The 125,425-nt window shown below is 35.4% G+C and overlaps 1 protein-coding gene and 2 long non-coding RNA genes across 7 annotated transcripts; all 3 read left to right on the forward strand.

Moving 5' to 3' along the window:
- The first annotated feature begins 1,392 nt into the window (after window positions 1–1,392).
- Window positions 1,393–34,320, forward strand: LOC127859541 (uncharacterized). Its single transcript, XR_008039432.1, has 3 exons — window positions 1,393–1,852; window positions 18,653–18,721; window positions 33,872–34,320. It is a non-coding gene; the product is annotated as an uncharacterized LOC127859541 (long non-coding RNA).
- Window positions 34,321–34,373: 53 nt separating this feature from the next.
- LOC127859517 (hemicentin-2-like) lies at window positions 34,374–78,830 on the forward strand. 5 transcript variants are annotated; one of them, XM_052397016.1, is made up of 18 exons: window positions 34,375–34,749; window positions 40,136–40,441; window positions 41,161–41,463; window positions 41,866–42,006; window positions 42,783–42,911; window positions 43,806–44,078; window positions 44,485–44,754; window positions 45,441–45,668; window positions 47,994–48,110; window positions 49,042–49,160; window positions 50,963–51,137; window positions 51,411–51,689; window positions 52,331–52,597; window positions 66,442–66,573; window positions 69,613–69,705; window positions 73,077–73,223; window positions 76,340–76,384; window positions 77,308–78,830. In XM_052397016.1, the coding sequence occupies exons 1-18, from the start codon at window positions 34,644–34,646 to the stop codon at window positions 77,478–77,480; spliced, it is 3,303 nt and encodes a 1,100-aa protein (XP_052252976.1). In that variant the 5' UTR covers window positions 34,375–34,643; the 3' UTR covers window positions 77,481–78,830. The 5 variants fall into 5 exon arrangements, with proteins under 5 accessions (XP_052252977.1, XP_052252980.1, XP_052252976.1 ...); XM_052397015.1 differs by having other exon boundaries at window positions 52,331–52,588; window positions 69,613–69,813; XM_052397014.1 differs by having other exon boundaries at window positions 34,376–34,749; window positions 69,613–69,813.
- LOC127859557 (uncharacterized) lies at window positions 46,522–47,889 on the forward strand. Its single transcript, XR_008039449.1, has 2 exons — window positions 46,522–46,883; window positions 47,029–47,889. It is a non-coding gene; the product is annotated as an uncharacterized LOC127859557 (long non-coding RNA).
- Window positions 78,831–125,425: the final 46,595 nt, after the last annotated feature.

The following is a 125,425-nucleotide window of genomic DNA, read 5'->3' on the forward strand; positions in this document are numbered from 1 at the left end:
GGTATTGAACCTGGGTCACTTTACTGAGAAGTCTGTGTACCAACCAATGCGCAAACTATTTGATGGACATTTGTGAAATTTTCTGTCTGTTGTTCACCAGAAATAAAGGACCATAACTAAGTTTTGCACTTAAATGTAATCTGAAGTTTGGATCACAAATTATTGCCCAAAAAAATTGCACAGGAATTTCAAAAAGAATCAGAATTCAGGTAGCTGGAGGTTACACCGTGTAGTAGTGGATATGGTGTCCACCTAGCGACCGGGAGGCCATTTGTAAAATCTGCACTATGGGAGTGGTCTTAAGATTTCCTCAAAAGATACCAAGGACTGGTTCTACCCAGAAAACAGACTTGAGAGTTTTTCAATAAGCCTTAGGCAGTTTACCAATCGAGCTAAAATACATTTAAACTTTGAAGATACAATATTTTCATTCTAAGTCCTTAAAATAATTTCATTTCATGCAAAACCAATAATTTCGCTGACTCACTGGTATATATATTGCATAAAATCGGTAAAAAAAAACCCACAATGTCCTGATTCCATCAATACCATCTTGCACCCATGCTGGTTTCCTTGGCTCCTATCTGTGAAATGTACACTGAAATATTTTGATAAGAGTGGTATATAGATTATATACATCACATTTTTCCATGGTAAATCAGAGATAAATCTTTTTTTGAAATTCATGCACTTTTTATCAAAGTTTTTTATCAGTCAAGGTGGCAATGTTTTGAGAGTTCTTTGAGATCAGCAATTCATCATCCAGTCATGGTGGAGGGAAGCTAAATTTCTGCACTGGGAAGATTTCTTCTGTCTGAATTTGCCTAATGATTTGTCTGTTTTCAATTTTTTCCTTAATAATGCCAGCAAATGTCTGTGAATACATTGTTAGTGTTTTTTTTACTGGTGCTGCTGCTGGTGATGATGACAATGATAACGATGTTAGTTCTGCTATTATTGCTGTTTATGTTTCACACTGGCTGTCACCTCTCCATTTGTATAAATGAATATAAACTTTTAAACTTTTGGAATCTTTTTCAATAAATAATGGTTCAGCATTTTATATATTAAGTAATTCTGGATATGTTATGTTACTTGCTATGAAATAATTATTCATATTTTTTATAGCTACTTTTCAACATGACCACTGTTAACATTCTTTTAACAACTAGATCTCAGTAGTAAATTTGCGGCACACTTTAAAAGTGTGTAAAACTGATAAATATATTTCCATTGGATGTGACTCATTTTATGCAAATGTCTGCCTCTACAATGCCATGTTTGTATTACAACTGTACTGTTAACTGGTAGTCCAGTAATCAATATTGAAAGAAGGAGGAGTTTAGAGCTGTCAGTTATTGATTGAAATCCCGCCCCCAATGAATTCAGTCGAGGGTTACCTGTCGATCGAATTTACCTGGAGGCATAAACTAGTAGCTGTGCGTATGATACTCTACTGTATTTGGTGTGCACAGAAAGGATCTAATGCTAATTAATGGATTATATCTCGGTAATTAATTAAGTTTATCTGATGCGAAGTTTATATTGAAGGATAGCCGTGGAACGGATATAAACAAACATAATGAATTGATGCATAATATTGAATGTTTAAGAAAATTCATTTAAATAAAATTGGGAGAGTTAACTTAAAATAAGTCACTTGAGTCTGAAACTGTTTACATTCGTGACTGGGGTCATTTTTAATGATGTGATACTGCTGGGTAGTAATTTTAATCCCCCCCAAAAGTGACTTTTGGCGTACTATTATATTTTTATAGTATTTGAGGATTGTAACGCTGGATATTAAAATTCAACAGGGCTGCGTCAATCAAATAGGGATTATATTTTAGTGGTGAGTATTATATCTAATGTTTTATGGTAAAAATATAATTTTTGAATAGTATAATGAAGTTATATTTTCAACTGTACATTTAATTCCATATTGCCTATAATTTTAGTAACACATAATAAGAATTACTTTTTTTTTGGGGGGGGGGATGCAGGAATTAATGTTGTTTTAAAGTTTTTTTAAATGTCCAAACAAATAAATTAATTATTGCATTTCATGAAATATTAGGAAATAACTATGGGGCAATATGGTATTATTGAAACAAACTGAAGAAAACTGTGGAGAGGTATTAATGTGAAATGAACATTGTTATCTCATGATAAAACAAGCCGATAATAATGATAATGATTGTTATCCATTTAATTTCAATAGTGTAATAATCATGAGCAATTTATCAAAAAACGTATATCTCAATATTATTTTTGTACATTAAAATAAATATGTTTAGAACACTTTCTTGTAGTACAGCAATCAAACATTATAAAATATTAAAATGTGTTGTTGTCCATTTACAACTTAATACAAGTTTTTATTTTCTTCTCAATTAATTTACTTTGGTGTCATTCTCAATTATTATTTATTGTTTTGGTGTTGTCATATCAAATTTGGCTTCTTCTGTTGTCTTCTTTTTAAATTTGTACTGCTTACATTTGATATTTACATTAGCACATATATATTAACATTCTACATGTATTACTTTGTTTACTTTTTTCGAATAAAAGTTGTACCAACAAAAATGTCACCTATTTTATGAAATAATAATTTTGTGTACACAACTAAACTAATTTATTGTATACTTTGTAATATGTTATAGTGTATATCAAAGCATGAACAATATAATATTTTTACATTCGCCTTCATTCAAGCCTTTTGACTAAGAACCAAGGTCACTATGTTTGACTCAGTGTAATTTCCATATTTAATGTTTCAATAAATTTAATTTTTATTAAACCTTAATTCTTTCATGGTCAAAAACTGGTTTTTAGCCATTATTGTGGTCAGGAAACCAAGTCAATTTAGTGGAGACCTTGCAAAAATTGTCTATAAAGCCTTCCATTCAAAAGTTTTGCAGAGTTGACTCAGGTATGAATCAATCTTGGTCAAAGCATGAAAGCTAGCCTGTGTTTCACTGATGTCATAATTACAAGGTTAAAAATTAACGAAACACAAGCCAAAAGTTTTTCGCTTTCAAAGTTTTCAAATATTGTAATATACAGAAAGGCAGCTCTTTGTTAATTGTTTGTTGCTGTGTTTTTTTGTTTTTTTTTCATTTTGTGCTCGCTGAATTCATTTACCTCCTTATGTCAGTTGCATTTTGTCATGTTGCTCATTTGCTTTTGGTGTTTCTTTTCTTTACAAAACCATCACTTTTCACTCTTGTTTTTATTGTATTTATATTGTATTGTATTTTATTGTATTTATTTGTATTTAAAAAGTGCCATGAGCCTCTCTCTGTGACACGCAGGCTAAATGCATGTACGTACATTAGCCTGTGCCAGATTAGCCTGTGCAGTCTACTTGCATTAACCCTTTGCATGCTGGGAAATTTGTCGTCTGCTAAAATGTTGTCTGCTGAATTTATAAAATTAGCATTTTCTTCGATTTTTTTTCAAAGAATACTATCAGAATAGCAAACAGTTTGGATCCTGATGAGACGCCATGTTCTGTGGTGTCTCATCTGGATCCAAACTGTTTGCAAAGGCCTTCAAAATTTGGTTCCAGCGCTGAAAGGGTCAAGGCAAGTTTTCCCAGTGCAAGGATCAAATATATCATCTTTGAAGCATCATTCAAACTAATATTACCAGTGGCTCAAAGGTGAAAATCTGAAATACAAGAAATTGTCATTAGGACACGGCTCGACCATCTAGAAATCAATACCAGGTCATGATGTGGACTCGCACAATTCCACGGAAAATTGATATGTTCTTGCTCTAAAGACCAACAAACATATAATGTTTCCCAAACACGTTACGGTAATCTTTATCCATCCCTACTTCTATTGAAGATATTATGTACTCTTCGTTATTCATCGATCCTGCTTGCATGGAAAGAAGATAATATGAAGGACTAAGCAAACGTGCGCTTGTATGGAAAAATAATTTAATATGAGGGGCTGAGCAGATTTGGATATTTCATTGATCATGTTAAGAATTATTATGTTAAATCAAAATTATAACCTTCATTATAAATCATGCACAATGTAATGGCAGTTGGTTTAATCTAATTTTCAGTCATGAATGTAACCTTTGTTCTGCTCACAGGCTTATTTGTTAAAAGTTTGCTTTTATTCCTTGGAGACTCATTTAAAATTCATTTGTGGTGTGTGTATGTATTATTTTTTTACAATAAACAGAACAAATTACATGCATATTCTATTGACCTTTTCTTCAAATGGAATGAGTTATGATCGTACTTAATATGTATATTAATGCATTTCAAGGTTGGTTTAATGAGTATGGTGCAAAAGGCTTTTGGCTTCAGGACATAGTTAAATGAATTTCCTAAAAAAGAACTGGTTTTACCAAGAACTAAGACTCAAGAGACTTTAAGAGTGCCTCATGATCTTTATTCATGCATGATGCCCATTATTTGAATACCGGGTAAATCTTTAAATCACTTGTTTAACCCAGGAAATAGACTTGAGAGTGACTTAAATAATACCTGCAACATTATATAAAACTTGATAAAACAATAATAATTGCTTGAACAATCGAGCTGCAATATTGTTGTTTTGTAAAGGGAGATTAAGTTCCCAATTTTGCAATATTATTGTTTTGTGAAAATAGGTTTAGACCATCACATGCAATTTTTTTGTTTTGTATTAATATTGGGACTGACCTTACAAAATAAGATGTAAATTTTCAATGGTTTTGTTGAATGAAATTAAGTTTAAATTAAAATTTGCACTATTTTTACTGGCAATAAAAACAACAATAGTAGAGTTATGATTTAATGAAATTTCACAAGGTATATATGTGAATAATGCTTGTCCATTCATGTAACGAAGAACCTTTTTTGCCAATTTGGTCAGTCTTACAAAAATGCTATATTTAGCCATATCATGGTACAATATAATATGTGCGTTCTATTTGCGGTGATAGTTTGTTTGTTCACTGGACTGTCAAATATGATTGATAGCTGTTCAATATCTTGATATGTGTAAGGCGTATGGACTGCCTATTGTTTTCTTATATGCTGTAATGTTTATTTATTTGGATGATTAGGTCGCCATACATGGATCAAAATTGTCATGTTCATTTATTTTCATGACAACATCTTCAAACGATCAGTTAGTCACTTAGTTGTCTGTTTGATACAATCATAACCTTGACCTATATTGATAAAAACAATCATTATTTCATTGTAACCAAATAAAAAAAATATGCTATCCTTCCTTAATGGCAAAGAAGTTCATAGAAGTATGAAGAAGTGTAAAGAAGTATATTGTTTTTTTTTAAATATTTTAAGTCTCATAGAATAAATGAAACAGTAAAAAAAGGCATCACTTTTTAAAATAAGGAGTTTGAATTGTTCATGATTGTTTATAACCAGTGAGTTTCTGTAGTGCTTTTTAAGGAATTAACTTTGGAGACATTAGCCTGAGAAATTATAAATATACTCAAAATTGTTGTTTGCTTTGAGGTAAACAACAATAAAAAAAAAATTAAAAATAACTAAGGTAGTATATTCTACTAATACTATGTATAATGTATTCTTCTGTCAGTTGCAGAACTACATTGGGTTTTATGTGATTCAACTAATTGTACCTCTATAATTATTATCTTTTGACTCATCGTTTGTTCTGAAAAGGAAGCCTTTATAATAGTCATATTGATGTAACCTGTATCCAGCAGTGTGTCAACGTTTCACAGAGCACACCTGTACAAATGTTAGTGCGATGTATCCTATACTTGTGATAGGTTATCTTACACTATCTCACGTTTGACGCCTCACTTTGGTCATCTTATCTGCTGGTCCACCTCATCTTTGCAAACCTTTGGGAACTTTATCTGCCGTACCAGATATGAAACAAATGACAGCGGGTGTAATAATTGTCATATAGGTCAATTGGCGATCATTATTTATCAATATTCAGATTGTGGAGTGATTCAATGGTAATATGATATTGAGTTTAAGTTTTCATATTAATATGCTCTGTGCTCTGTGAAAAATGGGTTTAATGCATGTGCGTAAAGTGTCGTCCCAGATTAGCCTGTGCAGTCAGGGACCACACTTTCCGCAAAAAAATAGTTTCTGAAAATGAAAAATACCATAACAGTGGCAAATTGTTGTCCCTGATTAGCCTGTGTAGACTGCACAGACTAATCTGGGATGACACTATACACACATGCATTAAACCCCTTTTTCACAAAGCATGGCCCATGTATAATGCACTTTTTAAAAAACCTGTGTATTTTTTTACTTTTAAATCATTATTTATAAATATTCAGATTTATGGAGTTATTTAATTGTTTAATATTTGTAAATAAATTGCAGTATTCATATATAATGCACTTAAAACCTTGATATGTTTCTTTTAATGAAAAACCTTGATGTGTACGTGTTTTGCAGTGTTCAAGACCTTATCTTCATGTTAGTAAAATATAAATTGCAAAATGTATATGGCGTGACAAAAGAACAGTATCATTAATTTCTTGTAATTCACTTAATGTTGAGTGTTAGCGAAGACAAATAGTACAAATACTCATTTTGTGTCAGGATGTAAAATGTAACACAGTCTTAAGTGAGATATACATCTTTGTAATCATTTGATAGTGACTTGTCTGTTAGTTAAAACTTATAAGTAACAGGTGCAAATATCGCATTTTTAGGTCAAGATGGAGCAGAAATAACTATAAACAAGAAGAAATAAATACAAACTAACTTTTGATGTTATTGTTTATATGTTGGGATATAAAAGTGGTTTGAAAAAAAATATATAAGCAGGGGCCAATAAAATTTGTACCCTTACATTTAAGGTGGGGTCCCTTTCTGTTCTTATGAAATGTTTATGTCTTACGTACATGAAGAATTGAAAGAAGAGCTATGAGCAACTTTGGTCAAAATATTTATTTATTACTTCATATAATGGGAGCTCCATTCTGAGAAAACTAGTTCTAAGTATTGGTGCAATTGTGTCTGGAAGTACTAATGTCTATTTATTATACAGAGACAGTGTCTGTTGACATTTAAATGGACATATTAATCACGTGACCTCCTGTGACCTCCATGTGCCACATACACAATCCATTACAAGGGTGTGGAGATACAACTAATGGTTTACTAATCCATGGTAAAGTTCATGGAAAAATACATTCTCATCAACAAGCATTAAGCCACTTAATTGTCAGCACAAAAAGTTTTTATTTCCTGCATCTCTGATTTCAAAGTTTGTTGAATCATGGAAAAAAACAACATGTTTTCCATTATAATGTGCAGTAAATAAAATGCAATTAATAAAATATATAATTTATTTATTTTTATTATAATTTATATAACAAACCATATATTGTTCTTGAATATATATTAATGTTTAAACCCTGAAAATGTTCTTTCCTATGGAGAAGTAAACCATGCAAATTTACTTGTTCTGAGGTGAAACAACACTCATAGGACAAGTTGACCCATCCCACCTTCACCATCCAACCACCACCCACCCGGAATTTGTTTCCCCCATTTTACCTGGTCATGTTCATTGATCTTTACCATTCCATTTCCTGCTTGCATTGGCCTAAATGGCCGCCCAATAACAATTCCCCAGTAACTATAGCAACCTCAATGGCTCCGCAAAATTTCATTGTTGTAAGTTGTTGTTACTAGGTAATACAGTTGTTGACAACAGTGTCCAACGGGCCTTAATTGCCTTGTTAACATGCATCATTTCATTCTAATCAGCGGTCTGGGCTGGTCTGGGACGTGCATCTAGACTGTGACCATTAATTAACGAATTTACAATCAAATTCTATAACCTGTTATGATTGAATTGGAATGCACAGTCTGGTTTTAATTTAATTGAACATGAGTTACTGCTAATTTATATTAATTAATAGCGATGTCCATATCGAAAAGATGAATCAATGACATGATTGGTAGAGACCTAATTAATATCTTTGTTGCTAAGATTTGGCTCAGGGATGCATTGATATTTTGTACACTTGATTTAATTTTTCCATTTGTTTTTTTTCTGCAAATTTAAATGCATGGTTGACCAGATTTTAATGAAATTAAAGGGACATTTACCGACTTTGATGCTCAATTCTGTGACTTAACCCTTTGCATGCTGGGAAATTTGTCGTCTGCTAAAATGTCGTCTGCTGAATTTCTTAAATTAGCATTTTCTTCGATTTTTTTTCAAAGAATACTATCACAATAGCAAACAGTTTGGATCCAGATGAGACGCCACGTTCTGTGGCGTCTCATCTGGATCCAATAGCAAACAGTTTGGATCCAGATGAGACGCCACATTCTGTGGCGTCTCATCTGGATCCAAACTGTTTGCAAAGGCCTTCACAACTCGGTTCCCGCACTGTAAGGGTTAATCCTCTTGCAGGCTCACATTCATGGAAGGGCAAAAGGACAATTGCGGGGATGTTGGTTACAATGGCTAAACTTGTTACTAAATTTAATGTTTACACCTTCAGTGGACAGAGAAATTAATTTCTGATCAAGGCCCAATTACCTACCCATTTTGGGACTTTGGAATGAAGAATAAGACTTTAAACACCAATAAAAATTGTATATGTATAGAACCAAGAAAAAGGCATCCAGCGTTTAAATATAAACAGGCTACAACTGGTGATTATGTCATTAACAAAATGTTCTACATAAATAATCATTTAGAAAGAGGTGGTGAACGCCAAGTTTGACTCAAAATTAAAGCTATTCCTGAATATTCCAATTTAAAGAATATTCTTTATTCTTACACTTAAAGTTTTAGAATTGTTTTGTGATTACTGGTACAGTAATTTACCTGTTGTATGAAGTTTAATGTTAAAATTTGAATTGAAAAAGAATCAGCAAATTTTGTTGCTTTAACTGCATTGATGATTTTTCAGCTGGGATTTTGTGTGTGTATGATTCTATATTTGTCAATCTTTACAACCTGTATGAAGTTTTTCTTTTCATGTTTCATGAAAAAGTGATTTCATTTTTGGCGACATTAAAACATGGCACTCCAAGAAATAAAAGGCAGTCCTCGGCATTTTGTACACACAAAGGAAGATTAATTTAATCATAATGCAGTTTGCATTAACAGCCATATCATTTATAGAGACATTTTTGAAAGGCTGCTGTAAATTTTAACAGCGTCAAACATGTTTGTTTAACTCTTCACCAATATGACCATTGTGGCGAGAAGCTAAAATAGGACAGATTAAGTGGACCACCCCAGTTTTGCCTCTTATGGCATATTTCATCATGCATGGGGTGTACTTTGTAATATGGCACTTTCTTAATGTATGAGAACTTTTTTCTTTGAAAACTTGAGTTTTATCGAGATGACATGTGTCAGAATCATTTTAAATTTGTGGGCCTGTACAGTGTGCAGATATTACTTTGGCAGATTTCACAATAATTTGATCATCATTTTAATGCGTGTGATTTGAGAGAGGTGTGCTGAATGGTTAAGGTAATAACGCAGCAGGAGCATAATATCAAACAAACATTCAAGTTGTTCATTGAATCAGGCAATCATTAATCAATCAATCTATCATTCAATTTTTTCGTCTTGTCAGCGTCATTTTCAAAGACCTTTCAATACATTAAGAAGCATCATAATTTGTGTTGATTTAAAGACACTGATATACCAGTATAAATGAAAGAACACACTGTTAATTTTGTTGAGTAAGAAAATGTCATCAATCTTGAAATAAAGTGTTTTTCAACAAATCTTTATATTCAGTTTTACCTATTTTATTTATCAATTTTGACAATTATTAATCAATAATAAAATAGGTGCTTGCATATTTAATTGCACGATATACATTGATTTTATTGGAATGTTTTAAAAATCCTCAATAATTTAAACTGTGTTCATGCGTGCATGAAATGAACAGTTTTGTTGAATAATATCAGTTCTAAGTTGTAAAGGTCACATTATTTCTGGGTATGTTTTTGAGATCGTAAGACAACAAGTACTGGTTCTACCCAGGAAATAAACTCAACAATGTCTAAATAAGCCTTAGGCTTTTGATGATCTAAAAATAAAAAGGTTTCAAGTAAACCATTTCAAATTCCTTGTTACATCTTGTATTCCAATCTTAAACGTGAATAAGATTTCTGTTACAACACTGTGATCCTTATGCCATTAAATTTGATATTCTGTGTTTGATAATTATCAGATTATCTTCGATCCTCAAAATAAAATCTTTAAAATATTTTTTTCTTTTATTTTCATTGTCAGATCATTAAAATTCCTTTTTAGATCATTATCAGATCCTTTTAAGTCATTTTCAGTGATCTCATTGGGATCAGATGCTGTACCAATTTCTACCAACATCTCACTTTGTTTGTCTATCAGCAATAAATCACAGCCAAACAGAGAGATGTTTTTGAAAAGTAACTGACATGGGCAGTTGGTCGTTTCAAGTTCAAACTTTAAAATCTTTGTGATTTCATTGGATAGGTAGACAACAGCTGGAAGGTGGCTATAAAATGGCCGATTTTAAGTGAGGCTTAATGGTTTAACTCGTATAATGCAATAAATTGCAGTGTTTAGAGTTTTTTATGGTAAACCTTTATGGCGTGTATGTGGAAAAAATTACACGAAGACCTTGTCAAACATGTGCATGTCACTAAATCTGTTTTAATTATTCTGTTATCAAATGCGGTAACAAGGTAACAAGTCTGACATCTTACGTCTTAAGGCAGCTTAATTACAGACTTTGGCAATTTGTCGTTCACGCAAAGGAAACCATGTGGTCTAAGTTTTCATTACTCAGGTCATTAAATAACATTAACACCTTTTGAAAATCAAACTGTCAACTTAAGTCGCTTTTCTACGCTAATTTTTCGGGGCAAACAAAATGTTGATTGAGGTGGTGACCTGACTTTCCTGTTATTGCAGCAAGCAAGCACTTAGTGGGTATTTAAGCCTTAAAATGCACTTCCACAAAAGGTGAATCACAAAGAATAATCAAGGATTTTAATTGATGGAAGTGATTTCTGTATTCATGACACTGCAAAATTCTAACAATTAAAATGATGGTCTAATCCGTCAGTCTAGCCAATAAAATTTTGGGGGTTTATCTAAGGACGATCTAAGGTATCAAACTTTTTAAGGTAAATGAGCTTACGTTGAGCTGCGATATCTGCCTGTTTAGCTTGCTAGAAGAGCACTTTATAGCGAGAGGTCGTGGGTTAGAGGCAAAGACTTACTGCTGAATTTTCACCACCTAGCAACAAACCTATGATCAGAGTTTGTTTCCTTCTGATGAAGGCTCATCGTTAACCCTTTCAGTGCTGGAACCGAATTTTGAAGGCCTTTGCAAACATTTTGGATCCAGATGAGACGCCACAGAACGTGGCGTCTCATCTGGATCCAAACTGTTTGCTATTCTGATAGTATTCTTTGAAAAAAATTGAAGAAAATGCTAATTTTAGAAATTCAGCAGACGCCATTTTAGCAGACAAGAAATTTCCCAGCATGCAAAGGGTTAACCCTTTCCTTCTCAGAAGCAAAGTGAAAATGTGCAAACAGCATAAAACCAGAACAGGCTGAGAGTAACTCGCAGTCTGTTCAGGTTTTATGCTGTTTGCTGCTCATCAGTATCTCTAAGGTTGGGAGATGAAGCCTTAAAAACTTGAATCTAGTAAGAAAGGTCTTCAATTAAATTTAACTTTCTAAGGGACTGCAAGTGCGTCAAAATAGGTATCTAAGTGGTAAAGGGTTAAAGTGAATGACATTAAAGAGTTGAGGGATTTTATGTGGGCTATTTATAATATAACTGAGAAAAAATATCAAGCAATCAAATTGAAATTGACATGTTAAAAATATCAAGAAGTTCAATTTTCATGAAATCAAGTTGAAATTGACATGTAAAAAATGTCTAGAAGTTCAGTTTTCAAGCAATCAAATTGAAATTGACATGTAAATAAATATCAAGAAGTTGAATTTTCAAGAAATGAAATTGACATGTAAAAAATATCAAGAAGTTCAATTTTCAAGCAATCAAATTGAAATTGACATGTAAATAAATATCAAGAAGTTGAATTTTCAAGAAATGAAATTGACATGTAAAAAATATCAAGAAGTTCAATTTTCAAGCAATCAAATTGAAATAGAATTTCGTAGAAAACAATTCACTGAATGGGTTGTGAAAATTGATTTAAAAATTGCCTTTTATTAACATTAGTTTTCAAGTGAATGTTTGTGTATACTGCACTTTGAGCATGCAGCCTTTCCGATTTATTGTATACCGTTAAATTTAATGAAAATCGTATAATCTCTTTAGATCTCTGCAGATGCTTTTAATCTTACATATGTATCGTCTCAAATGCTGAAGTTTAGTTCCCTTCAACGAAGATTGTTTTATCTGAAATGAAGGTTTACTTGCTGGAAATTATGTTTATGAAATATGAAATTCTAAATTTGTTGCACTGATGTATATATGAACCATTTGGAATAATCGAGGAAAGCAGTTTATTGGTTATTTGTTGCATACATTAATTTGTATATTTATAAAGTCATTGTAATAAATGTACCTTTCAGTTTCTATGAAAAAGTTGAAATTAACATATTTATGAACATTATTTGGAAGTTCAGTTAGAACTGATGATAAAATTGTTATCATTTGGTTCTTAAATGTAGAAAATTATGGAATATTTATTTTTTGTAATTGAAAATTGGACTGTTTATTTTTAGACCTCTAATTATCAAGTAGGTCTTTAGGAATTATTAGTTTGTGCATGTGTATTGCTTTAGTTGTATAAAATTATTTTTTCAATATTTTAAAGGAATTTTTGTTTTCTTGGATATAAAATTGTTGATATAATTCTTACGTTCTTTTCTTACTTCTGAATGTATTTAAGCAAATGCTATCAAATTTGCAATAAACTTAGCTTGAGTGAGTCATAATTGGTAGTCATTCTTAATAATATTTCAGAAGCCTATCAATTTTTTTCTCTTTATTTGCAGTTAAGCGTTTATGCAGCTGTTATACGTATCTACGTAAGATATTAATTTGAAATTCATCATTGGTTTTGAAATCTTGATATAAATGTTTGGATCATTCCTCTAAAAAGCTTTTCCCTATATTTTCGTACATGCCCATAACTTTCATATTTATCTCTGAAGAAATCTTTATAATATCCGACGGATGGATGATTTATTTCGAGCTAGCTAACTGTCTTTTCTTCTTTATCCTACTTTAATCGGTGAAAAACGTGGCGTTAAATTTAAAAAAGGAAACTTTGACAGCATTATGAATTCTTTTCAGTGAAGTCAGAAGAAAATTGAAATTGGATCAGATCCGAGTAAATTGCAGTCAAATTGACTGGTATCAAAATTATAGTATTAGAATTTCAAGTCGGCTTTATTGAATAATTTATTTACGAGTCTGTGTCAGTTATGCTTTGGTGGCCTTAGGCATTTAACTTCTATGAAACGCATTTTTGAAACATCCCGAAGGCTTGTTTGGGTTAGGACATTAAAATGAAATCCTCTTTTGAACTGCAAGATTTGGTTACACAAGGCTGTTATTGTTTTTAAGTCAAACGTTTGCATTTTTGCATGGATTGAGAAGGAAACAATAATGTCATTGATGACCACAGGCATGTCGAGGGTATGTGTGTAATTTTGTACACACAGTGTAATTTTTGTAAATTATTTAGAAAAATCTGTTTATTTAAATTGATATAATCTCAATTAATAACAAATGGGTGACTTAACAACATGGGTCTGTTTACAATATTTTGACTTCAGTAATTAACTCAACTTATAATGTATAAAAAAATTTTTTTTAAGTAATTTGCAAATTTCCAGATATTCATGAAAATATTTGTTGAACAAGTTATCTTACTTAAATATTTATTGTTACATGTTGTATTTGATGAGATCAATATTCTTATTGATTTTAAGCTGATTGTACCTTATTTTTAAATTCCACTATCATCTAGAGAGATCTGTTGTTTTAATTATTTGGATGCTTGAAACTGACCATCTTCAAACCTTATTGAGTCCCTTCAAAGAACGTTTTCCTTAATCTGTTCCTTGTATTTGTATTTATGTATAAAGCCTATCAGTATAAATTGAAAACTGTTACAAGAGGTTATATGTGTCTAATTTCGCAGAATATTGGCATGACGTTTCGATGGATGCCATTATAAAATGTCCAACCAACTGGACCAATCATTGTGTCAAACATTTTGTATGTGTAAGTCCTGTACCTGCTACACCAAACATTCCTTCGACAATAATGACCACTACAAGAATACTGACCACTACTGACCGCTGTATTCCAGCACAGTGGGTGGGGGTTGGGACACAATTGTTGATTGGCAAAATGGACAAGTTGGCATTGTCAACCTATGATTGGTCTCACTAAAGGCTCAAATTAAATTTGACAGATTAGTGTGTAACTTTTCATAAAGGAAAGATGGGAACACCAAGTGAATGACCTTAATTACTTTGGTTTCACTGGTTTTTACCCTGATGCTGTAAGAGCTTGGGAAGGTGTGACTGAAGGGTGGTCAAGTGAGGACTGTAGGTGGGCAAAATGAGGACTGAGTGATGGTCAAGAGACAGAGCACTGAGGGTCAAGAGTTACCACTTGCAGTGGTCAGTTTCATTAGAAATCACACTTGATGGTCCGGTGACTCAGTTTATTCTGTGATAGTCTTCATGTGTCACACTGGCAAGAGTTTATACATAGGTGAAATACTGTGGAATGGGAAAGCCAGATCAGACACAAAAGTGTATGACACTTACGAAACTATAATAGCTAGCGAAATTGTATTGCAGCGTACAAGGGAAAAAAAGTGTGTGAATTGCTCTCCCAAATAATTACAAGCAATACATTGGTATTGTTACAACAAAATGTGTGACAATCTTTAACAGAAAACATCAATAATATTGTACTGGTTGATGACAGAAAACACTGGTGTGGATTGGTCGAAAAAATGGCATTTAACAACACAGGAGTGGAATAGCATATCTGGGTCACTAGTTTGGGATTATAATTGCGTCTGGTAACTGAAGTCACTGAATAATATAGCAACTGACTTGCATAAATTGTGCGTTAAAAAATGTGCAGATTTACATACAAATTAAACTGCTGCAAGAATGCATACGGACTAGAAGTTCATGCCAGCTTGATAAAGATTACAATCAAAGCCTGCTGTCTTCCATTAAACAAACAATTACAGGCTTTTTAAGTTTAAACCCAAGTTTATTCAGGCCTTTATGTAAATCAATTAGGATACTGGTCGTATTTATACTTTACAGGAAAGATTTTAATCTACCCAGCAAGGTTAAGTAGATTTTACAAATTTTACAAGTAACTCAATTACCGAAATGCCTTCGAAGGTTTGCTAAACACTTAAGCGGCCGTGCTTGTATTTGACAATATCCGACTCATTTAACTGGGATATTGAATTTATGTTTTGCCTAATACGGTCATTAAAGAGATATATGATGATCAAAATTATTTCACCCCCTTATCTCCGCATACGAATGCTAACTAGATTAAATACTTAAATAAACTCTCTTCAGAGCATTGAACAAAATTTCGGCCTAATTTGTCATGAAATTTGACAGTGGAGTGTTCAGTAGGGACTGATTGATCATGATATTTGTGTTGACTCAAGATTGGGTAATTGCCTAGATGTTTGTAGAGTGACTTGTATTGCTGTTTGTGCAGGGGGACACTATTTAAGAGGTTACATACTACTAAATCAAACACCAGTTAGGGATTTTTTTGTCAAATTAGGGTTTGGTCTTTTTGTGCCACTAGTGTAGTCTCGAAGGGTAATCTCAAATTTAAGAGATAAAATATACGAACACAGGTTTTAAACCGGAAAGGATTTCAGGGAAAGATTATAGAAATTTCAGCAGAAACCATTGTGTGTGTTTATCCTTAGTTGTAAAGAAATTATTTTAAATTTACTTAAAATCCAAAAAGAAAGTATACATAATATTCAAACAAGCGGATTAACAAAATAACTGTTGAATCATGTCTTACAATAAAAATATTCTTTTGTTTAATATGAATAAAACATCAACAACTTTTCAAAATGTTCAGTTGGAACGTTTAATGAAATATACCATACAAACATGTTACTTTTGTTAGTACAAGTGCTTACATTTTACTATTAAATACCTTCTTCTACTGATGCACTAAAACTTCAGAAAAGTTAATGTCTTTCAGATTCAGTATACAAAGTTGTTACATAAGGTTACTTTGCTAGGATTACGCTTATAAATGTGCCGGTGTGACTTGTTTTATTTTCACCAAGTCTTTTTACTGGTTGTAACTCAAGTCAGCGTTCAGCTGTCGCAGGCTTATTGTCCTTGTATTTTGTTTCTGTGGGGATTAGCTGTCCAGTGACATGGAATTTCATTGATGCCTCATTAGCAGCTTATTGTTTGTACAAATATCATGTACAAAATTGCTGCCCAGGCGACTGTAAATAGGTGGTTAAGATATACGAGCCTGGTTTCGGGAACACAGGGCTTAAAGGGATCTTTTCACGCTTTGGTAAATTGACAAAATTGAAAAAAGTTGTTTCAGATTCGCAAATTTTCGGTTTACTTATGATATTTGTGAGGAAACAGTATATCTGAACTTTTGACGATATAAAAACCAACAGATTATAAGCGTTGCAACGCGAAATGATTGAATAATTGGGAGAGTTCTGTTGTTTTCGTTTAAATTTGTGAAACTACGAAGATTGCTTATATAACTTATAAAATACACATCTTATGTATGCTTGGCAGGATAGGTCAGGTGGCTAATGCGTTTTTACTTCAGGATTCCGGGGGTCACTGGTTCGAGCCCGGCTGCGGGCTACTTTTTTTTCCTTTTTTAAATTTTATTTTTGATTTTTTTCTGGAGCTTTTAAAATGTAATGTTTACATTTATCAATATAAAGCAGTTAATGACAAACTTCAAAACATGCAAAAATCTGTGAAAAGGCCCCTTTAATGCATGTGCGTAAAGTATCCTTTGCAGTCTCCATAGGCTAATCATTGAAAACGCTTTACGTCTAGTCTTGATTTTTATTTAACCCTTTGCATGCTGGGAAATTTGTCGTCTGCTAAAATGTTGTCTGCATAATTTCTAAAATTAGCATTTTCTTCGATTTTTTTTCAAAGAATACTCTCAGAATAGCAAACAGTTGGATCCTGATGAGACGCCACGTTCTGTGGCGTCTCATCTGGATCCAAACTGTTTGCAAAGGCCTTCAAAATTTGGTTCCAGCACTGAAAGGGTTAGAAGAGACTTTCTTTGAACAAAAAACATTCCATAAAAGAGGAAAGTGTCGTCACTGATTAGCAATCTGGGACAACACTTTATGCACATGCATTAAGCCCCCTTTTCCCTCATCGGGCTCAAATATTCAAATATCAGCATGGATGTTTAACACAGGGAGAATACAATAGAGATTTCATCAAATTTATCCAGTATTATAATAGCGTCATCGTGTTCTCATGTAGAATTGATAGCCAGGTCATACACATCACTGTGAAAAAGAAATTGTTCCTAATGTAAATGACAATAACAGATGTTATATTGATGATATATTGATGGAGTTGAGATGTAATGATTATTGTTGTTGAATTGATTAAACATCAATGCAGTAGAGATGTTGTTGGTATTAGGGGGGGGGGTTCTGGGAGATGAGAATAGGGTGATTTCAGGGATTTCAGGGCCCCTATTCACCAACCCGTTCTTAGACTTAAGATCCGACAATAGACTTAGAACCAAGAAAAATACCTCTAGACTTCAAATATATACAGGCAACCACTGGTTATAATGTCCTTCACTACATTTTCTGCATAAGACTGATGCAAATTGAGGAAGCTGTAATGCCAAGTTTGATTTAAAAAAAAAGTTATTATTGAATATTTCAATTTATAGAATATAAGTATATATATATATATATATATATATATATATATATATATATATATATATATATATATATATATATATATATATATATATAGAATAAAGTGTCATCCCAGAATAGCCTGTGCAGTCAGATCAGTCTTATCAGGGATGACATTTTCCGCCTGGATTTTTTCGTTTAGATGAGACTTTTTTAACACGTAAAATTCCATGAAAACTAAGTTTTCCCCCCCCCCCGAACAAGGGCCTTCTTAACCCTTTGCATGCTGGGAAATTTGTCGTCTGCTAAAATACACGTCTGCTGAATTTCTAAAAATTAGCATTTTCTTCGATTTTTTCAAAGAATACTATCAGAGAAGCAAACAGTTTGGATCCTGATGAGACGCCACATTCTGTGGCGTCTCATCTGGATCCAAACTGTTTGCAACGGTCTTCAAAATTCGGTTCCAGCACTGAAAGAGTTAAAAGGTTAGGGGGAAGTGCGTCAGGAGGCGGGCTGTTGATGGCATGCAGTATGGGAAGAAGTTGGAGTAGAGGGGGGTCAAGTTTTGTTGGTGGGGGGAGGGGGCGAGAGGCACACTTGATCTCTTCCAGGAGCAGAGATCTCCATTACAGACTCATCAACAGAGGGTCAGAGCAAACTCATTAAGGATGATTGTTTATAAAGTGCCCCATTGGATGAAGCCCTGATGGTAATTTGAGGCATTCATTCTCCATGTTGCTTGTTTATTTACAGGCCAGGCCGTTGGTATTCCAATTTAGGGCCTGCTGACCACACATATGAGAGGATGTAAAGAAAAGTAAGGTAAGATCATTTTTATGAATTAGTTTTTTTTATTTTTCAATATTTTATTGTTCAATAAAGAACAGTTACTATTCGAAGTTCTCATGTGCAGGAATTAAACCAAAACATCAGCGACAAATCATAATTTATTATCATGTAAGAATTGTCATGGTCTTCATTAGTATTTCAATTTTATATAGAACACATTATAGTTATAATTTAATATTTAATGAATTAGTTAATCTGTATAAAATTGGTTATTTGATTATTTGAATGATCATATCTAATGACATCTGTGAACTTTATTTACAGTTTTATTTGTTTGCTTAAATTGATTTATGTCTAATCGCAAACCCATAAGGGACGCTAAAAAAATTATTTTTGATTTTTATTTAAAGTGTGCAAATTTGTTTGATAATATAAATTATGTCATTCAATCAAAGTTTTAGGATGTTCTTATGCTAGACACTTAACACTTTGAAATGTGCAAAATATTGAATATGAAACTGCAGTATAATGAGTGAATGTTTATTAAAAAAAAGATATACATATGTCCTATCTTTTAATAAAAATGTTGTTCAATAACTAGGAAATAAGGTGTAAATTTTGTGACATTTTGAGCAGCCAGTCCATGACACTTGCAGTCATAATGTAACAGTTTTGAGCGTAGAAAAAATAATGTTTACCACAGGGCGCAGTGATGTATGATATAATGGGCAAAGTTTCCCTTACAAGATCTATCCAACATTGACAGGTTCGATTGCTTACGATCAATAATGATCAATTATTGAACCACTGATCATCTTAAAGATATGAACCCCTAGGGGTGAACTTAAGTGAGTAACCAACACACGTATCTGTCAACATAGTCAGTCTGACACATGTGTATAAGGTCGAAGTTTTTCGTAGAAACAAACTTAAATCAGTGTTAATACAACATGGTGTATTTGAAATTTACTTCATAATAAATTATGTTTGAAACAGAAATATGTTTGTTTTCTATATTGTTGGCCATAATAACAGCATGATTTTATATTAAGCCACCCCTATATTTTGGAATCTAAGAAATATATCTTTAAAAATAATCAGGAGTTAGATAATAAAAAAAATGATATCCTCACAAACTGAGCTTAAATTGAAACATGAAAAAAAAATCAATTATGTGCAATCATTTGTACCAAACCCAGTCTGGAAGCCGTATGGCTGCTGATTTAAAGATGGCCCATCTTACATCTGTCATGACCCTAATTATTATAATCATTTTCAAAGGACCCAGGGTATAATTACTATGTTCAAAGCTTCTTCAAGGTTGGGACGGATGATTGGTGTAAAGGCAGATAATTGGTGTTAAGACGGATAATTGGTGTAAAGGCGTCATACCTGGTCCAGTAATCATGAACCCATTTGCAGCTGGATTCCAGTTTGATTATTATTTTTACAGCTTAATTTCATTTGCAATGCATTTCCTCCTTTTGCTAGGTTGCACATTATAAATGATGTCTTCTCAATTTTATTTTGCATAATCCGCACTAATCTGCTGCGCAAGATTTGAAATTAAGTAAGTCAGATTTTAGGTTAGGAATAAAAATGATATTTGCACAATTTTATTTGTCATAATCCGCCCTGTTCTGCTGCTTAAGATTTGAAATTAAGTGAGTCAGATGAGTAAGGAATAAATTGAGGGGCTCTCTGGGAAAACTTAATGCATGTGCGCAAAATGTTGTGCTAGATTAGCCTGTGAAGTTTGCACAGGCTAATAAAGGACCTAACTTCTACTTTTATTGCATTTTTGTTTAAAAGAAAGTCTCTTGTTACTTAAAATCCAGTTTAAGCAGAAAGTGTTGTCCATGATAAGAATGTGTGGACTGCACAGGCTAATATGGGACGAAACTTTAAGCACACGCATTAAGCCCAGTTTTTCCAGAACAAGGTTCTATAATAGTAACAAAATGTTGAGTCTGTTAATAATATGTTGGCAAATCCTTACCTCATAAGTTCATTCATAAATAAGGAAACATTTAACAAACATTTGGTTTCAAATGTTGATTTCCCCTGCAAAATGTTGTTCTGCAGTTTATGAATAATTTGTAAAACATTCATGAATCGTTCATGAACCAAGTTCATGAATAGGTCACAAATAGTTAGTGAACAGAAAATGGGCCATGTCTGTGAAATGTTCTTGAAATTGTAGTTCATGAACTGTTCATGAACACTAATGGCATGAAGTGTTCATGAAATATTCTTGAAACCTAATGGCATGAAGTGTTGATGAACTATAATTGAACACTTATGACATGAAGTGTTCATGAACTATTCTTGAACCCTAATGGCATAAAGTGTTCATGAACACCAATGGTATGAAGTGTTTATGAACAATTGAGGTAAAATAACAAAAAAACTAACTGCAACAATGCCTATAATTAAATTACCATATATATTGAATTTAAACAAATCAAAATATATAAGGTGTGCTTTTTTTCACATGGGTCAATAATAATATGTTCATTCTGATTATGGTCAATATTCAAGCCAAATATAGTGAAGATAGGTTTCCAAATTGTGTACCCGATTCAACTACCCTATATCTTCCCTTTCAACATGATATAAATGGTGATAAAAAATGGACCAATATCTCATGTACCTCCATATAATTGATTGTGGCTATCTGTCGGCACAATATCATTATAATCTCACCACTTTCTGATCACTTATTAAATTGCTGTTATCACTACATCCAAAATCAAGGCTACCAAATACACTTACAATATAGGATAATAAAAACACCGATTTTTTTTACCTTCCAAATGTTTGGACATTTTTTTATTATATTGGACAAAAAAATTGACAAATTGATAGAATCTTTGTAAATCAATTTATGTTTGACTTGAAAGTTTTCAGTCTTCTCCAATAAATGAACCAATAATGGACCTGTAAACATTTTTCTTATTCAGTTATTTTGCTTGTTTAAACATAATATTTACATTCTTTTTTTAATCTATGGCAATTATGTTAAACACCATCATTACTAAACTGTGAACAAGTCCCTTTAACCACTTATGGAAAATTGCTATATGAAAACAGCATATAAAAAGAACAGTCTGCGACTAACTGCCACTCACAAACAAAGTGAAAATGGCCAAGTGCTAACAGCATAAAACGAGAGCGCCGATGGCGCTGAAAGCATAGTTGCAAGATACAGGGAAGTTGCTGCTGAAGTAAATGTTTAGGTCAAAATATACTAAATAGTTTCCTTATATGTTTCGATGTAAAAGCGACAACTTTGAGCGAAAATAAATACAACATTTTGCACATAGAGACCCCCATAACCATACCTTTTCTTGACGGGCATTCTTAGCTGAATCGATTTAAGCAATAAAAAAGATTTGTCATGTTCAAACAAAAAACAAATTCGACTCAAATCAAAATTGACTTTTTTTGCGCCTTTTTCGGCCGTTTTCTAGTGGATTGTAACCTTTTGCAGTGCCATTTTTTACTTTAATCTCCAACTTTATCCTATTTCAGGGATTAAGTAGTGAACACCTATGCTTACTCTATCAATATCTCCAAACGATAAAACCAGAACAAAGTGTATAACATGCCTTCGAGGAAAATATGATGATTTGTTTAGAAAGTACAGCCCTTCATGACTCGATTATTTAGTATATTGTAGCCTTAACGATTGCTGACATCACGAGTCGCCCCCCTTGTTAACAAAATGCTCTATTTTTAGAAACGGGAATTCCAAATAGTGACGAATGTGAATGGTTACAAAATGACATAACTATGAAAATAAATACGTAGAATTACATTATTTCACGCATACCATTATGCAACCATCCGTTTTCTTTTCCGACTTGATACATTTACAGCTTTCCATTTAATATTTTACAGACACAGCACTCGTCCAGAATTCGCGCGAATCCATTAAATCCGATGCCACATTTAAACCGTTAACTCTACTCGTAACGTAAATTTCTGGCTCAAAGTAAATCATTTTTACTTCAATTAACCCATCTCTATTACTTTTAAACTCTACTTCATCAAATCCATAGAAAGGCACGTCAGAATCCATGTCATAAATCAGAAAACATTCATCGTACTCCGCCATTTTTTACACATTTTCAAAGAATAAAAGTGCTTTATGCCCCACTTCCTGCTGAGAATATGTTTTAATTTCTATTTATAATTAACCGATGAAATGTTACATATACTTTAACCAGGGCCTTATTAATTCAGTTATGTAAACATTTGACCTCTCACAGAACAGTAAACGAAGGAAATACAAATTGGGATCCCATATAAATTAGGTGTGAGGTCACTATCAACAAGAACAGAATTGTTTTACGAACGAAATTTGTTTTAGGTTATAAGAAGATTTTTTGACATAAAACGGTCTTAGAAAAATTCACTAAAAACGGTGTCAGCAATATTCTTGGAAGAAAACGTTAGAAAAACGTTTCCCCCCAAAAAATTGTAAGAATTACCATATGCTAAATTAAATAGATATTTCGTCTGATTTTTGATCAGGTAAGGCTTCAAAATGGACAACCGATGTATGTGGATTTTCAAAATGTGGTATATACCATAAGCATAGGTGCAAGCACCTATGCTAACCAGATCAGCCTGCAAGTAACTCGCAGTCTGTTCAGGTTTTCTGCTGTTTGCTGCTCATCAGTATCTAAGGGTTGGAAATGTGGCCTTTAAAACTGGAATTTAGTAAGAAAGGTCTTTAATTAAACATTAATTTGTTAAGGACTACAAATGTGTCAAAATACATATCTAAGTGGTTAAGAGTTAAGCACAATGTGTCCCATTTTTATGGCAAAGATCTAACATTCTTATCATGAGAGCACAAATGTTCTGTTTATGTTATTTCTAGGGAAAAAATGGATGTTGAGCTGTTGTTTTTTCAATTTATCCTGCTCGCATGGATTTTCTATCAAGAGAATAAGAGATTATCTTCTCAGATATACCTCCATATAATGGGTTTTAATGAAAGCTAGGATGGCATATAAGTCTTTAAGTCGTGGTGTACAGATTGCTGATAAGCCTGTATGTGCACAGTTGCATTTCATTTGAGCCACTCTCTGTAAAAACAGGGCTTAATGCATGTGCATGGGAAAACAGGGCTTAATGCATGTGCCTGGGAAAAACAGGGTTTAATGCATGTGAATGGGAAAACAGGGTTTAATGCATGTGCATGGAAAAACAGGGTTTAATGCATGTGCATGGGAAAACAGGGCTTAACACATGCGCATAAAGTGTCATCCAATATTAGCCTGTGCGACACTTTCTGCCTAGACTGGATTTTCATAATAAGAAGAGACTTTCTTCAAACAAAAAAATCAATTTAAGTGCAAAGTAACCTCTCTTATTAGCCTGTGCAGACTGCGCAGGCAAATCTGACAACACTATTCACACATGCATTAAGTCCTGTTTTCCCAGAGTGGGCCTTTTTTATGTTTTAAAGAATATAAAATCATAGATGTTTGTTTTGCTTATAATGTATACATTGTAGAGAACAAGCCATTAGATATTGGATTAAATATAAAGTTATTTATTTTAAGTTGATTTAATTAAAACCTAAGGCCTTTTGAAACACTGTTTAGTCTGTTTCCAATGGCAGATTCAGTGCTTGGTGTTTTTGGAATAGATCTCTGGATATTATGATAAAATATCAGTATTTAATATATTTTTTCTGCGAATTCATGGTATGATGGTAGACACAATGGTTTTAATCTCTTTTGTTGCCAATCACATTGTTATCCCCACAGATACAGCTGTTGTTGTTGATGAACTACAACACATACAGGGGAAAACTGGGAAAACAATCAGTTGTTGTTGTCTATGTAAACATATGTCATTGTATGGGAAGATTTCATACCATTCTTTCAGCAACACTGATAGATATCAGTAAGAAATCAGTCAGCCAATAAAATGCTGACAACAAGTGCAATTAGCTGAACTAAAGTTGAGTCAGATTGTGTAATTATTGACTGAAGATCAACTAAGGGAGGTCACTCCAATACCAGGGAAGGTCACTTCAATAGGGTCGTTGATGATTGGCATGGTGGTGTTAAGGGCACAAATAATCTTACACAGACGCTTAAACCAATATCATCAAATTCATTGAGACTTTCTGGCCATGCAATAAAATGTCTACGTTTGCTGGTTATTTTGTCGTAAAGTAATTGCACCAAATGTTTCTAGCACTTGAATGAAAAAAAATCCATAGAATTCAATACCTCTTTATTTTATGTGTTAAATATGGTATTAATGTGTTTATTTTTGTATACAGCTTGATTGTATATCTATCTACCAATAGTTTGCTTTAAAGGCAGATTGCAATAGTTTGCTTCAGGTAACAGACATTTTTCAAGCTATGCAAAACAACAACAAAACAATCAACTGGCTTTGGCAAGCAAATTTTTTAAGTTAATCGCAGCAATGTGAATGAATAAATGCATCAGTATCAAAATTAATGCTACTTTGTTACTGCGTTCTATTATCTAATGTTTACGCATACATGTTCTCCATGACATGATATTGCTGTGAAGTGTGGGGGATACATATATATCTGCATCCGCTTGGGTGAAAAGGAAAGTGTTGTGTCTGTCATCACTAAAAGGGCCCTGCCAGACTGCCATATCAGGCTGTTATCTTGCAGTGTATGGAAAGGCGGGCTGTTATTGCCAGTGATAACTGGGCTACTGAAGTAGTCTGCGGTGTGTCATGATAAGTCCAAAATTTGGTAGCCGTTTGGTATATGCATTAGTTTTTAATAATTTTAACCCCATTATGCCTAGTGGACTCCGCATCCTTCTAAATTGGATCAATTTATTTAAAAAATTAGGGATGTCTAGTATATTTATTTTACTATATTTAGAATATTTCTTACAGAAATTCCATTAAGCAAACAGGGCAGACCCTCATGAGACGCCGCATCATGCGGCGTCTCATCTGGGTCTACGCTGTTTGCCATAGCCTTTTTTTTAGACGCTAGGCATAAATGGGTTAAGGACATTTCTGATAATTTAAAGAGAGTTTTTGTAAACTGTTTGGGTCAGATTTTGAAATTATGAAGTGTCTTGAACATTCAGTCTAGGCAATTATGGTTCTTTGAATGGATTGACCAATAGATTTGTTTACACCAATTGTATGGCATCTGAATGGAAGAAGCTTTTAATTTTCTAGTAAAACCAATTGCATCGATTAAATAAAGAAAAATCAAATAAGGGGAACACACCTACTGATTGTACATATGATTGTTTGATTATAATTCATTAAATAGCAAGTCACCAGCTTTGATTAAGGTCACGAAAGAGGGAAATTATTTTTGATCCGCCATTTTTGAAAATATTGCAAATGTTTCAGTTGAGGCAATATCCCTTCCCAAGCCTGAAATTCACCCTCTTATCAATATTTATTAGGCACTTTACTTTTACTAACATTTGTTCTGTTCAACAGTTTTAAGGACCCTGTGTTTTTGTTTGTCTTTCAAAGATAAGTGGGGTCCTATCATAGCAATAAAAGTGTTATTTTCTAAAACAATGAAAGTTAAGAGGGTCGGTTTCGAAATATTTTCTTTAAACAATTGACGATTTATTATTTTATTGTTTGTTCTATCTTTGGCATGCTCTTTATAACCACTGCTTTTTGGCACGTGTTCTGTTTTTGATATGTGTGGTTAGTTGTTTTAGATTCCATTAAAATTTTAAGCATTGATAACTTTTCTTTTACAAAATAAAGTAAACCTTTTCTCTTTGAATTTTGTTAGGGGCTTTGGGATTGCGGTTTAAAAAAAAAAAATAAGTTTAAATTTTAACGTTTTATTTTTCTTAATCTGTTTTTTCCACTTATGATAAAAGTTATGACCTGGTATATTGGTAGGAGCAACAAGTAAATAAGAAGGGAAACAAGTAAATAAGAAGGAAAACAAGTAAATAAGAGAAACTTAATAAGAACGGAAACTTCAATAAGGAGGGAAACAAGTTAATTACATTGGCAACAAGCAATTAAGGGGGGCAGTTATAAAATAAGATTGGCAACAAGTAAATAATTGATTAATTTAAATCATGTTAAATTGGGAAATCCTGGAGTCTCAGGCTCTTGATAAGCTAAAATCAGAAAATCCAAGGTTTTGTAAACCAATGTGTGGGCATATTAGGAAAAATCAATGAAATCAGAAAATGTTGCTGCTTCAACAAAAATGTTTAATGCTATTGAATTAAAAAAACAACAAATTAAAGTCAATCTTCTTGTGGAGTAAGAACTCTTGAACTATTTGATAGAAGGAATACCGGGTACATTAATTTATAATAATATCTGTTAGAAGACTAATTATGACTCGTGTAACCTGAGAAAGGTTGAACTTTCTCCAAAAAAGTGTTTAATATGAAAAGTGTAAATAATCTATCAGAATTATAGTAGTTTTATGGGTTTATTTTCACCAAAAAAAGAGTTTAAACATATATTTAGCTTGTCAACAGTTTGTATGAACTGAACAGACATGCTAGATAAACCATTATTTATTGGTGGGGCTGCCATAAAACCAGGATTGTAAAAGGTGGGCAATTTAGCGGCCAATAAAAGACCTAGACATCCTATGGATATGTGATAGACAGTTCATTGTTGGGGATTTTTATAGCTATTTTTCTGAATAGAGGTGCAAACTGGTGTTATGGTGCTGTTCTGACTGTCGGAATGCCATTTAGTTGATTTTTTCAGTGGGCATACATTGCACAGGAAATAAATAAATAAAAACGTTGGTTGTGGACTTGAAGATGATAAAATTATAAAGTGTTGGCTTCCCGATGCTCTGAAAATAATTTGGAATTTTTGGAGATAGTGTGATATTGTGAAGTTTAAACATAAAATAAAGTATTTTAAGCTTTTACTTTGACACATTATTTTGGAGATCTAGTATTGAAATAAAATTGAAATAAACGGAAGAAATACAGAGTGTCAACCTGAAAAAAACATACTCTTGGCTATAAAGGATTGCATTAATTCTAAGTGACAGTTATTTATTTCATTTGAAGTTAAGTGTAAGAAATAAGATACTGAGTAAATTGTTATAAACTGAGGAAATAAAAAGTATCGACCAGAAAAAAACAACCTACCGGTACTTTACTATAAAGTTTACTATGAAACATTGCATGTATTCAAAGTGACAGTTTGAATTTAATTTGAAGTCGAGTGTGTGAAATTAGAAACTGCGTCAAACGGTGCTGGTTTCTTCTAACAGTCGCCAATTTCGACACTCTGGGATGAATGTCAGCGGGTAACCTTTCAGTAAATTATATTTTGATTATGTTTCTGAGATGATGTTGCTCAAATCTGTAACAAGAAGGTTAAATGCATATGTGTAGTGCAGTCCGCTTAAACTGGATTTTTGCTAAAAAACGAAAAATACCATAAAAGCGGAAAGTTTAGTCCCTGATTAGCCTGTGCAGACGTCACAGGCTAATCTGGAACGACACTTTACGCACATGCATAAAAAACTTTTCACAGAGCGCGTCTCATTTACATATGGGATAAATTGCAGAATATTTGACTGAAGCTGTACTTTGAGTCACAGGGGTCTGTTTTCGATGTACTGGTAATTGGGCTTTAAATACAGTATTTTACACCTTTTATTTTCTTTGTCGTCGTGGTTGACAGTCCTTTTAAATTCTACCAATTAGGAGTGATGCTAATCCATTTATTATAACATTATTATTTTATGATCTAAAAGAAAATGAATGCACCATTTTTACACTTCTAATAGATGGAGAGAATTTTGAAATACATATGAAAGTAATTTCATGAAAATCTTCAAACTAAAAAAAAATAAAAGTTAAGATTACAATGCACATTTTTACCTGAGAGAATTTTTAAACACAAAAATGTCATGTTATTTATGTTTAAATAACCCTTAGAATCTTTAAGAGGCCTATTTCAAGACAGTTATTCATTCAACTTCATCCTGCAGATGGAAAGACATTTGAAACCGTTATATACCAGATTTTAATTTTATGTCAAAATGCTCCCAAATTGTTTTGCTACATTTCAAGTGATGATCCATCTTCCATCTAATTCACAGCATTTAAGCTCTTCAATAAATTGATCACAACAGCCGGTGTAAGAAGCAGCATTTGAGACAGAAGCCAGAAATAATATTACGAAGAAAAAAAAGCACTCACAAAAAAAAGGCAGGCACGCACCATACAAAAAACTGGAAGGGCATAAAATGTGAGTTAGATAAGAAATGATCATAACTGATACGGGCTCTTGAAATCTTGAGTGCTTCCTGAGGTGGGAAACTGTCAGGAAATTGTTGATTATGTGTGTGCTCGGCTTGCTTTTTGTTGCTTTTAAAGCGGCATAATGATAAATTAACTGTGAAAATAAAAATAAAAACACAAAGAGAATATATGCGCACTGCTCTGGAATATTGGATCTTAACCCTTTGCATGCTGGGAAATTTGTCGTCTGCTAAAATGTCGTTTGCAGAATTTTTACAATTAGCATTTCTTCGATTTTTTTCAAAGAATACTATCAGAATAGCAAACAGTTTGGATTCTGATGAGACGACACATTCTGTGGCGTCTCATCTGGATCCAAACTGTTTGCAAAGGCCTTCAAAATTCGGTTCCAGCACTGAAAGAGTTAACGCACGTGTTTTAAGTGTCACCCCATATAAGCCTGAGCAGTCTACTCTGCTCATACGTATTTAACCCTTTACCACTTAGATACAAATTTAACCCTTTACCACTTAGATACGTATTTAACCCTTTACCACTTAGATACGTATTTAACCCTTTACCACTTAGATACGTATTTAACCCTTTTTCACTTAGATACGTATTTAACCCTTTACCACTTAGATACGTATTTAACCCTTTACAACTTAGATACGTATTTAACCCTTTACCACTAAGATACGTATTTAACCATTTACAACTTAGATACGTATTTAACCCTTTACCACTAAGATACGTATTCAACCCTTTACCACTTAGATACGTATTTAACCCTTTACCACTTAGAAACGTATTTAACCCTTTACCACTTAGATACATATTTAACCCTTTACCACTTAGATACGTATTTAACACTTTACCACTTAGATACGTATTTAACACTTTACCACTTAGATACGTATTTAACCCTTTACCACTTAGATACGTATTTAACCCTTTACCACTTAGATAAGTATTTAACCCTTTACCACTTAGATACGTATTTAACCCTTTACCACTTAGATACGTATTTAACTCTTTACCACTAAGATATCTATTTAACCCTTTACCATTTAGATACGTATTTAACCCCTTTTCCACTTCGATACGTATTTAACCCTTTACCACTTAGATACGTATTTAACCCTTTACCACTTAGATACGTATTTAACCCTTTACCACTTAGATACGTATTCAACCCTTTACCACTTAGATACGGATTTAAAGAGATGTTTTGATAGTTGGAAATGTTATTGCAAAATGTTATTGCAATTTTGGAGTCAAGCATAGACCAGTTGATTAACTTGTATTGTTGCATATTTATGTAGCTGGTAGGATTTTTATGTTTCTCCTTTTTTTCAAGTTAATTGCATTCAGATAGGCAGCTCTCAATTATGACAGAGTGTGAAGTCAAGATGGAAACCTAAGCTGAATGTTATCTCTGTACAACTTTCTTCTAATCTTTTTTAGACTTTTGCATCCTAATTAAGATAATGTGTTTAACCTGTTTTAATGTAACATCTGATAATATGAAATATGGTTCCATGAGAAAATTCATGCAGCTTCCACAAATAGCCTCTTTTACTCATAAAGCATCATATTTCCATGATAAGGGTTTCTGGGTTTCTTTCTTTAAAACAGGACCAGTATTTGCAAAGCATCTTAGGTAAATCTTAAATTAAGAACGTAATGGGAATCTTAAATTAAGTACGTTATGTAAGTGAAATTTTCTCATTATCTTATGTATGTGAAATCTGTTAATTTATCTACATCTAAGAGTGAAAACAATGAACATGTAATCAATATTTTGTTAATAAACTATCTAAACTATCTGTAATTTAAAATAAATTTCACTGCAGTTAAGCTTACTGAGATCTTTTTACATCGGGCAGGGAAACAATCCAAGTGTTAAATGATGCAAACCCCTAGTAGCATGAATAATTGGGCAATGTTGATACAGGGTGAAGAACGAATGGACCAGATGGAATCCCTGGATTTTGGCAGTAATAATGGGCATTGGGGCCTTTAATTAGCTCCCTTGAGAAATGTTGTTATCAGGTGCTTGAATAAGTCATGGTTGCTCAAAGTTGTGTCATTCTACAGGTTTTAGTTGCAACTGTACATTAGTAGTACAAAGCTTTGTGTTGACAATCATAGAACTTTAATCATCCTTTAATCATCATGCTTTAGCACATGAGCCTCACTCTGGCAAAATAGGGCTTAATGCATGTGCACTCTTGGAAGAGGGGCTTTATGCATGTGCGCTCTGGGAAAAGGGGACTTAATGCATGTGCACTCTGGGAAAAGGGGGCTTCATGCATGTGCACTCTGGGAAAAGGGGGCTTAATGCATGTGCACTCTGGGAAAAGGGGGCTTAATGCATGTGCACTCTGGGAAAAGGGGGCTTAATGCATGTGCACTCTGGGAAAAGGGGGCTTTATGCATGTGCGCTCTGGGAAAAGGGGGCTTTATGCATGTGCGCTCTTGGAAAAGGGGGCTTTATGCATGTGCGCTCTGGGAAAAGGGGGCTTTATGCATGTGCGCTCTGGGAAAAGGGGGCTTTATGCATGTGCGCTCTGGGAAAAGGGGGCTTTATGCATGTGCGCTCTTGGAAAAGGGGGCTTTATGCATGTGCGCTCTGGGAAAAGGGGGCTTTATGCATGTGCGCTCTGGGAAAAGGGGACTTAATGCATGTGCGCTCTTGGAAAAGGGGGCTTTATGCATGTGCGCTCTGGGAAAAGGGGGCTTTATGCATGTGCGCTCTGGGAAAAGGGGACTTAATGCATGTGCACTCTGGGAAAAGGGGGCTTAATGCATGTGCGCTCTTGGAAAAGGGGGCTTTATGCATGTGCGCTCTGGGAAAAGGGGGCTTTATGCATGTGCGCTCTGGGAAAAGGGGACTTAATGCATGTGCACTCTGGGAAAAGGGGGCTTAATGCATGTGCGCTCTTGGAAAAGGGGGCTTTATGCATGTGCGCTCTGGGAAAAGGGGGCTTTATGCATGTGCGCTCTGGGAAAAGGGGACTTAATGCATGTGCACTCTGGGAAAAGGGGGCTTAATGCATGTGCACTCTGGGAAAAGGGGGCTTAATGCATGTGCGTTACAGATTAGTTTGTGCAGTTTGCACAGGCTTAATAGGGACATGACTTTCTGCTAAAATTGAATTTTTTGTTTAAAGGAAGTCTCTTCTACATGAAAATCCAGTCTTTAACAAAACTATCATTAAGATTTGAAATGATAATAATAAATGGCATGCCGTGAAAATATACAGAAAAATGGAACTATGAAATTATTGACATGTGAAAAGAATGTAAAGAAAAAAGTAAATTTGATTGTTTATATTTATTTCCAATATTTAAGATCTATTTAAACTGTTTGTGATTCATCTTCTGCTTAAGCGGCAAAATCTTAACCCTTTGCATGCTGGGAAATTTGTCGTCTGCTCAAATGTTGTCTGTTGAATTTCTAAAATTAGCATTTTCTTCGAATTTTTTTCAAAGAATACTATCAGAATAGCAAACAGTTTGGATCCAGATGAGACGCCACGTTCTGTGGCGTCTCATCTGGATCCAAACTGTTTGCAAAGGCCTTTAAAATTCAGCTCCAGCGCTTTAAGGGTTAAAAATTAAATTACATCTGCATGCATATAATTTTTTGATGTTATCATAAAAACCTCTCAGATAAATTCTAACTGAATGTCTGTGTTTTCGGAAATGTCTGCAAAAAACGTACATAGTAATCATTTATCAACAGTTGTTATCACAGATTTTTTCAGATATACATCTTTTTATAGAGATTTTATATCAGTTTCAAGAAGCGTTTTAGCAGAAGTACTTGGTAGTTAGCTTTCAAGCCTCAAAGAAGTCAGCTGTTTGTTTGAATCCACTGTAAGAGTGCTAGCTAGGAATTTTAAGTGATTTTAAAAACGTGGATTTGGTGCAAAGGTATATATGTACAAGGATATATTGTTTTCAAAAAATACAAAGGATCTTATGAAATAAAATGTTAGTTTTTTGCTAATGTATATTGTTCATTTGTTAGTACTCAGATCACTAAGATTATAACATAAATGATTTTTGTACAAATGTAAATCTGGGCTATCGGTAACAGATAGATTTGAATAAAACATGTAGAGTACAAAAATGGCAATTGAACTCATTAAATTTTGTATAACATAATAGCAAAAGTATACAAGAAAACAACAAAGAATGCAAAAAGCACCTTATACATAATTTAAATGAAAATGATATAGATATTTGTTGGTAAAATCACGATGTGATATAAATTGATGATATGAAATGAATATGTTCACTAGTGAATGAAAATCTATTATCTTCTGAAAACCAGCAAATTTCATTTTATTATATGATTTATCCACCGTTTATTTACATTTATTATTTAAACTAAAATTTTTTGTTAAATAATAAAACAAATCGTTGTCATTTCACAATAAAACATACCACAATTTTCACTGTAATTGTTTCTGTTTAATCATGGAAATCACTTATATTTCTCTAAATCGACTTAAAAGGATTAAATAAAACAGAAAAAAACCCAGTAAATTTACAAATTTTGAATATTTACATGTCAACATATGCAAAGATGACCATTATGTTACAAGAAAGAAAAAATGGTACATCAAGAATAATATGTCAAGTTTTATATAAAGATTTTCTGCAAAAAAAAGTAAACATAAAAATGATTATGCCAATAAATAAATACAAGTCAATAAATATGTCAATTAGTGATCAGATTTTGGGAGAGTCTGAGATTGTCAATCTATCTATATCTCAGTAATCTGCCAAGTCTGTGTATTGAATGGAGCTTTATTGGACAATTAGCACTAAGGCACAGAGTAATACATCCCATGTTGGTCCTTAGGGGTCCCTGGTGTTTATTGCACCTCCACAGCTTTATCTAATGCTTTTGATTTGTTGTTTGTTACAGGTGACAATAGTGGCAGGTGCATAAACAACACTTCTTGCATGGAATTGGTTCTACCCAGTGCTGAATTGGTTGTACCCTCTTGGGAAAGAAGTGGTATTGGTTACACCCAGTGGTGACAGCATGGTCTGAAGAGGTCCATAGATTTACTGTTTAAGTTGGACAAATTAAAAGTTCAGTCAAGTCAAGGTTGAAGAATCTTCAGGCTCATAAAAGAAAGCAAAACATTAAGTTCAGTCAAGTCAAGTCAAGTTGGAAGTGATTTCAGCAGGTCAGTGAAGAAAAGGGAGAAACAAGTTGAGGCCTCTCAAGACAGACTGGCTATAGGACTTTGAAGTCAAGTGAAACAGTCATAGGTCAGTCAAGGCCGACAAGGAAGCATAATAAAAACAGACAAGAAAGATCAGATAGGGTCATACTTCAAGAAAAGTCAACAGGGTTTGGGTTGTAAGGTTGTACAGGGTTTGGGTTCTAAGGTTGTAAGAGGCCTGATACAATCTAACCTCCAAGCCTCGGGAGTGTCCAAGACCGAACTATGTCAGACATGTGACCGTCAGACGCAGCCATTTCTTCACACAGTGCCTTATATAATTTTGTGTGAATTGGTGACCAATGATAAAAAAAAATCCAATTTGGAAAATATTTTTGAAATCATTATTGTCTTAAGTTTAAGAGATGATTGTGTAAGACGTCGTTAATTGGACTTTTGAAATACAGACTTTTTAGTTTGGTACGGTACGTTTTGCGGACCCCGAGTGATGTCAAGTTGGTTGTCATGACGATGTGGCTACACTCGCATGGTGCCAGCGGCTCGGACTACTTTCTGCGAACATTCCTACAATGTGTGCTTGTAGCTGCGAGTGTGCTTTCTGTTGCCAGAGGTAATTTAGTTGATTGTAACCAATGCAATTTAGCAGTAATTTTTTGTGTTATTTAGGGCCCAAATATGGCCCCATTCCCATCTCAAAAAGTACAGTAACCGTGTTTTTTGTCAGATTTGGAGCTGAATTGTTCCCAATCATAAAAAGTATATACTTTTCCTAAATTATTGCGCAAATTGCACACCGATTTAGTTTTCCAAAAATAGTGAATAAATATTTTTAACAAGATACATTTATTTCATTTCCCTATAATCTAGCTCTCAAAGTTCAACCTAAAAAAATATAATGTTGATAACATTTGTAATAAGCCTAAGTAAATATAATACTGTTTAGTTTATTGTAATCTTAGTACATGTAGTTTCCACTAATTATGACATTTTTATAAGTCTTAAATCAGAACTTTTACAAATTTTTACCTTATTGACCATAAAAAAGCATTCATTAACAGGTAGGACCTTGATCTTACATAATTCATTATATTGTAAAAAAGAGTGTAACCTTTAAATTGGAACAAACTTCAAAAGATTGGATGACAGGTGATAGTGAATTATGGGTAAGGGCAGAGGGAACCGTTTCAATTTAGGAGGCATGTAGAAATCTAGTTAGTATATTGAATCCACTCACATGTCATAGGCTTATTGCAAATGATATTTTATTGAGACCACCAGGTTAAGTCATGGATGAATAAACAATAAATTCACAAGTTAAATAAGTTGAACAATATATCAGTACATAAAGTTTAAGGTTATTGCAATATTTTACATATTTGTGTAAGTGAATTTTTTGTTGATACAAGTAATATTCCTTTACAGTTATCGCATTTAACATTTTATATTAAAATATTAAATTAAATTATTAAAATAAAATAATTTTTTTAGCCTTACGCTGGGAAAGCTGGGTTTAATGCAGTAAAGAGTTGATAGATAAGCCTGTGCAGTCCGCCCAGACTTAAATCAGGGACGTCACTTTCCGCTTTTATTGTAATTTTCTTTTAAAGAAAATCCCTTAATCTTAGCAAAAATATGCGAAGTGTCGTCCCATATCTGGTATGACACTTTAACCCATTTATGCCTAGTGTCTAGATAAAGGCCATTGCTAAGCGAAGACCCAGATGAGACCCCGCATGATGGGGCGTCTCATCAGGGTCTGCACTGTTTGCTTAAAGGAATTTCTGTAAGAAATATTCTAAATATAGAAATAAATATACTAGACATCCCTAATTTTGGAAATAAATTGATCCAATTTAGAAGGATGGGAGAGTCCACTAGGCATAAATGGGTTAAGCCTTGTTTTTGAAGAGGGAGGCTTAAAGATGACAAAATGTTATTTCATTTACAAGTATCAGTTGTGCTTTCAACAATTTTTTTTTAACCCTTTGCATGCTGGGAAATTTGTCGTCTGCTAAAATGTTGTCTGCTGAATTTCTCAAATTAGCATTTTCTTCAAAAATTTTCAAAGAATACTATCAGAATAGCAAACAGTTTGGATCCTGATGAGACGCCACGTTCTGTGGCGTCTCATCTGGATCCAAACTGTTTGCAAAGGCCTTCAAAATTTGGTTCCAGCACTGAAAGAGTTAACATGTTTTGTACACAGCTGCATTTATCATTTTTGTTTGATACCTCATTAGTGTTATTAGTCTTTATCATTTGTAAACAGTGCAGTGGTTTAAAATATGTAAAATATCTATTTTGTTTTGTTTTGCTAAGAATTGTTAATGAACTTTGAAATGGAAGGATGAGAAAATAAATCAATGGATATCGCTCATTATTTTATAGGTGGAGTCAACATTATAAGGTTTATAAATCAGTTTAAGTTTTTTTTGATCGACCAATGCAATAAAATGTATTGTATAAAACTATAAATTTATAAATAATGTGCATGTCATCTGAATGACAATTCATAAATCTTATCTTGAATATTTTAACTTAAAAAATTCACAAGACTGATAATAAAGGTATTATTTTTATGAAAATCTTTATGTATGAAAACAAGCCCAAGCTTATAATTCCCATGGAATCACACCACTTCTTAGACACATGTTCATTGTTGGATAAGCAATCTTTCTGTTGCCCATAACACAATATCTGCCTTATGCCCATTGCATAAAGTTCAACATATCAGAGAGCCACAAAAATAACCAGACCTCAAAGTAACAGAGTTCATTAGTTTTTAGGACACATAGACAGCTGCATTTTACATATCTGTTATCTTTAAGAAGTTTTTCCATCATACAAGATGTCTTAAGTTTCCTGAATGTAATGATGGATCCACCCTTTCCATTGATTGCTAGGACATTAAATAAACTTTTGTTTGACTCATATATGAGTCACATACTGATAAGGATCCTGTACATTTAGTCTACTGAAGGTTTGCTGCATGTTCAATGAAATACATGTAATAGTCATCATCATAATCATCACAACAGCAGCAGCAGTATCATCATCATCATTATCATCACTTTCTTCCTCTAATTCTTTTTCTTTATTTTATCACCCTCGTCACTAGAAAAATAAAGCATCGACCATTTCTTTTTTATCATCCTTTTTATCACCATCATCATTTATCTTGTTTCTAGCATTATAATCACAAAATTTATAATCTTCCTTCTCCTCCTCGTTGTCGTCATCATCAAAGATTTCTTCTGTAATACAAGTTTTTTGTCATATTCATTCAAAGGAATATTCATTCAGTTAATGCTGTAAAGTCTGTATTCATCATCTCAACGGTTGCATCTAATCATAAGTTGTTTATCTAGTTTCATATCAAAGTGCAGTTACTCATTATAAATAAATTGTTTGGTCTCTTATTTCATTCGCCAGAAAACTTAAGTTGGTCAACTGTTTTGTTTTAAAAGACTGTTGCATTTCTGAAAATAAAATTTCTGACTGATACCCACAATAAATGTTTGTATTGATATAATTATGTCCTTGTCTTTAGTTAATTAATATCTGCTCATTTTGCTTCTTTTGTCTTAATGGCCCTTTTCAATTGTAGGCATTTTGTGAATGGGGCTTTATCCCTTTCAGTGCAGGAACCGAATTTTGAAGGCCTTTGCAAACAGTTTGGATCCAGATGAGATGCCACAGAACATGGCGTCTCATCTGGATCCAAACTGTTTGCTATTCTGATAGTATTCTTTGAAAAAAAATTCGAAGAAAATGCTAATTTTAGAAATTCAGCAGACGACAATTTAGCAGACGACAAATTTCCCAGCATGCAAAGGGTTAAAGCATGTGTGTAAAGTGTCATCCCAGTGCGGTCTGCACTTTGAGCCTAAACTGAAATGTTTTAAATAGAAAAATACAATGATTAGCCTGTGCAACATCGCAGGCTAATCTGAGACTACATGTCACATACATGCATTAAGCCCTGTTTTCCCAGTGCACAACTCAAATTATTTCTAAAGGTGAGGTGTATGATCAATTATTACAAAACTAAACTCTCTATTCTCCACAATATACATGTTCAAGTATTCATTACTTTAGAATAGTTGAAATCTAACCAGCAAAAAGTTAAATAAAATTATGTGAAAAAGTTAAAACAAGTTGTGTAATAATACATTGAGATTCATTTGCACATTATTTCAGGAGAAATAGTATAATTACAAGAATGATAAAGTAAAATGATGGTAAAAACTTTGTAGCAGTCCGAAATGGTACTGAGTAATAAAAAGAGAAATCCTTGCTAATAATAAATGGAATATCTAGTTCTGTGTGTGTGTGCCTTGCTAAATTTTGGGCTGAAATTGCACCTACTTACCAATCTCAAAAAGTTTATTTTCCCCCAAACGACTGCCTTAAATAACCGATCGAAGGATTAAAGTAAAAAATAAATCTTATCTTTAAGTTCATGTCCCTTAACAGCAGTATAAGTTGCCCTTTAGTAAATATACTATTGAAAACACCTTTATTCTCAATTTTTAAGTTTTTCTTAGCAAAAATAACAATACCAATTCCCAGTTTTAACCCTTTGAGCGCGGGAACCGAATTTCGAAGGCCTTTGCAAACAGTTTGGATCGAGATGAGACGCCACAGAACGTGGCGTCTCATCAGGATCCAAACTGTTTGCTATTCTGATAGTATTCTTTGAAAAAAATCGAAATAAATGCTAATTTTAGAAATTCAGCAGACGACCTTATAGCAGACAACAAATTTCCCAGCATGCAAAGGGTTAACCCTTACTCACTCAGATGCAAAGCAAAAATAGCTATATGCAAACAGCATAAAACCAGAACAGCCTGCGAGTAACTCGCAGTCTGTTCTGGTTTAATGCTGTTTGCTGCTCATCAGTATCTAAGGGTTTGAAATGAAGCCTTTAAAAGTTGAATCTAGTAAAAAAAAGTCTTTAACTAAATTTAACTTTCTAAGTGACTACGAATGCATCAAAATATGTATCTTAGTGGTAAAGGGTTAAGCAAATATTGGTAGATTTCCTTGTCCAAACTCTTTCTTGACTGACCAACATTGGACACAATGCCAAGAGTTGGTCGTAACTGGAGAGTCAACAATTAATTGCTTTAATGTAAAATATTTTATCATAACAGTTCAGTCATTTAACAGGAATTAACAGTTAAGGTCTAGATTTCAAACATCTACGTTTATTAGTTCACGAGGTAAGACATGAAAGGGATCAAAGGTTTACATTATTGCCAGGGTATAGAGGTCCCATGTTTGAGGCCCGTTTTGGTACTATTTGATCTTGTTTGACTTCATATTATAATTAAGTTATGGTATTGTTTATTGTGCGAATAAAAGAGTTGTGATAATTGCATAAGTATACTAGTATATTTTGTTTGGTAGTTAACTGAGTGAGAAAATTAGACTCATTCAACATTACAAAATCTACAATATGCCCCCACAAAATATTTGCAATTTTGACCACAAAATTAGATCCTATTAAATCCCCTGATATTCAAAACATCATACTAACTATATCAAAACTACAGATTGATTGTTTTTATACCCTTCTTCAAAGAAGAGCTGCATATGACAGGCGCATTGTCCGTCTGTAAGTCTGTCAGGAGTCCATCCCAAAATTCCCTGCCTCAGCAATAAAGTTTCCACATATTCATTGATGTTAGAATGACTTAAGGCACAAAATGTAAACCATAATGAGTGGAGGGTGTTGCATGTTAACCTGCATACATCTGCTTTAAAGATCAAGGTCACGCGTAGAGGTCAAAGGTCAAATTTGGTTTATAAAAAAGCTTAGAGGTTAAAGGTCAAATTTGGCCTTAAAAAGCATGACACTTCCTGTCTTAGCCAAAACTTTGCAAAATGAACAGTCTTATCTGGGATGACACTACGTTAGCATTAAGCCCAGTTTTCCCAGAGCCTGACTCAAATACTTTTCATTGAAACATTTCTGTATTTCTCTACCTCAGGTGCCATCGAATGGGTCCAACAGCCGACAGATCGGAACATTACGATTGGTGGAGATGTGACGTTTCCGTGTGAGATTAGATACAGGAACCAGGCAGCCACATTGTTAATGTGGACTAAAGGTGGTGCTGTAATATTCGCCAATGGCAATGCCAGCGGCAGCCAGGTTCCTAGTCGATATTCCGTCGACTTTACGGAATCGGGTCGAAACAATCTACACATTTCAAATGTGCAGTTGGAGGATGATTCCTACTATAATTGTCAGATTTTCTCATTTGACACTATACAAGTGAAATTAAATGTAAATGGTAAGTAATAGAACTGATTATTACATAGTAAAATGTGATAGCGCATGTACATGTATGCTTGTTTAAAGGGAAAAATAAGTTAACTTGATTCTATAATATCCTACACTACAGCTATATTCTTAGTGTTTTTGTTTCATTTGATGTTGTTTTTTTAATTCCTTATTTGAAATAAGGCATTTACTATTTCTGTTAAAAAACAAACAAACTTTGTTTTGTATCGTAAAATAAGAAAATAAAGGTATGCATAGCCTTTACAAACAACATCACAGTGTAAACATGTTTCTTTTGAAAAATTTCCCACTGAACATGTGATAACATGGATAAAATCTAGAAATAGCCAATTTCCTTTTGGTTTCTGGTATCATAGTTTAAATTGAAGGCCATTCTCTTATGCAGAGTTTTCATGATGCATTTTCTAGAAAGGGAAGGAACTCCTACATTTATAGATTTTGGTATAAAAGAGTTGCTTTCCATGTTGATAACCATGATAATCTGAATAATGTCAATTTCAATGATTTTTTTGTTTTGTAACATTAAAAAAATTAATGTTGCAAATTAACATTTTACTATAAAATACATCTTTTTTTTATAAATATATTAATTAATTAAAAAAAAATATTTTTTCATAAAATAAAGATAAAATAATTATTGTTTACAAGTATATAAATATTGTTTACTTTTCCAACAAATACCTCTATTAAACTAATATCTACTTTCAGTGCCTCCTAATCCGCCCACATTTAGCATCAATTCGACAGAGCCATTCGTCGAGAATTCTGTGATATTATTGACTTGCTCATCGAGCGGCGGTAAGCCGACACCCACAATCCAGTGGTTGCGAAATGGACAACCCGTGAATAGTGCTATAGTCACATTGCCCAGTGAACCTATGGGTGTGATATCTAGTCGATTGACAGTGAACTTGACACGAAGTGATCATCGTGCTAATTATTCCTGTGTAGTTTTTAATGCGGCCAATCAAAATAATCCACATGTTAGTCCGAAAATTTTAAATGTGCAATGTAAGTATAGATGAAGAGTTCTTTATAAAACTTTTTTTATTAATCTTTACATTTTTCCTCTTAATTTATTTATATATAATTCGTTAAAAAGTATAAATAATCCCTTTTTTTTAATAAACATAGCTCTTCAAATCTGATGTTTAGTGATGGATTTAAAATTAATCATTTAACCTGAAAAGTACAAATTCAAATTCAAATATAAAAATAACCCTTGGACACTTATAATATTTTTTAGTTGTCGATACACTTCTTTAGCAGAAATTTAATATTTTAAGAACAAAAAATCATTAGCTAGAAGAAATATAAAAAAGTCACAGACTTCAATCAAGTTAACAAAATTTAATATTAATAATTGTAAATAACTGTTATCCTGACATATTCCACGTCATGTTTCTATTACAGACTCGCCCAGCATTAGTTTTACTCCAACATATTCCCCGTACCGCACGAAGCAGAGTTCCCGCGTAACGATCACGTGCCTTGTGGACGCCAACCCCGCCTACGAATCGCTCACCTGGTACAAAAACAATATCGCTCAATCAGGTAGGATATTTTTTTTCGATTAATTCAAAGAACATTTAAATTATATTTATTCAAAAAAGCCTGTTTACAAAATATACACATACCGTAAATTATCCACTTCCTCATAGCTCCACATTGAAACTTTCGCTGTTATATGCTCATATTTATTGGGTCGGTAAGCTCAGTTTGTAGAAGAGAGCTGGGCTACAAATCTAAGGATGGCAGGTTTGATCTCTCGCTCAGCCAAATAACTGGTGTTGTGTTAGTTACGAATTCCTTCCTATAGGCATTGATTCACTTATTCCTTTATTTATGTTTCCTTGGCCAAGCCTGGCTAGCTCCATTTGAAGAATGCTGGACTACAATTCCAAGGATCCCAGGTTCAATCCCCAGTCCGGCCACAAACCAATTGCTGGCCTAGATTGTGCACTTAATGCTGGTAACCCAGCTAGTTGGTAAAATACCCCCCTTCCTCCCCCCTTAAAAAATCGGGTTGGTATTCTTCCCTATTCCCAATGAAAGAGCAACATGTTGTTTATCTTTCATGCAGCTCTACAAGTTAAGCTTTATTAAAGTTAATGTTTAAAACCCTTATTCTCATTTTTGAAGCATTTGTCATCATTAAAACAACAACACTAATTTCACAATTTTGGTCACAGCAGCCATTTTTCCCTAGCCAACGGGACCCGGCCCCATGCCCAAAATGGTGGGAAAAAAAACACTGGCTCATCTTGAACATAATTTCTATCAAATACTTGCATTCCAACTTTGATGCAGTACAGTATTCTTGATTACAGTGCAGTCTACGACGCTAACATTCCCGTCTGTGAAGAAAGAAGACCAGGGAACATACACGTGCAAAGCAGCAAACCGTGTGTCGGGACAACGATATGAGGTCAACGCTTCGGTTGTGCTAGACGTGTTGTGTAAGTACAGGTTTTGTTTATTTGGTTGAGATATTTTGGCCTCAAACTTTGTTCAATAAATGTTGTAAGTATCAGATTAAAGCTGTAAATAAAACACAAATACTTTGCAAAAGATTTACCGTTAGATCGTTTATATTTGTCAATTTGTCATTTTGTGCTCTTTCAAAACATGACTTTCGTGGACATGTTAACTCGTGGATTCCTAAATTCAGGAAAAAAAGTTGAGTTTACGTCGGTAATTTTGTGATGTGTTTTTATTAAATGTGTGTCAAAACTCAATCAATAAAAATTTATGTCCCACAATAAATAATAATTGTACAGTATTTTCCTATAAATCAAAACATTATAATTTTGAGAGTGGAAACATTGCATTTTTTATGCCCCTGAAGGACGACATATAGTGATCGCACTGTCTGTCTGTCTGTCCGTCCGTCCATCCGTCCTACCTTCCCTCTTTCCGTCCCACTGTTGAGTTTAGGTTCGAAAAATGCTCATAACTTCTATGTCGCTTCAGATGTAAACTTCATATTTGGTAAGCATGTGTATATGGACAAGGCCTTTCCATACGCACACAAATTCTGACCCCTTTGACCTTGAACTTAGGCTCCGCGTTTAGGTTTTGAAATCTGCGTTTACTTTAGGTTACGAAAAAGCGTTTTTCGGGGGCATATGTCTTCCAATGGAGACAGCTCTTGTGTCCATTTTGAAACTCTTTTATACATGTTGTTTTTTTCATGTGTGCTGTGTAAGTACAGACAAAGTCCATAGTGACATTTCTGTTTTTAAAATAATTTAGGCCAACTCTTTTGTTAAATTAAAACTATGATATCTGCTTAACATTAGATAGTGCAGTTTCGTGCTAAACATTAAAAAATATGTAAAATATATCTGCAGATCCCCCAGTGGTAACAGCGCCAAGTTCCGTCATCAAGGACATATCCGAGCAAGTGAATCTCTCATGCGCAGTCATTTCAAACCCTCCACCCATGGAAGTTCGATGGGACAAAATCGGCGAGTCGATCTCGTACAACGGTCCAAACTTTGTGTTCTCTGCAAGCAAGACCTTTGCAGGGAATTATTCATGCACAGCAAGGAATCGACTGGAACCGTCCGATGGATCTGCAGAAGACGTTTTGACAAAAGGCTACACTACACTCTGGATAAGATGTTTGTAGCCCCAACCTTTTTTTATAAAGCAATTTTATACAAAATTAAAGTTACAAATGATTTTTAGCTCATAGCAATAACATTTAAGATTAATATGTTTCCTGAATTTAGTACATGTGAAAAAGGTAAATGAAATAAATATAAATACATGAAAGACAACCACAAAACTTATTAATTATGAATTTTATAAGATTTAAACCTTATTTTGTGGGAGAACATAGTTATGAGAAATAACTTATTGTGTTCTGAAATTGTTACTAAAAAAACACACACAAAATCTTAGGATAACTGTTTGTGTCTTTAAAATAATTCAGCTCTTAAAATGTTTTATATGAAGAAATATAAGTGTGTTTGCTTATTTAGGAAAAAACAGTGATAGGGTAATTCAATTGAACAAATGTTTCAGACCAACCCAGTGGTGCCACTATACAACCAATAGCAGCTGTCAATGAGGGTCAGTCCTTAACCTTGACCTGTAGCCTGAGCGAGCCCGGGTATCCTGCGCCAGAATTCCGGTGGTGGCGGGCGGAAACCCCGGGTAGTGTCATCCATACGTCACCGAATCCGACCTTTATGATAAGTCAAACGCGACTGGCTGACAACGGGAACTACACATGTCAGGCGAGCAATGAGATTGGCGTTGGGGCACCAAGCACGGTCACTGTGGAAGTTAACGGTGAGAAGCATTTTATTTTAGACCTATTTAGTTAAGCTTGATTGCATACAAATCCTGAGGCTTATTGAGACACTCTTGAATTATTTTCCTGAGAAGAACCAGTACTTGGCTCTCAATGCATCCAAAGCCTTAAGTAAACTGTGTCATTTTTTGAGTCATCAGTGATCCTATGCCAAAAATGTAAAATGGAACTCCAATTTAAGTTTTAATTATTATTGTGTATTATTTTACCTCTTTATTTGTACCTCTTATTGTTTTAAATTCAAATCCCCTTCACCAATCCCTGTATAATTTTGGTATTTTATAATTGTTATGCCCCCCGGATCGAATGATTGGGGGCATATTGTTTTTGGCCTGTCTGTCTGTCATTCTGCCACTCTGTCATTCTGTTTTGCAATAACTTTTTCAATATCAAAGATAGCAACTTGATATTTTGCATGCATGTGTATCTCATAGAGCTGCACATTTTGAGTGGTGAAAGGTCAAGGTCATCCTTCAAGATCAAAGGTCAAATATATGGCTTCAATGCGGCGCAGTAGGGGGCATTGTGTTTCTGACAAACACATCTCTTGTTTATCATGATGTACCACTATCAGACTATAATTTCATTTATGCTAATATGATATTGATATATGACATCATATGATATTGATATATGACATCACTCTGTGTAAAATTAATTCCAGCTGCTCCAGTGTTTGTTGGATCCATGCCGTCTGATGGTTCGTTGACAGTTCCCATCACTCAGTCAAACGTCGTGTTGGAGCATCGAATTGAGGGCCGGCCAAAACCTGTCGTGACGTGGTTTAAAGATTCCGTGCCGATTTCTTCGTTGACCAATCTGTATACTGAAATCACTGAGAGCTCTTACAGTCAGTTTAAATACACTGTCACTACCAGAATCAGATTCATTGGTAAGTCTTGCGATTTTAAGAACGGCATTGTGTTTGGTTTTAACTCTTACTTAATTGCTTTTTGATGTATTGATTATTTTAACCTCTTTTGCATAATCGGTTGTAATTGAGTATATTTGTTTGAAATCTTGAATATCAGGAATGCAAGTTCCTAAGTTGAATTAATTATTGACCTAATTGTCTTCATTCAGTGAATAAAGAAGAAAAGAAAAAATACAAATCGCCCCATTGTTGCAAAAAGGTGCCATGTGCCTTCTAATTTTAATGTGACATGGTACCTTTTTTTGCACCAACAGGGCGAAATTAATATGAATATGTTACAATCAAATTTTCTTATATAAGTCCATTTTCAACATTTTCTTAAAAATGTTTTGTTTAATATTTACAACTTGATAATTTTCAACATCAATAATTTACAATTATCTGATCTTCAAAGGTAACAAAGAAACAGAAATTACATTATTTTGTATTTATATCATTTTTTAGAAACAGTCATTTTAACGCTATCAAATTATTTCCAAAAACCTAATAACATAGTGATTTGATTCATTGATAATCAGATTTAACACTTAAAACGTTACAATTTCATGTTCTGAAAATTGACGCCTTCAGATTTCTTCTGAAATTGACAAGAAGGATAACTCTGGTGTTTTTTTTGGTCTGAGAGATTTGAATTGTATCCCTTATAATTTCCAGTTACTCAGGTTTTGAAAATGATTTGCTTGGTAAACTTGGATTTATATGTCATTTCTCAAGGCAAAGTTTGCATTCTAGGTCTGTGGGTTGAAGGTCAAGGTCACACACCATAGATTGATGTCTTTGATGTTTGTGTGGAATGTTCTTGGTTTTTTTAACATTTTTATACGCCCGTCTATGACGGGACGTATTATGGTATACCCCGCGTCCGTCCGTCCGTCCGTCCGTCTGTTAATGTCGTACGCTACGTCAAATATCCTTTGACAGATTTTCTTCAAATTTTAACACAATCTTAATATTGATAAACCCTGATCCCCTTTCGTTTTTGACGTAATTCTGAATTGTCGTTCCAGAGTTATGGGACTTTGTTCGTCAAAATTTCGTGATTTCATTGAATGTCCTACTGTAGCTATATAAAAATGTTAAAGTTGTTATAACTTTGGTATGCTTGGACCTAGAGTCTTGAAACTTGACATGAAGGTTGGCCAGAACTAGTAAGTAACCACTGGACATTTCAAGGTCATTCATTTGAAGGTCAAGGTCACTGTGACCTTGAATGTAAAAATGTTAAAGTTGTTATAACTTTGGTATGCTTGGACCTAGAGTCTTGAAACTTGACATGAAGGTTGGCCAGAACTAGTAAGTAACCCCTGGACATTTCAAGGTCATTCATTTGAAGGTCAAGGTCACTGTGACCTTGAATGTAAAAATGTTAAAGTTCTTATTTCATGTTATAACTTTGGTATGCTTGTACCTAGAGTCTTCAAACTTGAAATAAAGATTGGCCAGTACTAGAAGATGACCACTGGTCATTTCAATGTCATTCATTTGAAGGTCAAGGTCACTGTGACCTTAAATGTTAAAATGTTAAAATTGTTATAACTTTGGTATGCTTGGACATAGAGTCTTCAAACTTGACATGAAGGTTTGCAAGCACACTTAGATGACCACTGGTCATTTCAAGGTCATTCATTCTAAGGTCAAGGTCACTGTGACCTTAAATGTTATTGTTGTTCATGTATCCTACCGTAGCTCAAATATCCCCCGATGGATTTTTTATACGCCCGTCTATGACGGGACGTATTATGGTATACCCCGCGTCCGTCTGTCCGTCCGTCCGTCCGTCCGTCCGTCCGTCTGTTAATGTCGTACGCTACGTCAAATATCCTTTGACAGATTTTCTTCAAATTTTAACACAATCTTAATATTGATAAACCCTGATCCCCTTTCGTTTTTGACGGAATTCTGAATTGTCGTTCCAGAGTTATGGGACTTTGTTCGTCAAAATTTCGTGATTTCATTGAATGTCCTACTGTAGCTCAAATATCCTTCGATGGATTTTTTTCAAATTTCAACACAATCTTAATATTGATAAACCCTGATCCCCTTTCGTTTTTGACGGAATTCTGAATTGTCGTTCCAGAGTTATGGGACTTTGTTCGTCAAAATTTCGTGATTTCCATGCTCATGTACTTATAAAATAAACCATGTATTCAAATACAAATAAACTGAAGTAAAAAAATGATTCAAAGGGTTATTTATTACCTTACTACTTCATTGGCGAACGACGGGCGTATCATGCGCTCATGGCGCAGCTTTTATTAAAAATGCATTAATGTTTGCTCACAGGATCGGATCGTGACCAGAACCGGCTACAGAGTGACGACATTGGTAACTACACTTGCGTGGTGTCGTCTGCAGCAACGCCCCAGCCAAAGTCGCAGAACATACGTCTCTCTGTTGAATGTAAGAACCTAGACCTTTCAATGTTCAGTCCATCATGTAGCTATCTTCGTGATGTTAAAACTATATTGGTCGTATCTTAATACCCATGCCTCTCAAAACAAAGCCTTATGTACAGAAGGAGTTAAAACATTGAAGCAACAACAGTATTTGTTATTAGATCACATGATAAAACTTTTAACAAAAATTACAAATTAAAATATGTAAAAATGCAGCAAGCTTTGCAAAATAAAATCGAAGATTTTGCCAAAGCTCATAATGTCAAAATTAATATTACAGTCTGCAGAGGGTAATCAAGGACAACACTTTCCAACTACACTGTTATTTTATTTAACCCTTTGCATGCTGGGAAATTTGTCGTCTGCTAAAATGTTGTCTGCAGAATTTCTAAAATTAGCATTTTCTTCGATTTTTTTCAAAGAATACTATCAGAATAGCAAACAGTTTGGATCCTGATGAGACGCCACGTTCTGTGGCGTCTCATCTGGATCCAAACTGTTTGCAAAGGCCTTCAAAATTCGGTTCCCGCATGGAGAGAGTTAAAAGATACCTCCTTTGAACCAAAATTAACATATACTTGGAAAGTGTAGTTCCTAATGAGCCTTTGTGGACTGCACAGCCTAATCTGGGACAACCTTAACCCTTTGCATGCTGGGAAATTTGTCGTCTGCTAAAATGTGGTCTGCTGAATTTCTTAAATAAAAATGTTCTTCGATTTTTTTTCAAAAAATACTATCAGAATAGCAAACAGTTTGGATTCTGATGAGACGCCACGTTCTGTGGCGTCTCATCTGGATCCAAACTGTTTGCAAAAGCCTTGAAAATTCGGTTCCAGCACTGAAAGAGTTAACACTCATGCATAAAGCCCATTTTTACTAGATTGCGGCCCAATTGATCACTGATTCTTAGCTGTAATCATGTTTTGTGGTTACAGTCGAGCCGTTAATCAAATCCAGTGCGAGAGTTGCGGCTCAACTTGGGGAGAAGACAACCCTGACCTGTATCGCAAATGCAAATCCACCACCAACTTTCTTCTGGAGCCAAAATGGACAGGTTAGCGTACTAAAATAAAAAAAACAACTTATACCAAAACACACTTAACCCAGCAGGATACTTCTCCATCTTATAATAACTGAGTGCTAATTTTCACTATTTCAGACATTGAGTTACTAATTTGTATATGTATATCTTTGTATTAGTAATTCCATCGCATCAAAATTATTGCCTTATTTCATTTTGGTATTGTTTACGCTCTGTTTAATTTACTGTATCAATATGAGAAAGAGGGAAAAGTTGTTATGGAAAAATTGCCACAGTTATTTAAAATATTGATATTCCTTATTCAGCATAGTATATGATAAAAACAAAAACAAAAAAAACAATTTATAAATTATAAGAAAAATGAAAATAACAATGCTACCATTTTCTTTGGTGTTCTGTGAGTAAGATTCCAATTATCAGCTTTCAAAGATTAGAGCAGTTAAAATTGTTATCCTTATTTTAAAACTAAATTCTGACAATAAGCTGGTGAATAATTAGCAGTGGGAGATCTTATATGAAGAAATCAAGGGTATTTGGACTCGGTGGAATATCGATGTTAATTCACGAGTGGTCATATAAAATTATATTTTCACGAGTGGCACGGTGAAAGTCAAAATATTTTTTTTTTTTTTTGTCATGAGTGAATTTTAATCAATATTCCACCTAAACCAAACATTTTCCTTTCATTTGTATGCTTTTTCCACCATTTATTTACATTGTTAAAGAGTTTAACTGGAGAATTTCGCTGGAATAATGACATCATTTGGTCATAACAGTTACGTCATTTCACAGTAAAACAGTAAAAATTATTGATTACTTTTACTGTTTATTTTACTGTTTGAAACAGTGATTTATCAATTTTAATTCACCAAAATTTTCTTTTAAACCGACGGAAAGTATACAATAAACAAGAATATAAATGTGAAGATTGTGTGGTCATAGCCCCGCAAGTAGAGTGTTTTATGTTTATGACACTATTGTGTCTATGACTTATATAAATGTCAACTCTAATGAGCATTACCGAGTCCGATAACTAATTTTAATAACAACACAACACGTGCTACTGCTAAGACGTTTAATATAGAAGTGCGGTATCAGAAAACAGGGTACAGGGTTGACGTTGGTGGGAGCCGTAGTCTGTTTCACAATATAAATAGTGGTAGCTATATATATAATACTAGTGTTTTTAATAATAGAACATAGAGGATAACTTAGAAGTAGCTCTGTTGGTTGCCAGGCTGTCTCCCTGCAAAATTGTGTGGAGCCAACAATTCCCTCATTTCTCAAGAAATTTAGTTGAGTCCCACCCTGGGAAAAAGGAGCTTTATGCATTTGCGACAATGGTTATCCCAGATGAGCCCTTGCAGCCTACACAGGCTAATCAGGGACGACATTGTCCGCATTTATGGTATTTTTCTTATAAAGGAAGTCTCTGCTAACCCTTTCCCACTTAGATAACGTATGTTAACGCATTTGTAGTCCCATAGAAAGTTAAATTTAATTAAAGACTTTTCTTACTAAATTCAAGTTTTAAAGGCTTCATTTCCAACCCTTAGATACTAATGAGCAGCAAACTGCATAAAACCTGAACAGACTGCGAGTTATTCGCAGGCTGTTCTGGTTTTATGCTGTTTGCACAAAGCCATTTTCACTTTGCTTCTGAGGTGGAAAGGGTTAAACAAAAATCCATGGTAGGCGGAAAGTGTCTTCCCGGATTACCCAGTGTGGACTGCACATGCTAATCTGTGTTCACACTTAATGCACATGTATTTAGCCCCTTTTTGGCAGAGGCTCATTTGCTAATTCCATTTCAGGTGCTTGCCAACACGTCTGGGAGATTTCAAAGGCAGGAGTTGACGGGGGTTATTGCCCAGTACAGAGGCATCTTAGAAATACAGTCTGTGACCGCTGGGGATTTCGGCCAGTACGACTGTCAGGTCACAAACAACAAGGGGCAGACCTCTGCGTCCGTTCAACTCTCAAGGAAATGTAACTAAACTTGTGTAAATTTTATAAAGTTCATGACAATTTACTTTGATTAAATTTCAACAGTGTATGCGACTATATTGAAATAATATATATCGCATTCTTAACCTTTCCCCTACTCAGAACCAAGGTGAACATTCTATTTGCAAGCAGAATATCATTCAGTTGTATGCTATTTGCTGTTCACCAGTTTCATAGCATTGGATATAAATGTAAGATTATCAACATTAATATGATAAATTTTCCACTTGATTATCAAATTATCTCACCCTTCAGCAACTCCCGAACAGCCATCCGACGTCATCTCGCTCGAGCGAACCTGGGAATCAGTCCAACTCCAGTGGACCCCTGGATTTAATGGAGGCTTTGTTCAGGCATTCTTCATTATGTTGCAAAGTGTCTATGGAAACAAAACTGTGGAGGTGTACCCACAAAATGTGACCAAGTTTAACATTACGAGGTTAATGCCACAGACCTCTTATACTTTCTCAGTGTATGGAAACAACGTATTGGGCAAGGGAGCCTACTCAGTACCATTTACTGCTCAGACTGAAGGTAAGAGTTGTTTCCCTATAAATTATTTTCCCATTTATGAGCACTACATTCACTACATTATCTAATTATCTTTTAGAATGTTTCTATAACATTTATTTTTATTATCAGAGGTGGTATTATTGTATTAAAATGAATATGAAGTTGATTTGAGACATAAAAATCAAACAACTCTACTGTTTAGCCTCCGATCCAAACTTGTCACGACTGCAACTGCATCATTCAATTTAAAGTCACTCTAAAACTCGCACCATGTGGAGACAGCGTGTCATGATTTCCTAAATCCGAGATCAAGGTCACACTCGAGGTCATGATTAGAGGTCAGATGAAATAAAGGCATAATGCAGCTTGCTGAAAAATTTCACTAATTCTTTACAAGGGGATCAAAACTTTGCCAAAAAGTTATGTACAGTACAATCATCTATTTTTATTGGCTTGAAATTTCGTGTATTTTCAAAATTAAATTTTTGCTTGAACACCAAAATTTGTTGATGTCCGATTTTTAGCAACAAAAATGTATGGAATTTGCGTCAGTCATATTCAAATGTGTTTGTGTAACATTAGTAGTCGGTGAACCCACGACATCAACAAAAATGTTTGTATTACGAATAAAAATGATTTCAAATTATTTATCTCTGCTTCAGTTTTGGTCTTCCCTGCACTCAACAAAGTCCCAGAGTTCAAAGTGGAAGATAAGAAATTGTTGGTGCCTAACGACTTAAACCAATCATACTGCCTGCGCGTAGAAGTCAGCAACGACAATAGGAGAACGTGGACTGTCATCGAGCCTTGCATAGCGGCTGAGGCAGGGGAGATCTCTCTCGATCGTCCGGGCGCCACTGACGTTAACGTTTCCATTTGCCTTGTTTACCGTCCGGATGTGTGCGGGGAACCAGTTTCCAGTAAGATTAGTAAGTTTTTTACCTGTGTAATGTTGAGTCAAATAGCTCGATTGAACTTATCTTCTGGATAATTGTTTTCGCCATTAAACCTTTCCCCGCTTAGAAGCAAAGTGAACATGCTTATATGAAACCAGCATTAAACCAGAATAGTCAGGCTGTTAACAAATTTCAAGAAAAATATGTGGGTTCTCTATTCTTTTTGTTTGTCTTGTCAAGTTGATGTAAACTGTTAAAGGCATTGCAATGGTATAAATATCAGTGTGTTGCCTAAAATGTCTCCAGTAAAACAAGTTAGTTTTTTATTATTTTCCTTCTTTTTGGTTTTGTACATAATTTCAAAACATAGGTTCAGAAGTTTTTTTCATCTCAATTGAAGTAAGGTGTGGCATTGGACAGCACCATTCTTTGTTGCTGTCTATTTGTCACTATTTGTCTCTATGATTTCATTGCCTGGCATTGGTTGATTTTTAGCTCATCTATTTTTTGAAAAAAAATTATGAGCTATTGTCATCACCTTGGCGTCGGCATCTGCGTCGGCGTCTGGGTCCGGTTAAGTTTTGCGTTTAGGTCCACTTTTCTCAGAAAGTATCAATGCTATTGCATTCAAACTTGGTACACTTACTTACTATCATGAGGGGACTGGGCAGGCAAAGTTAGATAACTCTGGCGTGCATTTTGACTGAATTATGTGCCCTTTTTATACTTAGAAAATTGAAAATTTTGGTTAAGTTTTGCGTTTAGGTCCACTTTTTTCAGAAAGTATCAATGCTATTGCATTCAAACTTGGTACACTTACTTACAATCATGAGGGGACTGGGCAGGCAAAGTTAGATAACTCTGGCGTGCATTTTGACAGAATTATGTGCCCTTTTTATACTTAGAAAATTGAAAATTTTGGTTAAGTTTTGTGTTGAGGTCCATTTTATTCCTTAAGTATCAAAGCTATTGCTTTCATACTTGCAACACTTACTAACTACCGTAAGGGGACTGTTCAGGCAAAGTTATGTAACTCTGACTGGCATTTGGACGGAATTATGGGCCCTTTATACTTAGAAAATTGAAAGTTTGGTTAAGTTTTGTGTTTTGGTCCACTTTACCCCTAAAGTATCATAGATATTGCTTTCATACTTGGAACACTCGCAAACTATCATAAGGGTACAGTAAAAGGACAAGTTGCATAACTCTGGATGTCATTTTTACGGAATTATGGCCCTTTTTTGACTTAGTAACTTTGAATATATGGTTAAATTTTGTGTTTCGATCCACTTTACTTCTTAAGTATCAAGGCTATTGCTTTCAAACTTCAAATACTTTCATGCTATCATGAGGTTACTGTACCTGGCAAGTTGAATTTTACCTTGACCTTTGAATGACCTTGACTCTCAAGGTCAAATTATTAAATTTCTCTAAAATTGCCATAACTTCTTTATTTATGATTAGATTTGATTGATACTTTGACAAAACTACTCTTACCTGACATACCACAATAGACTCCACCCAAACCATCGCCCGTGCCCCCCCCCCAACCCCCCACCCCTATTTTTTTTTTTTTTTTTTTTTTAAGACCATCTCACAAATGACCACCACACCCTCACACTATACCCCCCCTCCCACCCCACCCCCTCCCCAATTTTTTTTTAAACGGTTAAAAAACAAAACTATTTATTTTGATTATTTTATGTTTGAAATACCGTCCAACCATCGCACCCAAGAATCCCCCCCCCCCACCCCCCCTCCCCCCCCACCCGAATCCCCCCCCCCCCCCCCCCTATTTTTTTTTTTTTTTTTTTTTTTTAAGATCATCTCACAAATTACCACCACACCCTCACACTATACCCCCCCCACCTCACCCCCCCCCCCCATTTTTTTTTTTATGAAACGGTTTAAAAAACACAAATATTTATTTTTATTATTTTATGTTTGAAATACCGTCCAACCATCGCACCCAAGAATCCCCCCCCCACCCCCCCCCCCACCCCCCCACCCCCCGATTTTTTTTCCCTTTTTTTCGCATTTTTGGAAGAAAATGTAATAAATGTCCACACCCCCACACAATGCACCGCTCTTCACTCCACCCCTCCCTCCTTTGTGATTGAAAATGAGAGTCCCTTCACCTTTAAAAAGAAAATAGATGAGCGGTCTGCACCCGCAAGGCGGTGCTCTTGTTTATGAGGTCACTGTTGCAAGTAATGGTATATATATATATATTATGGTTCTAGTCCTTTAGTTATTCTTGAATTAAAACATGAATATTTTATTTCGCAATTTGGAATGATTCACTTTCCATTTTGGTCTGACGTATAGTTTGAAAACTATTAAGTAACATAATAGAATGTAGATCACATGCAAAATTAATGTACAGATAATGTAAATACAATGTTTATGTTAATGTAATCTACGTTCTTTTCGTTGTTGAGACAAATCTTCATCGTTAAAATGCAAGTAACAAAACACAGTCATTTAAATGGGATGTTTTGAAGGTGTACATAGTATTCATCGCTTCTTTCCAATGATGAGATTATTTATTGATGGCAATCTGTAAGCATTGATGGGTATCCGATACATCAAAATTGGTCATAAATGTGAGCGATTCATGGGTAGCGGATACATCAAATTGAGTGAGCGATTCATGGGCTATACATTAAATGCAAGTAAAGCTGATATTGTGGTATTGATTTTTGAGAAATTGACAGAATTTCAATACTGGCTGCATGAGTGTTTGATCAGCGACTTGGTTGTAAAGAGGTAGATAAATTTACACAAGAAATCTCGATGTTTGCAGTTTTAAAGGTATAGTGATCGACACTGGCTTATCCTATTTCCATTTCTTTGACCCATTTTCCTGTTCTTTAACTGGTCGTCTGTTGGCATTTGCTTAATGTTGTAAACAAATATTTATATGGAAGAAAAGATTCTACACAAGAAAATTGACAAATAGTGTTGTTTTTTTTGTTTTTTTAACTTTTTGGAAAAAGGTATTTTGGTTTCAAGACTAGTAAATTAAGTTTGTATTAATTATAAATGGGCTGTGCTCTGTGAAAAGCATGTGCGTAAAGTGTCATCCCAGATTAGCCTGTCCGCACAGGCTAATCAGTGACAATACTTTCGGCGTGTATGATATTACTTGTTTCAGGCAAGTCTCTTCCTAGAACAAATCTAGTTTAGGCCGAAAGTGTCATCCCTGATTAGCCTGTGCAGACTGCACAGGCTATTCTGGGATGGCACTAAACACACATGCATTAAACCCCCTTTCCAGAGAGCACAGTCCAAAATGTATGTAAACATAAGTACTGAGGTGTGCAATCTTCATTTTATTGACTGCATGATCAAGGAAGCAATGTGAAATGACGTCTTGAAAGTACAAAATATAACATCACTTTTAAATAATAAAATCTCTTTATAAAGTTGTAGAGTTTGGATTTATGAGCAATTTGTTAACCTTTGTACTGTGCAGTTTGATCAGATTTTTTTCAAATATTTTTTTTCAATATCTTAATAATAAAAAAAATTACATTAATGTGTTAGTTTTTCAAACACATTTAATTTCATGTATCAAAATTACTTGACTTTATTGGCAACATGTTTGTATTTCAAATTATTATCTTTTAAAAACAAATTTGGCACATAAGTGAATTGTTTGTGTTTAATTATCTTCAAATATTAATATTTTGTTCAATGGTGAAATCCTTTATAATTATTTGAAGTTTTTAAGATATGTTTCTTAATTAAACTCATGTTTTCTTTTGCAATAATGTTTAAATTACATAGATATGCTTACATTATTGTATGATATTATACTACACAGTCATTGTCACTGGATTAATTGTAGACTTAAACAGTAAAATGCAATTAAATTAAATTCTTTTCTCAAGCTAATAGAGCTGCAATTATGCTTGAAAAGAAATTGGTTTGTTCGTTTGTAGCTTTCACAATGAATTGAGGTAAAGGTGATTAATGCCATTTTGTCATAACCGTCCTTATAATAACTGTACTTAGTAGACATCATGTCTACTTGAAACTTGCCAACATTTACTGGACTTTTATCTCCTGTTTTTTTTTAATATGAAATTGTATGTATTGTTTGTTTGATATCATATTTTATTTATTTATTTTATCTCTTTGTACGATTAATTTATGATCCCTTTATTTTATGTACTTACTTATATGTTTAAGTTATTATTTATATTGATTTATGTATTATAATCTATTTTCACACATGCTCTCCCATACAATACTGAATGACTAATACATCTAGCACTGCATATTGCTTGATATATAGAAGTCATTCATTTATGCACAGGTGCATAGTGACTGTCATTTACATGTATTCAGTCTATTAGTGTCAAATTTCTCTCCTTCCAAAGCGTATTTTGCAGTGTACAAACACCCTGTTTTGATAACATTTGTTGATAAAATTAAACTGTATTGATGTATCTGAAGTTGTATCTAAATATACAAATATTGGACATAATCTTCAAAGGTATTTCACAAGTTACAGTTTATGTATGCACTCTCCCAATTTCCCCATATGGGGCCTCATTGAGTGCCCCAGGCTGTATCACCATTTTGCACTTCAGTAATTACGTTCCACCTGAGTAAACAGGTAAACCAGTCAACTTAGCCTGTCGGTGAGCATGTAAATTGTGTGATGGGACAGAGGTAAACTTGGTAAATACACTGGAATATTGTTCCCAATAATGACTAGTGTGGACACTCATAGCTGTGCTATTGTTTAAAGTATTGATCGTTCTTTTGAGGCATTTTACTAAGTGTGTTGATAACATCAGGGGAGACGCGCTTTTCGTGTATGCCTGTGCTTGTGTGTAAACTTCACTACTTTGTCCAATCAGTGTTTGACCTAATTTGAGTTTGAGAAACAGTTGATTTAACAACAAAATTGTCTCGAAATGTAGTTCTTTGTGTGTGAACATTCGGCATGGATTAACTTTCAACAGTCCATCTGTCAAGACAATTCTTTGTGTTTGGCCAAACTGATAAAAATGTCGGGTAAGTGAATGTCCGATTTCTAGTTTTAGTAAGTTACTTTGTTAGATGTGCAACTTTCTGTCTTGCCTTGCTGTTGGGCTAGCTCTTTACTCTTTAGTGACCTGGTTAGAGTGTCTGACTACCACTCTGCATGGATGTTGCAGGTTTGATTCTCCTGAAGCTCAGAATTTTCCACTTTAATGACGACAAGGCAAAAAGCACTGTGAATATGGAAATGGGTCTGAGCTTGTATAACAGTTTCTCGGGGAGGGCCATGGCAGTTGCAAGACATGCTGTAGCGGGCATGTCTGGATCATGAAGCATTAAGAAAGGATAGAGTCTGGTGAAATAAGGTCACTTCCAGCAGCATTGCTGTTGGTCTTGCTCTTTAGCAATGCGGTTAGGGTGTCTGACTACCACTCTGGTGGTTGCAGGTTTGATTCCCCATTGAAGCTTTGGGTGCTGGATGTTTCGGTAAATGACCAGTTCGGTAAATTGATTTATAGAGTAAAAGTCGTGGATGTTTCGGTAAATTGATTTTATATAGGAGGTATACCTACAACGAGGTGTTAATGACACCTATTATCGGCTTACAATAACATTGGGGGCATTTATTTGCAAACTGTGGATTACTTTTGAGTTGAGTAATTAATGCCATGCCTAAGGTAAAGAATTTAGTTAATTTTACGATTTAAATAACGCAATACTGTTGTTTGGTTTTTAAATTGGTGCTTTTATTTAATTAACAAAATTATAACACAATCTCATACGTAATTACGGCGTCGTCGGCGGGGATTTCGTCGTTCAGCTCAAGGTCATCAGGTAAAGACGTGTCTACCACTGGTGTTGGTCGTTCGTACTCTTGGGCTAGGTCGAATGACACATCTGGTATGGTAGTGTTACCCCCATGTCTTAGATCTTCTTGTGCAAGATTTCTGAGTGGCGATACCGGGATTTCAAGTGGTGGTGGTGGTTCGTCGACGTTCCTGCAACCATTACAGAACCACTCTATCTGTACCTCACCACTGCGCAGTTGCATGTACTGCTGATGGGTAATTTCTAAAAATAAAAATAAATAAAGCAAAGTTATAACATAATATGATTTTTATATTTACAACCATTATCTGTTAATTTACGTTAATTAAGGCATTACTTATGATCAGTTTTAAATCACGACATTACAGGCGACAACACAATTCACAATTTTAATGTATCTATATTATCACTAAGAAATTACTAAGACTTACCGGTGTGTCTACGGTGACTCCATCTTCCACATGAATCACATGCAATAGCGTGCGCACGAGAAGTGACCTCAATATTGCAGTAAATACATGGATGTTCAGCCATGATTGTATGATACAGTAAAAGAAATCATCTGCCTATATACATACTTTAACATTTGAGCAACAACACTTACCATAATTACTCGATAACCCGCGAAAATTTTCTCTTCATCCTCTCATTGATTTCTTATTTGACAATGACCATGATAATTTTATAATTACCTAATTACATAATAATGTTATTTTTACCACAAATAAACATCCTTTGATGTCACCACCAGTATTTTTTGGTAAACATGATTAAAGAAGGAAAACGTTTGTTTATTTCACAGTTTGAAAGTTACTGGTCGTGTATGTAAAAACTCGGCCACCAGTGTTAAAGCATGTTCACGATCTAAACATAAATATCTAGATTATTTTAAGAATAATACCTTATGTGCAGAACTGTTTGTAGGAAAAAAAAGCGAGAAATTTATTTACATACGAAACAAACATATTTGATCTTATTATTTTAAACCACCGAAAATTAACCATTACATAAACATGAGGTAGTTTGCCAACATAATGAATATGTTGCCCAGCTCTTGCCACGTGGAGGCCACCTCTTGTAAGAGCCACATTATTATATTTTTTTAACTGCTTTAATTAAGGTATTTATCAACTAAATGTTTAAAAACATATATAAAATACAAAACGATCATGACCTTAATATATAATTTACCTCCATCGATTAGAAATTTAATAGGTTGCAAGCCTGGATAATTAATAATAACACTTTGCAAACATCGTACATTTAAACAGATAATTTAATTAGTACCAAACAACTCAATTAATGTACATCAAAATTAATCCACAGTTTGCAAATAAATGCCCCTAATGTTATTGTAAGCCGATAATAGGTGTCATTAACACCTCGTTGTAGGTATACCTCCTATATAAAATCAATTTACCGAAACATCCACGACTTTTACTCTATAAATCAATTTACCGAACTGGTCATTTACCGAAACATCCATAACCCGAAGCTTTAGCTGCATGCATGTCTGGCAGATTTACCTAATTTCTGACCAATGTCCAAGTTAACACATAATTAGACAACAAGGACCGTATCAGACAGGCCGTTAACTGCCCAGGTCAACTTTGTACACAATGTCCATCATCCCATTAAACTTATAAACCAAAAAAAGCAATCCTGTTGTACTCATGACAAGGGATATTAAACCATCATTTTGACCATTACAGACTTGGCAAAAGACAGCATGTCTGTCGGACATTGATAGTAAAAATGTCGAAAGGCTGACAGTACTGTATACATGTATGCAAATTTGGCTTTAACTTAGTTAAAGCCAAATTTTCATATTCCCACAAATTGCAAATGTATTGCGGACCCTTTTAAGACCAATACAATTAGCAACGGATCAAAAAAAAAATCCCTTACATATGACAGTGTAAACTGTCGGTAAATGTTGAACGTGTTTTTGCCATTAATCATGCCATTGGCACTAAAATAAACACACATGGGCACATTTGTGTCCAACGGAAGGCTCAAAAGACCCTCAACTACCTGAACACTGGAATTGCACCCCATCATCTGAGCTCATTTGGAATCAAATTCACTTGGAAGTTACTTTTAATGTTAAAAGCTGAAATTTTAATGTTAGTGCCAGTTAAAATAAAATAAAAAAATATTAATCATGATTCGGCACATTAGTTACATGTATATAATGTGAAAAAACAAGACAAATAATAAAAAAATCTTAAACTGTCAGACTTGGAATAGAGGTACATGTAAAAGACAGTCCTTGCCTCATTTTAATTGGAAACACCAGCCCACAATGCTTAACATTACAAGAACAAAGACATTCTAGAAAGCAAACTCTGAGAGAGAAATTTCCCTTGCATGTGTGGGAAGAAGTCTGGTATTGCTAGCTGGATGCTAATGAGGCATGAGCACTACACATGTTCACTTTCCAGCTGAAGGAAAGTTTGACAAAATTGCTCAAATGTTTACTGACTGGATTGAGTTTTATAATAGTTTGTATAAGGCTAAAGAGTAAAATACATGTAGCCATGCTGTGTTCAGAAAAAAATTGTCATTATAAATTGCATATTGTGTCTGCAATATTTTTTACAGTAGCACACAATTATTGACAAATTAAGAAAAAATGGCACCTTTTGCACATGATCCCTTTGGGTAGTCAGAATTAAGTTACATGATCCCTTTGGGTAGTCTGAATTAAGTTACATGATCCCTTTGGGTAGTCTGAATTAAGTTACATGATCCCTTTGGGTAGTCTGAATTAAGTTTTGGTCTACGTTGTCATCTAAAACACTCATACAAAATGTTGGCTATTAGTAAATATTTCTCAAGTCAGACATGATCATGTTTAAATTTGGCTTGTTTCTATGGTGTATAAAGTAAAGTATTTTAAGGACTTAATACAATTCTGATGTGGGGCTAGATTTCAGTGAATGCTTTTTTTCTTCTGCCTATTAAAGGCATCAGATTACGAAAACACTTTGTACAGACACACAATACTTAGCAATAACACAACATCAGTCTGTTTATGTAATCCTGATATGCCATATCTCATGCGGAAAACAGGCTTCAATTGCGAAGGTTTTTTGTTTAGAATATATACAAATGTTTTGTGCTGGAGAGAGAGCGAGAGAAGTTGAGTAAAAGTGGCAAGACTATTAATTTTATACTTGCAAGAAAGAAATTCACGTGGGTGTGAACTGTTTTTGTGAGGGAAAATTTCTTAAATAAGTTTTGAAAATCAACATTCTAACATCCAAAACTTTAATGATTTGTATTAATAATAGTAAGTTTTTATTCAGTCTCCAGAATGCGATGTTTTTATACATGTAGCAATTTAACCCTTTTCCACTCAGATGCAAAGTGAAAATTGCTATGTGCAAACAGCATAAAACCAGAACAGCCTGCAAGTAACTTGCAGCCTGTTCAGGTTTTATGCTGTTTGCTGCTCATGAGTATCTAAGTGTTGGCAATAGCCTTTAAAACTTGAATCTAGTATGAAAGGTCATTAATTAAATTTAAGGTTCTAAGGAACTACAAATACTTAAAAATATGTATCTTAAGGGTTAAGGGTTTACTGATCTAGTACATAAAGCTTTCACATTGTCTTTAATACTGAAGTTATTGGCTCACATCTGGACCAAGATTGATTCAAAGCTACAGAGCAGTCTTCTAAATTACAATTTCTGTCATGAAGTTTCTTTTGCTGAATGCTTGAAACAGTTTTAGTAAATCGGCTACTTGTTTCTTATAGCCTTGGTAATTTTTGCAGGCATTAATTGATTATGATTTAGATGTGATTCTCTTAGAGGTACATGTACACTATTATAGTGACTATTGACATTTACTCCCATTCAGTGTGGCATACTACATGATTCATCTAGAGGTTCCGCCATGGACAATCGCATTGACTCCCATTCATGTTTAACACAGGTCTTGGATGCAGCAATCTGTACAATGCTCCATCATTTGAATGGTCATGCCATTATACTCCGTATAAAACTGGGAATTAATACAGGGCGGAAAGGATTGAATGACAATCAATTGGCTCTGACATTTGAACGCTATTATTGTTAATCAATTATCAAATTCTTCCAATATGGTATAATAAATAAATAATGTTCAAATTAGGAGATTTATGTATGGGAGCCTAAAAGTTTATAATATTAACCAATTGGTGCTCTTTGGTGGACAGTTCATCTATTTTCTTTGATATCCTGTTATGTTATGAGCAATTGGTTGTGAGGAAAGACAAGGTGTCACTTCTAGAACTTGTTATTTCCTTATTGTGACTAAATCACATTCGTTGCAACATGTTGAGTTCATGTACATGCATTATTGTGTTTGTAGCACAATGCACATTGATCTGTCATGATTATGTACACTGCAGTGTTGTTTGTACCAAATTGGGAAAAGTACCAGTACCGTACACATTTGAAAAATAAGCGTGAAAAACCTGAAATTGGGACAATTCGCATCGTGAAATATTCAGATAGGGAATTATGGGTCTTTTTAATTACTTTGTATAAATTGCACAAACGCATTCAAATATACAATAACATGCATATTTAGCCAAGTAAGTTTTTCAGTTTCGTTGCTCAATTTATATGTTCACATGCATGCAGATAATGCTGCTTTTGGAACATGACGAAATTGTTCTTTCTTTTGGGAATTTTTCTGATGGCGATCAAGAATTTTGTAGTTTTTCCTCAATTGGGAAAGTGCATTTACCCTAAAACATCTTCTTCATAAACTAATGGAACCGTTACTTATTGGTAATGCAAGCCTAAGTGCCTAGGTATTTTAGACTGTGTAAGTGTAAACACTCTCTGATGGTAAAGTAAATCTACAGTACATACAATTTTGTATCATCAGGCCATTAGAAATGCTATACAATCAAGCCTGATCATAGACCTGTTACTTTGTAGTGTTGTTTTTTTGTCGGGGCCATTCAGTATAGCAAATATATATTTCCTATGCAAATGCTTAAATATCTCCGGTGAAGGTTTCCATACTGAAAAGTATATTTTTATCCCCACCGAAAAAAAATTCGCAGGGGATATAGTAATTGGTCCTGTCCGTCTGTCCGTTCGGCTGAAACTTCGTCCGGAGCGTAACTCCAAATCTACATGTATTCAATGGATTTACTTTAAACTTAAAATATAAACAGATGGCAACTAGGAGAAGAGCAGTGACCAAGAACCATAACTCTATCTACCTTAGTTTTTGAATTATCTCCCCTTTTATATAACTTTAAAGTAAATTTTTGTCCGGAGCATAACTCTAAATATACTAAAGGTATTTACTCGAAACTTGAAATATAAACAGATGGCAACTAGGAGAAGTGCATTGACCAAGAACCACAACTCTATCTACCTTAGTTTTTGAATTATCTCCTCTTTTATATAATTTTAAAGTAAATTTTTGTCCGGAGCATAACTCTAAATCTACTGAAGGGATTTACTTGAAACTTGAAATATAAACAGATGGAAACTAGGAGAAGTGCAGTGACTAAGAACCACAACTCTATCTACCTTAGTTTTGAATTATCTCCCCTTTTATATAATTTTAAAGTAAATTTTTTGTCCGGAGCATAACTCTAAATCTACTGAAGGGATTTACTTGAAACTTGAAATATAAACAGATGGCAAGTAGGAAAAGTGCAGTGACTAAGAACCATAACTCTATCTACCTTAGTTTTTGAATTATCTACCCTTTTATATCAGGCCTGTTTTATATAACTTTAAAGTAAATTTTGTCCCGAGCATAACTCTAAATCTACTAAAGGGATTTACTTGAAACTTGACATATAAACATATGGCAACTAGGAGAAGTGCAGTGACCAAGAACCTTAACTCTATCTACCTTAGTTTTTGAATTATATCCCCTTTTATATAATTTTAAAGTAAATTTTTGTCCGGAGCATAACTCTAAATCTACTGAAGGGATTTACTTGAAACTTGCAACTTAAACAGGCGGACATTTTTTGTCCGGAGCATAATGAATTATCTCCCTTTATTTGTTTTTACAAATATTAATATTCTACTCTCTAAAACAAATGTTGTCATACAAGCAATTTCATTTCGGCAGGGATTTGGCACTACTGTGACAAGCTTTTGTTTGAATTGATACATAATCATTCAGTGGCCCTGTTACACCTTAGCAAAGCTAATTTAAGTGTAATACAAACACTTGGGTTTTAAATTTTAAAGCATTTAAAGGCGAAGAAACAACAACCCCAAAAAGCAAACTTAATTCCCCCTCCCCTAAAAAAGGGTCCCCTGGGCATGATTTCCAATTATTTGGTAAGAGAAAAAAAAATCCACTGCTGTGATGGAGTAGGAAAGCATAGTCGAGGCTGCAATTATGAAACTGTTCAAGGCCATTCATGTTTTGTTAGCATGCTGATGATATTGATAAAGTGTTACTGTCATGCAGTGCTATTCATGAGATTGTTCATTGTATCTGCTGTCATCACTATTGATCACAGTCTCTGTTGTTAAAAGCTTTGGTTGCTATGGTAATAGTGCGTCTCTGTCATTCCAACTATTGATATTGTCAGTGTCAACTGAATAAATTACGGTAATATGGGTGTGGCAGGATAATAATTGCTATGGCTTGGATGTGATTTTGTGGACTGAACAATTTCGAATCAGTAATTGCGTTGAAAATTTGTTTGTTTTTTTGACTGATGTCTCTTTTATAAGTAACAGTGTTTTCCTTTTTTCTGCCTCTTTTATAAGTAATGGTACGGATGGCAGTGTTTAAGCTCAACATTTAAGGTAAGATTAAGCGGTGTTGTAGGCATAAACCAGTAGATTGTATTGACTTGAATTGACAGTGATACTAAGAAACCAACATTTTAATGTTAGGTTGCCTGGACAGGCAACTGTCTTCAGTACTTTGGTAGCCTGGGCAAAGAATAAGGAGCTCAGAACCAATTATCTAATACTTAAAAGAAAACAAAATAAGACTGACAACAATATTACATACCCTTTGATGAGCCTTAATCTGAAGTCTTTAAAATAAAAGAAAGTTGTAAACTTAAAACTGTGAGGAAAATGTTTCAAGCTTTTCTAAAAAGCTAGTTGCCAAGTCAGATTGCAAACTTTAGAAATTGACCTGTTCAGGCCTAAATCTACCCGCCCCAGGCATATGGGCAACCACTAATATCTATCCCTGTCAGTTTCTGGTCTATCCGGGAGTCATGAATACATTGAGCAGTCAAGTGGGGCATAATGCAGGTGAGAGAAAGTGTAATGTAAACAATGAGAGGATGGGGTCTTGAGGATGTGGTCAGAACATTGAAGGGTTGCTGACCAGTCCATCTGTGATGATTAGATGTTTATACAAACAGACAGGCTCTGGTGAAATTGAATTGTCTAGGATCTAGGTCATTTCGAGATGAGCAAAGATATGATAATGATGACCCTTCATTCTTTGTTTGGCTTAAAAGTTGGAGTCAGTCATAGATAGGGGTTGTAAATTATGTAACTGAAATGCAAAAGCTTCTAAATTTGCTTGTCACTTGCCCTAGGCTTTTGTTTAGACACAGTGGTTGAACTTGGCAATTGGTTCCATTTGTAATTCATGTGTCCTATCTGAATTTCTACAGAGCTAAAGCAAGCACAAAATGTCATATTTTCGCATCCAGGCTCAGGGTTTTCTGTGTGATTTGAATGATGTAGGGAAAAGCCTGGAAGGCTAAGGGTGCAGTATATGAAATGTTAATTACATGTACAAGTAGCATATATATGAGACTCACTGGAAAACAGGGCTTAATGCATGTGTGTAAAGTCTCCTCTCAAATTAGCCTATGCAGTCAGCACAGGCTGATCCATAACAACACTTTTTGCTTAAAAATAGATTTTCACTAAGAAGACACTTCCATTTGAAGAAAAATACCATAAAAACAATATGTGTGGTCCCTGATTAGGCTGTGCAGACTGCACAGGCTAATCTGGGACAACACTTAACGCACATGCTTTACGCCCCTTTCTCCGTGAGCGTGGCTCATATGTATGATGACCATGTAATTTCAGACGAGGCAAGCACCCCTGACCTGACCAAGGACCAGGTGATCATCATCGGCTGTGTGTGTGCGGCCATCTTGACCATACTGCTGGTCATCCTCGTAGTGATCCTGTGTAGACGCAAACAGAAAAATAAGAGCAGTAAGTAGTGGACCCATGCTGCAAAATATATTTTGGAAAACTAATGATATTTATGCCCCCGAAGGAGGGCATATAGTGATCGGACTGTCCGTCCGTCTGTTCGTCACACTTTGCGTTTAGGTTTAGAAAAATACTCATAACTTCTATGTTGCTTCAGATAGCAATTTCATATTGGCATGCATGTGTACATGTATATGGACAAGACCTTTCCATGCACCAAATTTTTACCCCTGTGACCTTGAACTTAGGGTCTGGGTTTAGGTTTCGAAATCTGCGTTTAGGTTTAGAAAAAAGCTCATAACTTCTATCAAGCGTTTAGGGGCATAAGTCATCCTATGGTGACAGCTCTTGTTTAAATTATATATTTATAAAAATGAAGAACTGTATGCACAATCTGTTTACACTAAAAACTTTAACACAATTTAAATTCTTTAAAAGTAAGTATTTCTGAAAACTTGTAACAAAATATTAACATCCTACAATAATTTATTTCATTAAACTTTATACAAAATTACAATTTTATAAGTTATATGATATTAAGGAAAACCTATTACAAGTTATAATTTTGTGTATTTAAGTTTTTTTCTAAAATCATTTATTAACATTATAATTATGCCCCCCTTCGAAGAAGAGGGGGTATATTGTTTTGCTCATGTCGGTCCGTCCACCGAATGGTTTCCGGATGATAACTCAAGAACGCTTACGCCTAGGATCATGAAACTTAATAGGTACATTGATCATGACTCGCAGATGACCCCTATTGATTTTCAGGTCACTAGGTCAAAGGTCAAGGTCACAGTGACTCGAACCATTAGACTGGTTTCCTGATGATAACTCAATAACGCTTACGCCTAGGATCATGAAACTTCATAGGTACATTGATCATGACTCGCAGATGACCCCTATTGATTTTCAGGTAACTTGGTCAAAGGTCACGGTCACGGTGACTCGACACAGTAAAATGGTTTCCGGATGATAACTCAAGAAAGCTTGCGATCAGTAAACTTCATGGGTACATTGATCATGACTGGCAGATGACCCCTATTGATTTTCAGGTCACTAGGTCAAAGGTCACTGTGACTTGACACAGTAAACTGGTTTCCGGATGATAACTCAAGAAAGCTTACGCCTAGGATCATGAAACTTCATAGGTACATTGATCATGACTGGCAGATGACCCCTATTGATTTTCAGGTCACTAGGTCAAAGGTCAAGTCACAGTGACAAAAAACGTATTCACACAATGGCTGCCACTACAACTGACAGCCCATATGGGGGGCATGCATGTTTTACAAACAGCCCTTGTTTCTTTAAAATCTGATTCCTAAAGTCTTTGATAGTTACACTTTGTGTGACTGTTAAGACACAAGTAGATGGATGACAGTGTTCCCAGTATCAGCCAGTTGCACTATCAGTTATTAGTATATGAAAATATGAACCTCACTCAGGGAAAACTGGGCCTGATGCATGAGCGTAAAGCGTAGTCCCAGATTAGCCTGTGCAGTTGGCATATGCTAACTAGGGAAGACACTTTCCCCCCAAACTGGATGTTTGTTTGGAAAAGGTTTCATTTAAACGAAAAATTCCATAAAAGCAGAAAGTGTCGTCCCTAGTTAGCCTGTGCCGACTGCAAATGCTTATCTGGGACAATTTTTTTGCACAAGTATTAACCCCAGTTTTCCCAGAACGTACTTCATACATAGATTACTTAATACTCTGGTTGCTAAAATATTTGGCAGTTTGTGTTGTTATGACATTAGAAGATATTGTAATCAAGGTTGTGAAAAGATTCTTATAACCTGTCATCCGTCTGAGCATTTTAAGTATACCACAAATGTAGAAATAAGTACATCGCTTTGAAAGCCATTGATAATGTAGATTTCAGAACTCAGTTGCACAATGGCTGAATTATGCGCTTGACAGGGGATTGAGGTAATTACGGTAATGTTCAAATAGATCATTTGGCCTGAAGGTCGCCCTGTTAGGTAAGGATTGGAAATGTACTTGTGTCAGGGTTAATCATCAACATTGATACCATATTATGATTGTTTGAAATACAGGGCTTGTTTGTTTCCCTGTCTTGGATACAAAATGGCATGTTCCGAAACTTAATAAATTCACAAGGGTAAAGATTGCAATAAATTTGATAATTATGTTGCACATGATGTCAGCACATTTTCTTTCCTTTTCAATTTTGACCGAAAATGGAAATTATTAAATAGAAATTGGTTGAAATTGATCTGTGGCAAGGTGTTATTTATGTTTTTTTATGACAGTGACTTGTAAACATGAAGAGTAGTAAGTATTCACAAAATATTGTTAAATTATCAGGGAATGCTGGGAATTCCCAAATTTTCGATTTAATTTGTTAACTCTTAAAGAATGTTTAACAAATTTACATTTTAAAAGGACATCTTACATCCTAGATTTACGGTATTTGCAATGTGTAAGCCACGTTACGAAGTATGAATGCAAATACAATAAACATCAGCCCCCTGACCCCCTGTTTTTTTTCAGGCTTTTTTTACCTCCGACCCTTTTAGCCATGAACATGGAGCTTACATGCTGTTGTATTTTAAAACTTTCACACCACATTGAAATTACTTCAGATTTTACGTTTTGTTTTGCGAATACCTGCTTGGTCTCTTATTCTTCATTCATCAAACAGACTTGAACAAATGAGTTAAAACCTCCATTATCCTGGAGTCAAGAATTTACATGTACTTCATTTGATACTTTCTCTGGAAAAACTGGTCCTAATGCATTTGGGTAAAGGTTCACCCCAGATTAGCTAATGAAGTCTGCACGGACTAATCAGGGAGGCCACTTTCCACTTAAACTTGACTTTCTGTAAAAAAAAGACTTCTCTCAAATGAAAAATAACTTTAAAGCGGTAAGAGTTGTCCCTGATTAGCCTGTGCAGACTGCACAGGCTAATATGGGGTAACATTTTATGCCTGAGCATTAAACCATGTTTTAGCAGTGCAAGGCTTATTTATAAAACAGACTTGGGTAATGATATCTTATGATTCTTTTCAGACCACACGAACGACCCACACACTGCACGAACAGTTCAACAAGGTAGTAACGGTGTGCTGCCTCATCAGAAAACGGGGAATAACTACAACTCAGGTACGAGCTCCAAACCACTTGCCAACGGGCGCCTCGACAATATCTGGAATCCCTCTTACTCGAGGACTAATGATTCTACTACTAACACTCAGACTAACTTTGTGTCGTGTAAGTGGCCGCAAGGCATGTTAACACTCCCCCTTAACCCTACCGTGCCTATGTTCAAAATGGCCACCTTTTGTCTTGACCCCTTTCCCCTATATTTGGTTTACGTGTACAAACTATTTCCATCTTCATGCTTGCAGCAACCATGCAGGGATATAAATACAACAGCTGTAACAACCCCCCCCCCCCCATCCCCCAGCCATTGGTTTCCAAAATGTGTAAATAGCCAAAGTTTTCTCACAAAACCTAGGGGCCCAGCTTTAATAAGCTCTTAATCTTATCTTATCTATCCAAGAAGTTCTGAAAGATAAATGGTTAGTTACTCTACATACTGTTAGTACATGTGTATGTATCCATGTTGTCACACACCAACTGTATGGGGTTACTTCCATGGTAGTTACATGTTATCTTTTCTCTGGGACCCTGCTAGCTCAGAGGGTAAAGCCCAGGACTGTAAACTTACATAATCCGTGAGTGGGCACTTGTAGTCCCTTAGAAAGTTTTATATTTAAATTATGACCTTTCTTACTGTATTCAAGTTTTAAAGGCTTTTGCCAACCCTTAGATACTGATGAGCAGCAAACAGCATAAAACCTGAACAGCCTGCGAGTTACAGCCTGCTGCATGTTACTCCCAGTCTGTTCTGGTATTATGCTGTTTGCATATAGCCATTTTCACTTTGCTTCTGAGTGGGAAAGGATTTAGATATTTGATGAACATGTTGGGACCAGGCCCTTATGTTGTTATCTAGCCTGCTCTTTCTGTTGATCTATAATCTCCTTTAACCATGTATTGCAGCCTTTTATCTCTTGATTCAGTTTGAATCTTCGAAATTGCAACTATTTAACCCTTTACTTTGCATGTTGTGCATTGCCTGAAGTCAATATTGCAAGCTTAAAGTTGGATAGCATCATGGTTTATCAGTAGTTATTCTAATTAACTTGCATTTCTGTTTGGAATTTCATTTGGTTGTATGTATATCATTACAAGATTATAAAATAGTATGAAAAAGATATTGGTAATGAAATGAGAAATGTTTGCCTTTAAAAAATAAAGCACGATTTCAATGATGCTTATTTTAAGACAATATTAGTTTCAATTAAAAAATATATGCGCCTCACTCTGGGAAAACAGGGTTTAACCCTTTGCATGCTGGGATATTTGTTGTCTGCTTAAATGTTGTCTGCTAAATTTCTAAAATTAGAATTTTCTTCATTTTTTTTCAAAGAATACTATCAGAATAGCAAACAGTTTGGATCCTGATGAGACGCCACGTTCTGTGGTGTCTCATCAGGATCCAAACTGTTTGCAAAGGCCTTCAAAATTCGGTTCCAGCACTTAAAGGGTTAATGCATGTTCATTACATGTCAGCCCAGATTAGCCTGCGCATCCACTCAGGCTTATCATGGAGAACACTTTTCCATCTACATTTACACAAAATTTCTGTTAAACAAGACCTCCATTAACCCTTTACCACTTAGATACCTATTTTGACGCATTTGTTTTCCCTTAGAAAGTTAAATTAAATTAAAGACCTTTCTTACTAAATTCAAGTTAAAAGGCTTCATTTACAACCCTTAGTTACTGATGAGCGGCAAACAGCATAAAACCTGAACAGACTGCGAGTTATTCGCAGGCTGTTCTGGTTTTATGCTGGTTGCTGGCTGCAATTTAAGCCATTTTCTCTTAGCTTCTTATGGGGGAAAGGGTTAAATGAAAATTAACATAAAGGCGGAAAGTGTTTCCCTGATTTAGCCTGTACATGAACAGGTTTCCAAGAGCTGCTCAAATTTAATGTGCTCCTACCCTATTCTACTGCTTAATAGGTCTGCTTGCATTGCGCCTACATGTAGCTTTTAGTGAAATATTCCTGGTAACTTGCTTGCTCACCGAATCAAAGCAAAGTAACTTTAGGATGACATTGATGATTGTAAACTTATCACAAGTTCTAAAGACACATTGTATGACGATAAGTTAGGAAAAACAAGGATAATATCCTGCGTGTATTAGGGAAGATAAGAAATCCAATTATCCAGTTAATAGCTTCATTATAATAACTCAACTCAACAGTACTTTTGTTTAGGAAAACGGCAAAAGAACTCAATATGGCCTGTATAAATGTAAAAACTAAATCAAGTTTGAAAGTACAAGGCATTTCGTTCTTAAATATTTCTGCCTGTCTGTACAAAATTTTACGGTTTAATTCCTTTCATATTTGAAAAATGCTTAAAATGTCTGCTCTCCCAAGTGCAATAGCATTCATGTACATGTGTTGTAGTGGAAAAATGTCAGCTTTAAACCAAAATGTTAACCAATGCTTTCCCAACCCTGGAAATCAATCGGTGGCGATTTGTTACCAATCTTGTTCATGTTTCCTAAATCCCAAACTTCCAAAATGACACTGCACACCAAAGCTTGTGAAACGCTTACATGTATTTGACCAAATTTATTCACAAATCCTTTTATCTAAGCCATTCCAGTATTTACTGTAACAGTTGCTCCGATGTAAGCTTTTTGTGTAGTATGTCCCAGTTATTAAAAAGAAATCTAAACATTTAACATCGTTTGAATATTATCATAATCTCATTCTTTTTTAATCCATCTCAAACTTGCAAATAATAATAATAATAACAATAATAATAACAATAAAATCTTTATTTGCTCAACAGACAGATCTTGTACTGATCCAGATGTGAGATTGTTTTGATTGAACTCAAATTCATATGGGCCGAGCTCTGTGAAAAAGGGGTTTAATGCATGTGCGTAAAGTGTTGTCCTGATTAGCCAGTGCGGTCCCCACAGGCTAATCAGGGACAACACTTTATGCCTCAACTGGATTTTTGCTAAGAAGAGACCTTCTTCAAAAGAAAAATATCATACAAGCGAAAAGAGTTGTCCATGATTAGCCTGTGTGAACTGCACAGGCTAATCTGGGACGGCACTTTACGCACATGCATTAAACCCCTTTTTCACAGAGCATGGCAGATATCTTTTTAGTTTCTAATGTGCCATTAGTTTGAAAAATGAGGTAAAACAATAATGGATTTTTAACTACGCATATTTAACAAAATGTTACAATGATTATAATATGATTGTTATTTGATGCTTTGTACAAGTAATGGTGAACAAAGTTTAATTTTATACTCATAGAGACACACAAAAATCATGATTTCAAAAATGAAACATGAAATAAAAAAAACTTAACAAAAATATTTCTTAACAAAGCAAGAAGACTTTCAAATCCTCCAATTCAAATTTGCTTTCAGATGTAAACCTAGGGACTATAGATAGATATGCCAATGTGTCGCCCCAATATTTCACTGGGCCGGGTAATTACCCAGCGGGTGACAACTCTTACGAGTCGCCAGTCTATGACGATCAGTATGAATATGAAATGAATAGGCGCAATGCAAGTAAGTCTCATGACCTCTGATTTCTGTATCATTTCTATGCATTATGCTAGCGCTTAGAAATCTGAACTAGTTGGCAAGATTTTACTTTTGCCAAAAAAACACATTTACAACTAGAAATTGCGCGGCAGAGGCCGACGCGTATCCCCACGCCGCATGTTTTACCCAGGGGCGCCCTAGGGTTGGTAATGGGACCATGCATAGTTGAGATTGACTGTATTGTCATATGAGAAGTTCAGTATCAATTAGAAGTGAATCGGTGTAGAAATGAAGAAGTTAAGTAAAAGGCAATTTTGGGTGGGTGTGGCCTATGTGGGCGGGGCGCCCCTGGGTTGGTAATGGGGCTATGCATAGTTGAGATTGACCGTATTGTCATAAGAATAGTTCAGTATCATTTAGAAGTGAATCGGTGTAGAAATGAAGAAATTATAGTAAAAGGCAATTTTGTGTGGGTGTGGCCTATTTGGGTGGGGCGCCCCAGGGTTGGTAATTGGGCCATGCATAGTTGAGATTGACTGTATTGTCATAAGAGAAGTTCAGTATCAATTAGAAGTGAATCGGTGTAGAAATGAAGAAGTTATAGCAAAAGGCAATTTTGGGTGGGTGTGGCCTATGTGGGCGGGGTGCCTCAGGGTTGTAAATGAGCCATGCATAGTTGAGATTGACCGCATTGTCATGCATAGTTGAGATTGACCGTATTGTCATAAGAGAATTTCAGTATCAATTTGAAGTAAATCGGTGTAGAAATGAAGAAATTATAGTAAAAGGCAATTTTGGGTGGGTGTGGTCTATGTGGGCGGGGCGCCCCAGGGTTGGTAATGGGGCCATGCCAGCAAAATCAGATATTTATGGCTATTTGGCTATTGGCAGTGCTTACACGGTATATACCAATCACAATATGCTGGTAGTGACTGTGTGATAAAAATAAGGTTGCTACATGTATGTAGTTTGTAATAACAGTTTTGTGTGGACGGTTTATAGAAAAAAAAATCACTTTTTCACTAACCCTTTGATGACTTTTAGATACCTGTGTAGACTTAGACAGCAGAACTGAGCAGTGTTTTTTATCATTCAAAATCGGTAATCGGGCCCCCTTCCCAATGGAAAACAGTATATATATTTTTTTCCAATTTCCCAATTTCAGACAAAATGTCGCAAATTTTCCAAATTAAAAGGGACCCGGCCACATTACCAAAATGGTGAAAAAATACTGGCCCCATTACCAAAATGGTGAAAAACACCGGCCCCAGTACCAAAATGGTGAAAAAAAACACCGGCTCCATTACCAAAATGGTGAAAAAAACACCGGCCCCATTACCAAAATGGTGAAAAAACACACTGCTCATCCTCTCTCTGGGAAAATTGGGCTTACTCCATGTTCGTAAAGTCTGACATGCTAATCAGGGAGGACACTGTCCACCTTTATTGCATTTTTGTTTAAAGGAAGTCTCTTCAAAGGGAACTTTCAGTTTAGGCAAAAAGTGTTGTCTTAATCAGCGTGTGAACACCGGCTCCATTACCAAAATGGTGAAAAAACACCGGCCCCATTACCAAAATGGTGAAAAAACACACTGCTCATCCTCTCTCTGGGAAAATTGGGCTTACTCCATGTTCGTAAAGTCTGACATGCTAATCAGGGAGGACACTGTCCACCTTTATTGCATTTTTGTTTAAAGGAAGTCTCTTCAAAGGGAACTTTCAGTTTAGGCAAAAAGTGTTGTCTTAATCAGCGTGTGCCGACTGCGCAGGCTAATCTTGGAAAACACTTTACGCACATTCATTTAGCCCTGTTTTCTTAGAGCAAGGTTCAAATGCTTGTGTACTCTGAGTGCTGACAGAAGCCATGTAAATCCCTAGAACAAAATTATTAAAGGTGGGAAATAATACATTGGTTTCACTAAAGTTTGGACTGGACAAGTTGATTTCAGTTTGTAGCCCTGGCATACAGACCAGCTGTAATTTCATAATTGTCATTTCTGTGTATTGATGCAAAATTAGTGAGATCTACACTTGTCAAATTTAGTAAGACCTACACTTGTCAAAATAAGTAAGATCTACACTAGTTACAACTCAGTAGAAATCACATATATTTATGTTCTGCTTAATTCATACAAAATTACTTAACACACTAAGTAGACTAGTTATGACAATGTACAGTTTCTGTTAATCAAAACAATGTTCAATGAAACTCAAAACATGTTTCAAAAGTTACATGTATGCGCAATGAGGTCTATACATCTATGGTTGAAGCAAGATGGTTTTTGTCTGGTCTACTTGATGACAGCTCCCTTCTTTCTTCTTATCTCTAAGGTCAAGGTCACACTGAAAGGTTAAATTTGGCCTATTAACAGCAGTCCTGTCTGTAACTTCATCATTCATTTTGGAATTATGACCTAATGTACCACCAATGTTTAATATGTGCAGATGGATTTTTTTTGTCCCCAGTCTATACTGGGGGACATATTGTTTTTGCCCTGTCTGTTCGTTGGTTTGTTTGTTTGAGGGTTGGTTTGTTTGCGTCAAACTTCAACATTGGCCATAACTTTTGCAATATTGAAGAAAGCAACATGATATTTGGTATGCATGTGTATCTCATAGAGCTGAACATTTTGAGTGGTGAAAGTTCAAGGTCATCCTTCAAGGTCAAAGGTCAAATATATGAGGGGGGGCATAGTATTTCACAAACACATCTTGTTTAATCTTTATTCTAGCTAAAAGGTCAAGGTCACAATTAAAATTCAATTGTCTAATTTTGCATAATACAGTTTGTCAGTACTGTAACTTCATCCTTCATTATTGACTTATCACACATGTGTATTTGGAGAAGACCTGTCCTTGGCTTGTCCAGTGCCACCAGGTCAAGGGTCAAGGTACATGTATCCTGAAGGTCACTGGTCATTACAAGGATAATTGACCATCGACTCAACATACAGAAAGGCATCTTGTATTTTAAAGTACATTTTAGTACCCTGTTTGGGCTGTGCAGGCTTTAAGCATGTATGTGAAAATGGCATAATTAAGCACTTTAAAAGAATTGGAAGTTAATAAGCAGCAATTTATAATGTAGTGTTTTAAGCGTGTTATGTGAAGTAACCAAAATTATTATTTTCCTCTTTCAGACCTAGGTGGCAATTCTGACCAATACTACAACGAAAAGCAAGCAGGTAAATAATTATAATACACACGGATTTTGTTGTAACATTAAACAATTGGTGTGGTAAATCGGTTTGGTAAATAAATATACACTTTTATATCTACTTGTTAAAGCATCACTCTGAATTAATATTGCATACGCTTGACTAAATTAATATATTGGGCCACTGTTGGTGTAACCTCACAAAATATGGCATTTGTCAGGCTTTGAAAACAATTTTTTTATGTGAATTTTTTTCTATCATGAATACTTAGTTGTTTTAGGTTGAAATTCCCATGTTTGAAATGCTATTTTATCTTTGTTGTTAAATTAAACACAAATTAAGCTACTTGAAACTTAAAGTTTTAAGATTTGCGGCTCTTGTATGCCTCCTTCCCCCATGCCATGAAATACTGGATTCCGGGAAAATCTGTCTGATCATGTTATTATATAAATTAGTTTACCAAGTTGTTCATTTGCCATAAAACAATATGATTTTCTGAAAAAATATTAAATTAAACTGGATAAAACCTCAGCACATTGGTGGTAATACAGGCACCTGAAACATTTTTTCCTCACTTATGGAAAACAGGGCTTATTGCATGAGCATGCATGCCTTAATGGAATTTTTTGGATGAAGGAAGACTTTTCTTAATGAAAATCAAGTGTAAGGGGAAAGTGTGTCTTCCCTGATTAGCCTGTGTGGACTGCACAGGCTAATCTGGGACAGCTCTTAAGGCACATGCTTTAAGCCCAGTTTTCCCTAAACAAGGCTCAATGGTATAATATCTGTTTTAATAGCAACACCAATTAATATTTTTGTAGTGGTAAAATAAGACAAAACGTTTTTTGATATACATATTACAAGAGCCGGTCTCAGAGAAAACTGAGCTTTATGCATGTGGGCAAGTCTGCGCCGACTATTAAGCTGAAACATTTATGCTGCCATTTCAGATGCATCATTCTCCGGCTCACCACGCACGCCCACAAAGGACCCCCGACAGTTCATAAGTCTTCCAGAGGATCATGTGAAAGAAGGCGGCAGTTTCGGCAGCGGAAACGAGAGCGGATATTCCACGCCAGACAAGATCAAACCGAAAAAGGTTATATATGAAGTTGTCGTCTGATTTTCCCCTGCCACATGGTGTCTCCTGCAGTTTCTCTTGCCTACAGTGTTGTGAAATATCGCTCCATGCACCGGCGCCATTTGAGCGAATCTGTGTTACCTCCCCTGTGACTTTTGTGAACTCTTCAGTGCTTTCGCTTTCATGGATAAGCTATGATAAACTTTTGAACTGGAGCGTGTTAGTGTTCCATGGATATCAAAATGCGCTAAACTTTTGCATGAAGTCGCTTTTTCTGTTGAGTATTGTCAGTGTTTCTTGAATGTTAAATAGTGCCAAGATTATTCTTTTGAGGGTTTGAAACGAAAGACATAACTTTGAAGGGGAGTAGTGTTGGGAAAAAATAACATTTGTGAAACCTTGTGAGTTGTTACAGACTCAGTAAACCCTCCGAGGGGATGTCTTCCACAAACCTCAGTGAGTTCTGTGTACAAATTGGGCTACTCACTGTTTATGCTTCAAATCAGGGCATTGCAGTACAATCAGATCAAAACCAAATTATGCACATAAAAAATGGAACATTCAAAAGTCTGGATTGCCAAGGGAGCAGCATTGAAAGACAACTTGAAATGTGCGAGTTTTGTTTTTTCTCCGAGTTAAACTTGACAGACTTGATAAGCTTACAAGTGGTTGTATTTTTGTATTCAAATGTCTCTTTTAAGGTTATTGAAGCTATTTATTGTGCGGCCTATCATGGACATTATTTACAGTAATATAAGAATTTTGCAATTATGCAATTAAATAATATGGACAATTGATCTGCCAAGGTTGTACCAAAATTCAATACAGTAGTTTGAAGTGTTATCGAGATTTGTTGAGGATGAAAAAAGATAGCACTGTACTTTGCTATGATAAAAACGCATTTGTTGTTCTTTCTGTTACTTTAATACTCAGTCAAGTATTGCCAACACAAGTTTGTTGCATTCGTATTTTAAGTATTATAAACTTACAAGGTTGTTTATTGACGTAAACACCCATGTACAAGTATAATGTACATGCAATTTTCGGTTTCCTTTTCAAAACATGTCGAATGTAACTCTTTAGTTGTGATTTTCTGCATGCTTTTCTAAAACCAGGTGTGATACCTGTATAATCAAAGTGACAATTATCACATGACACTGACTGTTTTGCAAATGATGTATTTGCGAAACCTTTAAAAAAAAAGGTCTATTGTAAATATTAAATGTTTCCCAACGGTTGTTTTGTCACATAATGTACATTATGTTTATTTTATTACCGTTCATGCATTCATAATGTTATATATTTTTCATAGCACTGTATGTACTTCATAAGATGTTCAATATTTTGTAAAATGTGAACTTTTATATGAAAATAAAATATAATTTAAAGTGACTGAAATGTGTTAAATACTGTTTTAGGGATTTACCCATTTGGGTAGCAGATTGAAATGTTAGGCGGAGAACTTTTTTCAATTGACTAAGCAGCAATCTTCCTTGAAAATAATTCGATTTTTTTTCCATTTAGTAAAAACTTTTAAATTAAGCCTTACCCGGTGAAAATTGGTGTGCTTAAAGTATTGTATGAGATTAGCCTGTGCTGTCGAGACAGGCTTTTATATTTCCGCCAAGACTGCATTTTTGTTAAGAAAACCCCGTTTTTAAACAAATATTCCTTAAAAGCGGAAAGTGTCTTTCCTGATTCTCCTGTTCACCCTTTCAGTGCGGGATCCGAATTTTGAAGGCCTTTGCAAACAGTTAGGATCCAGATGAGACGCCACAGAACGTGGCGTCTCATCAGGATCCAAACTGTTTGCTATTCGGATAGTATTCTTTGAAAAAAATCGAAGAAAATGGTAATTTTAGAAATTCAGCAGACGACATTTTAGCAGACGACAAATTTCCCAGCATGCAAAGGGTTAATACTGCACAGGCTAATCTGGGAAGATACTATAGGCATAATTATGCACTTTCCTGATTTCAGTGAGTGAGGCTCATTATATTTGGTAGCCAGTTAAATACAGTATATTAACTTTTACAGCATCAAAGCATGAAAGAAACCGCTCTGATGATTGAAGCCGTAATGATTACTTTTGTTTGACTGTTTCAAAAACTGCATCACACACAGCAATAATGACAATATCAACATGAAGGTTTACAAGTTGTGTTTCTTATCAACATGAAGGTTTACAAGTTGTGTTTTCTATCAACATGAAGGTTTACAGGTTGTGTTTCTTATTAACATGAAGGTTTACAGGTTGTGTTTCTTATCAACATGAAGGTTTACAAGTTGTGTTTCCTATCAACATGAAGGTTTACAGGTTGTGTTTCTTATCAACATGAAGGTTTACAGGTTGTGTTTCTTATCAACATGAAGGTTTACAAGTTGTGTTTCTTATTAACATGAAGGTTTACAGGTTGTGTTTCTTATCAACATGAAGGTTTACAGGTTGTGTTTCTTATCAACATGAAGGTTTACAGGTTGTGTTTATTATCAACATGAAGGTTTACAAGTTGTGTTTCTTATCAACATGAAGGTTTACAAGTTGTGTTTCTGGTTTTAACCCTTTACCACTTACCGATAAATAGATCTACATAATTGTACGCATTTGTAGTCCCTAAGAAAGTTACATTAAATTAAAGACCTTTCTTACTAGATTCAAGTTTTAAAGGCATCATTTCCAACCCTAAGATACTGATGAGCAGCAAACAGCATAAAACCTGAACAGACTGCGAGTTATTTGCAGGCTGTTCTGGTTTTATGCTGTTTGCAAAAAGCCATTTTCACTTTGCTTCTAAGGGAAAGGGTTTAGGTAGAACAAACTAGAAGTGTGTCACAGGCACTGCCCCCATGCTGGACATTGAAAAACTACTGTATACAATAATATAGCATCACGATGGACACACACAAAGGGCCATAATACAGCAATTAAAATTCCTATCTTACCTACATGCATAAACATAATGGGTGCAGGATCACGTGACTTTATGGTGTTGACGATTGAAAGTTAATGTATGTAAATACACTGGTATGTGGAGCTTTTCTCCAAATAACTTTTAACAAAGATTCCAGTGTAGAGCTTTTCTCCAAATAACTTTTAACAAAGATTGTTCTTAAGAATTTCAACTAGGGGCCAATGCGTGCATACAAGAAAGTGTTAATGCTGTTTTAGGAAATGCATCAGCATTATTTTATTTAAGAAAGCCTGTATTCTTAGCCAAATATTTAATGTGTAACGCATTTATGCAAGCAACATAATTTTTGCACCGATTTCAGACGCATTCAATGTTTTACTTTTGTTCTTAAACCTTAAGAAAGATATCTGCGCAAACTGCAAGAAACACTGTCTTTTATGCACTTAGGATTTTTGCAAATTTATTTCAAGAACTTGAAATATTTGCAAAAATAAAGTTCTTAAAGTTGTGTTTACATTCTGTACAGACTGTGTGTAAACCCTAATAATTAAACAGGTCATTCAACGTTATAGGTTTGAGTAAAATCTGACTAGGAGTTGAAAACACAAACTTTTTAACTAATCACAACAAGGGCCATAATCCTGCAAAAACGTTTTGCTACAAAAATTCCTTTCTTTTCAATCATCTACATTTTGAGGTCATTGTATTGGTAAAGTTAGAGTGAGATATAACGTGGAGTTGAAAAAATGAAACGTCGGATCTGTGTATTAATAAGCAGAAAGACAGACAAAGGGCCATAGTTCTACCAAAACTTGGTAACTGTCGAAATTCCTTTCTTTTTGATAATCTCCATATTAAGGTCATTGAAATATTTCAGTTTTTTGCAAGAACATCCAGTTAGATAAATTGGAGTTGAAAACATGAGCTTCTGTTTTCTGAGTCATGTGAGATAAACAACTAGGCCAATGGGTCAAACTAAAGAATCAAAGTACTGACAGTACTGGTGTGACGATGCTTTTGAAGAGGATTGATATAAAAGCATCTATTTAAGTTTATCTACATCACCACAATTGTGTATGTGGGAACTCAAATTTTGGGTAGGAAAAAAATGGGTACGAAAATTTTGGGTACAACAATTATGCCAAAAAAATTAAGTACGTAATAAGATTTGGTTACAAAAAAAATTTGGGTACGAAAAAAAATTTGGTTACGAGCAAAAATTTGGGTACGAAAAATAAAATGGGTACGAAAAAAATTTGGTACGAAAAATGTAGCTTACGAAAAAAACATTGGAGGTACGGGGAAGTAGTACCCGTAGGGAACTTGATCCTGTCAGTGAAACTGGGAGTCAGGTTACATTATCGATCAAATATAACAAGAAATATCTTTAAAAAGGTATTTGACGTGTATTTTCTGTACCACTTATCTTAAAAAACTGTCTGTTACAGTAAAACGTTTGTGGGTTATAACATTACGTTTCAGCATATAAATTCAAAACTTGACATGCTTTTTAATTACACCATGCTCTTTAATTTCACATGTATATCATACCAAACTTTATATTTCGTTGTTTCCTTTCCTGAATTAATGATGCTATGCGTACGGACATGATTTCACAATCCCATGTGCATGAACATATACTTTTTCTCTTTTGATTATTGTTCTTTTTCTCTAATTCAATAAGCTTAGGCATGTTTGTTAGTTAAGTACAGCAATAATTACATGATGATTCCCGATCAAAAGTGGGTATGAGCACATAGTCGTAAGAGTACTTGAATACGTGAGTTCGCCCATGAACACATGGTAAGGTTAACTAAATCTCCGCGATATGACCTAATATGTGTTTAAAACAGCAAACAATATCCAACAAACGAATGAATTGTCAAACATAGTATGTGCACTGATGTGGCTCTGTAATTTATGTTTGAAAAGTTTATGAAATATGCAAAATGAGAAAGCACACAGAAGAGCGAGTATCACAGATATGATACGGCTATTATGCTGTTTATATACCATAGTCGCTACAACGTTTACAAATGGCAGGTTTGGAATAATTCGTTTTCTTTACACTCATGATCGCGTTGAAAGTTAATTATACACGTTTTAATTCGTTATTTGTTAACTGAATCACGACAAATGTCAAATACAATACAGAAAATGCATAGTTGTTTCATTGATCTATAAACATATAATGGATTGAATATAACTGATTTAAAATTAACGTTTTCAAACTATTATTAAATCTTCACCCAGAATATGCTGTCCTATTTATAGCTGAGCTCCCTTTACCTGTTTCAATGATAATCAGAAAAGTATGCCGATTAGAAAAATCAAGCTATCTCAATCGGACTGGCTCGGTCTTTTACATAGGTTGCCATTGTGAATAATTTTTTCATGATATGATTACTTAGACGATGCTTCGCAGCATCATCAAAAAGCGTATAAATATCTAGAAATCACTCTTCAAATAAAATCTTAATGACACATGGTCAGAACATTTTTTTCTTATGACATTTCAGGTGAGTTTGAAAATAAAAGTGTGTGTAGAAAGTAATTATTTATATTTGATAAACTTCGTTTGTTATTCTGAACTCCTCAGTATTAGATTGGTATAGTTCTCTCTATTTAAAGGCGAGCGCCTGAGGCTCATGGCCCTCTTGTAAATACTTTTTTTGAAGACAATTTGATAATTAAGCAGTCAGCTTTTTTTGGCAACTGGTTATGCTTACATAGTATTCATATTTAATCAAGTACTTTATTGTTCTGGGGGCCGTTTCATGAAACATCGTACAACAATTTAGAATGCCATACACATTTCAAAGAAACATTATTGTAAAAGACTGATTAGAAGCATATTTTTGTTAATTGCCAGTAAAATCATTTATTATGCCCCCCTTCGAAGAAGAGGGGGTATATTGCTTTGCTCATGTCGGTCGGTCTGTCCGTCGGTCTGTCGGTCCGTCCACCAGGTGGTTGTCAGACGATAACTCAAGAATGCTTGGGCCTAGGATCATGAAACTTCATTGGTACATTGATCATGACTCGCAGATGGCCCCTATTGATTTTGAGGTCACTAGGTCAAGGTCATGGTGACCAGAAATAGTAAAATGGTTTTTGAATGATAACTCAAAAACGCATATGCCTAGGATCATGAAACTTCATGGGTAGATTGATCATGACTTGCAGATGACCCCTATTGATTTTGAGGTCACTAGGTCGAAGGTCAAGGTGACCCGAAATAGTAAAATCGTTTCCAGATGATAACTCAAGAACGCATACGCCTAGGATCATGAAACTTCATGGGTAGATTGATCATGACTCGCAGATGAACCCTATTGATTTTGAGGTCACAAGGTCAAAGGTCAAGGTCACGGTGACCCAAAATAGTAAAATGATTTTCGGATGATAACTCAAGAACGCTTTTGCCTAGGATCATGACTCTTCATAGGTACATTGATCCTGACCCGCAGATGACCCCTATTGATTTTCAGGTCACTAGGTCAAAGGTCAAGGTCACAGTGACAAAAATCGTATTCACACAATGGCTACCACTACAACGGACAGCCCATATGGGGGACATGCATGTTTTACAAACAGCCCTTGTTTAATCATTGTCTTACCCATGGCCTATATCTTGCGGAGCTATTTATCAACAGCTTGTATATTTTAAGTTTTTAAATTTCAGTTGTAAATTAAGATTGTCGTACGATCTTTGATGAAACGGCCCCCTGAACTCCACCTCCTGACATTAGTTTAGTTTTGGGTCTCAGCTGAGCACCTAACAGCACTATGAGCACTATTGTTTAACTCAAATTATATGAAACATTATTGTTACTTAAGACGACAATAATCAAAAAAATACATCTTTAAAATTAGAATGTACAGATGTTTTATACCGGCATTTGGTTTGAAGGTCCGAACATCGTACTTTCACAGAGTTTAATCAAATTACAAACCTGAAGTCAAAACTGGCAACACCCAGCGGGTCTATAGGCATAAGTGTTAAATTAAAAATAAAATTCTTTGAAACCACAACACTCGAAGGTTCAATATTTTGTATGTTATATTGTAATATATGTTGTTTTTTTAATGTTGCTCTTATGATGCTTCATGGGTCAAAACTGACTCCAACCCATCATCCAATGTTTAGCTTCACTAATCAAAGAATAGTCAGAGCAATACTACTCATTCAAATGTAGGCGTAATTATCTGCTTAAGGTTAACATGCAACATCAGAATTATGCCCCCTTTTTGTACTTTGAAATTTGGTTAAGTTTAAAGTGCTTATTCTCAATATCACTGTTTCCACCACAGGTATTCAATTAAACTTTACAGGTGTGCCCAGGGTCTTTGTGTGAGGTCAGTTGCCAAGTTTTAAAACTCTAATGGGCAATGTAGCAGAATTATAGCCCCTTATTGTGTTTAAAATATGGTTAAGGTAGAAGTGCACATTCTCAATATCATTGTTTCTACTACATGTACACTCAATTGGAACTTCACTGACCAACTTTTATTGCCATGAGTAGCAATTTTAGCTTAATTATTTAGCAGAATTATGCCCTCTTTTAAGCTCAACTGAGCACAACGTGCTCATGGTGAGCTTTTGGGATAACATTTTGTCCTTGCCGACATTGGCCTTGTTGACAACCTAGAAGCTGTTCTTTCAAAAAAAGTTGTAATTAGCCACACCTTATAAAATCCAGAGATGCTAAGATGCTTATCTCATGATCTTAAAACTTCACAACACATTGTGCAAAAAGTAGTTCCATTTTATTTCCCTGATTATGCTCATTATTATATTACTGGTCCTTATATTTATTTATCAAATATTTCGCTTTGTTATAATGGGTTACACAGGTCTATTTCAAAACACATAAACATAAATTGAAAAACAAACACAAACATATGTCCTTTAGTTATAAATCTGTCAAAAACAACATACCCTTTCTTTTTCACAAAACAAGGTTACCAAACCTTGCTTAACCGAAATACTACTCAGGTGAGAGATCAGGGCCACCATGGCCTTCTTGTTCAACTAAAGATTGGTTAAGGTAAAACGTGCTGTTTCTACTACAGGTTTTTAATTGAATCTTCACACTTGAGTTCGGGGTCATTGTGTGAGGTCCCTGACCACGTGTCATAACTCCGACCTGCAAAATTATGACCCTTTTTTACGTTGAATATTCTGGTTAAATTTGATTTCAACAACTCCATATTTACTGCAGTTATTATAATAGACATACATGAGTATGTTTTCTGTGTGATCTTTATAAACATTCACTGACAAATATCTACACTGTATAACTTGACCAGCGTTTAAGCTTGACTCTGTCCACTTATGTACTAAGAAGTCAGTGTAAGGTTTGTGTGCAAGCCGGAATTTTGGTTAAAGTTTGCATCCAGCAAGTACATATCTGCATAACTTATACGATATACGATTGAAACCTATTCAGGATCATCATGCGAGGTCAAAGACGAAATCTCTAACTCTAACGAGATATTAAGCAGATAAATCTTAAGCTCCTTATTTTACATGTTTTACCTAGCAAATTTATGTAAAAGTTTCATGGTACAGCTCTTTTTCATGCTGTGGATGGTATTAGAAGATGAAATGTTGATCTTACAATTATATATTCCTTTTTGTTAACAGTCTTTGTCCATTACAGCTGAAGTGGTCAATCCACCTGCTTGCCATGTTCAAATTCCTGTTTTCGGCGAAATCCGAGAAAGAGCAAAACACGGATTTGGTGCCATACGCCCACGACCCGCCCGGGCACACTTGCAGCCTTCCTTGCTGTAACAAAGACTTGCAACTGCGATTGGCAAAACAGAGGCAGACCCCAAGTTGCATAGGTCTTCAGGAAAACGACACCGTACATCAGAACTTTATGTTCAAGGGCCGCTCAAAAAGACCTCCCACCATGCAACACGGATTTTTTGCAGTAAGTGACGAGAGAGGTCCATCAGATTTAAAGGAAGACGTTGCAACAATTAATGAAGATAATAGTGAAAGAATGGCGACTCTGAAGGTTTCATCTGAGCCAGTTGTGAGGCCAAGAGTCATGAACTATAATTTCTTAAAGAACAGAATGACGTTACCTGAAGGGGTGAGCCCAAATGAAACTGATCGGTGTTATTTGGAGGATTTTGATCTAGGTGAAAGCGAGGATGTTGTGGATACAGATGAGGACACTGATAGCGAAATTGAGTACTACATATCACGGAAAAGCAGGGACGAGCCGTGCAAGGGTGTGCCTTATGACCCAAAAGTGTTCGAACAGAAGGGTTTATACCCTTTGGGACTACTACGAGAGATGGAAGGGGGAGTGCATATTGGGAAAACAACCTTTGAAAAAACCAGCGATACTCTCAGTTCAAACTATTACGAAGTTTTGACATACAGTGATGTATTTGCTGGTAAAGAAGTTCAACCAAACAGTGATGACAAAGCATCAAAAAGGGAACCAAATATTAATGTAGAAAACTTCAGAGAAGGACCATCAAAGACCCCAATTCCACCAAAGTTGCCTGTTCAAAACCAGTTCAACCATCCGCCCTTGCTCAAAAGCGGACCTGGTAGCAAGGCTGCAACACTGCCAGCTCAAACTAACCAGAATATTGAGACAACAGATGAGGGTTATAGTAGTTCACAGTCTCTATCCACGAAGTACAGCACATACAGCTCAGTGTACTCTCTTCTCCACATGAGTAACCTAGCAACAAAACAGGATTTCGAGAGACTGCAGAATCGAGAAATAACCCAATCGAGCACTCGCCCCAACATAACTGAATTCGATTTTAGCGGTCCAAATATTTATTTGGTGAATAAGAGAATGGGATCAGACAACGGGAAAGAGTCCCTAGCAAATATTGTCGAGGAAGACGAAAATGGAAAATTGAAATTTCTAGAAAACCCATCGTCAGCGAAGGAATCTCATGATGTTCAAAAATCGCAACCAGAAAAAATGGAAGAAAGTAAACGCGATGGAATGGTTGAAGCGAAACACGAAGAAGAAGACACCGAAGAAGACTTCGAGACAGGCGACGGAATTGGTTCCAGTTTCAGGATAAAAAACGTAGATGGAAAAATTCTCGGTTCTCGGCTATCTTTTTGCAAATCGGAAGGTGTAAATGATGAGTTTGAGGATGAAATGAAAGCCTTATGTCAGCTGCAGCGTTTGATGGAAGGCAGTGAAGGCCATGACGAAACCATTCAGCTTTTGAGAGAACGCCTGATGGAGGTCGAGTCGGCCGTTCAAGATCCACAGTCAGATCTTCCGGTGACACTGATTTTATAAAAAGAACGTCCAATGTGTACACACCGGTCTTACTGACAATAACGTACCAGGTAGTAACGTCACCATCTATGTATAGACTGTAGAATGAAGAACGTCTGCATGAATTATGCGATATCATAGGAAGAAACATATATCTTATGTCTTATGAAAATAAACAGTATTTATTTAAAAAGAACATATTAATTAATAATATTTTTATTTCTTAAATTATTACTCTTTCAAGTTTTTTTTAAAGCTGTACATATGATACGATTTACAGTGGTATTAGTGGCAATATGAAATAGTACGTTGCTCTGGATGGTATAAGTTCGGACATTTTAATATAAGTTTTTAAAATACGAATATATTCGTATAATGACAAACGAATATTCAAATATCATTTTCAGTATTCGTTCTCATCCCTACATTTTATCAATAAAAACATTACTTCAAAACATTTATAGAAGTTTATGAAGAAACGAAACCTAACAATGTGTGTAAGATTTCAGGTAGAAATGCATCTTTAAATGAGGTATGCGAAAATAAAGTAGGTGCTTTCTTTTCTTCAGGTGCCTTCCTGCACTTCCTGTTGATGTACATACATTGTGATCGTCTCTATCAGCATCTGCATCTGGGATTTACTTAAGAAATACTTGTTTCATGTCATCATTACATATGATCGTCTCTCTGGGGAAAATGGGCTTTATGAAGGTCCTTAACCCTTTCAGTGCGGGAACCGAATTTTGAAGGCCTTTGCAAACAGTTTGGATCCAGATGAGACGCCACAGAACGTGGCGTCTCATCAGGATCCAAACCGTTTGCTATTCTGATAATATTCTTTGAAAAAAATCTAAGAAAATGCTGATTTTAGAAATTCAGCAGACGACATTTTAGCAGACGACAAATTTCCCAGCATGCAAAGGGTTAAGTGTAATCTGCGCAGGTTGATCAGGGACAACACTTTTGGCTTATATTGAATATTTCCTTAATAGAAAATAGGAAGCCTGTTCTACACGAAAAGGCAGAAAGTGTCATCCCTGATAAACCTGTGGACATGCATTCAGATAAGTTGCCCCAGAATGAGTCTCATACGATCACCAATATAATTATCTGTAATAGTTTATTTACCCGTAGCGATGAAAAGCAAGTCAGTTTTGATTTTAAAGACATTTTTGGTCCAGAATCAATGGTCAGACCTATATAACGCGCGCTTTGCAGAAGACAGCAGTACTTTTGACTTCAACTATATGATGCTGATGGGTCCTCTACAAGCCCTATGTAAGACTTGTTTGACCATTTGATCTGTTTGCGTCATAGACCAATGCCTCAATCATTTGGTCACAGACAGTTTCTTACTAGCACCTAAGTCTTTTTGGTACTTATCTTTCATTATTTTTGATGTTGTTTACTTATCTTTTGAACGATCGACTATTTGACTTGATTAAACCTTTATTACATCATTTTAATAAAGTGATACATCTAATTTATATAATACTGGTTACCAAATGGGCATGTTGTGGGAATGCCCAAGACAATAGTCTGATATGTTGATGGACAAAAACCAGACACATGTTCATGATTATTTTTAGTTTGGAATAAGTTACAACCATTATGTGACTGCAGGTCACTTAAAAACCAGGTAATTTATTATTATTGAGAGTTTACTTTCTTGTTTTGAGATTCAGCTCTATTAAATATCGTGTCAAGTTGTTGATATTGTTTACTTTATTCAAATTGACCAAAAATAAACTTTCAAAACCTTTTGAGTTATACATTGTTCGTCTTTTCAATCAGCCTGGTTAAGAATTGCTTGAGCGGATATATCCAGTCGCCACATGGGAAGGTTTAAGATTCACTTTTTTTGTAAATGTAATCCTATAAAACATTTTTGATAAAACTCTCTTAATTGCCACTGATCTTCAAGAATCTATACAATTTATTTTATAAACAAGAGATGCGTTTGTCAGAAACACAATGCCCCCTACTGCGCCGCTGTTATTTATTTTTTATCATTTGGCAGGTACAGATAATTATCTCCCTTTAAAACTTATAACTTGCCTTGGATTTGATTTTTTACCTGTGACCTTGAAGAATGACCTTGACCTTTCACCACTCAAAATGTGCAGCTCCATGAGATACACATGCATGCAAATATCAAGTTTCTATCTTCAATATTGCAAAAGTTATCGCAAAACTTTAATCAAGGTTAAAGTTTTGGGACAGAATGACAGACAAGTAAAAAACAATATGCCCACGATCATTTGATCCGGGGGCATAACAAATTTTCATGACCATGTACTTTTTATTACAGGTTTTACCATTTTAACCATTTTTTTTATAGAAATTAATATACAAAACATATCAAATTTAAGTTCACATTTAGTTTTTTAACTACAATAGGAAAGACAACCAACATGGGCATGGTTAATAACAAAGACATATTGTAACAGTTTACAATTTATTGCTATAAAATTAGAGTAGCAATAATGTACAAAAAAACAGTTCTTCAAATGACCAGCACTAGCTTTTAAGAAACGAGTAAAATATGGTAGGGACTATTAATTAGCTGAAAACCTCCAAACCATTTGTCTGAATGTTTTTTAAAATAACTTATTCTTAAAAGTAAAATAAAACTAAATATAGATTGTTCCCGACTTCTTTTTGAAATAAGAATTAACAAAAAAAGACCGCTAACTATCTCAACAAACATTCAATATACACGTGGGGAATAATAAAAAGAAATACACTGTAATGCCATCATTGGAACACAAACAGTCAGCTTTTTTTTTTGCGGAGTTCAAAAATGATTTACTACTGGTGTTTGTTTTTGATGAAAAACAGTGAGTCAATAACAGATTAAGGTATCTTAAAGGGGCCTTTTCACAGATTTTGGCATATTTTTAAGTTTGTCATTAAATGCTTTATATTGATAAATGTAAACATTGGATCTTAAAAGCTCCAGTAAAAAATCAAGAATAAAATTTAAAAAAGGAAAAAAAAGTAGCCGGTACCAGGGCTCGAACCAGTGACTCCCGGAGTCCTGGAGTTAGTCTGAAGTAAAAATGCATTAGCCCTCTCGGCTATTCTGCCGGGTATACACAGGTTAAGTATTTTATACCTTATATAAGCAATCTTCGTAGTTTCGTAAATTCAAGCGACAACAACAGAACTCTCCAAATTGTTCAATTGTTTCGCGTTGCAATGCTTTATAATTTTTAGGTTTTCAAATCGTCAAAAGATAATGGCTATATTGGACTATGGTAAATGTTCAGTAATACTGTTTCCTCACAAATATCATTACTAAAACGAAAATTTGCGAATCTGAAACAACTTTTTTCAATTTTGTCAATTTACCAAACCGTGAAAAGATCCCTTTAAAATGATACATAGAATCTAGAATCAGTAATAATCAGTAGTATAAGTAGGATTAGAGAGAATTAAAAACAGAAAACATCTTCAGACAGAACAAGATGTGTTTGTGAAACACTATGTCCCCATATATTTGACCTTTGACCTTGAAGGATGACCTTGACCTTTCATCACTCAAAATGTGCTCCATGAGATACACATGCATGCCAAATACCAAGTTGCTATGTTCAATATTGCAAAAATGTACATTAAATAAGCGATTTTGAATCATATCTTTGACCTTGAAGGATGACCTTGACCTTTCACCACTCAAAAATGTGCAGCTCCATGAGATACACATGCATGCCAAATATGAAGTTGCTATCTTCAGTATTGCAAATGTTATGGCAAATGTTAACGCAAACAAACAAACACACAAACAAAGCAACAAACCAACAGACAGGGCAAAAACAATATGTCCCCCACTATAGTGGTGGGGGACATAAAAATAGGAAGTAATACAAAAGCACAAATAGATAACAACAGGGTAAGTAACAATGATATGAAATCTCTCATTCTAGTTTTCACACAGTTGAGTCACACTTTGGCTTAAAAAAGGGCTAGATGCATGTGCATACAGTGTCATTTCAGATTAGCCTGTGCTATCTGGTGCCAAACTTTCCACCTAGACTGGATTTTAAAAGAGACATGCTTAAAAGGAAACACTTCACAAACATGGCAAGTGTATTCCATGGTTGGCCTGTGTCTGGGACAACACTGTATGCACATAAATTAACCCTTTCAGTGCAGGAACCGAATTTTAAAGGCCTGTGCAAACAGTTTGGATCCAGATGAGACGCCACAGAACGTGGCGTCTCATCAGGATCCAAACTGTTTGCTTTTCTGATAGTATTCTTTGAAAAAAAATCGAAGAAAATGCTAATTTTTGAAATTAAGCAGACGACAAATTTCCGAGCATGCAAAGGATTAAGTCCTGTTTTCCCAGAACATGACTCATTTACTTTGTTTGAAGTAATGATTTTAGTGCAGTAAATGAAGTGTCAAGATTTAACAATATTATGTCTTCTTAAAACCATGAGCACTTGTGTTATTAATTCCTATTGCCGAAATACTGTCTGAGTAGTCAGTCAAGCTATATTCCAATTACAATTTAACCCATTCCCACTCAGAAGCAAAGTGAAAATGGCTATGCGCAAACAGCATAAAATCAGAACAGCCTGTGAGTAACTCACAGTCTGTTCAGGTTTTATGGTGTTTACTGCTCATCAGTACCTAAGGGTTGGAAATGAAGCCTTTAAAACTTGGATATAGTAAGAAAAGTCTTAAATTATATTTTACTTTCTGTGGGACCATAGATGTGTCAAAATACGTATCTAAGGGTGAATAAACCACTATGCTTCGCATTACCAATGTGATGAAATTCTTCCTTGCATGACTGGCAATAAAACATCAAAAACATGCAGAATGAATACACATACATAATGATAAATACATACACAAAGACTGCACATTAACAGGGTGAATTCAACAACACTCTGAAGAAGGAACAGTTCTCTGTTAAGTCATTTATCCAGATGTAATTTGTGGAGATACATGTTTTAAGTTTGCACAACACTGTCAGACTCAATGCGCAGCAACACTCTGTTGGCCTTGCACTATGCTATTGGCAGTTTTGGGCAAAGGTCGACGAAACAGCAACACATGTGGCTCTGAAAAATACATTTTCCTATATTTTAACATCTGGAACCCCAGGGCTTTGCTGTAGATTGCAATTGTCGCCTTTTGCGCAAATTTAGTTATTTTTTAAGTGGCGATAAAAAAAAAATTGTCTCCAAAAATCCTACATGAAAATCAATTGCAAGTCAAAGGAAAGTGGCAGCAACACATGTAAGTATTGATACATGAACAGAAGTGATATACCGGTACAGGTCAGAGAACAAAACTGAAACTACTGAAGTGTGTGTTAAAGTAGATATTTGTGCTGCAATTGACTTTAAATATGGATGGGGGTAATTAATGGATTTACGGCCACCGTCTTCAACATGAATAGTCCATTAACAAGAACTTGGACAACCGATAAACATGACCAATAATTAGGACGACAATAAAAGCCGGAAAAAGGAAGAAACAAGAGATGTGTTTGTCAGAAACACAATGCCCCCTATTGCGCCGCTTTGAAATAAAATTTCAATATATCATTTGGCAGGTTTAGAAATTATCTCCCTTTTAAAGCTTATTACTTCCCTTGGATTGTATTTTTTTTACTTTTGACCTTAAGGATGACCTAGACCTTTCACCACTCAAAATGTGTTAGATACACACGCATGCCAAATATCAAGTTGCTATCTTCAATATTCAAACAGCTATGACCAAACTTTAACGAAGGGTAAAGTTTTAGTAAAGAAAAATACTATGATATTTGACCTTTGACCTTGAAGGATGACCTTGACTTTTCACCACTCAAAATGTGCAGCTCCATGAGATACACATGCATGCCAAATATGAAGTTGCTATCTTCAATATTGCAAAAGCTATCAAACTTTAACCAAGGTTAAAGTTTTGGGACAGAATGACAGACAGGCCAAAAACAATATACCCCCTGTTCTTCGAAGGGGGCATAAAAATGTAAATACTTAGCAAAATAATTAAAGAGTTGAAAACAAAATTCAGCAAAGGCCAATAACTCTAAAAATATGGGATCCATGGCGATTCCAAAATATCTACTTATACTACAAAACATATGGGGGGTAAAATAACAATCTTAAGACAATAATAGTGATTACATACATCCATGCTAAGAAATATCAGTTAAGAGTTCCTTTACAAGAACGTTCAAACAATCCTCCGTTTTAACATGCATTAACATAATAATGTAAAGCAAGCTTACATACCAGGTGAATGGACCATGTAGTGTATCCAGCCAGGCGACTGTTGTACACCTATGTTCCTCCACTCTGTTTCAGACATCAGGTGGGTCTTAGGTACGAGCTTGGTGATGTCTGGTGGCAGAATTACATGCCTGCAATATGAACAGAATTGTTTACCAATGTTACACCAGAATGCGGCTTTTTTGCAACTATTACACTTATGATTTGGCTGTTCATTGTCTCTGATTTTTTAATTATTTTTTTTTTCTCTCCATTTTGGGAATGGGGTGGGGTCCCTTTGGATAGAGAAAAATCTTATTGTTCAGGGCTCGAATTAAACTTTCTTTCTACTAGCAAAACATTGCGAGCAGCTTAAATACCAGCTCGCAAAATTAAAACATTCTCGCAAATTTTGCTGGTAACATAAATAAAAGCGAGTTTGGACATTAGTTTAGTACTATTAAAACTAAATAAAATATGACATCAACCACAAGTTTTGGTGTTATATATGAAGTTCTTTTTCCCACTTTTTCACTGTTTTCGTGGAAGAATTTAATTTCCGTTGTTTATTTTACTCAACGGTTAACTTTGCTTTATATTTCAATCTGTGGGCAAAAAGAAACTAGTTATTTTTCGCTTCGACAACATGACTGTTCAGGTTTTTTGTCTTTTATAGTGAACATGTGTGGATAATCGACTGTTTCATGTTCTTTGTACCAATACCATCCTCATAAATGTACTATATGACGTATACCAGTCTACATACAAGGTGCGAGCTTCCGCATATGGGTATTCGGACGTTCTATTAATTTACCTGCGGTTTAGCGTTCACAACGTCGAGCCCATTTAGCAATATAACTCTTTTTTTTCCCACTATTTCTTCACTCGCAAAAAAATTCTAGTGGCTTAACACTTAACTCGCAATCGGTATTTTTCACTCACATTTTGCGAGTGTGCGAGTGTTGTTTTCGAGCCCTGTTGTTTTGGCTTAAAATTGGAAAATTGTTGTTGCTGTCTTTTTATTCACAAATGCTTAAAAATTTAGAATAAGTGATGTGAATAAATTTACTAAGGCTGAACTTATAGTGCTTGATGGGAGTTCAGTGATTCATTTTGAAAACTACATCAATGAGTCCCTGGGACTGGCATATTTTGAATCAATGGGTCCAAACTGAAAATAATGGGTCCCAGCTTGTGTATTTGTAAATTCTTTACAAATAATCTACTTAACATGAAACGCCTTAGCCAGGGGCTCTTTTATGCAATTAAACAGCTAAAAAAAGAAATAGGTTTATAGCAAGTCAAATCTTTATTTGTTTTACTTTAAATAACAAACAGTGAAACATATATCATCTTAAACAGAGAACTTTTAACTTATTTAACAATTTGGACTGACTAGAGTTTTAATAAATTGGAGGACTAGTGTTAATATTTTTTTGGTCAAAATTATCCCTTTCAAACAGTGTGACAAAAGACAATATCTTCTTTGGTCAAAAGGTTTAAACCTTCAATAAATATTTAGTGTAACAACACTCATTCTGTATTTAAGGTGTATAGCCTTCTCGCCATGTTTTTTCTTCAAACAGGGAGAGCTTTTTCCATAAATTCATCCCTGACAAAATTGCACAACTTCACTCTCATAAGTTTGTCTTTGTTTCCTACAGTTAAACTGTTCCTGAATTTGGTCAAGACCTTATTCTGTACATAAAAACCCCTCTCACATCCTGCAGTATGAACAGCAGAAGTGTGTGTTGTGATATGTTCTTACATTCTACGTTACATAGGACGGAATGCTGTATGATCTGCATCACTATTATGTATGTACCGTATACAAATAAAAGATGCTATTTATTTCAGAACTTGCTCATTTTTAATTGTCACTTTAGAAAAAACAACAATGATCAATTAGGGTCAATCCGTGAAAAGTCGGACGTCTTTAAAAGTCGGACAGTTGACAGTAAAACACATAATAAAATATACAATAGCCGACTTGAAATCCACAGTAACACGCATTTAGTGACACATAGCCATTCACTTTGAAAAATACATCTGCACAGTATGTGCATCGACACCGTTTACGTAAACACAAAACCAATGACGTGTCACACACAGGCTTATGACGATACGCATTGTTTCCAGAAAGGCGGGCAATTTGAATGCTAAGGTTCGTTCAGTGATTTTCATTGCGCAACGGCTATACGATTGTATATTCATTAAGATATTGATTGTTTTATTGTTTAAGGAGATAAAATTAAATAGTTTTATGAAGAATATCTGAAAATTTATTATGTATTTGACGAAATTAAAAGTGTCCGACATTTAACTACATATTTTGCATTGCAGTTAAAACTCGGACAATAGCAAGGAAATAACAAACACACAAAAAACGAAGCCACTTTGCATAAAGTTATCAATCATGGCTAATTATTGTCAATAAATACTAAATACAGCAGTAAGCCTGTACAGTTCGTAAATGTTATAATGAAATAAACACCGACTGCCCGGCTATATCATTGGTTAGCACACTTGATTATCACTCAGGTGACCCAGTTTTGATACCCGCTCCCGGCGCATATGAGTTCGGTTGGTTGTCAACTGTTTTCCCCACAGCACAAGACAACCTCAAAACAAGAGTTCCGCGGTTGGAGATGACCGCATTGAAGCCGGATTTTTGATTTAAATGACAGGAAAGTACCTTTCGTGTTTTTGTCAATGCAATACTTAAATTACTGAAATATTGTTCAAAGGTCAAAATGAAATGTAAGTACTTTTAACATTTTAACATTTAAGGTCACAGTGACCTTGACCTTCAAATGAATGACATTGAAATGACCAGTGGTCATCTTCTAGTACTGGCCAATCTTAATTTCAAGTTTGAAGACTCTAGGTACAAGCATACCAAAGTTATAACATGAAATAAGAACTTTAACATTTTTACATTCAAGGTCACAGTGACCTTGACCTTCAAATGAATGACCTTGAAATGTCCAGTGGTTACTTACTAGTTCTGGCCAACCTTCATGTCAAGTTTCAAGACTCTAGGTCCAAGCATACCAAAGTTATAACAACTTTAACATTTTTATATTGAAGGTCACAGTGACCTTCACCTTCAAATGAATGACCTTGAAATGACCAGTGGTCATCTGTTAATCCTGGCCAACCTTCATGTCAAGTTTGAAGACTCTAGGTCCAAGCATACCAAAGTTATACCATGAAATAAGAACTTTAACATTTTTACATTCAAGGTCACAGTGACCTTGACCTTCAAATGAATGACCTTGAAATGACCAGTGGTTACTAACTAGTTATGGCCAACCTTCATGTCAAGTTTCAAGACTCTAGGTCCAAGCATACCAAAGTTATAACAACTTTAACATTTTTTATATTGAAGGTCACAGTGACCTTGACCTTCAAATGAATGACCTTGAAATGACCAGTGGTCATCTGTTAATCCTGGCCAACCTTCATGTCAAGTTTGAAGACTCTAGGTCCAAGCATACCAAAGTTATACCATGAAATAAGAACTTTAACAAGAACTTTAACATTTTTACATTCAAGGTCACAGTGACCTTGACCTTCAAATGAATGACCTTGAAATGACCAGTGGTTACTAACTAGTTATGGCCAACCTTCATGTCAAGTTTCAAGACTCTAGGTCCAAGCATACCAAAGTTATAACAACTTTAACATTTTTTATATTGAAGGTCACAGTGACCTTGACCTTCAAATGAATGACCTTGAAATGACCAGTGGTCATCTGTTAATCCTGGCCAACCTTCATGTCAAGTTTGAAGACTCTAGGTCCAAGCATACCAAAGTTATACCATGAAATAAGAACTTTAACATTTTCGAGCACGCCGCCCGCCCGCCCGCCCGCCCGCCCGCCCCCCCGCCCGCCCGCCCGACAACATCAATCTATAAGCCGAGATTTTTTCGAAAAAAATCCGGCTAATTATTACCTCAGTAAATAGTTAAAAATTGCATATATAATTCAAATTTTGTTCAAACTTTTGTTAGTCTAAAATCTGATTAGGTAGTTGCGCGGAAGGACCTAATAAACTTCGAAATACACACCGTCACGCCCGCATGCATCCCCCACCACACACATTAATTAAGTTTTGATTTAAAAATTGCGTTGAGACTATTTCATTTGCATTTTTAAATTATAAATCTTTATAGGCAATGAAGAAAGTCATCATTGAAGGTCTATATGCAGTCGGCATGCATCACCATGGGCAAAGGGCTCTCCAGGTTGCTGCCCAATACCGTGGAAAACCGGAACCGGAAAACTCTTTTGACCGACAAGCCATTGCCATCAACGCACACCCTTCAGATAGATTGTGTGCCTATTTGCGTCGCCAAGACGCTCTTTTCACATCGGAATTACACAGACTCAATTTGATAGATGGACATATTTTAATTAAACCGAAATTTGAGCCTGTATTCCGTGCCCGTGTGGGTCCATCTCAACGATGTAATTTGGGATTTTACGCGAAGGATGAACATGTAGCTTCAATCCAGATATGTGCTCGTAATCATGGCATGCTTGTGCGCTTTGCAGATTAACATGACAAGTGTTATGTATTTTAAAATACATGTAGATTTATTAAACATACATAGTTTCAGATGTCCGTTTTGTCTTTTATTTCATTTCCATTTTTATTGCATTAATTCGATTTGTTGTAATCTCGAAAAGTCATCTTAGTAGGTAAGGAACCGCACAGTGTAAGCACGGTGTGCGATCTTACATAATTGCCAGTAATGAGGTTGAAGCCTTGGAGGGGTTAAGGTCGTACGCAGTCTTAAGTAGCCAAATATTATTTTTTATACACAAAGTTTTAAAATCATTAAAATTATCATTTTTACTTAGACACCATCAAACTCAGCAAAATAAGGCAGTACTCAAATGAAGGAGGTTGCACCCTCCGTGAAAAGCTACGTAATTGATAGCTTTATGTAAAGTGCGCACATGTTGGTGAACACTTATTCGCACTAATAATTCTTCATTGAGATGATCAAGAACGTGGTTTTATTCATCATTATCGTCGCCATCACCATTGCTTTTCATTTTTGGCTTTCAGCTATGGCGCGGAAGCGGGGAAAGATTCGTATGTTTCTGTTCTAATTTCATTGTGATCAAAGATGGAAACTAATGACACATCAAATTTTATCAATAAATAACAAATACTCGATACGTGTTAAGCAAATTAAAATTAGTCCAGCAGTTTACATAAGAAGCAGCATTAAATAGTACAGCACACGTAAAATACTGCTACATTCAAATTAATTCATTTTACTGTAAATAAATGAAGTTTAGTTCAATTACTGTTCCACAGTCAGAGATTTAACTACGCGAAAATAACTGTCCGAGTTTCAGCTACAGTGTGTCCGAGTTTCGACTACTCTGTCAGAGTCATAGCGATTCGCATTAAGCAACATTTTCATACTGTAAATCGCGGTGTTTTCACATAACATCATCGATGTCACCTAAATTCGAAACTACGCTCATTTGACTTTATAAGGGGAGGTAATCCCCAAAACGACTCGTCGTACGTTCTATATAATGATACAATAGCTTTGGGATATAGAGTTTTGTCCGACTTTTCACGGATTGACCCTAATCCAGAAAATTATAATAACATCGCTTTACAATATAACTGTCTGCGCTCACAACAGACGAACACAAAATGTGTTTTCCGCCGTTTATTCTTCACATTGAACCACATGTTTTCATCGAGGCTGCGTTATCGATAAATATCTACACACTGAGCGAGCTTAAATTGTTGAGGATTAATTTTGAAAACCTTTTTGGATGGCATTTTCTTTGTTTACCGTCCGGGACAACAAATTTAACGTCCAATGAACTTTTAATAAAACGCCGTATTTGATTGGATAATTGATATATTTCAACCAATCAAAATACGCGTATTACATTCTGAATGTAGTAATGTTACTTTCGTTCTACTTTTCAAAACAGTGTTAACATGTGTTTCGATTATCTCCACGAATCGAACTCTGTATCATGCACATCTTGACAATGTTGAAAATCGGACTTTTTAAACAATGCGTCACTAGTACGCATATGTTTGAGAATGATGCGTCCCCAGAAAAAAACGTGCGTCTGGCACGCGGGACGCACATCAAAATGAATCACTGGGAGTTGAACTTAATGTTGAGATTTGTAAAAAAATTTGACCTTCAATTCTGAATTTTTGGATCCCATTTGGGAAAAAATATGTTTTTCCATAGGGAATTGGCCCAAAACTTGATATAAAAAACATCATCTGCATGGAACTTGTTGATTGCAACAAGTAACGAGCAACCCATAATGGGTGCCAACGCTTGGCTGCGGGTGCAGTTTAGAACAAGAGCACTGCCTTGCGGGTGCAGACCGCTCATCTATTTTCTTTTAAAAGGTAAGGGACTCTCATTTTCAATCACAAAGGAGGGAGGGGTGGAGTGAAGAGGGGTGTATAGTGTGGGGGCGTGGACATTTATTACATTATCTTAATTAATAAAAATAAATATTTGTTTTTTAACCGTTTAAAAAAAAAACAAGGGACAAAATTGTCACAAAACCAGGTTTTCATTGTGAAAAAAAATCTGATAAAGGGAGAAAACTCAAACTGTACTTTTGAAATGAACAAACAAAATTAACCCCCTTTGTAAGTTTGTTTTAAGAAAAATCTATTTTTAGTCGTGGCGACCTTGACATTGGAGATATTGACGTGATTCTTTCCTGCGACACACCGTTCCATGATGGTGAACAAATGTGCCAAATGATTTTAAAATCTCACAATGAATGACATAGTTATGGCCAGGACAAGCTCATTTATGGCCATTTTTGACCTTTGAACTCAAAGTGTGACCTTGACCTTGGAGATATCGACGTAATTATTTCCCGCGACACACTGTCCAATGATGGTGAACAAATGTGCCAAATGATTTTAAAATCTGACAATGAACGACATAGTTATGGCCCGGACAAGCTTGTTCCGCCCGCCCGCATTCGCCAATCTAATAACCAGTTTTTTCCTTCGGAAAACCTGGTTAAAAATTGGGGGGGTGGGGTGGGGGGGGGGTGTTTATAGTGTGAGGATGTGGTGGTCATTTGTGAGATGATCTTAAAAAAAAAAAAAAATTTAGGGGGAGGGGGGAATTCAGGGGTGGGGGGGGGGGGGGGTGGGGGTATTCTTGGGTGCGATGGTTGGACGGTATTTCAAACACAAAATAATAAAAATAAATATTTGTGTTTTTTAACCGTTTCAAAAAAAAATAAAATTGGAGGGGGGGGGATTCAGGGGGGAGGGCACGGGGGATGGTTTGGGTGGAGTCTATTGTGGCATGTCAGGTAAGAGTAGTTTTGTCAAAGTATCAATCAAATCTAATCATAAATAAAGATGTTATGGCATTTTTAGCAAAATTTAATAATTTGACCTTGAGAGTCAAGGTCATTCAAAGGTCAAGGTAAAATTCAACTTGCCAGGTACAGTAACCTCATGATAGCATGAAAGTATTTGAAGTTTGAAAGCAATAGCCTTGATACTTTAGAAGTAAAGTGGATCGAAACACAAAATTTTACCATATATTCAAAGTTACTAAGTCAAAAAAGGGCCATAATTCCGTAAAAATGACAACCAGAGTTATGCAACTTGTCCTTTTACTGTACCTTTATGATAGTTTGCGAGTGTTCCAAGTATGAAAGCAATATCTATGATAGTTTAGGGGTAAAGTGGACCAAAACACAAAATTTTAAATTTTCTAAGTATAAAGGGCCCATAATTCCGTCCAAATGCCAGTCAGAGTTACATAACTTTGCCTGCACAGTCCCCTTATGATAGTTAATAAGTGTTGCAAGTATGAAAGCAATAGCTTTGATACTGTAGGAATAAAGTGGACCTAAACACAAAACTTAACCAAATTTTCAATTTTCTAAGTATAAAAAGGGCACATAATTCTGTCAAAATGCCAGTTAGATTTACATTACTTTGCCTGCACAGTCCCCTTATGAAAGTTAGTAAGTGTTGCAAGTATGAAAGCAATAGCTTTGATACTTAAGGAATAAATAGACCTAAACACAAAACTTAACCAAAATTTTCAATTTTCTAAGTATAAAAAGGGCACATAATTCTGTCAAAATGCATGCCAGAGTTATCTAACTTTGCCTGCACAGTCCCCTTATGATAGTAAGTAAGTGTACCAAGTTTGAATGCAATAGCATTGATACTTTCTGAGAAAAGTGGCCCTAAACACAAAACTTAACCGGATGCCAACGCCGATGCCAAGGTGATGACAATAGCTCATATTTAAAAAAAAATAAAATAGATGAGCTAATAAATGAAAGCTTTTATTTTTTTAGAGGTCACAATGACCTTGACCTTTGACCCAAAAATGGGTGATGCGTGTTGAAGTCATCAAGATGCATGTACAAATGAAGTTTCAAAGTTGTAGATGGAAGCACTACGATTTTAGAGACAAATGTCAAGGTTTTAGCACGATGCAGACGGCGGACGCTGAGCTGGCTATGACAATACCTCGGTTTTCTCCGAAAACAGCTGAGCTAAAATTTAAAAGGACATGATGAAAGTCATTGGCCGCAAGGGCAGGGCCTCAAAATGGTAGATTGAAATTCAGTCCAACAACTACACTGTAACTCCAATATAGCGCGGTCAATGGGGTCCAAGCCGTGAAACAGCGTTATAACGGATCCGCGCTATAAGTTTTGAGCTCATTTACTGCAGGGCGCTATAAAAAAAAAAACAGGTATAGAATAGCCTATAATATACGTCATGTATATTGCCATGCTGTGTTGACGCAAATACATGCATATAAACCGAATCGTATCGATAACAGTATAGTATATAATACATACCGCTTTTTGAATGTGAACATTTATCCGATAATCCAATAAAATTGCAAAATCACTTAAAAAATAATAATCTTGAACATTAATGACGATATATGTTTAAGAAATTGGTAAATACAACCGTACGCATATATGCCATTTTCAGAAGTGTTAAGAGTACAGTGCATTATGGGGCAGAGCTTTCATTGGACGAGCGACTTAAAATTTAGATTGAATGCAATACAATTCATGTACAAAAACTTGTTTTATTGCATCATATGCAAGCAAAAAACGTGTTTCCCGGGGACTTTCTGATACCGCGCGAAAATGAAAGTGAAACTCTGTTACCAATTACCGGTACACTGCGTTCGCATGTAAATAAATCGTCTGCATTATTTAATTCCTTATACACGTCATTACACGAACTGAAAGATTAAATGACATAATACTAGAATGATAATGAAATGACATAAAAAGTTGTTTTATACAGTGGGCAGTATATTTCACAGCCGCTCATTTAATATAGTCAAACTGCAACCATATCAAAGTAAGAATGTTTCAATCGTTTTGAATTACTTTCATTGTAAAACTATCCTGCTTGCACTTAACTTATGGAAATTATCGCACTGAACCGCTATTATGTGGAATACATGTAATAAACACTGACAAGCGAGTTTTTCACACCTTTATTGACATTACACAACAGATCAGTGTTTTTTTTCACCTATAGGGGAATGGTGGCGGGGCCCGTCCAAAGGGGAATACCGCGTCATTTTTTAGGAAAAGGGGAAAATTACAAATTCACTCTTTTATATGTTATGATATTTATTATATGAATACACATGTATGCATGAATGCAATATTCACAGCTGAATGTCTCTGTCCTTTTTCTTAAATATATATCAATGATTGTTTCAACATAAGTTTCCGACAGTTCAGCTCAATCAGCTGTCATGCACAGTCTCAGTTTTCCTAGCAAATTTGAGTCTAATTGGAATTTTTTAATCGATAAAATGGCAAATTTGAGCATTTTTTATCAATAAAACGGAGCAAATTGGAATGTTTTTATCAACAAATATCGACACAATATAGGTACATCAGGCCTTTTCCTGGCCATTTTGGGAAAAAATGAAATTCATGTGAAAAGTGACCACTGATTTGGGAAAAACTAATTTAACTCTTTATGATAATTCAAAATCATATTAATATTATATTTATATACTTTGTTAGTTGTTCATGAAATAAATCTGAGATATTTGTATCATGAGACAGTTCTTTCTAAAAAAAAAAAAATTTTGACGGATATATACGGATTTGAATCAGAAATCAAATGGAAGGTTGGAGAAAAAATGGGATCCAAGCACACCCCCCCCCCCCCGCGTTATATTGGATTCAGCGTTATAACGGAGCGCGTTATATTGGAGTTACAGTGTAGCTCTTTCACCCTCTCCCTCAAGTGATTCTTTTAACAATTACATGATTTACAAAGTCAGATAAAAGAATGCATGTGAAAGGAATAAATTATTATAATGTTTTAACCTATGATAATTACAGCATACTAACCTGTATTCGTACTGATCATCACAGTATTTGTCAGAATACGCAATCTGGTCGCTTGGCATGGTGCAGTAAATGTTGTAGCCCTGAAATCATTCATGATATAAGCTTTGTACTTTATTAAAATGTCAACGATATAAATTAAACGATAAAACATACAATATAATTTGGATTTGGAAATTGCTTGGTTCTCGTCAGTGATTTTTTTCCTTCTTTATAATGTACACATAAAGTTACTTTCTTGATAAGGAAAAACTTCAAAATTCCCAATTGCCGTTTGAAAATTTTCCAAAGGGTAAAAAAACATTTTAAGCCAAAATGCATGTAAATTAATATTTGACTTGATTTGTGCAATTTATACCAAGCAATTAAAAGATCCATAAATCCCAATCTCAAGATTTCACAATGCAAAATTTCCCAATTTAAGGGGTTTCCCACCATTTTCCCCTCTTGGTCACAGGTGAAGGGCGTGTGGCCAAGTCACTTTAACACTATCAATTTGTCATAAAACAACATTTTTTATCATATTGACCAAAGAAAATAAAAAAATAATTTTTTTTTCTGATATGTTCATATATAACATATCAGAAAAAAAAAAAATTGGCCACGCGCCCTCCACCTGTGCTCTTGGTATGGTACAGGAACTTTTCCCAATAGCCTGAATAGTAGTGCTGCAACAATACGGCAAAAACCGTATTGCAATATATTGTCAGTTCAAAAGCCCGTATTGCAATATATCGCAATATATTGCTAACTTGTACCAAAATTATAACTCGCCAATTACCCAATAATCCCGTATATTCCAGTTTTAAAGCAAATTCTGGTATATATTTACTATAAATGTGCTCAAGAATAACAAGAAACACAAACATTCGCAAATTTTCTTAAGTATCAAATACATTTTGGCATTCGTTACTATTTAAAGATGTGATGAAATAACATCCAACCGGGGCGTTTTTTCCACTGAACAGGCGTAATTCACCTGACGTGATGTTCCCGTTTTTATACAACACAAAATACACCCATACTTTCCATGCAACGTTCTACATGTCTGTATAATTTTCGCGCACTTTTTATTGAGACAAAGGATAAAGAACTTTATTTGACCCTAGAATTTTTTATTGTCACATATAAGCATTAAAATTTGGAAGCGTTATTTCCGAAATTCGGATTACAAATTTAATAATGCTCAATTCAGAATCAAACGAAACATTAACAGCTGTGCCCAATAATTCAACAATAATCTGTTCAAAAGCATCAAACGAATGCTCCGATGAAACAACACTACTCCGTATAATAAACTTTCAGAATGCTATTTTTACGAAAAAAAAAATTTACACTGCTTTGTTTTGTTTACCTTCATTATTTCAGATGGCTTTTCTGGACGAAATGTGAATGAATTTTTGTAAAATTTTCGTACCGGTATGATGAAAATTGTATCGCAATACAATATGCGGATTGCGTATTGCGATATATATCGATATACGGGTATATTGTTGCAGCACTACTGAATAGGGCAAATTAAATCGCTGGGTGTGACATATTTAAGTTTAATGTGGCCTTTCCAAGTTATGGTAAATTGACGAATTTAAAATCAAATTGTTTAGGAATTCCAAATGTTTGTTGAAGTTATGATATTTGTGAGGAAACAGTACTACTGAACATTTACCCTGCTCTCAAATTATAAAGCGTTTTAACACGAAACGATTGAACAATTTAAGATTTTTGTTGTTGTCATTATATTTTGTGATACTACGAGGATTGCTTATATAAAGTATAAAATACACCACTCATTGTATTATCATGGATGGCCGAGTGGTCGGTTTCCGGACGTTCCCCCCCCCCAAGACGTTTCCTCCCCAGACATTTCCCCCCCATTTTAGTTTTAGTGCAGTCGTTCCCCCCCCCCCCCCAATAAATTTATAATTGTTTGGTTGAAGTATAATCTTGATTTATTATCAAATTGATTATTTTGTTTATGAAGTCTTTAATAAATTGTATCTATGAAGCAGCTTGTTCGTGTTTTTTTTGTTCTAGAGTTCTTTTTTTGTTTAACTGTGTAGGGAATGCATGTAAATCATTAGTAAGTGCATGTTGGTGTACTAGTGGAATAAATGGAATATTCTCAAAATCTTACTGAGTATCTTATACATGTTGCTCATTTGGGAGCACAAATGCAACCAAGAATAATGTGTCATCCAGACCCATTTTGAATTAACACAATAGTTTACTATGAGTAAACCTGGGCAGGGTTGTGGAACTTTAGTTGTTTTAAATCCAATTAAATAGGGTCAATTGTTGAATTGAAAAATGATTAAATCACATTTATATTAATTTCAAAACTGTTTTGACAACAGCCTACATAATGGTCATGAAGATATATGAAAGATTCATTTGTATTAACAAATGAAAAAGATGTTGAAAGTGTAACATATATTTCGAATCTGCCCCCAGGTTTTTTTTTCCTTCTTTGGGACCCGCCGAAAATCGGCCCTTTCCCCTCGGATTTTTTTCCCCTCAGCTGGTAAATTTTCCCCTAGATTTCATTTTCCCCTCCAAAAAAATAAAAAATAAAAAAAATATTGCATAATTAAATTATCTGTTCAATGCCTTGAATTTGTTGTGAAAACAGTAAAATATGTTAAATTGATTATTTTAGACTTTCCTTATTTTCCCCAAAATCCGGCTTTTCGCAGATTTTTTCCCCCAAAATTCAACGTTTCGCGCGATTGTTTTCCCCTCAAAAAAGGCCAGGCCCTTTCCCCAAAATCAGATAAAAACCCCTGGCCCCTGTTAAATACAACAGACGCATCTATGACTACCATATATAAAACTATAAATTAAGTCAATTCAAATCTATTCACTAATTAAAATTAATATTTAAAACAATTTAAAAATGTTTTTTGTATGATAATGTGCTAATCTCATATTATCAATGACTATCCCCCTATAAAGATGTCACCTAATCTCATCAATGCTGATTAAAGGGCCTGTATATTGCACGTCAAGTACCCGTTATGTAATAGCTGTTATCTTGAATAATACACTTGCTAATCTTATCAACGCTTGTATATTGCACCATAAGTGCCTGATTATCTTGTATAATGGTAGGTGTGTGTTACTGCTTAATATTAGCAAAAACATTAAAATGCCGTCACATTTTTTGGCTACAGTTTAAATTAATTTTTAAATTGGGATGGTAAATAGCAGTAGTAAATCTTCTGCATAGCTAAACATATTAGTTCCAAACTTTTTGTTATATGATTGTTAAATTTGAAATCTTAAATATTTTCAGCCTTTTGTTTCCTTTAATTTTTAAGAGTTTTTATGAGAGGTAACCAGAGCTCCAGATAAGGGTCGTATTTTCGTAATTACGAATTATTTTCAAGTCCGTTACGTATTTATTTTAAAATCTTGTCGTACCATTAATAATTACAAAATCAAGTTACGAATATTATTTTTACATCGGTTCGTATCTATTTTTTTGAGTTCTTTTCGCGTATTAAATATCTTTGCGGTGCTTATGTAGAATGGGTAATTGGTTTGTTTAACAAAGCTTATTTTTCAATAAAAGCGGCGTATACAGTCTATCTGTCAAAAAACAATGGCGGCGCCCAGAGAGCGTCCTAAAAAACTGCAAAGCGTCCAAAAACACGCTTTTAACATATTGTACGCAAAGTGAGCCGAAGTTAAATCTTTAGAAAGACATTATAGAAAAGATCTTATACGATGTTGTATGTTCAGTTGCCGACACAGGCGGAAAAGCTAAACAAAAACGCGACAGGAACGGGTCCAAACTTAAACACACAAAAAAACATTGAACGAGTGGAAGGGACAAGTCCCGTGGCTAATCGTTGGACAGATTGAAGGGGAGACCCGTTTTAATTGTGAAATATGTAAAAATTTATCTAAGGCATGCACTCTAAGCACAGTTTGGGCATATGAAGGTATTTGAAAAATAAAATTGTATAATACTGAAAAGACACTGTTGAACTCTTATAAATAAAGTTGCTAGTATGTTTATTTTGATTCTTTTTTGCATGAAAATAACCATTATTATTTATTTTTAGGTCATTTAGAAAAAATAATAATTATTTTCCAAAACTTAGTAGTAACGTTATGAATTAAATTTCAGAGTTAAGAATTCTTTTTGAAAATCTGGTAGTAATTTAAGAATTTCACAAAACCTTATCTGGAGCTCTGGGTAACACCGGAGAACTTAAATTTAATGTAAAATATTCATGCTAGGTGTATTGGTCCATTATAATTTAAATGTTATATAACAATTTTATTTTATCAAAATAAAAATCCCAATACAGGGTTTTTTTTTAGAGAAAGGGGAAGACACTGGACGCTGGGTGAAAGGGGAAAAAGAGTGCGAAAGAGACATATTAGAGGAAAAAATAAAAACTGTTCATTTCAATGTCTATAACTCATCAAAAGAGGCTTGTCTCCGTCCTTTTTGTTCTAAAACACATTTAACACGTATTAAAGTCAAAGTCCTTAATTAAGTTGCAGGTGTAGATCTAATTATGGGAAATGTTTTCAACTATATTTCTGTACTGGGGCCGGGGGACGATGTCAATTTTGTGATTTCAATTTCATGATGAATGGGTTGACGATCTTGATCTGCTACAGTATTGGAAGGAAAAGGAGCGGCAGCTGCCGATTGTCTACTTTCACTTTCACTATGTTCGATGTTGATTACCTCAGAATCCTGATGGGTTATAACGGTTTTCGATGATTCTTTCTTAAAAAATGCCTCGATGCGTTCAGTATCTTCCGAGTCCGAATGTTTTATTTTGTTTGTGTAAGAACGCCAATTGTGAGACATTTTTTTCTGTTTTCACGTTTATATCTTGGCTTGCACATAGCCCGGATGAAAATTCGACTGGTTTCTGGTAATTTATTGACGAAACACCCTTCTCGCGCAAGACCGGTATCCAGTTAAATAGTCACATGATTATTACGATTAGTTGCCCAGTTTACATAACGTTATTTAAGAGCTATATTTAGAATAACTGGGATTCCCAGATTTTTTGTGTTCGTCTGGAGAGAGAAAGATCGTTGTACATGGTGCAAATTAGATAATTGTCGAATGCCCAAAGGAAAAATAAACATTTCTTTGAGAGAAAATATTATATTTTGGTGAAAAATGATATTTTTGGTGGGGAAATTGTATTTTGAGGGGAAAAATTCTGCTAGGGGAAGACGCCGAATATCGGCGTCACTTTCTTAGTAAAAAAAACCCCTGCAATACGATATTTATTTAGTCAAAATAATTTTTTTCAGTTAAAAATTGAATATAGTTATAATTCTTCATTAAAAATCACAACTTATGGCTTATCTTTATTAAGTAACTATTATTTTATGCCTTTCATTCATTTTGAAAAACAAAGAATGATTTACAAAAAATCTAGCTTTTACTCAATTCATTAATACAATAGTTATAATTGTTTAATTTGTAACAGTATTCCACTTAAAATGACCATCAAAGATGTGCTTTTACCAGTCATTGAAATTTAGATGTAAATCTACAAGCAAGTGGGGCTAGTAATATGGGAATTTGAACTAGCCCGAGTCAGATTTTACTAGCCCAAACATTTTTGTTAAAAATGCAGATAAACATAACATAAAACATCCAAAGAAGCATTTATTTATTCAATCTTTAGAACACAATACAACTCTCTTATTAATTTCATCCTCATCCAAGTCAGCTTCCTCTTCATCTGAGCCAGCCTCTTTCGGATCCTGAAATAAGAAGAAATTAATTTCACACACGGATTTCAATTTAATCACAATTATAAATATATACATTAAGTTTAGGTAAAAAATTAGCAGAAATGTATCCCATATATCCGTGAAAGAGAGTGCAAACCTGAACCACCAGAAAATATATAAGCAATTTAGTGCTAGGTTATTCTACAAAAAGCCAGTTGACAAATGCGTCAATCACACTTACCTCAGATTTGCATTCCTCAACGACGTACTTCAATGACAACTGTTCGGCCATTACTCTCTGTGTCCCGAACGAAACGCAAAAGATTTATTTTACATAATAATAATCCGGGAACCACAAAACCATGCGCTTTATGCGCAGTAATCCAATTATCGGCTGATTGCCCAGCACGTGCGCGCAGTGTGTTAAAACATAATCAGCTGTTGATATAAGCGGCTCAAAACTTCGTTTACAAATATTGAAAATGAAATTCGAACTTGTTTTGTTAAATGAATTGTACAAGCACGTCGGGCTTGTAATATTGGATTTCCTACAAGCCCGAATTTTAAAAAAACTAGTTTTTTGCTGTCGGACTAGTGCGAATTTCGACGACTGGCTTTTACTCAATTTTTCAATGCTCTCAATTAATGAAAGAAAAATTGCAGGCACTTATATAAAAACAATTATAATTAGATCTATTTAATTGGTAAAATTTGTCAGAGGCTTCCCTACAAACAACTATCAAATATCATTTATTAATATTTTAATCAGTCATGATTAATTATTAAGACACATAAAATGCACTCAATTTTAATACTAATTGATAGTTTTTTTTCACATATCCCGGCATAATAACAAATTACTTCTAATATTCATTTTCATATTATGTAGACGTTTCACCCCCAAAATTAAACGTCTAGGGAGGAAACATCTGGGGAGGAAACGTCTTGGGGGGGAAACGTCTGCCACCGGAGTGGTCTAGGCCGGAGTTATGGAGGTTACAGTAAATGACAAATTCGGTAATTTGATTTAAATAGTAAATGCCGTGGAGGTTTCTTTAAATTGGTATAAATAGGGATTATCGCACCTTTTGTCGATAAGCGTGTACATTAATTGAGTTGTTTGGCACTAATTAAATTATCTGTTTAAATGTACGGAGTTGATTTTATCGTATTTTACCTACAATTTCCTAACAGAATTCGTTTTTCAGAGGTAGCTCATTCATTCCACTTAATTCTTTACCGTAGGCATAGCATTAATTACTCAACTCAAAATCAATCCACAGTTTGCAAATAAATGCCCCTGATGTTATTGTAAGCCAATAATAGGTGTCATTTACACCTCGATGTAGGTATACCACCTCTATAAAAACCAATTTACCGAACCCTCCACGGAATTTACTATATAAATCAATTTACCGAACTTGTCATTTACCGAAACCTCCAGCACCCCTAGGCCGACTCCAGGTGTCAGTGGTTCAAGCCCAGTTGAGGGTTTCTCTTGGTCTCTCTTTAATTTTAATCGTATTTTAACTGGAGCTTTTTAGATTTTATGTTTCCATTTATCAATATAAAGCATTTAATGACAAACTTCAATACATGCCAAAATCAGTGAAAAGACCCCTTTAACTTTTAAGGTACGAAATGTTTATGGCGCGAAACGTCATTACTTCAGAAATCGGCTAAATCGCTATGATTAAGGGATGGCATATTAAGTCTTTAAGCATATGGATTTGTTCAAGTTAAAGGGTCTTTCAATGTGTAATTATATACATAAGATATGCCTTAATTGTTGACAACATACTTTGAGGAGAATTAAATAAAACGTATTCGATCGCGCGTTTGTTTTCAAAATTAAATCGTCACCGCAAATATTCTGTAACGTAAAAGTCGCACAATGGCTACGTTCCACCAATAATATTGGTCGCGTCATGGGCCATCTAGGACTTCTCAAATAACAGTTTATTTCATTCCCATGAACTGCGTTACCTAGATAGTGTTGAGATTCAGAAAAGAGCTGGCTTTCCTCTGTGCTTCTCCCGCGCGTCCGCCATATGCCCTCATGTCACGTATTTTTTTTTACCATTGTAAATTTTTATCTTTTTATTATATGTGTAACTCGCATGAACTGAGCAGGCCTACGAACCTTTTAGAAGAAAAGCGAGATATATGACATTTCTTTAACCATTTGCTTTTACTTGCGTATTATGAACGTTGTGTGGTCTCTTTTATGTAGTTGAATTTTTATTGACATTTCCACATTTTCATGCCCAGCAACGTGTTAGCTCCCATTTTATTAACCATTTGCCTTTATTTGCGTGTTATGAACGTTTGTGTGGACTCTTTTATGTGGTTGAATTTTTATTGACATTCCCACAATTTCATGCCCAGCAATGAGTTAATGTAGCTCCCATTTTATTAACCATTTGCTTTTATCTGTGTATTATGAATGTTTGTGTGGACTCTTTTATTTAGTTAAATCTTTTATTGACACTTCCACAAATTCATGCCAAGCATTGAGTTAGGTCCCTCTTGAGTTACGCTTTTTATGCAATACCCTTTACCTGTGACAATTGGCTCCTAGCTACCTCCGGCCGCTACATCAAACAGAGTCCTTCCCGAACAGCAATCCAGAAAGCTGTCAAGCAAGGTACATTGCTGATGCAGGCTCAACAGAATCGTCATCATCATTATAACTTCTGAAAATCCTACCCTGTTATCCCTTCATAGACTTCCTGAAGCCCATACGAATCTCCCCACTGATTGTTCAAGCCTATAGGCTGCCAGGCAACCCGCAACCCAGAGAGGGACATTGAGCATCACATACTACTTGAAGCCCATACGACCCCCCCCCACCCCCTGATTGATTAAGCCTATAGGCTGCCAAGCAACCCGCAACCCCGAGAGGGACATTGAGCACCACAGACTACTTGAAGCCCTTGCTAACTCTCCCTCTATCGCTGATCGAATAAGCCTAAAGGCTGCCAGGCAACCTGCAACCCCGAGAGGAACATTGACCATCTCAGTATAGCACTCACAAGCCACAGCCCCATCTGCTTAACAAGGTAAAAATGGCCTCCAATAATAGTAACGTTATCCTCAGCTACATCCAGCAACCACTTCAGTCTCCCGCTCACAACTCTGTCAACATATTCAAGCGGAGGTGCTATCATAAAATCAAAAGACTACGAACTTAACCACCGCAAAAACCTGATAAAAAAGAGGAAGCACTGTGACCGCCCTTTCATGAACATTATTCCAAAAGATGGAGGTAGACAGCTGAAAATTAAGTGCAGTGCTGGCTGCTTTGAGCTCTTAAAATCTGAGCTTGAGAAATTGGCCCTTGATCAAGAATTATCAAAAACATTCAGGATTGCTTATATTGTGGAAAAATCGGTTGACGTGGCTGGTAACTTGCCACAAATTACAATTAAGGTACATAGTCTACGCAAAAATGGCACCCGAACAGCACGCCCAAAATTTACCATAAATATTTACAACACTCAGTGCTCACTCCTTATCAATGGTGCTTGCACACAGGACTTTCAGGACGAGATCCTGCCAGAGATCATCAAAAACATGGAACAAAACCCAAATTTTTCTTCCCTAGATAGAACATATGCAGCAGTTATAGATAGGTGCCTGGAGAAGAGTATTACAGAACAAGTTGTTTAGGACCGCCCATCGTTAGGGCATCCAGCAGCAGAAAGCTCCAATGTATCAGACGTGTGTGCCCACTGCCAGATTGATGTCACTGACGGGATCGCCTGTGACGGATGTGGAGGTTGGTTTCATTATGAATGTGAACAGCTAGGTCGTGATTTTAAAAAGTTCTACGAAGATGGGGCCTCTATTCCCTACAGTTGCCTTTCGTGCAGACACCTGTCCATACTGTCCCCACACTATCCCCCCTCCGTCCCGGCTATCATAGACGATATAGCTCCGATGGAGAATGAACTATTCCCTAGAGGTGATGAGTGTGAAAATGTGACCCCCAAACTATAGTACACAGCCGAGACTACGTCTACCAAGAGGACCGAACCACCATCACACCAGCAGATAGCCCCCACCCCCGCGCTCCACAGCCCCTTATGCCCCACATACTGGCACCCAGGTAACACACAACCAAGACGTCAATGCACAGCCAGAACCTCTGAACCATGTTGACCAAGCCTTTAGGCTGCCAGGCAAACTGCAACCCCGAGATCGGGTTAACACCACATGCATGAGCGCAGAGCCGACGCTACAATTCCCAGATCATGACAGAACAGATCAGGGAATAGACTGCGAAAACAAGGACCCTGGTGTGCACAGTAAAAAGCTGATTGGGGGATAAACAACTAGTATCCTTAAGATATCCAATCCTGCTAAGGACTCAGTACCTGGCAAGCCAAAATAAGAAGAAGAATGAAAACCGCCAAGATTCTGATATACAGCAGCAGTTGGAATTCTCTATTGCTACTCTCTCAAAATTAGAAAAGAAAATAGATGAATTAGAACTGAAGAACAAAATACTTTCAATCCAAAACAAAGCGTCCCACACACCGAACCAGTATTACTCAACGGATCCTGCACCAACTACGGCAAATTACCCTGTAGATGGTAACCCAGTCTCTGCGCAAAAACACCGCATTGAAGACAGAATATCTGCACTAGAAACCGAACTATTGAAAACGAGAATAAACAGTTTGGAAAACTTACACAACTCTCTTATCAACTCAATGGACTTCTCATGGCAAATAGACAGTATTCTTATTTTCCATCACAGACTCCTATCTACCCCTGTAATCACTCCATGCCTCCTAGTACACATTACATACCTTCTGCTGTACCACAGATGTCAACTGGACAACCCGGTAATCACTTCATGTCTCCCATCTCTTGCCACATACCTACTGCAGTACCACAAATGTCCGCTGGATTTCCCTCCTGGGTGCCACCCCCATATACGCGACCACTACCGGCAGGCTTTTCAGCCTGGCCCCCTGCAGCTCCCCAAATGAACAAAGGTCAACCTACCTGGTCTGCTGCCCACCCATCCCCGCGCTTCACGGTCCCCTATGCCCCACCTACTGGCTCCCAGATGACCAATTACCAAGATACCAACACACAGCCAGGTACTCTGAACCATTCTGACCAAGCCCATAGGCTGCCAGACAACCTGCAACCCCGAGATCGGGGTAACTCCACATACATGAGTGCAGAGCCAATACAGAGCCAGCAAGACAGGATATCGTCCTCGCAGGGACGAAGCCTTACACAGTATAGTGGCACCCTCGGTGACCCTATCGGCGGCGGCAGACAATATCACCATATCCATCCACAACGAAGAGTCACCTGGCTTGACAGAAAGAGATGCAGAGGTTATGTGAAAGATTGGAGGGTGATGAGACCAAATCGCACCACAGCCAACCACTCGACCCCAAAAAAATCCCGCACTACTCACGCCGACATTATCAACCTTTCAGATGTGCCAATGACCAGTAATTCTGACATCCTTGAACTCCCTCCATCACCTGCTAACATCCTCCATAGTACAACCGAACAGAATAATAACCCTGACAATTCAGTCCTTCTCTCATCGCACAGAGATGACGTTGGTGACCAAGCCTATAGGCTGCCAGGCAACCTGCAACCCCGAGATCGGGGTATCTATACATACCTGAGCGCAGAGCCAATACAGAGTCAGCAGGACTATGTATCGTCCTTCCAGGGAAAAAGCCTTACACAGTTTGATGCGGTCCAAAGTGGCAGCGCAGAAACGCGTGAAACTCGTCAAAGAAGCTGCCCCCCCTCGGTGACGCGGAACATACACTAGATGGTAATCCTGATAGGAGCACCCAGAGAAGGCTCGATCCTGATGGATATGTGGAAGTGGACACCAACCCAAACTCTGCAGCTCCTTTTTTTATGCCAGGGCCGGGCTTCTGCAAAGATACACCATCCGAGCACTCAGACAACGCAAGCCCAATAAATCCACATCACAGTGACACAAAAAACACAGCCCGTAACTCGAGCAGAACCTCTCTGAGGTTAACCACCCTCAATGTTAAAAATGTGAAATCAAACCTAGTTTTTGTCCAGGATCTCTTAAAGAACTGTGACATATGCTGCATCCAAGAGCACTGGCTATTTCAATTCCAACTCCCACAGCTCAACGACATAGATGAAAATTTTATCTCTCATGCTAAAGGAGTAGACTATAGTGACCCCATATCCCCCTACAAATACCGCGAGGCTACGGAGGTAATGCTATCCTGATGAAGAATAACTGGGACCTAAAAACTGATCTCCCTGAGGATGGCAGCGATAGAATAATCGTTATGGAGATAGCTGCTGATCCAGATATCTGCATAATCAGTGTTTACCCCCTGTCGTGGAAATAACTCCAAAGATAAATTCTGTGAGGTAATCTCAGAAATCGAGGAGCTGCTGGAGAAATACAGCGACACTCATGCACTCTTCATCTGTGGAGATTTCAACTCCTCCTTGTCTAGGCAACCACCCAATGACAGAGACCAAACTCTCAGAGATCTGGTAAAGAAGCATAACCTCCACACAGACCAGGATGGTGAGCCCACCTTCTTCCATGCAAGCATGAGAGCAATCCGCCGAGATAGACTACATCTTAAAAAACACGTTGGCACGCGAGATTTCCTCCGGTGTAGTTACTGCTGGACCACAACACTCAAATGTATCAGATCACATTCCGGTCTCAACTGAAATAAAAATCACCTTCCATGATAAATTCAACGATATTATGACACATCCTAAACCAAGATGGAGTAAGTGTAACAAAGAGATTTATAGGACCTACCTACAACAATCTACCAAGCCTATAGGCTGCCAGGCAACCTGCAACCCCGAGAGGGACATTGAGCTTCTCATTGCAGCACTCACACAAGCCACAGTCGCAAGTATACCCAGCTACAATCCTACAGCGAAGAAAAAGAAACGGCCTCCCAAAGCTAGAGGTCCTGATATCCAAGCTGCAGCAAGAATCAGTAAGCATGCATGGTGGGTGTGGAAGTGTGACGGAGCGCCCCGAGGTGACAGTCATCCATCAGCGGTAGAGATGAAGAAAGCCAAACAAAACCTCCGTAAAGCCCAAAGGAAATTCCATGCCATGAAGAGATGCAGTGACCTGGAAAGTATCATGAATGCTACTGATGACAATACTTTCTATAAACTAGTCCGCCAGTGGAGTCATCTTACCAGCTGCCTCCTGCATGAAGGAAGAAAACTAACATCTCCTGAGGATATTTCTGATGGATGGGCAAAACACTTCGAGACGTTGGCAACACCAAAAAAACGACCAAAGATATGACGATTCCTATCTGAAACAAGCCACTGACGACTTGAATCACCTACAAATAGCCTTCCAGACAAGAGGGGTCTCAATAGCAGATACAGACGTCTCCGAGGTCGAGTGTGCCGTGGCAAAACTGAACAACAACAAGGCAGCCGACTACATGGGCCTGACTGCCGAACATCTCAAGTATGGTGGAGTAGCGATCTATCCTGTACTGGTGAGGTTAATTAACACAATATTTAAGCAAAATCAAATCCCACATACTGTAGTCTGAAGAAAGGTGTTATCACCCCGGTACACAAGAAAGGTAGTCTGCAAAACCCTGATAATTACAGAGGGATTACGGTCACGTCCATTCTACTCAAGGTTGTGGAACATATCCTCAACGCAAGACACCGGCCAGTCTTCATGAAGACCCAGTCTCGCCTTCAATCTGGATTCACGCGCGGCACCTCTTCCATCAAATCGGCATTTCTAGTGTCGGAATGCCAACTCGAAGCCAAATCCAGGAAAAACCAGCTGAACCTTAAAACACTGGACACTGAATAGCTGAATGGCTATTCCTATGCAATATCTACTCAAACACAAGCTCATGTGTGAAGTGGCAGGGAATACTGTCTGCGCAATTCAACATATGTCAAGGGGTGCGCCAGGGGGGTGTTCTCTCCACAGAACACTACAAGAGATTCAATAACCATCTTCTCCTCAACTTAGAAGAGAGTTTCAGGGGAGCTCGCATCGGCCTCATTAACATACCACATACTACAATGTACTTGTGCGGATGACCTGGCGCTTCTGTCCCACTCAGACTGGGAGATGAATCTCATGCTCAAAACTGTTGAAGAGTTCAGTCGTAGACACAGGTACGACATCAACCCCTCAAAAAGCAGCTGTATCAGGGTTAACCCGAAAAGCCCTGACCAAAGTACTAACTTTGTACTAGAAGGCACTCGCATTCCATTTGACACGTCCACTTCTCATCTTGGAATACACAGAAATACCAAATGCAAAGTAAACACAAAAGATAAAGTTGAGCTAGGAAGGCGCACAGCATACTCGCTGATGGGGGCTGGCTTCAATGGAAAGAATGGTCTGAAACAATCTGTAAAATCCTGTCTCTGGTCCACTTTTGTAGTACCAAGAATGTTATACGGCCTGGAGGTCCTACCCTACAGTCAGACCGACCTCAAAGCCTTAGAAGTGTTCCAGATAAAAACCCTAAAGCAGGTGCAACACCTGGCAGACAGGACCTCAAACGTTGCTGCTCTGTCTCTGTTAGGTATTTTGCCTATTCGAGCTCAACTACACAAAAACACACTTAATTTGTACTACAGTATCATCCAGAATTCAGAGACAGTTGAATACAAGGTGGCTGAGAGACAGCTGGCTATGAAATTGCCAACAGATCATAGCTTCTTTTCAAATATTCGAAAACTTCTCCATACATATAATCTACCGACAGCGTACCAACTCCTCGACAGCCCGCCTGGCAAAGAAGTGTGGAAGGCCAAACTAAACAGTGCTGTGGACCAGCATACCATTGCGACATGGCGGGAGGAAATCAAAGAAAAACCTTCCTTAAAGTACATTAATACAGATGCTCTCTCTGTTGGAAAAGCCCACCACCTGTACACTTATGTGAGGCCAAACAAAATTGACATCCTAAGAGCAGAAACCAAAGCAAAGCTGCTGAGAGGAACCTACACCCTACAAGCTAATAGAGCTGTTTTCAATCAATACGCTCTGAATCCAACTTGCACACTTTGTAAAACAGAACCTGAATGCAGAGTGCATTTTATAGCCAAGTGCCCCATTTCCGATGCCGTGAGAGACAAATTTAAAGCCCGTCTCCTTGAGTGCCTGCGCCTCCACGGGAGACAAGATCCGCTGGAGCTTGTGAATAATGCAGATAGCTTCACACAGCTGATCCTTGACAGCACACATCCAAGTGTCAACAACGGTCACCTTCCCTCAGAGAAGGAAATAGAATCCAGAGAGCTGCTGTCCAGAGAGTACATTTGGTGTATCCATCTCCTTCGGTGCCGTGAGGTAGCAAGGGGGTCATAATCACTTTAAGGGTAATGCTAATGTACAATTCATTACCTGTCGCTCCTAGGGTTTTTTAGTTTTATGTATACGCTTTAAACTTTTACCCTTATATGCGTTAGCCACTACTATATTTTTTAAACAAAGATCGCCCTATCATATAGACTGTACTTTAGGGAGACACACTAGGCGACGATTTCTGTACATATCTTTTCTTTTATCGTGCCAATCCGGTGGTCCGAATTATTGTTTAATTCGGTGTATCAGCTTTTTCTTACATTTTATCATGATGGACACACTCTTTTTTAACACCCGGCTATCTTATATAACGTACATAGGCGTGCTTTTATCGCGAGCGTATATAATTATGTGATTTCTTGTGAGGACTCATTCTGTGAGACACCATCAGACACAACCAGAGGCCGCCAATCTCAAACTACCAAGGGCAGAACTACAGCTCTACACCTTGGGTACCTCGCAAAGTCAACGGGGGAAACTTACAACTACAACAACAACATGGCACGTCCAGGCAGACGAAAATAACTTAATTTTGCGAAGAACAAATGTCAAACTTGATGGCCCGAACAAAAATATATAAATACAATAACTATGAGTATACAATGTTTGAATTAGTCTATTAAATGAGCCGATACACGCGAATTTAGACGATATTAGTAATTACTATTAAAAAAGAAGCTTAATTAATATTGTCAAAGCCTTAGTAGTGCTGAAGATATTAAGTGTATTTTTGTCTTGAAAATATACCAAAACGGCCGTATTTTTCACTAACAACGCGAACTTAGTAGGCTTTACTCATTTGATAGCTTTTCTTAAAATTCCCAAATTTAATAAGCAAATGAAAATGCAAAATCTCTATGGGACATTGGGATTTTATATATAATTGTAGTAATTTTAAAGTTGATTTAGTGATAGATCTAATTACTGAATATAGAACAAATGATTGCAAAGTGACTTTAGTGAATTTAGAAACAAATTCTACTTTGAAAAAAAAATAACTTCAAGGGATCTTTTCATGGTTTGGTAAATTGACAAAATTGAAAAAAGTTGTTTCAGATTCGCAAATTTTCGTTTTAGTTACGATATTTGTGAGGAAACAGTATTACTGAACATTTACCATAGTCAAATATAGCCATTATATGTATCTTTTGACGATTTGAAAACCTAAAAATTATAAAGCGTTGCAACACGAAACGATTGAATAATTTGGAGAGTTCTGTTGTTGTCGTTTAAATTAACGAAACAACGAAGATTGCTTATATAAGGTATAAAATACTTAAACTATGTATACTCGGCGGAATAGCCGAGAGGACTAATGCGTTTTTACTTCAGACTACCTCCAGGACTCCAGGGGTCACTGGTTCGAGCCCTGGTACCGGCTACTTTTTTTTCCTTTTTTAAATTTTATTCTTGATTTTTTACTGGAGCTTTTAAAATCCAATGTTAACATTTATCAATATAAAGCATTTAATGACAAACTTCAAAATATGCCAAAATCTGTGAAAAGGCCCCTTTAAGGGTCGGAACAACAAAATAAGGGTTGATTGGATCAAAAGAAACCATTAACTTTTTTACGCCTTAAAAATCAGTCAGTGCATAATTCTGTCGACTTAACATTTAAAATCACAAAAGCGCACATTCAAATGAAACATGGTTACCCAACATGAAATTAATGAATCTCTTCACTAAGTTATCCATTCTACATTGTTCAGTGAACAATTATCTGTTAATCTCTGTTATTAAAGGCCCTATAAAGGTGACAAATCCATTTATTATGCATATAAACTGGTCTAATTTTTTTCCGAATTTCAGTTACTCTTGCATAAAAAATGCTAATAACACAGCTTAGGTGCAATGTTGTCAAGAATTATGGAAGATATACCCGTTTCATAATTGGAAGAAATGTTTACAACTTTGCAACTAATGTGATGTGTAGCCTCAAAGCGGTGACATATGCTAAAAATAGCCAAAAGAAAATTCAATTTTAATTCTATTTTAAACAACTTCTTACCAGCAGAAAGTAACTTATTAGATCACTACAAACGTTTTAAACCATTAAGAAGAGACCTACTTTGTGAGTGATACCGGAAAAACGTTGAAAATCAACAATATATTTTTGGTGACCTGAGTCACTTTCACTTTCCCGAGTAAACAGCGATGTTTGTAAACACAATTGACTTGGAGGACACTGTATTTTGAGCTCAAAACAAGTTGTATTGCTCATTTTTTACGGTAATGTCCAATAGATTATATACATATATTGTTTTTTGATAACCTTTATAAATAAAATATGATTTTTTTTTTAATCGGTAAAAAATTACGGATCGCCACCTTTATAGGCCCTTTAACTACTTCATAAGCACGATTGACATTCAGTAACAAGCAAATATTATTTTCTAATGATCATGAAAAGAAAACACTAACGTTAAATAGCAATTATTTTATTGCACTTACTTTTGATCACTATAATTATTACAGACAAAGCAATACAATACTATCAATAACAACAAAAGCTTTTTAGCATGGTCAAGACAGTTAACAAAATTAAATAAGTTAAGGAACTGTTTTAGATCAAAACCATAGTCAAAAACTGACACAGATGAGTTCAGAGAAACCTACTTTTCTAAAAATCACAGAGTTTATAATTGACAGAGGTATATACATTTTTAGCAACTGGAATACAGGTTTCAACATGTCTACCTTTTTAAGATTTTAATTCAACCATTACACACTTAAAAAAGAATGGTTCAATGCTTGTTTTACAACATGCTTATCACACTAGGGTCATGACTGCACTGATGCGCTCACATGAAATCAAGGTACTGTCATTGTAGGAGACCAAACGAGGGATGGACGCTTCATGACACTACCAGTTTTTGCCACTGATATTTGTGTAGGAGGGCATTGGACGTTTCGTCACACTGATAATATATGGGCGGATAGGTGTGAATAATACTGTATAGGTGTGAATCATAACAGGAAACTTCTTCACTAACATTCCGTGCACAGTACACACAGGATATTCGCAAGCCATTACTGGTTTTGTGAATTCAACGAACAATATTGTATACTAACAATACATCATTTTATTTTTTTTTTAATAATTATAATTGTTAACATTGTTGTAATTTTCTACATTAATATACACCCCAATATCATTCACATCTATACTGCATCATTCACACCTATCTGCCTATATATTATCAGTGGGACGAAACGTCTACCCCTTTTCAACACAAATATCAGTGGCACGAACTGATAGTGGCACGAAACGTCAGTAAACCGACCAAACTAGTGACACAGTTTCTGGGCATACCAAGTTCATTGAAACTGAGTCATAAATGAGTCCTATAGAATGGTAACAAGATTTTTCTAAGAATTTACCTGGTGACTTACTTTTGGGGCGCACATGACCTAGATTCGGCCAAGATATTGTCGAAATAAACAATATGACCAAGTTATATCTAGAGTAAGTCATAATGGTAGCTGAAAGAGTTGTACCAAGATTTGACCACGTGACCTAGTTTTTGGACGAACACAATTCTAACTAATTTAGGTCGCCATGGTGTAATAGATATGGTGTCCGCCTAGCGAATGGGAGGTTCAATCCCTACTATTGGAGCATTCTTCAGATCTCCCCAAACAACACCAAGTACTGGTTCTAGGCCCAGGAAAAGGACTCGAGAGTGTTTCAAATAATTAGTAAGTTCTTAAAATGCAATCAAGCTAAATGAAATAGGTTTTAACTAAATTCTTACTTAGCCTAGGTATTGTAATAATTCACATTCTGACATAGTTTCATTAAGACCGAGTCATAACTATTGCCTTTAGAGTGGCATCTAGAGTTGTAACATAAGACCTGACCCACTTTTATACTCTGCAGAGGTATCATTGGAACAAATGTAGTGACCAAGTTTCAGAAAGATTTGGAAATTAATGTGTCCTCTAGAATCTTCACACATTTTTATTTTTATGTTGCCAAGTTTATACCTAGTTTTTGACCACATATAACCCAGTTTCCAATAAGGCCAACATATCATTATGTATAATATACTGAAAAGTTTTTATACGAAAATTAGGCAATAAAGGTGATCTGTAAAGCGTTAAAAGCTTTTTCGTTTACATTACCTATTGGCCTTGATTTGATTCTCTGTGAAGTCGGACTAGAGTTGGTCAAAGGGACAAATGTTTTAATGATGAAGTATCATGAAGTTGCAGCATCTTGAGTGTTTACAAGGCACTTATTAATAACGCACGATGGACAACAGACAAAAGACAATCACAGTGCAAGGATACATTAGATTCAATATAGCACAATACCACTTATGACTTAACAAATGGACAAGTGGTCGTGTTAGATTTTATTTGCAAAGGACCTAGTTTAAATGCGTAGCCAAATGTTTTTACGGCTTTTTCTTCTGCAGTCTTTAACAACAACTGGCATACCAAAACAAATACACAGTCACAATACTGAAATATAATAGACTCATGTTGCAAGTTGATCATGAAAACATTACGTTGTTTTGTTAAAGAAATATTTGTGAAAATAGAATATTGATAAAAAATAGCACCTTTTAAACATTAATAACACAATTAGTTTGACAAATGAATGAACATGTACATGCATAAGAAAAAATTCACACATTGGTTTTTCACACATTTGTTACTGTAAGTTACGCTCAATTGGTCGTTGTCAGCTCACGTACTACCTTAAAGTACCCCTAGTACTCTTAACAACAAAAAGTATGCTTAAATGCACCAGACAAGAATCAGGGGTACTTTATTGTATATTTGTGCATCCCGTGTACTTTGTAGTATACATACGTCAGTGTACTTTTAAGTGGCACCTGAGCAGACATTGTCTATTCAGCTACTACTTAAAAGTACCCGGGTACTCTTAAGTATACTAAAAACAAGAGATGTGTTTGTCAGAAACACAATGCCTCCTACTGGGCCGCTTTGATTTTTGAAATTTTGTATTATATCCCTTTAAAATATATTACTTCCCTTGTGAAAATGATCTGTACCTGCAAATGATAAATAGAAACAATCACCCTTTAAAGCTAGTTACTTCCCTTGGATTTGTTTTTTTGACCTTTGACCTTGAAGGATGGCCTTGACCTTTCACCACTCAAAATGTTTAGCTCCATGAGATACACATGCATGCAAAATATCAAGTTGCTATCAACAATATTGCAAAAGTTATGGCCAATGTTAAAGTTTTTGGACCGACCGACAGACGGACAGTCCAACAGCTATATGCAACCCTACCAGGGGCATAAAAAGAACCTTGGGTACAGAAAAAACGCAACAATGCACTCGGCAAAACTCAAGGCTACATTTTAGAATGTTTTCCGAACCCAAAGTTCTTTGTAGCAGCACATGGGGTTATACTTTTAAGTGGTGCTTGAGTTGACAATCACAAATCAAGCATAAGTTACATATTGAGATTCAAAACAACACACATAGCAGTGTAACAAAATCTTTATAAAAAAAAAACACTTGAAAAAAAGTGTTTTAACTATGTAAACACATTTGCAAAACTGTTTTCAAATACCGTATACGAAAATAGAAAAAAAACACTGCAAAATCATACATAGATTGTATAACTTATTTGTTAAGAGGCACAACCACTACAACAAAAGTGGCAATTAACAAACAGTTGGCCACAGATTTGCACAAAATAATTATTATAAAAAACAACAACATTATTTTGTATGAAACAACCGTTTTACTTACTAAATAAATACAAAACAATAAATGACTACATGCACCAAAATGGTCACAAAATGTGGATGAAAATAATGAGATTCCATCCTTGATACAGATCAATACTCTGTAAGAGCACCAGCAAAAAAGGGATGTTTGTTTGTTAATTTTATAGGTTGGTCACACTGTCCTGGAATAGCTGGTAGCCATGACAAAGAGCACTTGCTTATGCCAGCTGGTAACCATTACAAATAGCACTTGCTTAATGCCAGCTGGTAACCATGACAAAGTGCACATGCTTATGCCAGCTGATAACTATGACAAAGAGCACATGCAACCCTTTACCACTTTGATACG

The sequence above is a fragment of the Dreissena polymorpha genome, chromosome 15 (genome assembly GCF_020536995.1).
Source record: "Dreissena polymorpha isolate Duluth1 chromosome 15, UMN_Dpol_1.0, whole genome shotgun sequence".
Taxonomy (NCBI): domain Eukaryota; kingdom Metazoa; phylum Mollusca; class Bivalvia; order Myida; family Dreissenidae; genus Dreissena; species Dreissena polymorpha.

Bases quoted from the DNA above. Each gene is read 5' to 3' on its own strand.
- LOC127859517 (XM_052397014.1), top strand. From the start codon at position 34,644: ATGACGATGTGGCTACACTCGCATGGTGCCAGCGGCTCGGACTACTTT. The intron at 45,669-47,993 runs GTAAGTCTTGCG...GTTTGCTCACAG, and splicing joins TACCAGAATCAGATTCATTG to GATCGGATCGTGACCAGAAC. The intron at 48,111-49,041 runs GTAAGAACCTAG...TTGTGGTTACAG, and splicing joins CATACGTCTCTCTGTTGAAT to TCGAGCCGTTAATCAAATCC.